General features: G+C 41.9%; 2 protein-coding genes across 2 annotated transcripts; one reads left to right on the top strand and one right to left on the bottom strand.

Moving 5' to 3' along the window:
* Positions 1-1,647: 1,647 nt before the first annotated feature.
* FAM124A (family with sequence similarity 124 member A) lies at positions 1,648-44,834 on the bottom strand. The gene is made up of 4 exons (XM_085060527.1): positions 44,640-44,834; positions 33,939-33,970; positions 17,454-18,193; positions 1,648-7,316 (listed from the first exon to the last, which is right to left on the bottom strand). Exons 1-4 carry the CDS (start codon positions 44,696-44,698, stop codon positions 6,519-6,521), a joined length of 1,629 nt encoding a protein of 542 aa, XP_084916653.1. The 5' UTR covers positions 44,699-44,834; the 3' UTR covers positions 1,648-6,518.
* Positions 44,835-72,733: 27,899 nt separating this feature from the next.
* Positions 72,734-77,613, top strand: C1H13orf42 (chromosome 1 C13orf42 homolog). Its single transcript, XM_085049574.1, has 3 exons — positions 72,734-73,147; positions 76,408-76,555; positions 77,372-77,613. The coding sequence occupies exons 1-3, from the start codon at positions 72,734-72,736 to the stop codon at positions 77,611-77,613; spliced, it is 804 nt and encodes a 267-aa protein (XP_084905700.1).
* The last annotated feature ends 39,366 nt before the right edge of the window (positions 77,614-116,979 follow it).

The following is a 116,979-nucleotide window of genomic DNA, read 5'->3' as shown; positions in this document are numbered from 1 at the left end:
GGTGGTGCTCTAAGGTTTGTGCTCTAAGCAACTGAGTGGCATGAATTCATGCATGTTTGTGAGGGAGCAGAGGGTGAAAAAGTCAAGAGCTCATGGGTCAGGAGAAGCTAACAGAAGGGATATTGTTGTGGGCATCTTCTACAACCCAACCAATCAAGAAGGAAAGACAGAATCTTCTGTAAACAAGTCAGAAGTTATCCAGGACAGACTAGAAAAATTCCTGCCTTCTGTAACCGGAAAAATCTGCCAACTGGAAAAACCTCTGTCTTCAGTCACAAGATCTTCACTCACAAGATGTTCTGTTAGGCCTGCCACGTGTCTGTATCTAGTAGCAAAGTTTCAAGGAGAAAATTACTAATCACACCAGAAGACTGAGTCAGGGATGCAGAGAGCTGGACATATGGAGGTCCAGTGGGCTGGATGGGCTACTACTGACAGTGCAAGAAAGACTGGCCAATATGATGGCCATGACTGATACACTGAAGGGCAGGGCTTCCACTCACAGAGACCTTCACTGGCTGCAGAAATGTGCCAGTGAGAACCTCACCAAGTTAAATAAAAGTCAAAGCACCTGGCATGGACTAACCTGGACTGACAGCACAAGGGGAAGCACCTCCTGCCTAGGGAGCAGCTCTGAAAAATCAAACTGGGGTCTCAGTAAACAGCAAACTGAACATGACTAAGGGGGGGGGGCATCCTTGCAGTGATAAGGCCAGCAGCATATTGGGTGGTATAAGCAAGGGAGCTGCCACCATTAGGTTGACAGAAATTATTCTTCCTGCCTACTGTGCACTCGTCATCCACATCCATACATCTGTGTAGAGTTTTGTGACCATCAGTAAAAGAACGATATTGACAAACCTGAGGGAGTTCAGGTGGTCAGGGAGTGAGAAGGTCATGACTGCAAGAGCATCTGCAGTCTTCCAGCACCTAAAGTGGGATTACAGAGAAGGCAGAGACAGGATTTCTCAGAGGTTCTCCATAAAACAAGAGGGAAAGATTACAGTTTTGAACATGGGAAATTCTGACTGCAGACCAGGAAGCAATTCTTCACCATTACAGTGGGTAAGCACTGGCACACATTGCCCAGGGAGACCGTGAAATGACCACCTTTAGATATTTTCAAATCTGGCCAGACAAGGTCCTGAACAACTTAACTCCAAAGCTTTGAGGCTTGAACAGCTTTGTGCCTTCTTTCAGCAGATGCTTTTGACTAAACAACCTTCAGAGGCTTCTTCCAACTCCTAATGTTTCTACAGCTCTAAAAGTGCCATAAAAAGATATATAAACCCCACAACATTAAACCATAAAACCATAAAAACCAAGCAAAGCCAAACGTACTCAACTTTGCATATACAATGTAATGCTGACATGCAGACAACATCCTGTAGGGGGGATAAAGGAATGCGTAATAGGTAGCACCACACACTGATGAAAATAAGGAAAGGATGGTTATGAAGACCAATGTACATCAAACAAACCAAGATGGGATTTAAGCATGCAAGATTACCAATACGTGTCACAGCTCCTATTTTATCATTCAGCTTTACTAGAGAAAATGATTTACAACACCACAGCGAGAATCAAAAGACCCAGTCTGCAGAGGCAAAACTGAGTCCAACATAAAAATATTTTTGCTGTGTTTATTTTGTAATTATCCCACCAACACACACTGCCAAAAGCCGTAGAGCTTGTGCCACTGCAGTAATTTTGGAGGCCTAGTTAAAATACTCTGTAAGTCTGCAATACTTCATAAATGAACACGCAGAAAGTTAAGTACAACTGACTTTTCATCTCTATTTTATTTCACAAAAGCAGTGCATTCTGGGGTGAGACGGGGAGAAAGTTCAGGAAAAACCTGCAGTTTTCAAAACACATTGTTCATAATTTAACAAATACAGTAAATAAATGCCATGAAACTTGTGCATATTCAAGTCTCTGAAGAGATGAGTGCCTTCTTAAATAATGGGAAGAGAATTAATGAAGCCTACCTTCAGTGAAACATGCTTAATAATCTGGCTTTCTTTTTTATAGACAAGAAGTTTTCTGTACTTTTCTGTACTATCACCTCTGTTTTTCCTGACAGTAGGACACTCATTTTTTACAAGATTTGGTTACAAGCACCATCAGTGTAAACAATTAAAACTTCAATCTCTAGTTAGGTATCAGTAAACAGAACAGAAATACTTGGAGACAGAACCAATGGGGACAGCACAAATTCAGAGTCTGTGGACACTCATTTGGCTCTCTTCCCATCAGGATTAACATGGCAAAATCTGGAGCTGAGATGCTTGTGGAGCTGCTGGTTAATACACATGAACCTCATGACTGACACTTGTGCCATGATGTGCTTCCCTGTGGATCTCCATCACTCCATTACCAGTGCTTCCTGCTGCAGCAGGCAACAGCAGCTTCTTCTAGAGGAATGCCTTAAGTGGAAAGATGGTTCAAAACCTCTTCTCCATTAGAAAACTCCAAACTTATCTGGAGTTCCAGTGCCAGGATCAGACAGCTACATTGGCTCAAACAAGTTTTTTATTTCATGTTGAGATCAAATGTTATCTGTATTATTAAAATACTGTGAAAATACCATGATTATGACAGAAAACAATGAAGCATAAATTTAAATCTGTGACTGTCCTAGGCATCCCTGTTTGTATGGTGAAATGCTAGCTGATGGAAAAAGTAGCTAGTCTGACTTCACAGTGTTTCATATATATTTTGGCAGGGTACAAACAATAACATGGGAATACAACTTTAGATAAATAAGGTTCACTGTGTTCTGGGGGGAATTTGATCTAAAGGTCATGACAGTCAGAGAAAAGGCTGTATTGGGTCTGAAGGAGCATAGAGCAGGTAAACACATGCACACCATGACAAATACGTCAGTAGTGCTATTTTTGGTCCAAGAAAGAGAACAGTTGACTCAAAACTGCAGTAAGCCTAAACAGTTTTAGAGGGCAGGAAAAGATTTTGCTCTTTACCTTGAATAGATTTACCTATTTATTCATTGTGTTTAGCACAAAAGACAAAGTCTATCCCTGGTAAATGCTATGACAGCATCTCACAGAGAGGAGACTTGAACTTCAGTTTGACACCTTTTTTCCTGTGTGGAGAAAACAACAGCAAAAGAAAAAAGCCTTGACTATCCCTCTGGCCTCTTCTGGACTTCGGGTGCGGGTTCCTGCCCTATAAATCTGAACTCATTTTCCCCCGGACTTTCTTCCAGAATAATTTGTAAAAACCGTGCACTTACTTAAATGGGCCAGGGAAGCTGTTCCACTTTTTGTAACTATTATTTACAGTATGTGTGTACTTTTTCACCTTTATTTTTTTTCCTTCCAAAGTTCTTTTGATCAAAATTACCTGGTAATATAGTAAATATTTTTCTCCATGACTGAGTTTTTATTCCACACACCACAATGGTAGGTCATCAGTATCTAGACCTGTATGTAGGTTACATCCTGCATTATATACACACCTTTTAACATGATCATTTCCCCAGTTGTTTCCCTGCTCGACCAGATCTGTAATCAGTGACACTTGTCAGCCAAAAATGTAACTTTCCAGAATATGCATTATCAAATCTGTTTATACGACTTAAATCCTGGTGAAGGTACTTAGCTGTCATACTAGCAGCTTTTTTACTTACTTTTTTTTTGACACCAAATTAATTACAGCAAGACAGGTTATCAAGAATGCATATTTTAAAAACATCTTCTGAAAGCCAGCAAAATTTGACTTGTTTTTCGTTTGGAGAGAGGTATTCAAGAAGAAATATGGTTTACCCAGAAAGAATTATGCTCGCACTGGAAACATGAAGAATAAGTTTCTGCATTAATTATTTTTAACAGAAAAATAACAACCCCTTAAAAAACAGGGAGTTGTCTTTTATTTGGATCTAATAGTGTAGCAATGTATAAAAATGCTGGGTTATCTTTCTTGGTTTGTATTCCAAAAAGGTAAGATGTATTGCCTGAGTTAGAAGTAGCAAACATGGTTTACTTGGGTTACCACTGTACAAGGACAACAGTCCAGAGGGCTCCCTTCTAACTGGAAAGGATGGGCTTTCTGGGTGAGAGGGCTGAAAATGTTCTCTAAGGCTTCCCTTTTGGCACTTCCTGCATCCTGGTCTGTCAAAGTAAGATACAGTGGAACTTCCTCTTCCCTGGGGAAGGAGTAAAACTTCTTCCAAAGAAGCTTCTATTAATACATTGGCAGCAAAAGGAGGGCTAAGGAGTCTCCATTCTTTGCTGGATGCAGAGGGTAGCACAGTGTCAAGGGATGAGGAAAAGGCTGAGGTACTTAATGCCTTCTTTGCCTCAGTCTTTAACACCAAAACAAGTTGCCCTCAGGATACCCAGCAACCAGAGATGGAAGTTAGGGATGGGGAGCTGAGCAAAGTCCCATAATCCAGGAGGAAAGGGTTAATGACCTTCTGTTCCCATTGGACACAAGTCTATGTACCCTGCTGTGATGCACCTGAGAGTATTAAGGGAGATGGCAAAAGAGCTTGCCAAACCACTTTCAACCTTTTTCCAGCAGTCCTGGTTTACTGGCGAAGTCCTGGTTGACTGCAAATTAGCAAAAGTAATGCCCATCTACAGGTAGGGTTGGAAAGATGATCCGGGGAAGTACAGGCCTGTCAGCCTGACCTGGGCGCTGGGGAAGGTCATGGAGCAGATCATCCTGAGTGCCATCACATGGGCCATGCAGGACAACCAAGGGCTCAGGCCCACCCAGATGCGTTAATGAAAAGCAGGTCCTGCTTGACCAGCCTGATCTCCTTCTACAGCATGGACAAGATCCACTTTGGAGATGAGGGAAAGTCTGTGGATGTTGTCTATCCAGACTTTAGGAAAGCATTTGAAATTGTCTCCTGCAGCACTGTCCAGGAGAAACTGGCTGCTCATGGCTTGGTTGGGTGGACTCTTCACTGAGTAAAACTGGCAGGATGGCCAGGCCCAGAGAGCAGTGGTGGTGAGAGGAACTAAATCCAGCTGGTGGCTGATGACTAGTGGTGCTCCCCAGGGTTCAATACTGGTGCCAGTTCTGTTTCACATCTTCATCGATGATTTGGAAGAGCAGATTGAGTGCATCCTCAGTAAGTCCACAGATGACACCAATGTGGGCAGGAGTGTTGATCTGCTGGAGGGTAGGAAAGCCCTGCAGAGGCATTGTGAGAAACTGGATTGATAGGCCGAGGACACTCTCGTGGGGTTCAGTAAGGTGAACCAAGTGCTGGGTCCTGCATTTGGTTCAAAACAATCCCATGCATTGCTACAGGCTGGGGGAAAAGTGGCTGGAAAAGGACCTGGAGGTGCTGGTCGACAGCTGGCTGAACATGAGCCACAGTGTGTCCAGGTGGCCAAGAAGGCCAATGGTGCCCTGGCCTGGATCAGCAATAGTGTGGCCAGCAGGACCAGGGCAGTGATTGACCCCTGTACTTGGCATTGGTGAAAGCTGCACCTTTCAAGTGAATCCCGTGTCCAGTTCTGGGCCTCACAATTCAGGAAGCACACTGAGGTGCTGGAGAGTGTCCAGAGAAGGGCAATGGAGCTGGGGAAGGTTTTGGAGCAGAAGTCTGATAAGGAACAGCTGAGGGAGCTGGGAGTTAGTTTGGAGAAAAGAAGGCTCCGGGGTTCCCTCACTGGTCTCTACAACTACCAGAAAGGAGGTTGCAGTGAAGTGGGGATTGTCTCTTCTGCCATGCCTTGAGTGAAAGGACAAGAGGAAACAGCCTTAATGTGCACCAGGGGAGGTTCAGATTAGATATTAGAAAAAAAATTATTCACTGAAAGGGTGGTGAGGCCTTAGAATAAATTGTCCAGGGAGGTGGTGGGGTCAGTCTCTGGAAGTGTTCAAGAGGTGTCTGGATGTGGCACTTGGGGATGTGGTTCAGAGGTGATTATGGTAGTGCTAGGTTGACACTTGGACTAGACAATCTTGAAGACCTCTTCCAGCCTTGATGATTGTGTGATTCTGTCCCACCTCACCGCTGCCAGCTCTCAGAGGTTGGAAGAAACAGTGTCTCCTCACTAGAAACTTCTTTCCTGACCCTACTGGAGCTGTGCTGCTGGGACCTGCCTTTGGAGCTGCCTTTGGAACCTGTGAAAGGAAATAAGACCCCTTTCTATTCCCATCTTTTTTGAGTTAAGGGAATTTCTCAGAAAAGTTAAAGCAGTTTGGTGTCAGAAATCAGTCTTCATTTTCTGCCAAATTAAAATGGAATATTATGTGCTTCTTCTGGCATTTCCTTCATCACCAGTCCAAGGGTCAGTGAGAAAAAATCCATATTGCACTGCAGTGGAAAAGCCTCTGTGCTGATCATATCCTCCAGTACAAAGGTACAGGGTGCAATCTCAGATTTCTTTACTGTACCTAGTTTGGCAATGCCAGTCTCAGAGGGTTCTGAGTATTTTCTTCAGCAAGGAACCTTCTGTAAGCTCAAGGTGGACCCACTGCCGTCAGTCACAAGCAGAACACATTTGCTCTGGAAAGTATAAGACACAGAAACCTCAGATGTAAAATTCTTCTTCATTAACTGGTGAAGTTGGGCAAACACGATCATCCAGAGAACATGGAGCTGCTCTCAAGGGGTGTCTGTGCTGCTTGGAGAAAGAAGTCGACATGAAAGAGCTGGAAGACCATTCTGACAGAGAAGGCAGTGAGCCATCAACTGACTCAAAGGTATTGCACATGGCTGATACAGGCCTTCCACTGGTGGCTGCCCGTTTAGCCCTACTGACAGTTTGTTTCTGGGATGGAAGGGAGTCTTCCAGCTCACTACAAAATCCATTAAGGGCAGAGTGTGCAGAAACCACAGACAGGTCTGAGAAGGATAGCTTCATCCCTGTGTCCACATCAGTCTCTTGGGCACCCTCCAAGTCATCAATGTTAAGCTTGGGGCTGCATTTCCATGTTTTCAACCTGGTTGCAGGTGACCCAGTACTTAAAAATTGAAATGGTTCACTAAAATGAAATGTCTCTGCTGCTGAAGAGGAGTTCACTGTGGGCAAGCAGAACAGAGACTTGCTTCGTTGAAATGACCAGGAAATGCTGGAGGCACTCCTGGATCTAGGTGTGAAGTCTCCTTGATCACTGTGTCTCAAGTCCTGCTGGGAGAAACCAAGATAATGACCAAGGCTGTTCGTGTGGTGTATCTTTTTTTGACCCATTTCTTGTGGCTGTTCAGAGACAGATCGGTGGCTCTGAGGAAGAAAGGCTGGCAGAGTGGTGAAGTGGGAATCTGTTGACACAGATGGATACGGTTGCTGGTTCTGCTTTGCAGACTTCCTACACCAACTGTGTGCTTGCTGCAGCCGGGAGAGGGAGAAAAGAAGATCACATTAATACAGAATTGGCAGTTTTACAACCCTAAGTCTCCATTGCTGAGTTGTTACTGCAAATAATTATGAAGCAGACTTCAGCCAGTATGCTTGCAGCAAATGTTTCACTGCAATAACAAAGTCAAACCATTCTGCCAAAATGCCAAATATTTACATAAGGAGCCTCGAAGACAATAAGAATAAATGGTAGAGAAGCCTTGCCTTGTGGGCTGAATTACACTAGCTTGAATTCCTCACTTCCTATTGATTTGTTCAGATTAATTCATATTCTGTCTTCCAACATTACTACTTTAGTGGACAGCTTAAGAACAAAAATAAATAGAAGAACGATATGATATAATTTCTCATTTCTTCCTTACTTTTTTTTTTTTTTTGTTTTGCCCTCTTTTGAAACATCAAAATGCCTTCAGCAAGAAAGCTCATTCTGTCTTCTTGATGGGAATTTACTACTTCTTTCAACTCTTTCACATTTCACCTAGTTAGCTGAGCAGAGCACCCTAGAACCCACTTGCTCTATTAACTAGCTCACCATGACATTACAGACACACATTCAATTTGCTTGTAGACACCTAGACTGAAGACCTAAACTGATGGTTATGATCTAAATCTGGAGCTGAATCTCAGTCCTAGGGTAGGATTCAGTTGCCTACCCATCAGATAGTCAAGCATTTGAACAGGGAAAGCAGCTGTTACAAATGGTGAATCAACATCCTTCTCAAGAAGGAGCTGGATGGGTTTCCTATGGAATTGGACACTGATGTCTGGGTAATTGAACTGTGTTTGAGCACTCAGAAGGTTTTGCACCTTCCCACTTATTTCAGTGAGGCTTTTAGAAATTTGCCTTGCAAAAAGTTTAATTGAAAGTTTTCTTACTGGAATTTCTCATGTAATACAAAACACTTGATCTCTGCCTGAAAAGGGACAGGAGCTAATGGGACAAAGTGTAAGATCATACTCTTGAGAATAAACAATAATCTCAGCTACGGGACTTGTCAGTTGGAAATCAGAGGGGAAAAAGAACTGGGTATCCTGATCTCTTTCTGCTATTGAAGTGACAAGACTGTGACAACATGGTATATTGGACAGTCTCAAGTGAGTTAAAAAAGCACTGTGGACAACACTGCTATGGCCTCAAGCAGAATGCTGCACATGACTCCAATCACACCTATGTGAAAAAGAATAAATTTGAACTGAAAAAAGATGGAGCCTCAGGAAGAAAAAAAATAAGATGAACTATCCACAAAAAAAATGGAACCACAAACTAATAAAAGGTTTCTAATAACAAGAGAAGAAGAGTCTTCTGGGGCGAGTAATGGATAAAGACAGAGCTTGTTTATTTTACCAAAGAGATTATATGACATGACAGAAAGAGCTGAGACCTGGCAACCAAGGAGGTTCTTTGTATCCCATCTCTAAAATGGCTCCGTACATTGCTGCTTCTAACATCTTGCTAGTGCACATCACATTGTCTTAGTGACCCAGATCTGTCATAGCCATCTTCTGGTTTTTATTGAAGTGATTTTATAGGCAAAAAAGGGTTTTCACATCTGCAGAAAATGCTTTGCTCATTCAGAATCGCCTGCAAGAGATTATAGGACAGCCAAACCACAAAAGTTCATTTAGATGTTGTAGTTGAATATATATACATACGTATACTATACATATATATATATATATGTATATATATATATATACTATATATACTATATATATGTATATACTATATATACTATGTATATACTATACATACATATATATATATATATATCCGTAATTAGGTGTGTTAATTCATAACCTATTTCTGTGTAATATAGTAAGCTGTTCCCTTAATGTCATAAAGAATTATATGAATTAATGAAGAAATCGAGCGCAAATAGTCAAATGTAATGAGTCAATTGTCAACAAAACATTAGCCAGAAATCATGTTAGACCTCTACACATAGTATTAGTAGTGCAATATGTGAGCTGATTTGTTTAAAAATTGCTCAGCAGGATAAAAGACTTGTCCATGAAGAACATAACAGCTGTTTCTTAACTGAAGACATTTTTGGATAACCCAGAAATAAAAATTTGACATGCTGATAGTCCACGAACAGAACATGGCACTCTTTTGATGTGTTCAACCAAGAAAATACTCCTCATTATATTTTGTTAGCATTAACCAAAGGTTCCACTTTTTTTTCTCTGCAGTAGCTCTGTTATCAGATACACTACATGAATTCAACCACCATGCTCAGTGAATCAATAGAAGCACCTCCAGAACACTACTTCTCAGAAAGAAAATAATGGATTGCCTCACCTTATCTTATTTTTATGCTGTACTTGTGTTTTTGGAGATTTAGTTGATAATTTGGCAATAAAACATTCACAGAAATGAGGGATCCAAGCAAAGTGCTGTTTGTGAAAAGGTAAGGATGGGACCACTGCTAGCAACTTGGACAAAACTGGAGCTGAAAACCCAAGGCTTTTGGGAACAGATCTGTCCTTGCACTGCAGAGAGTTCCGGGGGCAGTGCAAAAGCCTTGCCTTTACCTTGTGCAGGCCATACCACCTGCCTACCACATGTATGTCAGACAGACCATCATGAATAGGATTTAGCTGTCTAGTTAATACAGCCAGTGGGGTCTGGAGAGCAATTCAGCTTCCCCTGAAAAAATTCTTGTGTCTGGTTAGTTAGCTGAATTGCTTTCTATGTCCTTGGGCTGTGCTGAGTACACACCCATCAACAACAGTGAGAACACAGACTGTAGCTGACAATCTACTTTAACTAAGACATTAGTTTTTGGGTTTTGCTATTTTAAACTTTTTTTTTCCTAGTTATTTTAATGCCCCTGTGGACAGATAGAGGCATTTCATTTCATGCAAGGTATTTGCTGTTAATTTTGCTCCTGGGTCAGAGCTCCTGGTCAAGCCCAGTTGGCCTGGCAGGAGGCAATGGTGGATGATGAGGAGAAGAGGGCAAGCACAGTATGAACCCAGAATGTCTGCCTGCAGGGTAGGTTAAGTGACATCACTAATACAGCTTATTTCTGAACAGCTCTGTTATAGGAGGAACTGTTCAGCCCAATCATTTTTTTTCAGATGAGTTAAGATTTAGAAGACCTATTTTCCAGTGCTGCTCTTCATTAAATGGCCAGAAATGGGAAATAATAGGGAGATACTATTTTAACACTTTAATCTTAAAGCAATGTAACCGAAGACTTTCCTGGCTGTAAGAACACCAGAGAGTACAAGCAGCAGTAGTGTACTACAGGTAGAACACTGTACTACAGGTAGTGTGTCAGAAGTTCCATCCCATGAAATACTAGTGAATAAAGATTACAGGCTAATCCTATATTGCAGAGAACTGGATTACGTGGACTAATAAGACTTTTCTATATCTACATTCTCTAACTTGTCAGAGATCACAGAGGGGATTCAATGATTTAGCCAGGATTAAAAGTCAGGCAAAACTAGGTCCTAGTGCTGTGCCAAGGCCATCGACTGTGCTCCCCTGTGCCACCCTGGCATGGCACAGCCTGTGTGCTCATGTCACCTCTCCTCTTCATTTTTTGAGGAGGCTTCTCTGCCTCCTTAATCCTGCCATTGGCTTTGAAAACAGTTGCATCTTTTCTGAATTCTTTTCTTTTCCACGTCCTCATCATCAGCCTTCTCACGGGTTGCTAATGCTCTCAGCATTGCCTGTTGCCTCCCTGCTGCCTGGCAGAGCCCTGCCTGGTACAGCCATGCTGCCTGCAACAGGCACCAGCACCAGAGAGATGCCAGAGAGGGCATCAGTCATCTGAGAGGACAAAGACATGATCCAAAGTGACACGTTGATTTTGACCAAAATTCCAAATGCAGGGAGATAGATTTGTCAGCCCTTGCAGCAAAGACGTGCAGCAAACCCAGCCACTGACTGAACAGATTAGCTCTCTCACAGAACAAGATTTTTTCATCTGTCGCTAATCTGCTGTTCATTTATAATCTCTGCACAAATCTTTGTGAAGCCTGGAGGGATTTAGAGTCTTTGTGTTTTACAATGGGCTGCAGAAGAATTTCATGATGAATATCCGGGAATGCCATAAAGAACTTGGGGCAAACCTTGCAGAAATGCACTTTCAACTTGGGCTGCCTGGACCTAATGGAAAAAAATCCGTGAGTGCTGCTGCAGTCTATTTTGAGTTATCTGCTTTTTAAGAAAGCAGATAGAGATCTCCTTAAGCATTATCTGCATTAACAACTGCCAGCAAGGCTTTGCTGAGGTCAGGACCCAGCCAGCACAGCAATGACATCACCAACTTGAGCCCAGATTTTCCCTGTCTTGCTCAACAGGAGTGCGATAGTGTTTGTTTAATTGTATTAAAACCAGTGGAATTGATCCAGGAAAAAAAAAATCAACACAAGAAAAAGCAGCAGAGATTAGTCCTCAGTATCATCATAAGTCTTACTTGAAAGGCAAAATGTAGTCAGAACTACAGCATATCAAAAAGGCAAAGTACACAGATTTTAAAACTGAACCTCTTTGAAAAGTGGCTTGTAGTATGTTTACAAAACTAGGAAAGTTGGGTGCTTTGTGACACAAAATATATTCAGCCAAAAATTTCTGCTGAGTGTATAGAGTCTTAAGAGATCCTAGTATGCCATGGAACTTAACTGGACTAACAAAAGATACAGTACCTTACACTGCAGAAAAACAAGTAAAAATCTCTTATTTGAGTTAGTGACTGATTCTCTATGCTGCCCCCAAACCCAGCCATTAGCCTTAAGGACAACCAAACACCTATGTCACAAAAAGGAAAGGAAAAATAGATTAAAATGTTTTGCAAAACAGGAGACTAGCATTAGATTTACAGATTAATTAAATCATCTTAAGGTACCTCCCTTGTCTGAGTCAATTTTTGGTCCAAAAGTGTGTCCTTTTCACCAGTTTCAAAAGAAACTAAATAAATTTTTTGTAGAGGTGCCCTGTACACATCCTTGCTTGTTGTAAGTCATAGAATGGTTTGGGTTGGAAGAGATTTTACAGATTGTATAGCTCCAACTCTCCTGCCATCGGCAGGGACACCTTCTGCTAGACCAGGTTGCCCAAAGCCCCATCCAGCCTTTGAAAACTACCAGGGATGGGGCATTCACAACTTCTCTGGGCAACCTGTTGCAGCAGATGCTTTTTTTCTGCCTAGTGTTTTTCTTCCTCTTTGGGCTCAGTTTTGCTCTATCTGCACTATTAATTCAAGCTTGAAGGTCTTTTCTCATCTCCGTTTTCCTTCCTGCAGACTAAACTGTTCCCTGTTCCCTTTCTTTGCTTGTTTTTGTCTTTTTACCTTCTCTGACTCTGGTTTAGTTGCCCTTCTTTCTCTTTCCCACTTGTACTTAACTGTAGGGACTCCAGACTGTAAGAAGTGGGACTGAGTTTTCTTTCCTTTATCTCCCAGAGTGTGTTCTTGGTAATGCTTGGAGTAACAGGGATGAGATGATTTCACTGCATTTAAGACTACAAGCATACACTGTATCATCCACTCTGACCTTTCGTGAATCATTTTACAAATCATTAAGCAATTTCATTACAAAACCTGTTGACACTTCAGGCTGAATAAACCATTTCAGTTTTCCGGTTACTAAATAACTCTGTTTCCATCAGGGCCATGACAGAGGTGCCATAAAGTCCAAGGTCCATACCTAAGGTGGTAGCAGGTTAACTAAAGCTTCCAGAATATTTAGATGTTTGATCAAGGTCATATGAAAGCTAGATGACCATCAAGGTACCCAAACTGGAAAACAGGGGAAGGAGAAGGAACACTGCTTTGTGGTGGAGAAGAAAGGTGGAGCCAGGTGAGGTCCAGAATGGTTTGGTGGGTCAGCTGAAATAAGTGCAACCATGACCACACTGATCCATGTCCTAAACCTCTCCATGGAAAAACAACTGGACCTTGAGACTCCGAGGTTTGCCTCTCGTTGGCCAAAATAAACTTGAGGGGCAAACCATTCTTCTTGCTGCACAGAAAAAGAAAATGTTTCTTTTAGTCTCAGCTGGGGCTGGGAGAGGAAAAGCTTTGTCCAAACCTCCTATCTGGTAATTATTTTGACCTCCTCAGCTCAGAATGCCTACCCATACCCATCTAAAACAAGGTATTTTCTGCAGTCTTGAGTCCTCTTGTCCCTGCTCCTTGCTTCAGCTATGGCCACTACCTCTGCTCCTAAAACACATGATAATACCACTTCTCAACCCAAGATTACAATTGCCTGGTAGAGATAAGAACATTGGCCGATTAATTCAGCAAATCAGCTAAATAAAAATCCCTCTACCTCCTCATAAGCTGTGATCTGTTAACATTTGCAGTCTTATTTCAAGGATGATTTATAAAGCAGCACTAGGCAGAAAATAGCCACCTCATAAACTGTATAGGTACTCTCTGGCATGTAAAACAGTAGCAGGTCCTATGCTTTAAGTGCTGAGTCTCTTCCTAGGTGAGATACTGATTTTGCTGCTGTCCACTTTCCTCCTGGGTATGTCTGCATGTTCCACCTCATGCAGAGTGGCTAGGAAATCCTGCCAAAATATTATTTTACTTTTCCTACCCTATGAAGAGATGTTCTCATCATTTAAAAAAGCCATCTGTGCACTTTCTCCTCTCTGCTCACTATCCTTGCTTCCTAAACATGCATGGCCAAGCCAGTCCAATCAGTTATTAACCTTTCCTGCTTCCCACATTGCACTGCCAGGAGTGCAAGTTGATTAGCACTTCATCTGTCTTCTGTGTGGATTATGCCCAGAGGCAGCCAAGAATCTGGACAAGACCTATAAATCCGTATATATATATACATACTCACTATATATAAATCCGTATATATATATATATATATACTCACTATATGATATATTCTTAGCTACATTATTTACATATTCTTCCCACTGCTCTGACAAAAGCTCTGCAGAGCTCCTGCTTGTGGGCTTAGCTCTGGTGAAGCAGTGTGGGTGTCTTCCCACAAGATGCAATTGTGTTCCTAAGCCTTGCTCCTGCTCCTGCTCCAGCCAACTGAACTCTTTGCCCCAGCTGCCATGTAGCTGCACCCTTGGAGCCATTTGCCAGTGTGGAAAAGCTACTGTGACAAAATAATTCTGAAAGGCTTCCTTGAAAAAAGAAGGAATAGTTTCTTGGCATTAAACAGATTTATCTTACCCATGAATAACTTTGTTTTCTCTTGAACTGACTTTATCTAAGCCCCTTGATAATTGCATTTGCAAAATGGATTAAGAACATGGATCAATCTGGCTGGCAAGTATACTAGTCCCTGTAAGGACAAGTAAGAGGTCACATTTTGTTAGCCTAATCATGGAAGTATACTCAAACCTCAAACTTTAAACACTGCCTGAAATTTAACAGGGTTTTTAATCTACCTTTTTTGGTACAATTGTAGTTTTTAAAAGGTCCAGTATCTGTATAAAGCAAACAGAAACATTCTGATGGTTACTAAGTACCAACTGATACACAGGCTGAAAAATACTGAGAAGTCATTGTGTAAGTTTATATAACTGGAAAGAAGTGAAAGTATTCACCAATGCTGTGGCATGGATAATATTGCTTACAGCAGCTCTCTGTGAGAAGTCAAAATGTGGTACTGTTACTTTCAAAGGTAGATACTATAATTGCTTTGAACTTAGAATGACTTAAAAGAATATAAGGACTCCATGGATCACCAAATCCAGTTTTCTACAATCCATGCTTCACAATTTCCTCTCCCTAACTGACCATCCTGCCTTAAATTAAGGTATTAACCTGCTTGCACCTGTTAGGTATCTGTTATGTAGTTATCTATGAAAATTTACTAAAATCTATTTATTGGCAGGTTCTTGTTCATGCGTCAGAACAATCATTTAGTGAAACAGCCTTTTCCTGTTCCTGCTGTTTATCTCGTGGTCTGTCTTCCAGTCAGAGCTCCCTTCAGACTTACTTTGGTTAGGCTCAGATGACCCTACTCTTCCAGCTTCCCTTTGTAAGACAGTTTCTACATTCCTCTGCACGGGATGAAATCCCTTCCCTGTCCCTGCACCCTTCTGAAGTCACTTTTCTGGAGTCCAGAGCTGAAGACAGGTTTGGCCCTTGGGACTTTGTGCAATGGCACCCACACTTCCCATGCTTTGTAGGGAATAGTAACTCTGGTACACACCAGAGACAGCAATTTTCTTTTCATGGTCATGTTGCACTGGTGGCTGTAGGCATCTGAGTATCAAAGGGAAGTGCTCCCTTTGATTTAGCTGTAGAGCTCCACCTCTGATTGTACAGACTTGCTTAAAATCCATATACCAGGACCTAGTTTTCATTACTTTACAATGGCATAAGTTAGATCCAAAGTCTCTGTTTTCCCTACACTTTGCATACACTAAACTTCTTTTGCTTCACCATACTTCCAAAGTGATAAATTCCATTTCTGTAACTTCATTCTCATTTGCCCTTTTGTTCTCCTGTTCAGAATCATCATCCTCACTGAAAACAGAAATGAAAACGAATTGTACTTGCAGGCCACACTTAGGCAGGCCTCTGCTTTTCTCTTTTGGTACATATAGCTAAAATCTTATTCTGATTTTCTTTTCTTAGAAAGTCTCACTATACCTCCGTACTGCCTGGCACCTGCTACTTCTGAAAATTTGCTGGGTATAAACCAAAAGCCCTATTTAGAAGCCCTAATTTTTTTTTAAATCCTTCCCTTCAATTTACTTGAAACCAGTGTAAGATCCCATAAACCAAAGTTATATCACATAGCAGAAACCTCCTGAAAAAGAACATGGAAAGGAGGACATAGGTGAGTGTGGTTGCTGTGTGTAACTTTCATCATGACTCTTTTCAGCTTCAGTTTGCAGTTTATCTCAGGCTAACACAGATATGCCAGAAGTGCCATCAGTAACCCTGACAAATTGGAGACTGTCTTGCCAGATGGGCAAGGAAGCTGCCCTCTTCAGCCCTATACACATGCTATTCAGCTCTGGCATGGGATTTCTCTGAGGGTGGCATCTGCAAAGCAGCCTCAAAAGGTTTCACCACCACCTGGATGTGACTGACCAGAGTAGAGATGTTCTGTGTACCTGGAATTTCAGCCCCAGGAACTACAAACCCAGAGGCACTGTGCTACAGAGGGTTGTACACACCTCTCTGCATGCTGGGAGCTCTGTATGGTGGAAGGATGGCACCCACAATGCTTTTTCCACAGCAACACGGTCAGACAACTGGAAAAGCCACATGAATGAAATTCACTCCAAAGAAACACTCTCTGAAATCTCAACAACAGTCTTGTAAAGGTGAGGGACTGTGGTCCTTGGTTTGAATGTAAGCAGCAATAAATACCTCTGCATTGCAAGAATGCACATTAACCTGGCTCTGGATTGCCACAGATACCCCTCTGCAGGGCAGGCAGCTATTAAGAGCTTGCTGCTTATCCTTTTATCTCCCTTGAATGTGGTGTAGTGGAGCAGAGCATGCTGATATATTGCCCAGATATGGTTCTTACAGATGGCCTAACAAACAAACTCTCAGGATTCAGTTACGAGCACTTGAGATTGGTTCAAAAAGAGAGTCAGTGGGAATTTCTCTCTTAGGCTGCTCTTCAGGGTGCATTTCTTTTCCTTCATCACCCCTCTCTTCATCATGATAATCACTGTGCAAAAGAGAGATGCAGTTTGTCACCCAGTGATGCTAGAAAATAATGAGTACCATCAGGACTTCTGCTTGTCTTCCATAAAAGTCTCATAACTGAGGGCTATTTTAAAACTCCCTGTCAGTTCTGTGCCCATACTTCTTGTAAAACTACACTCACCAGCCATCATTTCTCCACTCAGGCTCATAATTCCTTCTTTCCTCATGTCTTTAAACAGTTATCTCATCTCACAACACTCAGCATAAACTGAAGTTGACTGATATCTGGATAGCATCATTCACTGCTTTTGTGATCATTTACACAACACAGCAAGGCGTTTCAAATTGTTTCTTCAGCAGTAGTGTCCTGGCTCTTTCTCCAAAGATAGAACAAAAAAACCCGACCAACCAACAAAAAGACAAATGCCATTGCAGGTTAAGTTTTCCTGCACCAGCCCAAGAAATGTGCTTCTATTTCCCTGAGTACTGAGCTTACCTGCAAAAGGATCCTATTTCCATCATGGTCTTCTGTCTGCCACCTGCCTTCGCTGATGGGGCTGCAAGGGTTTGGCAAGAGAGGCACAAGCTGCCCCACATCTTTTACTCTGAACTCCAGCACAGCTGACTCTGTCCTCACTGGCACTTGGCCCTTTGGGAGTTTTTTTAAAGAAAACTGGATGTCTATTTCCATGTTAGAATAGACAGGAAAAACACAAAAGTCTGCTTTTTTCTGACACACTGGTCTTTTCAATATTAACTCATACATTTTCAAAATGTCCACAAAATTTTCATTCCTGCAGTATATGGTGAAGCGGATCATTTCTTTCCCGTAGTGCACTGGGCGAATAGCCCACAGGGGAGTCTCTGGAGCCAAAGTGTAGAAGTCTTGGCTGCACGGCATGTAGGGGAGGAACTTCCCATGCATTAGCTCTGTGTGGTGGTAATGCCAAGGTGGCCGCTGGAAAGTTTCATGGAGCTGCAAGATCGGTTCTTCTCCATACTCCTCCTGCAGGAACAGGATGACAGCAAGGGCTGGCTGAGAAACACCAGCCTTGCCTACCTTCCTGCGCTTCCTGGGCACTCGTCGTTCTGAGACCCGAAACAGCTGCAGGTCTGGATGGATCCAGGCTAGAAGCTTATCAATGGCCTGCTGAAGAGTCTTGGATTCACCTGGGTCTGCGATAATATGGACACTGACAAGGAATGGGTCTTGTATGCCTTCCACGGAAAGTTCACCTGAAATAGTAAAAACCAGTCTTTTAAGATTTGCAAGCGAGCTGTCAACATTTAGGTGATCCTTAAAGGAGAAACACTCTACTCAGTCACAGTGGGATTTTAATTTTTTCATCTATCTGAAGCTCACTTGTAGCAAACAAGTAATAAAAAATGTTCAGTGATATAGCAACCAAGAAAATAATTAGAAAGAAAAAAAGTTTCATCAAGCATACCATAAGAACTGCTGTTTCCACATTTTAGCATCCAAAATATGCTACTCAGTGTGCATTTCTGTGTTAGAAAAGAGCTGCTCCATCCAGTTGAGAGGTAGGGAAGACAAAAATACTGATATAGCGTGGGGGTTTAAGGAACATTAATGATGCTCAGAATGATAAGGGTGGACAATGTTCATCCCACCTTGTTTTATTTTTGCCAGTTGGCTCAGGGCATGGAAATCACACCACTGAACTCCAGTCTATCACCCTGACACTGGAGTTTCACACACAGTTAAGTGTCTTGTATCCTGGAGGCAACTGTTTTAATAAGTAAGGCAACATTTGTAGGGCAAGGTAATATCTTTTATTAGACCAACTGATAAAGCTGGGGAAAAAAAAAAGCAGACAAGCCTTCAGGCACACAGGCCTTCTTTAGGAAAATATATTACTTGTCCCTCCAAATCCTGCACTGTTTATATCTTCAGACCATCAACATTGCAATACTATTGCTTCAAGGTTTTCTCAAGATTAGGGAAGATTTGTAAAGGGAGGAGAGCACAAAATATTACACTTACTCAGGGGAAAAAAGAAACCTCTAGTTAGCCTTGGCAGTGTTCACAGGGGCCCTATTTATTGTTTGTCCCTGAAACTTCTTCGATAGCCCAGCAGAGCAATGGCTGGTTGGAGGTCTGGGGAGAAATTGTTACTTCTGTTCTGCTGGAGTTGCATGCTGATAAAGAGCATGGTGATCCAAGACAGTTTAATAAATTAATCATGCAACCTTGATATTTTTGCTGAAATGGTTCCCCTTGTGTGGTATTCTGAAACCACCTCCAAGTCTGAGACCCTGAGCTTGGGCACAAAGCCTAAATGTGAGAAGCCTTAGAAAGGCTTCCCAAGCTTTTCATTGTGCAGACCACATTTAACAAGGGGATTGTCTCAAAGGCTATTTCCCCTCCTATTAGCAATCAGTACAAACCTCTCCCTACTCCCTCCTGGCATCAGAACAACATTCTTGTGATACTTCACCAATTGCTGTAATGAAAAAGCAGCTTTATACGAGTAGTGTATATTAGTTGTCTTTCACTATAAAATAGCTGCAAGACCCAGAGAAAATTTAGATGCAACTGCATAGCTTTGCAGACAGAGATGACTGATAAATACAACGTCGGCCTCAATTTAGAAGCTGCAGAAAGATATGGTATGCAGGGCAAATAGCAAGAGAGCATCTTGCCTAGGGGAGATAAAGAAAAATAAAGTAAGTAATCAAAAATACAATTACAGCAGAGTTCTTGTATCTCTGCAAGAAACGGGTGATGTGGAGTGACTTTCTCAGATGGCTAATGGAAGAAAAAAAAAGGAAGCAAAAAGAAAAACTGTGTCACTATGTGGCAAGAGGCTTTGCTGCGGCAATCATTACTGGTAGGTAATTCTTTGAGACACCCCCTGTGGGTAGTCAGTCTGGGAGAAAGACAAAAAGGGTGTGGGGGGAGGTCCTCCCATGGGACAGCAGAACAGGAAGGAAAACAAATTGCAGAGGACAGAGATCTAATAAAACCTGAAAGAAAGTAATCACCATAACTACGCAGTCATTCATATTCTAAGACTGGAATAGAAGATGTTCAGGTTTTTTCTCTGACTCCTTTGTTACAAAAATGTTATCAAAGCCTGCAACAAGTGACAGGCTTGATATTTATGCATATAAATGACTGGAGCTCTGAAAGAAGCCTGGACACAATAATGTGAAGCAGAGAGCCATCGTTGCTGTCGGCTTCTCACTCTGCATTGAAAAAAAAAAATCCCTGAACGAGGCTTTTCTGCCCTCCTGTTGCTCAGCATGGTGCATGGACACTGAATGGCTAAAGCATTTTTCAGAAGTGGAGCCTTGTGGGAGCCAGTGGCAGCATTAGTATTCTGCACCCATCGCTGCCTGTGCCCATCAGCACCAGATGCTCACAGAAACAGCCTCAGAGGCACAGCACAAAGCCATCCTCAGGAGCCAGAGTTACACAGAGCAGAGCAAATCAGCTCTTCTTTTTGAGCTAGCAACGACTATGCGAGTGGAACAGATCAGTACAGAAAGAGCTTCAGTTCTATTTTAGGGTAGCAAAGATGCTTTTACTTCTACATGTTTCATTATGTGGCTTCTGTGCTTCTAAAATGGCAGCCCTTTCTGTTTGGGTAAGAAAAAGAGAAACTTAAGCAGAAATATGAGGCAAAGAGAAACTTTCCCTGAAATGATGATAAATTGCAAATTGTTTCTATGTAACTAACAAGTCTTTTTCCTTCATCTGACAAAGAAGGAGGGGAAACAACACCATTTCTCATGACACAGCTCAATTTGCCTCAGGCAAATTGTTACAGAAGCAAATGAAAGCTCTGCATATGTATTAGCCTTCCTGTGTCACTAGTTAATCCCACAGAAAATATCAAAATGCTGAGGCATCTATTTGAAAATAAGCTTCACAGTTCTCACAGCTATTACATTTTTTCTCTTCCTATGACAGAAGGGGATTAGGTCTCTTTGAGTTGGCAAAGCACTAACTCTGCTAAGAGGTAATTACTACCAGGATTGAAAGAGTATTTTACAATTCTAAACTTTTTACTCCTCTGCTAGGTAGTATTAACCACCCATGAGAGGTTAAAGCAGTCAGCCCAAATGCTGTGGAGCTGTTACACTCAACCTCTTAAAGCTGGGAATGGAAGGTGGCCCTGATATTTTATTATCAAGCTTTGTATGGGTCCTTCTCTACATTTTATTTTTATTTTGCTGCTGATGCAATATTGCTGAGCAGAGATAAAAGAAAGTCCTGCAAAGCAGAGTGGCAATCCTGCCCTGTGCTTCTTCCTCCCCTCCTTTCTCTGCCCAAAACCCAGAACATTTTCATCAGAAAGATGATCTGAAAGAAAGCAGTGAGTCTTGTCAAGTCTGCCTGTGCCAGCTACCTCATTTTGGCACGACTTCTCAGAAACTAAAGCTGCCTTGGCTTGGGGTCAGACAGGACAGATACCCTCCTGTCTATCCCAGTTGTCTATATCCTTTGCTATGTGCATGGAGAGAGACAGCCACCTCAGGAAAACCTGTGGGGGATGATCTTGTTTTCCTCATTCTTTTCCTCCACTCTCACTCTGTAGGTAACAAACAGCAGCACCTGCAGAGGATGACCCTCTTGGCACCCAGAGCTGCCTGCCTGGATGGCTGTGAGAACAGAGGCTGGTGAGAGGTGTAGAGAGGGGATCTGATGAGGAGCAGCTGAGGGAGCTTATGTTGTTCAGTCAGGAGAAAAGGAGGCTGAGGGGAGACCTTATCACTCTCTACAACTGCCTGAAAGGAGGCTGTAGCCAAGTGGAAGTTGGTCTCTCCTCCCAAGTAAAAAGTGATAGGACAAGAGATAATGGCCTCAAGTCGCACCAGTGGAGGCTTAGACTGGATATTAGGAACAATCTCTTCATGAAAAGGGTTGTCAAGCTTTGGAAAATGCTGCCCATGGGAGTGGTGGAGCTCCCATCCCAGGAGGTATCTAAAGGACACGTAGATGTGACACGTGGGGACAAGTGGTGTACTTGACAGGGCTGGGCTAATGGTTGGATTTGATAATCTTAGATGTCTTTTCCAGCATAAATAACTCTATGATTCTATGATCTAGAGACACAAATACCCATGGGTGAAGTGGGAAGCAATGGGTTAAGTGGTTGCAGGGGCAGCCACCACCCCAGAGAGGTGCCATAAGGACTCAGGTATCTGGTAACACCATTCCTGCTGGCTCCTGGCCCAAGGCAGGCACAAGTGGGTGTCATGCCAGGACAGCAACCCCAGCAGCTGGGAAGCAGCCAGACTTACCTGCTAATGTGGAGAACTGGATCTAACATTCCTTCCCCCTGCAGTATATATGCATTTAACATTAACCCACACAAGAGGCAAAATGTCCCTATGGTTTTCTTTCATGCCACCTGCATAATCCTAGGTTAGAGAAGTCTCCCTCTTTCATTTGCTTTTTGCACACCTTGCTCCAGCAAAACTCTGGCCATGACCTGGCAGTCTGATCCTTTTTTTACACCATGACATACCCAGGCTGCATTCCCTCTGGAGGTGCCCTAAGCAAAGACCCATTCCTTCTCACGGCAGTGTTTCAACCACATTTTTATTTCAGAAGTCACCACCTTCAGCAGACTGGAGGAGATCTGACTTTCCAGTCTTCTTTAGTGGACTAAACTCCTCCCATAGCAGAGTTGAGGAAGGATATAAGTACTGAATATACTTACATTCAGTATCCCTGAAATGTCTCTCCCTGAAATGTCTCTCCCTGAAATGTCTCTCCTAACCCTGTGCTGGTGAAACAAGGTATGAATCTAAAGACCTGTCAGACTTACCAGGAGATACTTAATGAAGAGTTACTTAGAGGGTTAAGCAAATCTGGTAAGTATTGAAAACTAGGATTGAATTTGTAACAAGGTGAGATATTAGGCAGATTAGTTCCTGGCCACAGTTCATGCATGTGAAAGAACATTTCCAAACTGTGGCAGATATTTTCAATTTTCTAGCCATATACATTTTCAGTCCTGTATCCAGGAAACTCAGAGGAAATATCCAACCTAAAAATACATGACAATATTTTTTTTTCTGACCAGCAATACTGCATTGAGAATCTGAACACTGAAATGCAAACCTCCATTTTTTTCCACTGCAGCATGTTGCTTCATGGGAACCAACACCTGAACTCTTCTTATGCCATACAAACCAGATTCCTTTTTTGCTACTTCAGGCAATAAGACTTCAAATTTATTTTGACCAAAACTACATGATGCAGTACCAGAAATGTAAATCAGGCAATGGGGGAGGTTCAGAATGAATTTGCCAAGCATCTGAACTGCAACTCCCATCAAGCAGTACTTCATTATCAAGAAAAAACTGCTATTAGGAAGTAATGAAATAATTCAAAACCAAACATTACAAAACAGCATATATTTCTTCCACTGTAAATCAATCTAAATATTTCAACTGTGGGAATGTAAAATAATCCCAAACACTGTATAAATAATGTCAGAAAAAAGCACTCTAATATTTCCAATAAAAATTTCCCAGGATTTCTGTTGCACAGAAAGTATCAGTATTTCTCTACTTCAATCACATGGCAAAATACAAAGAAATGCCAAAATAGTACCATTTCTCAGTGCACAGGACCTTCACAATTCATCTCAGTCCAAGGCAATAGTGATCATTTTAGGTGTACTAATTGAAAGGCTCATGGGCAGACACCAGGTCAGAGGCTATTTTCATAAACAAGGAGCATCTCTTTATGGGCAGCTGCCACTGAAGCAGTAACTAGACACCTCTGGCAGCAGAACCTACCACTAGGTCAGTCATGCTTTGATGAATTATGCAGCATCAATAATCTTTTGAACAAGCAGGATGTGACAGATTCACCAGCTCCTACATTCTCTTCCCCTGCTGTTTAATAGCATCTGACAAATGCAGGGCTGCTGGATAATGTACTTCTCAGCATGCCCTGCTTTGCACACCACCTCGGACTCAGGAAGGATGTTCAGAAGCAAGGAGAAAGGGGGTATTCTGCACAGCACAGTGTCAAGAGGAGAAACCTCTTTCACACTCCCCTCAGAGCAGCATTTTCCTGAGGAGCTGCAGTTCAAGCTTCTACAATGCTCATTTCTCCATCTGTGCTAAGGATCACGACAAGCACAGGAAAATGGTCAATCTGCTTCTCCAGTTGCTGTAGAACAACAACAAAACCCGAGCAAAAATGAAGCACAAAATTAAGCCCATTATCTCTCTGATGGAGATAAAAAGCCTTCTCTGGTGCTTTAATATGGACAGTCATACAAGGAGTCATTGCCCTCAGTGTACAGCACTGCAGCCAACCCTGAGGGAATGAATCTCATCAACATCTGGCACTTAGTGCTCACAGAGGCCCTGCATGATCAAGTAAAGGCAATGGCAGATCTAAACATGTGGTACCTTTTCTGTTAGATGGTACAGCTCTTGCTGAAACTCCCCACTGTGCTGCAGATCCAGTGAATTCTCATCTTTCCTCCACCAGTTACCTTCCCCTCACCTGCCTAAAGGTAACTTCTCATGATCAGCTTGAGCTGCTGTTGCAAGGGGCCATCTCAAATCCTTCAAAGTAGAGGCTGTGCTTATTGTATATTAAACACCCAGCAAAAAAAAAGGCTCCCAGCTCAGAGGAGACAGTGTATGGGATCTTCATGCAGGCAAACTTAGGATCCTACAGTGGTGCTGTCACATCATGGTTACAAACAACCAAATTGCTTGGCAATTCCTTACAAACACCCTTTAAGATAAAGATTTTTCTGCCAATGCTCTGGTCTTCTCCATGAGCTCTTTATTCTGGCTGCCTGGTGTTTTGCTCCCGCAAAATATGCTGCTTGAACATTATGTTATATAGTTAGAAATAATCCAATTTCAATTAAAAAATCCAGTAACCTTATCATCTACTTATCCTCTAGAGAGCACTGAAGTCTTCAATACTCTCCTCAACCACAGATAAAGCTACTAATTTGCTGAAAAGCAAGAAACCCAGAATTCTGGTGTGCTCATGCACCTTTATGGATATTCTTCTGGATGTCAACTACTATAATTTCCCCTATTTTCTCCCAAACAAATCACCACAATTTGAGAGCTGTCTTGGTATTTAGGTCTGCACTTATCTCCACACCACAAAACAGATTGACAACTTCAAACTGTCTTCACTCTTACAGCTGCCTCCTTTCAAAAGCCACAGTCTACTTTCATTTGCCCATCTGGGGCTTAAATGGCCTCATCATATAGAGATTAATTCCCACATGAGACTCAACACCAACAGGAGAAACAGCAAGGTCATTTTATTTTGATATCCTGTGGGATACAGCTGGGAATTGCCATTCTGTGTCTTTCACAAGAAGAACCAGCAACCAGAAAGCCCTGAGTACAGCAATGAGCTGTAACTGGAGCACAGCAATGAGCTGTGAGTTTGGTGATGTTGGCATCCATGAGCCACCAGGGTAGGATGTGGGACCTCATGTAACAGCCCATGTTGCTGGTAAATTCAGCCCAGTGGAAAAATACAGGGAAGGCGCACTAATTATAAATGCTCAACTATTAAAATGATTTGTTTTGTTGCTATTTTATATTGCCTGTAGAACTTAAAAAAAAAAAAGTTGCCTCACTTTTTAGGAGGGGGAGGGGAAGGAAGAGGGCCTGAAATGCAGAGAAAGCAGTGTTCTGAATGGCTGCAGATTTCCACTTCGGAAGAGTTAAGTTTTGTGAAGATATACATCCTTCCCAATCATAAAATCTTCCCAAAGAAAAATAAGGATCATAATTCTTGGCAAGAACCCAGACACCAATATTTGGTACAAATATCATATTCTGTAGAGTTGCAATGCGTAGTAATTCAATTACTACATAAATAAATTACTACATAATAAAACTCCCATCAGCAACCACCAGTAAATCAAGAGCTGTAAAAACTGCATCCAACATAAAGTCCTTTGATTACAGGCATTGTGTTTTCTCAAAATTCAATTCCTATGAAAAGCTGAGATTCTCAATAATATGTTTTTTATAAAAGGGCAGAAGGAACATTAAAAAAACCCCAAGAAATACTGTACACTTGAGCAGCTAACAAATTCAGTCCAACAATGAGCTCCATACCGCACACAATGTACTCTAGTTAACTGAGAGTGTGATTTTATGATGGGCTTAAGACAATTTAAGACTTTACTGCTGGCACTCTTCCTCCTTCTATTCTCAGCTAAGTGTTTCCAGTGCTTCCCATGTGTCAGGTCTACATGCAAGTTGAAAGAGCTTGCTGAACATACTGAAAAGAAGCTGTCAGACTTCGAGAATAACAAGGATTGTGTCTTCTGGTGGCACTCAGAAAACTAGTTTGGCTAAAAATGTTAAGTTTCAGGCAGACCTCTTTCAATCAGTCTGAGCTTTTGCACAAATCTTCCTGGTATCACAAAGATGTGACAGGGAAAGCCAGCCAGAGAGGAGGCAGAAATCACAACAAAACATCTACACTGAAGGCCCACCCAAAGATAATATGGGATAAACCCTGAGGCATGGCCAGGCATTGCCATGTTTGCATCTCTGCAGACAATGAACAACATCAGCATTACAGCAAAGAAGCCATTTGGACTTGGCAGTGGTAGAAAATTAGTTTGACTCTCACAATCCCTTCAGCTGACAGCAGCATGTGGCTCAAAAGATCTACCCCCTACCAGCTGATGGAAAAGGGAAGCAGGAATAGAAAGCATGCTTTGTTGCCCATGCTCTATCCTGGTCCCCTAAGATGGCAGCCAGGAGTCACCTGGTAAACATTTCATGAACATTTTGTAAACTACAAATACAATTCTTTTTCCTAAACTACTAATCAACAAACGATGTACCAACAAAAACAAGGCAGGCAGGCAGGCAGGCAGAGGACATCTACTGCTCTAGAATGCGGCACACACCTATAACCAAATGTCCCAGTTTCCACTGAGTGTGCATAAATAAATGGTATTTATTTATTTTTAAAAGCTCAGATGAAAGAAAATACCCCACGATAATGTACGATGGTCATAAAATGAGGGAACTAACTGTTGGCATTGGCAACATTTAATAGAAAGTGCCTTAATAGCTTCAGCCTTCACAAGTGTTTTGTTATTTGACTCGGTGACTCAGATGGCTTTTCCTGTTCTACCCCAACTAGTGCCTCTGAGTCAGGAGTTGCTGTGGGACAGATTTATTTTTTTAGCTTCCCTCTTTGGGCTTTAACAATTCAGACCAACATAGCAACAATTTCCCGATCATTCTCATCACTGTACCAGCTGAACTTAAGAGTGCCAAGATCTTTCCTGCAGCCCATTTCTCAGGGTTAAAACACCCACTAAATGGCTGCCCAGCTCCTTGTGGTTTTCTGAGACAGCAGCAGTAACACTTCCACAGGGGGAAATTTAACCCACATCACCAAATAATCCAATTTAACTTTCTCTGACATACTTCCCATAAGTTTCTACTAGAACTGTACAGCACTCAATAGCTCAGTGTCTAGCAAAGATTTCCTATGCTTCTGAAATATGCTTGGATTATTAAAAATGAGGATGTATTTGGTTACATGGTTTTGATTATGACAATGTGGGCTTAAAAAAAGGAGCGAGAAAAACATTTACATTGTCACCCATACATACTATTCTTCTTTAATAACTAGTCCAGTTTTCACCTGCTGTATCTGTACGACAAGAAAAAAAGACCTGACTGGATGTGGTCAGAAAAGAATATAAAAAACAACTGAAAGCAATGTTTTGATAACTCTGATCCAGTGAGTGTTTAGGGTACATTTGCACATCCTTGAAACAGAAATCCCAAGATAGCCCTAAGCCAGTAGAAAGTAATTCAGCCACGGGACTCAAAGCTTGGTGCACACTAAAGGATCCCAAAGAGTGAAACTGAATTTTACAAAAAATAGAGATAAACAGGTTACTCCAAGCCAGACAAATTTGAACAGGAACTTCGGTCTTTACAAGGGCAATGCCATGTTTGTGGTCAATGCCACTTGGAATGCAAAAATCAAATCTAGGTTTGATTTCAAGTTACACATTCTTTTGTGCATGTCCTTACACATGACTGTACCTCATCTCTAGAGGTGCCTTCCACCCTCCACTCTCTGTGGATCAGTACTGTACTTTTCTATCCTGTATGCCAGCTTTTGGTCCTTCATCATGGTGGAATCTGATGACAAGCAGCTACATAAAAGTTTTGCACAGCCAAAGACTGCTAGGTGGCACATCACAGTGACATTTTCCTTCTTCACCCTGCCACAGGGGGAAGCAGCATCACATTTTACCCCTGGTATCATAACACGGGCCACGAAAGATAAGCAGAAGATGTATTATATTTTCCACAGCTTTATTTTCCACAGGAGCTGACACTTGAGATTTCATTACTATATAAAACACCTGAATTTGCTACACTGAGAGATGCTGCAGGCTAACACTCTACATGATTCGAGTCCAATTTCCTCTTGCATTTTTCCTCCTACTTTAATTAGTCTTCCTTTTATAATAACACCTCCTGGAAATGCAGCATGATGCTGGCAAGCCTGCTGTAAATTGTTTTTATAATTATATTTAATACAGCTCATTGCCAGCCATTGTAAAAGCATCTCAGTTCTCTATGGTAATAAGAAACAATATACTACAGTGTATCTTTGTGTAGCAATAAAAGAATATAATTATATCCTTACACTCATTAAATTACATTGTTTGGAGAAAGAGAAGGTACCCAGTCCAGGAGTGTCTGGGTCATAATCAGTCAGAACTAACCTAACTTGAAGTAGGCAACTATATTGCAAAACTCGAGTTTTGTGACAGATTTTTCACAGCCAAAATCAGACCCACTCTCCTTCCTGCTGCTGGTTAGTTTTCATCACCTTTAACAGTTCATTGAAGACAGATTTTGAAATTATATACAAGTAGCAGGAAGCCATTTCTCCCTATGTTTTTGTCACAAGGCACCTTGTGGTGGTTTGACCTTGGCTGGACATCAGGTGCCCACTAAAGCCACTCTGTTGCTCCCCGCCTCAGCTGGGCAGAGGAGAGAAAATGTAATGAAAGGTTCATGAGTTAAGGACAGGGAGAGATCAGTCACCAATTACTGTCATGAGCAAAACAGACTTGATTTTGGGGAATTAGTTGAATTTATTACCAACCAGAATCAAAGTAGGATAATAAGAAGTGAAACAAATCTTAAAAACACCTTCCCCCACCTCTCCCTCCTTCCTGGGCTTAAGTTTACTCCCAATTCTCTACCTCCTTCCCTGCAGTGGCACACAGGGATGGGAAATGGGGGTTACAGTCAGTTCATCCCATTGTTTCTGTTGCTGCTTCCCCCTCAGGGAGAGGAGTCCTTGCCCTGCTCCCATGTGGGATCTCTCCCATGGCAGAGTCCTCCATTAACTTCTCCACCATGAGTCCTTCCCATGGGCTGCAGTTCTTCACAAACTGCTCCAGCGTGGGTCCCTTTTGTGGGGTGCAGACTTTCAGGAACAGCTGCTCCAGTGTGGGGCCCCATGGGGTCACAAGTCCTGCCAGCAAACCTGCTCCAGCGTGGGCTCCTCTCTTCAAGAGTCTGCAGGTTTCGGCAGAAGCCTGCTCTGCCAAAAGAAGTCTAGTGTGGACTTCTCACACAGTCACAAGCCCAAGGAGCTGATGCAGATGACACCGACAAAATGTTGACCAAACATTGACCAAATCACCAAACAAAGATCTGAATTTATACCAGCATAGGAACAGAATATCAAACAGAAAATTTATTAAAAAGAAACATGTGCAGTAACCCACATATTTTATATCTGCCAAAACAAACTTTCTTGTGATCAATTTCTAGAACCAGAAGGTGGGTGAAATTCCATGGGCTAGGAACATGGGTATTTGAACATGGAAATGAAATTTTATTATCCCAGCTCTCAGGTTTACCACAAAATAATATGAACACCCTAGAAGGATTCAATTGTTTCCTAGCTGCTAAAGGAAAGGCAGGGAAGCAGGGGAGGGTGGATTAAGCTTTCCAGCTGCAAAACAGGTGAGTGACAAGCCCTTTACCTCATTGAGAAGTACAACATGAACTACTGCATGCACAGTTCTACAATTTCAAATGCTCTAAACTCTTCCACAAATTTCCATGTTATCCCATAGGACCATTTTTATATTTCCTTTACCAGCTTAGCTGGACCAGTACTGACATGTATGCAGGCATTTATCTGACTACCGAGCTAAAAAATGGTTAAGGAAAAAAAAAAAAAATCATTCACTTCCACAATTATTTCCAAGACAACCTAGTTATACTGGCTCCAGGGCTGACTAGGTATGGAATATTTCAAATCATAGACTCATTAAGGTTGGAAAATACATCTAATATCACTGAAACCAATTGTTTACCCAGCACTGCCCTGTTCACCACTAAACCATATCCCCAAGTGCCACATCCACACAGTTCCAGGGATGGTGACCCCACCACTTCCCTGGGCAGCCTGTTCCAATGCCTGACCACACTTCCAGTGAAGAAATTTTTCCTAATATCTAATATAAACTTCCCCTGGTGCAATTTGAGGCCATTTCTTCTTATCCTTTGCGATTGTTACAAATGACAAAAGTCTTGTTTCAAAACGCCCATTTCTGGTTTGGGTCTTTCTGAAGAGCCATTATCATAAATGCAAAGATTAAGCAGAAGAGGCAATAAGCAGCCCCCATCAAAACTCCTCCTCCCTGGTTGAAAATCATCCCTGAAACACATAGCTCAAAGCAATCTGAAGATAATTAAAATTATGATGTACAGAGACTGTTGCTTATTGTGCCAACCAACACTAATTAATTATTTCTTCGTGATTCTGACTATCTCTATCCACATGCCACTTAAGATCTTTATATTTTGGCATTATGTACTTCGGGTAAAGGTCTCTTCTGTAGGTGTAAAGTGCCTAGCACAATTCTCTCTTATTTAGAATTAGGGATCCCTAATGGTAATTGAAAAGAAGCAAAAGAAGGTTAATACATTTCCTGGATTAATGAAGAGCACACCAACAGGTAAAACATCCCAACAAGACAAAGCACTCTTCCTCCTAAAGAGCAAAGGAAAACGTAACTAAACACACCAGCATTCAGGCAAAAAAAAAAAAAAAAAGCATTTCTGTTCACTGAAATCACATTGCTGAACCTTTGAAAGATGTAATACCTCCAAATGCATCATCCAGGAGACAGGTTTGTGTGAGTTTTTCACTCTATTCAACAAGGCAAAGTGGCACAGTCACCCTGACAACAGCCAGAGCCCGCACAGCAGACACCTGCTGCATTTTCTTGCAGAAATACGCATACTCTGCAAACTTTGGTACTCTTTTCCAAATTACTTGCTGCAAAAAACCACAAACATTAGATGAATGCTGCCAGTAAAAAGCATTTTTGGTTATCTGAAGCTGGGATACAAGGACAAAGAAGAAAAGAAGAGAGAGGCTGCCTAAAACCCAAGGTCCAACCAATCCACCAGGCAGGGCTTTGAACTGAGGAAGTTCACTGACCACAATAGCTGCTGCCATGTGCTCAGGGGAAAAAAGTACTAGAAATAAACACATGCACAGAATGATCCTGCCACTGCCATTCAGCAGCCAGTGAGGTTTTGCTTCCGACTTGGGGGGTCTGGAATTGCTGTACAACTTCACATTGGTGCAAAGTTCTGCAGTTTGCCCAGCTGCTGTGGCAGAAGCTGTAGCTGATTCACCTGCTAAGTCTTTCTTAACCTTTTCTTGGCATGTCTGTGGAAAACTGTTGTCCAGTGGAGTTCAACCAGAAATTTTAAAGATTATGCATTTTTTAAGCACTGAAATAAGAGCCTCACTGCTACCACCAAATAAGACCCCTGTAAAACCAGAGTAGCCTGTAATCCTTCTGATTTTGATAAACTCCAATGCGTTAGAACATGAGCTTCAGGTGAAGCAGCTGCAGGTAATATAGATTCTTTCATTCTTAATACACAACAGCTCACTTTGTGCTACATTAACAGCATTGACTAGACTGCTTTCTGTACTGTGAATGATACCACTTCTTGAATCTTTTCCCCAAAGAAATGAAAATGTCCAAATCACCTTTTTTTTTAATCTCTTTTCTCCAACAATCCTTTTTTCAGATGCATTATGTACCTGCTGACTACCAGCCTCTGACACGAAAGTATTTCTATTTTACTGAAATTTTTTAATGTAGCTGTTTCTGTTACTATTGCACTGTTTGACCAAACCAACCACACGAACTCCTCAAAAGGCAAAGTTAAATACTGCTACTTGTGAAGCTGTGTCACTATAATTTGCCCTGGAAGCAGAAAAGAGAAAGAAGGAGACTGCTCTGTTTCCTGAACTTGTGTGTCTTTGCTGGAATGATAATATCTTCTTGTACTGACAAATTACTGGTGTTGAAACACAACTGCAATCGCCACATACACTGGGCAGCAGTGGTCAGCAAGACACTGAGGAGACCGTAGTTAACATGACACACTGTGGTTGCCACGTAACAAAAGATTTTCCTTAAAAACAGGTCATTTAATAAAAAAAATAAGACTTACAAATGTAATTTGTTACCTTTATTTGTAAAATGTGTAGCAGTCATGTGAAGTTTTTAAGGGATTGAACCCAAATTTTTATATTAAACTTTACTTGCACCTTGCCTTTTGAACTAATCTGCCTCCATTCAGCGCTAAGTATGAGTCACCATCCAAAAAGTGAAGAAATTGACAGCACATTCCCCAAGCCATCATCTGAAATTTTGAGCTGAGAGGGTGGTGTGTCACACATCTGGTATAACCAGGCAAATCCAATATGCTTTCACTATCACAGAGAAGCTGACTGCCTGGATTTTGCCTCCCAATCATTTCAAAAATTATGCCAGACAGTGAGAATCCAGAAATCTATTTAAACAACAGAATTTAGGAAAAAGCTGCACTAAATTCTCTCTTTCTCAGATACACAAACACACCCTGAGCAGACGGAGGAAAGACAGTAAGCTCCTTGCTAGTCACATCAGCTCAGGAGTCAGACATTATGAATGCTGTCTCATCCAGCTCTTGTTGAAATCAATAAAAGCCCTTCAGTGAAGACCATGGGAGATGGAAAATAACCCTCTCCACACTTCAGCCAGAATGTGTGAATGAGAAAAACCTGACAGCTTTCTTCCCCTCTGATTTTCATGGTGCTTAAAGATCCAGATTATAAAACAGAACTTGTCATCCAGGAATTTTTGATGTGCTTGCTTGGCACAAATAAAGCTCATGTCTATGTGTGAATCAGGGAGGCAGACATCACTTTGCACTTGGACAAGGAGAGACACTAGCAGTCATGCAGGAACAAGCGTTACTGCATTTCAAAGTGCTGCAGATGCAGTGTGTTCTACAACTAAGGAAGTGGTTGGAGTCAAAAAGTGCTCTGTATTGCTTAAAAAAAAATCATAATTTTGCATTGGTGAAAAATAAAGAAAAAGTAATCCAGACACAGGAATTTGTCTTTTATCAGTTGGATAACCTGAAAATCAACCGGCATTGCAAATACCTAGAAAGACTGTGGTCCTTACTAGAGCATCTATCATCTCTGAAATAAAAAAAATCTTCACTAAAGTTGCTCTGAAGTTGCTTTGTTGGCATCAGCTTACAATAAACATTTAATTATTCCTGCACTGCCCAGCTCTAGTGACATTCATCACTGTAAACTCCTTTGGCCTGAGGGTCCATTCACACTGGCCCACACAGCATCTATAGATTTTATTCTTGTTTTTCCTTGCATCCTGGTGAGCTCCAATATTTAGGACTTTACACATGGTCTGCATTTCCACCAAAAATATTCCAACAGTTTAATTTTCTACACTGTTTCTAGACATAGATCCAAGAACAGAAGGAATGGGGACTTTATTGTGTCAAAGTGAATTCCATCAATAACACCAGGTTGACGTTAATAAATATTAGCAAGTAGAAGAAAATATAAGAATCCATTAAAAAAAAATCTCCAAGTTATACTCACTGCTGGTAGAGGACATACGGCTGTACTCAGACCTGCAAGACAAAGATTTTAATTAGAATGCATTTAATCTAAAAGAGGAAATGAAAAAATTACCAAAACTAACACACAATGCTTATTGAAATACTTTAATGCCCATTTAGCACTATTTTTGTGCTAATAACTGGAACAGGTTTTGAACACTGCTTCAGAAAAACTGGCACGTCACAAGAATTTTGAAAATATGTAGCTAGAATGAGTAAATCAATTATGGTTTTGTCTAGGGATTATTCATGCTACCAAACTCTAGGTGTGAAAATTAAAGGTCAGAAGGCTCTTCATGAGGAAGAAATAGTCTGCTTCAGACACAGGTTAGGAGCAGAAGTCTACTAGACTTTGATTCAGCTCCTCTCCTTCCTCACTTTATGTCCTCTAAATGCTGCTTTGCAGATTATTTATTTGAGTTCTTTTTAAGAGAAGTCTATTTGAAGAGCAGAATTTTTATAGTTGTATGGTCACAACTAGCAGGGAAGGAAAAATAAAGGAATGCCAAAATAGAAACATTTAGATAACAAAGCTTTTTGCTTTAGTAGACCATTTTCCTCTTGAAGACATCTCAATAAAACTATAGAGCCATTGGTTCTAGTTCAGTGCATACTAGATTATCTGTGAGAAAGTCAGAGCAGTTAAGTATTTTGAGCAACAGTGCAATTAATTTTTCAGCTGCATATAACCCCAAACTCCTGAAAACCCCATTCAGAGCTGATTAAAACATAGCCCAAGTATGTCCTGAAGATTCAGAAATAATAAGGTAAAACAAATATACCATCACTTAATATTTAAAGGGAAAAAAAAATAATTTCCACTGCTGAGGCCCTACCTATGACCTTTGAGTGTTTGGGTTTGGAGTTCACTGTCACACAGCCTCTACCCTTCCACTTGCTGCATCCCCAAAAGAGACAAAAACAGGCAAAGTGCTCAGGGAGCCCTGACACAGATCTTGGGTTCAAACCTAAATGCTTATTTTATATAATAATTGCAGCAAGTTTGCAACTCTTTAAATTAAAGAACCACATGAGCCTTGACTCCCAAGAGATATGTGTGGAAGTAGATAGCATCTCAGCATGTTCTCAGGATACCCTCACACTCTAGGCTCTCAAGCATCCAAGGGAATAAGGGACATCAATCCCACATTTCTACAGTATCTGCTTTTTATTTTGATTTTAATATGGACATATCTCTGCAGAAGAAACAAAGCAAGTACAGTCACCCCCATATTTCACAGCCCTGTGTTTTGCACTCAGTACTCTGCAGATCAGATGCTAAGACTATTGATTTAGGTGAGAAGACCATGAGGAACTACACCCAACTCTTGCAAATCCAGCTGGACCAGTCAATCTGATTTTTTCACAAAACTCATGAAAAAGGATCCATCAATACCATCGAGTTCCATGAGGTTATCCTAGTTTTTGGAAAGGATCTGGGCAATGCTGGAGAAACAGCTGCTGATGGGGGCTTGCAGCTCTTCCTCACTGGCTGTCCTGTGCTAATGCTGTATCCCCAGCCACTTTGATAAGGTCAAGGAGCACGGAAACATCTTTGTCCCACTGGCAGAGCCCACAGGTCTAGGGCATTAGCAGTCACTCTCAGTCTCCTGCTACACAGCACCTTCTCCATGAACCAAGTGCTTTCCCTCATCCAATCACCCCCAGGACCCTTATGTAGCTGGGAAGGGCAGAGGCAGTAATGACATTGTTGTCCCAAATGTGGGCTCACTGCCCAGGCTGCAGCACCAATTTACACACCAAGATGAAGTATTCCCATTTCTTCTGTCGAGTTTGTGCAAAGCAGGGAGCTGGTGTGGCCCACAACAGGCTGGCTCCCCGATCATCAAAGCTCTGTAGAACACATATATTTTAGGAAACAAAGAGATCAGGGTTCGTTGGCTACCAGTCATACAGTTCTGTCATTGATCAGTATCCTGCCTTTGATTAGCTAAAAGATTCTCTCACCTCTCATGTTAATGATCAGTCTGTCTCTTGAGTTGGTGAGTTTCTTGAGTCATTGGACAGTGAGTCAGTGGTCACAATCTCTCCCTGACGAAATTACCTTCTACCTAATTAGAACCAACTTCAGCACAGTTGCTGAAATTAGTTGGCCTTGTTAGTTTTTACCTTATCTTGCTGAGTTCTGCCAAATGTGGCCTCTAAATTCTGCATTCCTTGTGCCCACTATCAGCAGCACATCCCTGTCCTCAAGCTTTGCTAACCTCCCCCTAGGTCTGAGACCACTGAAGCATGTCAAGCCCTAAAATCTAACATGGCAATTCTCACTGACAAGTAGTTCATCTTTCTAACACCTGGACATCAACACGAGCAGAAAAGGAGACCTTCTTGTTCCTACTGCTGGGTAACGTACACATCGCTGGTCTGGCTCTGGGCAGGGACCCAGGGGAAGTGATGCCAGGGGCTGGCTAAGGTGCTGTGCAGGCCATAAAACTGCAAAGTATTCTCAGCAGCGAGTCACATCAGTGTCACCAGGCACCATGCATATTTGAAAGGGTGTGAAAACAGTGTAACATGTCACTCTTCATAAGCCTGGAGGCAATCAATATACATCCAGCTGCCTCCGAGCATCCCAAGCAAGGATTCATTTAGTCTGCACTTCTGTTTGAAAACAGCCTGGGGCTGTCCTTCAATGTATCTATGTTCAGCAGTTGGCAGCTAATTCAAAATGAATCTGCACTGCTTGTATTTCGGATGGAAGCAAGACAACATTTTGCCTTTTGCTTACTGCAAGTTGGAACAGCATTCTATTACTTCACACTGTTATTTTATTATCCCAATGTGCTGCAGGCACATTATAGGACATGGAGAATTAATGAGTCCTGAACTGAGAGAGTAGCAGTCTATGTACATGCAGGACTTGAAAAATGAGACAAGAGGAAAAATAAAAAGATGGGGAGTGAAAAAGGAGGAGACAGCAGTGTACTTGGAGACTAATTGCACAGACACATGTTAATAGGCTTTAGAATTGTATTGCATGGGGGTTTTTGTAGTTCTAATATGGTTTGAGCTAATATTTAATTCATGTTTGTTGCATAACTGACATACACAAAATTAAAAAAAATTAATTAAGCTCAAAGGCTTATGTCAACCTCAGATACCAAAATGAGGGCTGTACCCTCCCTAAGCTCCCTCTGTTGCCAATAGAAAGAGAAGTCTGAATTATCCCTCCATAGCTGTCTAGACAAGAAGCCGACAGAAACCACATTTCTAACCTAGAACCCTAGACCATGTGTCTAAAACCAAATGAGATGAATATGAGTCTCTCTGTGTGCTCTCAGGGACAACCTGAATCACCTTTTGTCCTCCTTCCAGCTCCTTTCTTTGTCTTGATTCTACTCCTTGCGATCCAAAATAACAGTGCAAGTAAAATCCTTATTATTCTCAAAATATTAGAAGGAACCATTCAGATTCATGGCATGAATTGGTAAGTGGCTTATAAATTAATTTTTTTCCTTACAGTCAGTTATTTAGGACACTAAATTCTGAAGTTAGTATAAGTCTTTTAAGCATTTCAGACTAACACACACAACATTCCCTTTGACGAAATCATGCATTAGAAAAATCAAGTACTGAAATAAACATCTCCTGGGGCATATAGGCTCTCTGGACATCAAGTATCTGTGTTCCTTTCTGTTCTTTTCATTCCTGTTTTAAACATCCTGAGTATTGACTTCTACATTTCCCTTGGAAGAGGATTTTCCCATTAGGGTAACTCAAGAGTAAAGTAGTCATGGACTCTAATGGTGACACCTGGGACCATACTGGGGCTCCGAGGTTCCAGGCCTATTACATGGTCTTGCAGCAAACTATTTGCTCTGTTAGATGTTAGATTATAGATAAAAGCAAAAAAAAAAAAAAAATTGAGGACAGAGACTGAACAAATAGAAGACTGTTCCCTTTATAGGCACATAATGAGAAAAATTGTCAAAAAGGGTATTGAAACAGTGTGAGGTACTGAAAAGGAAGGCTTACAGCTCAGTCAAAAGACACATCAGTCTGCAAAGAATGTGTGCTCAATGGTCAGCCCACCAGCAAAGAGGAGCTGTGAAGCTGGCAAGAGACATTAAAATAGAAATGAAGAGGCTTGAGATAAAAGTGGTACCTCAATTCCCATTCCCACCATTGAAGGATCAGACCTGTGCACTATCAGAGGCGGTAAGAGCATCAGGAGCACAAAAGACACAGCAATTCCCTGAGATCTGTGTGCACCACTCGTTGCTGATTAATGATACAGAGCCTCAAAATATCCAAGAGAGGGAAGCATTCTACTGAATACCAGTAAGTAGCTGCTAGTGTGACTTGCAGTGTTGTACACAGAAACACTCTAAGCCTGTTTCTCTGGGTGAGAACACGGCTATTTTACAGCTCTGGCTCACACAAGCAATGTAGCTACTCCAGCATCACAGCATGCTTGGGTTCCCTTGGCTCAGTGATCAGCTGTGGTCCAGCAGCATGTGAACACAGCTACAGCACTGGCAGCTAGAGCCATAAACAAACACTCCCAAGGGAAGTGCCCGGGACAGAGGCCAAGTGCTGTGAAACAGTCTGCACCTGTACAAGTAAAACCTCTTGCCTTCCAAGATATACTGGCAAGTGATCTGCTGGGAATAATCCCTGAACCACGGTAACGTGGCAAAACAAGTCCCTGGCCCATGGTAAAACATACCCAGGAAAGACGTGGCAGAGCTAGGTGGCCCCATTCAAACTGATGCCATCAAACCATTTTAAGTATTCAACACTACAGACAGCTCTGTCCCGTGTTCAGGGACACCCCTATGTGCTGTTTAATGCACTGGCATGGCTGGAACCAAGGTTTCTGAGCTGTGCAGCATTTCCAAGGCAGCATGCTGTGTAAAACAAACATATTTCAATTCATTCTAACATAATACTACACCCCAATAAGCCCATGGTCTTCAGTGCCAGGGCTCCTTAATCCCACACCCCCAAAATGAAATAGGGGAAAGTTTACAATCTCTCCTGTTCTCTGCATCCTTCACTTGCCTAGGACTGATGGAATGGCATGTGCTGGATTCACGTTTCCCATGCCTTCTCTACCTAGAGTTGTAGCAGATTTCACTGTTTCATATTAAGAGCTGTATTTAACAGCTTCTTTGCCTTCCCCTCCTCAGAAAGTGCTCCCCAGGGCACATGGGAGTATTTTACAGCAGTTAAAACCCCATGCATAAATTAGAAGATTTGGCTTTATAGCTCTGTCTTGGGTTTCTTCTCACCAAAGTCCTGCAGGTCAGATTACAATCTGCTTCATTAATACCAGTCCAGCACAAATCTGTTACCCTCATTGTAGTTCTACTTGTGCAATCAAGATGACTGAAATGGAATTACTCAGAGAAACTTGTCTCAAAATTCCTTGCTCTGGATTCCTAGTAGAGTGACAAAGATGATGAGGTCCCATTATGCAGCTCTAATCACTACACTCTGGAGCTAATTACCAACAGCAACGTTTGAGATCCCATGTGAGAGACATCATCAAGGTATAAGGATGAAAGTTGTTTGTTATCTTCCAGAAAGCACCTGGTGAAGCAGGACTGCCCCGTGCTTTAGTGAGCACACCTGGCTGCACACCCTGCTCACCACTCCTCCCCAGAGCACTCCCAGAGGGACACATCAGGTGCCAAGTATCTACCCATCCAAGGCCAGGGGCTGACTTATCCTCCTGAGCTCCTGGTTCTCTTAATTAACAACATGAGAAGCCTAATTTATACCAAACATCAAACCTTCACACAGCCACACTCAGCTGAGGTGAACCTCACTGCTTCCTGGCACCTAAAAATTCCGTGTATCAGCACAGAGTTCATGGCCTCAGGAATGTGATTTAAAGTCTGTTTCAACCTTGCTTTCCATGCCTCACGCTAGTGCCTGGAACTTGCAGGTCTATCTGCCCTGAGATTCAACTAAACAGCTTCGCTTCACTGAGTAAATCTGGTTACAAATGGTGCCTCAACCCCAATTTGTGACAAACAGCTCAACTTTACATTATTCGAATGTCAAATCAGAGACAACTTGAGTACCATGACATATCTGGACTGATGGGTCTTTATATGAAGTGAAAGTGTCACCAAAAAATCCCACAACAAACCAAAACAAATGAAGCCCCAGGGTAAAAATAGGCCTTGAAAATAGCTTTCAACACCAGTGGTTTGTGTTCCTGAGAGTTTCTCATAGATGGATGAAATATGTGACAAGATATGACTGACATATCATTTCGAAGGACTGCCATACAAATCGTGTTGAATCCCTTAAAGCCAGAAACATGAGACTTGAATGCAACCTCTCACCCCAATAAACAATTCAACTATTCATTTGATAATGAAGTGACCCATGCTGATTGAGGACACACATGGATTACAGTATTCTTAATATTTTAACTTTAAGTGGCATACAACTTTAAATATATATATATATGGGCTGCCTTTCTCCTATTAACAAGCGTATTTTGTGCTTTAGAATCTCACACATTTTACAGAACTGCAACAAATAAAGAAAGGCTTTTTTGATCTGCTTAAGAGATAAGTTAACAGAGGCTCAAATAATTTGTGATTTGGCCAGGATCACACATGCAGCTATGGAGAGCCATAAGGAAAACCAACAAACAAGTATAGCACAGTCAAAAAATGGACCTAATCTCTGCAAAACTAATTTGAGGAATGAGAGACAGGAGAAAATGTAAAGGAGGGAACAAGTACCTTGAAAATTAACTGTAACCAACCAGCAGTGGATTTTGCTAAATATATGTTACAAATAGCTGCTGCATAGAACAGTGTCATAAACTTCGAACATCTCATTTCTCTGTTTTGCAATGTATTTCTCTATATCTTGTTGATCTGTTTCTTCCCAGTTGCCTACGACCAAAAAATAGTATAACCTTCCTTTCTAAAATTCATCAAATACTCAACAACTAACTACTGCTTAATTCAGTTTGCATCATCAATATTTACATTTTAAACTTATTATACAGAAACCTTCCCCACGTGGTACTTCAGTAATGTCTCCCCACTTTCTCTAAAAAGATTAATAATTGAAATACAAGTGGATAAGTTGCAAATTCAAATAAATTAAAAGTTATAACTTCTCAAAACTTTAAATTACTTTAAAGGGAGGAAAAAGCCTACATGTTTAGGCAAACTTTGAGACAATCAGTAAGCTACAGATTAAAGTGTGAACTTTTTAAGACATGGGCTCTTACAGCTGCCTAGGTGAACAAGTGAACTTCTGCTGGGAACTGTCATGTATGTTGAAATCTTCATTAATGCCAGGTATCTCACTGAAGTGTTATGCTCAGTTAATGCATGTGTGCTTGAAAAACAGGAGAGAGCACTCCTTCAGAATGACTCTAATAACATGACCCAATAAAAGTTCAGGAATAAAAAATTTAGAACTGAGAAACTACCTGCTTTTCCACATTCATTTGGGCTATTGGTCCTGAATGTACTGAATTCAGCTGATGCTTTGTCCTTGATACCACTGGTGGCCAATCTGTCTCATTGCTTCAAAATTAGGCAGGCCTAACAATGTCTAAAATTGTCTTAGTTCATCATCTTTGCTCTGCTGTTCAAAGACAGTGAAATAACAGCATTTGCATGGCTTGGAAAACAAAACTTTAAAATTCATATTTCTACAATTCATTTTTAGTAACTTAATATTGTTCTTCTTGCTTTTTTGTTTTTCTTTACCTTTTAACTACCATTCTGTAAACTTACGCATTTCTCCTCCCTTCAATCTTTCTTCTATTTGTTTTTCCTCTCTGTTTGCTTTCTAATAAAAGACCAAAGAAAGACTATTTTACTCTTCCTAAAAAGTCAGGTTTTATAGTACAAATCCACTACTAAAACTATTACGAGAGAAAGCTCTGTGTCCCATACTTCTGGGCTTAAAGTTGTCAGTAGCAGATGAAATAAGGTTTTTATACTAAAAACTCACAAAATATGTTTCCTGAGAAGATAAAACTTGTGTAGGCAAAGTCTCTCAGATCAAGGATGGTCAAACTATTTCAAATCTCATTAATAAACAGCCAATATAAACTAATTGGCTTATATGTTCTACACCCTTTATTTAGGTACTAGACAACGCCAGCTCAATCCATTCTTATTGGATTCAGGAACTCGAAATATGCTATTTTTGTTCAGCAGACTCTTTGCCAACCCTATTTACCAAGGCAAATGCAGTGAGAGGCACATATTTTCCAAAGGATTAGGAAAATGAAGGCTTTGAATTGTAATTGATCTTGCCTTTAGCACAGAGTTTTGCCTGCTTTTGTAGCTGGCAGCCACAACAAAACCTTAAGCAACATATGCCCTGTGGAGTACTTGATGTGTTCAATTTGTTAGCTGCTCTAAGCAGCTTCTGCAGTCCAGGCTCTGTGCAAGAGCTCACACATCATTACATACAACCATCGAGGTGACAAGGGCGTGCAGCGCCTGGATTTACTACAGTCACTATCCACTATTGTTCCCTGAGCGACAGAAAGGGACCACTCCGTGCAAAACTGTTACTGAATTACTCTGACAGTTGTACCTCCTCATTCTTTCAGAGGAGGATGGCTGAAGCTCAAAATTGTTAATTAATTTTTTAAGGTTTTTTTTTTTAACCATTGAGTAAATGGAGAAAAAAGAATACAGTTCAATTTAGCAATAGCTGTGATGTGACTGAGACAAAGCAAATAGCGGATCTTCTGGTAAGAGGGAAAAGCAAGTGCTGAGAACAGTTGGTTTGGTGAGAAAGCTGAAACATAAACATTGTGAAAAAGACATACACAACATGTTTATCAGAATTAAAGAGCTGCTAAACAAAACTAAAAATAAAAATTGAAATGCAGAGACCCATTTCTTTTCAAAATAAACGTCACTGCAAAGCACTGCTGTTATTAATTGCCATATGTCATTGTTCAAATTCCTCAGACAGACTCTTCCACCAACCTATACTTTCCGGTGTCACGCATGGGACAGAGATGCTTCATAAAATCATCAGCTTTAGCACCTCATCAACACCAGACACAGGCAGCTGTCATGCTGGTCATTCAGGTCTAAAGGCTAATGTCACCAGCTGGGTCAAATCCTTCCAAGTGCCTGTCCCAAGGAAACCCAGGTTTTTCCATTCCAGATAAACACAGCAAATTAAGAGTGACTTGACCAATCAAGGGGTTTTTGAGCTTTGAACCAGCCATGAGTTCACTGATTACTTTTTCTTGCTTTTACCCACATTATGTAATGGGGACTAACCCATATCTGGAAAAGAGGCCTGGATTTTTTCCTTTGAATTCATGTCACATAAAATATTTTAAAGTTTTCACTGTTAGGTGTGCCCACAATACAAGGTGATGGGAAAAGTCCTTAACTTCTCAGACTACAGAAGACATTAAAAAATTATTTGAACTAACAGCTGGATGTATGAAAAAGATTACCATATGCCATTTTCACCTTTTAGATTTTTATTGTAAAATTGCTGCTTCAGTTTTTGTGTTGTGCACCTGACACCACTGTGCAAAGAATTAGCTTTAAAGTTTTGCAAGAGTCAGACTAGAGGCCAAAGGAGATACACCAGGCAAGGAGTTTGGAGAAAACAGCTGGAGGAGCAAGGAGGGAGGAGAAGGAACACTCAAGAAAGAGCAGCCTTAACAGGAGCTTGCTATGTCCTTTTGCCTTTCTGAAGCCAGAGAATGAGCAAAGGCTCACTGCCATTCCTGATGAGATGCCATGGCAGCAGCATGTAGGACAGGCTGGAAAGCACTTCCCTTTCTCTGTCACAGAGATGAGCTGAAGGTACAAGCTGAACGGGTGATCCCAAGGTGATCCCATGGATCATCCTTGCAGCCCCATTGACTTAGGAGAGGGCATCCAGCTAACAAACACAGCACACCTCTGGCGGCAGGGTCATGAAGTTAGGAAAAAGCCTTTCTCCTTGACTCTGATATGCCACTACCAGCAAAGTTTATAGCAGTTCATAGGCTAGCACCATGAGTATCACGACAACAGCAACCCATTTCTTGGTGTCCACAAATCTACCTTGCTTCTGTAGATGGCTCTTAATGGTCCTTCTAAGGAGCCAGCTCTCTCCGCCTGATGCTGTCTGGGTATCACTGCCGGAAGGAGAGGCTAGGTGCTAGCTGGACATGCTTCCAGACTACTCTCAGCTTTGCTATCCCCTGGGATACAGGGCTGGAGCGGCACCGAGCCCGAGTAGCGCACCCACAGCCCACGCAGCTGAGCGCGGGCCGCACCGCCGAGGCACCACAACGCGCTTCGGAGCTCAAACTTAAAGCCCACAGCCACGATCTCTCCGTGTCTTCCTCCCCGCGTGTAGCAGAAGGTCGGTGGGGACCTTTTCCCTGCTTCACGGAAGGGGAACGCGAACTGCCCGGGGCAGCCGGAGCGGGGTGATGCCTCCCGCCTCGCCGGGACGGCAGGAGCAAAGGAAAAGAAAGGCAAGGCGACCTGGCGCTGAGCGGGATGCTGCCGGGCCCCGCTGCAGGAGGGAAGCTCTGCCCGGGACACGAACCCTCCGTCCGGCCCAGCCCAGCCCAGCCCAGCCCAGCCCCGCCGCTGCCGGGACGCGCTCGGCCGCAGCCGCCGGCAACAAGTGCAGCCGCGGGCCGGGCGGGAGCTGCGCCGCGCTCCGGCCGGGAGAGCCGCCCGGCACTCACCCGCCCGTCTCCGCTCCCGAGTCCACGCACTCGTCCTCGCCGCCGGGCTGCTTCTCCATGGCGGCACGGGGGACTTCCCTCCCTCCCTGCCGCCCGCCCTGCCGCCCGCTGGGAGCGGCGCTGCCGCTGCGCCTCCGCCGAGTGCGACAGCAGAGCAGCGCCCGCTCCGCCGGCCGGCCCGGCTCGGCATCCCCGCCCAGCTCCGGGAGGCACCGCCCGCCTGCCCGCTCCCCTCCGACACGCCCGGCCCCGGGGACAGCCCGCCATCCGCCCGGGACACCGAGTGCGGCTGCTGCCAGCCCACGGACTGCTTCAGCACCCTCGCTGTGCCACTTCTGCCCTTCCAGGGATAGAGGTGAAGTGGAAGTTAAGAGAGACTGTTGGATGTACGGGCGTCCTCGCTATCCATTCAGTCTTGGAACATCTGCTGTTACAGCCTTTTATTTGAATTCTTTCACTTGCTGAGGTTTCTCCAGGCTCCCTCAGTGCTGCCTGGCACTTGTTCATTACATTGAATACAATAGTTTTGAAATTACACACAGGAATGGGCAAGGGGTGTTCTTCCCAACAGATGAGAATTTCTGTAATGATGCAACATTAGTAGCATTTTGAATGCTGGCATAGGAAAGCGGAGTGGTAGTGTCAATAACGTGAGAATGAAGGCAAAAGTTGTGGATGTGCTCCTGTATCCTGTGCTTGTCATGCACGTCTACTTATTTTTTGTTTGGAACTGAACACCTCACTCTTTCTCCATCTCCTACAGAAATACAAATATCCACCCATGTAGGTGTGAACCAAGTTCTTGCTCAGTCAAAAAAAAAAAAACCAAAAAAAAAGCAGTCTTCCCTTGACCCACTCAGTCATTCAGTCTGTGGCAGATTTTGCAAGAGGAGAGAGCAGAATTGATTGGTTAGCTTGGCTCTCCAACCTGGGAGAGCAGCTCTTTGTCTCTTCTGAATCAGGTTCAAACAAAAACTGGGATGGTGTGCTATGTGTTCCCCACAACGCAGACACTGAGGGACAATTAAATCTACCCCATAACTGGAGACCTCTTCCTTTAATATGTTGTGGAAAATGCTTTGATGAGTTGGAATTTTCTCTTCAAAAATTTCTAACAACCATCAAACTTCTATCAGTTGCAAGAAATTGTCACTTGCAGAAAGTTATCAGAAGTTTAAAAAAGTGTTTTTTAAATAAAAATTATTTTCTTATACGTTTTATTATTTGTGTCTTACAAGAAAGAAGAAAAATATTAAAAATCTTGACATTTAAGTCATAAAATTGACCAGAATATAAAAGTATACCACACAAAACAACCTTTTGTTGGTATAAGCAATGCTAAACTGGTTTAGTTTGCCACCAATAGTTTTATATCCCTCTCTGCATTGCATGGCACTGCTGTCCTTCATTTCAAGCCTGCCAGTGGGTCTCTCAAGTTCTATATGGTAACACAAATTAATAGCGAGACCCAGAGTTGTTTAACAGGCTGGGTGTAGTTCATGCTGCTGTTGTCTCCAATAGTGCATGGTCCCAGTTCTCTAAAATAATCTGGATGTGGGTAGGACTGTTGTGAAATCAAAGGAAAGGAGAACACCTTGGGAAGAGCTGCCAAGGTGTTGTTGCCATGTTGTAGGAACAAGAAGTTGGTACCAAACCCTAAAACACTTATTATGAAGCTGGTGAATTCCCATTGCTCTGCCTTGGAGAGACACTGAACTCATGTGCTGTCCTGTGGCCTTTGAGCATCACAGAAGGTCAACCCATGCTGTGTGTCTTCAGAGATATTTAGAGGAAACTTTCAGCTTCTACTATGGATCAAGAATTAGAAAAAAAATTCGTCGTATAGGAAAGTTGGTACTTGATCTGTTTTGACTATCTGGTAAGGTGCATGCATGTCATTTTGAAAGCAGATGAATGATTTCTCATTTTATATGGAAGATTTCACATTTATATTCCTGTAAGGATTTAGGTAAGGAATAAGCCCCCTTAATTACAATCCCTCTTCCATCCTCCCCCCACCAAGTTGTTAAAAGCTAGTTTGGACAAAATGCTGTAAATGGGGCTCTTACAGAACAGTCCTGTACAGGCACCTACACAGTAATTCAGAACATATGGAAACAACCTCTTCTATGCTCTGTGACTGGTAAACTGCCATCCAAAACAATTTACTCACAAAATTAAATTCACACAATTTCTTTTGGAACTGGGACCAAAATGCTGTGCTTGTCTGGTTCCCAGCTTGCTAAAATTTGAACCACCATATTCAGGTAGGAGGCATTAATATTTTCAGATATAGTGTGTCTTTAAGAGATTCCCCCAGTGCTAGAGAGAGGCAAAACTGAGTCAGCAATTCAGTAAATCTTGATTCCCAACTCGGACTTCTGTTTTGGGTAAGAGTTTTATTCTCCATCACTGCAATGGCCAAGGACAACCCTGAGCCCTGCAAAAGTGGTATTGGTAGTCTCTGTCACCAGGGTTGGACATACCTGCTTGTCCCTCTGATTCTTAAACTGCACACATGCATTTATTTTGCTAGTGCAACTGTGCTTAAAAGCAGGTCACTTCTATTTGCTTCTAAGAGTGGTTTCAAAGTGAAATAAACTGACTCTAGCCACCGTTGAACTGATTTAAGATGTAACCAAACCTCCTTAAATATTTAGAAATCGGTTTAGTTAAATTGATAGATTTCTGTATATAAAATTTTAGGTGGTCAGCTAATAGATCTTTTCCATTTCTGACTTTTATTATTCTAGTTAGTTTTGTTTAAACACTGGCATATGAGGGGATCTGGAATAGATTTTATGCTGCATTTAAGATTAATTTATTCCATCTGTCCCAGGGAGGGAAAAAAGAAACATTCAAAGGAAATATATAATTAAGATAGTAAGTAAAGCTACCGCAAACTCTAGGTTCTCTTATTTATATATTTGCTCCATTTAACTCTGTTTTATTCTGGTCTTTCACATAATTATGGTGAAAAGGAGACTTCTCTGCATTAAATTCCAAGCATTTAAAAGATTTTAATGAATGAGTTGTTAACCCCTGGCCCTTACTTAGGTTTTCTCTATTACCTGTACTTCGCATTAGGTCCTCTCTACCATTTCTTGAAGAAAAGAAGTTAAGTTTTAATTACTTTACTATACTTACGAGGCTGTGATATCAGTTTAAAGACAAAGATAATAGTGAAAATATTTCTAGATTAAATTTCCTCAAATTTCAAGCCTTTCATTTAATAGCAGTGGTTGCAAGAACTCAGACAGAAAAGTATAAAGAGATTTTGGATCTTCAAAAATGCCAAAAAAGTAAAGCATTCTGTTGTCAAAACCAAACACTGAGGACGTGAAACGAGCATTAGCTCTTCAGGAAGTTCTTTTGCTCCCACTTGCCTAGATCCAGATCTAAAATAGGACCTAAGGTACTCACAAGAGGATGCAAAGCCGATTTTTATGACTGTGTTCAAATCGATCATCATGGTGAGTTCTACCCAGTGGCTAATTAGGAGTTGTCTACCTTTCAAAGGAAAACTCCAATATGCCTGGTGCTGTATGTGCAAATTGCCCAAGGTAAACCATTTTAGCTAGTGTCAGCAAAGTTAAGAACCACCTAACTGCAACCTCCCTCTGCTATAATCTCTGTCCTCAGAAACAAATGCAGGCAGCAGAACCTCTTCTTCCTTCATCACACAGTGGTCTCAGCACAGTGCAGGAGAGCCATAGCTGCAGTCTCCAGCTGAGGAAAGGCAGACTGGAAAGCTGAAAGATGAACTGCATTGGATCATACATGGACTAACACAGAAGGGGAAGCCAAAGCATCCATTTCCCTGATGAATCCACACCTGGATTCAAATTTCAGTATCTTTTCTTCTCCCTGAGCTCTGTCTGCTGGGGTATTGTCTTTCCTGCACCAGCCATGAGGATGGAATCTGAGCAAAAAAATGTAGTAGGCTAGGGAGAGAGGAGAAAAATGTGTCCCTTCTAATTTAACTGAGCTTCTGGTGATAGTGGGGTTCTGTTGGGGGAAAAAGCATTTAATTCTTTTCTTTTCATGCAGTGTTTGGGATCTCTTCCTTTTTCTGTGCAGTTCCAAAACAAAAGGGGACAGATGCCACTGCAGTTCCTTCTGGCATTATGCTATAAATTAAAGTCCTCTTAGCTTTTAAGAGACAGACCAAGAACCTAGCTTAGCAGAAGATCCAGTGCCATAGAAAAAGATATAACAAAGATGCTAAAGGATGGGATTTTTCATTCCCAAATAAAACCTTCCAAATTGCCCTGTCTCCACCCTCTGCTACCTGACTCTGGAGGCAGAATCTCACCCTCTTATAAGGGGTTCTGGATTCCATTCCTGGCGCTTCCAACACTACTCTAGGTATTGCAGTGATGAACTTCTCAGTTTACAGAATCTGGCATTTATAGAAAAGTTTTTCTGCTTTAATGGTCCCTGTGGAAATTAGCCCTCTGTAGGTCAAGGCTTTGTTAGCATTCACTACTGGACTTAAGACACAGGGTTGTGGTTTAAAAAAAATGAGACAATTGCAGTTTTGGAAGGAGGAGGAGAATTATAGCTTGGCATGTGGTTCACTCTTCATGCTAGGTCAGCCCTAAAAGGCTGACTTTTAGACTGGGAAATGTTGCCAAAATAGTTGTGGCAGTTTCTCACATAGACTGTTGGGTTGTTTGGATTTTTAAAGGTTATGATAAGGTCAGTTTCATTTGTGGTAGGTCTCAAGCCAGACACCCAACCTCCTAAAATTCTACAATTTTGAGGTAAAATACAACTATGCAATAAAAAGCTGTTTCTTCAAAGCACCGAGGCAAGGGTTTTCAGTGAAGTTTAGAGCAGCTTGGTTCCCAGGTCCCACTCATTTAAGTTTCATTTGAAAACTGCAGAAAACACACTCCTACCCAAGTTCATGGTACTATACAACAAATATTCATTTTATAAGCAAATTGCTCTTTTTTACTTGAATTCTAGTATATTAATGTTTTTGTTGAAAACTTCTAGCACTCAGTAACAACTGCTGTAAAAACATAACTATTTGGAGTCCTTTTCAGTATCATCCTGAAGCCCAGAACTCTATGGGAGTACAAAGGGAAGTAGAGCTGCATTCCCCCAGTGTGCAGGCTTCTGGTTGGAGGCTTGACCAAGCTGGGTGATGGAAAGCCCTTTCCAGGGGAAGTAAAGTTAAGGCAACTCTGTATCATTGATATTAGGAATTAGTCTTGCCCTCACATTGCTATGATCCCATTCAGACAGATCTTTCCAGTGGATGTAATCAGGGGTTTGCTATGTGTAGGTGCCAGGATCGACACCCAGGACTGGATTTCAGGGCAGTGGCTCTGTGCCAGACAAAGCTGAATCAACCCCCAACTTTGTGAGTGCTGATCAGTGCTGACATCCTACATAAAGCATAAGAGGTGAGTGAGCATTTGCTCCAAACTTTGACACAGCCCTTGCTGGTGTGAGGGAACCTAGAAGGGCTTAGCACCACTTTGGGCAGCCCTGAAGGTGGAAAGCCTGGTGTACAAGGGCTGCATGCCTCAGTTGTGTGAAGGGATGTAGAGGTCATACAGTTGAATTCCCTATTTTCTGGTCACCAGCTGGCAGTGTTACACTGCACCTCTTCTTTGGTGCCCTGCAAGAGAGTGTACCAGCACAATCCAAACAAGGCCATCTCTACCTTCTCTAGGACTAGAGAGGTGCCTTCAAAATGTCCCTGGGTGGATAAAGGCCAACAAATTTGCACATTTCCAGGTACTCTTTGCCCACTTGGCCAGAGATCGGTGGTGGCTAACAGAGTATGGAGTTGCCTTCTGTGGACTTGTTGAGGAAGGGAGGCAACACCTGAGCTAGAGTATGAGTCTGGTGATGCTCAAGTGTGTTTGTCTTGTTTCTCTGTTGATGGAAGTGTTAAGAGTGTACTGGCACACATCCACTAAAGCACAGTGGAAATGTTTCGGCTGACACATTGAAGGAAGTGATAGCCAGCATCATGGGGTGCCACATGTGTGAAAAGTATACCAGAAAAGCAGACAATGGACTTGCTGTCACTTTTATGAGGTCAGTGAGACAGTTCTGGCTTCTGGTGAGCATCCTGAACCCTTCACATATACTCACTGAATGATTATTATATTCAGAAAAGCACTTCTATATCAGTAACCATGACAACTCCTATTAAATGAAGTTTTCCATGAAATAGTGTGCTTTACAAGGCAGAGAAAACATTTATTTTCAAGGACCAACCCCATACCCACTGGTGTTCAAAGAGGAAAGATTAGGCCCCTATGGCAGCAGCAGTAAATATTACAGCAGCTTTTACATATAGACTCTTCTGAAAGTGAAAATGATCTTCTGGTTTTTTTCTTTTGCAGCTGGTCATGACAGTAAAAAATTTAACTCTGGAAAGTAGCTACATTTAAAACGGTGTTGGATCTCCACGGGAGATTTTATTTCTTAATTGTTCTACCACATTTTAAAAAAATAAGTTTTCAATTACCTGTGATACAATTTTTTAATCATAAGATTGGCAGTCAGATGGTTCTATTACGTTTAAGTGTTTTTACTACAACTTTTCATGTAGTAGCTGTGAATTTTAGCAACTGGCTTATCAAACCAACAGCAGGAATGCCTGCTTTATGCATAATCTAAACAATGGTAAACATAATGAAGTAGATCACAGAAACAGAACGTAAGCAATTTTTGCTAGAAGATATTTGATTCTGTTTCCACTTCTGAGATCTGTAAACAGGAGTAGATTTACTGGTGTAGAGGGAGATGTTAAAGTCCCACTTGCTCTGGCTGGTGTAGGAGTTCCTGTGTCCAGTGGCTTTGTGCAGCCTTCATTTCCCTGCCTTGTTAGACTGAGGCTGTGACTGCTATATTCCTACTTTCATGTCCAGAGCAGCCTTGCCTGAATGATCTCTCTACCTGTGCTGAGAATATTAGAAGGCAGTGATTGTGAATGACCTGAGTCATGAGGGTTTTGTTTCAGAGGCATCATTGCTGATGATCAGCATGGGGAGAGGCAAGTGTGAGACACAAATTGTGCTTGATATAAACGTGTGCTTGTTGTGTTATCTTGTTCCTCAATATGCTCAGTAACAGGTTGGATGGGGCTTTGAGGAACCTGGTGCAGTGGAAGGTGTCACTGCCCATGGCAGGGGGGTTGGAAATAAATGGTCTTTAAGGTCCTTTCCAACCCAGAGCATTCAAAGATTCTATGATGCTGATTCTAGGATTCTACTAAAAACTGGCAAGGAATGAAAGCAGAGTCTTGTACAGGAATCATAGGAAGAAAATCATTGGGACTCAAATGGGAACACTCTGCCCCAAAGTATGGGATAGGCAGTTTTTTAATGTCTTATCAGAGATGGTAAATTGTTGAAAGAATGTAAAACTTCCCAGTTTTCTGGTTCATCCATTCGTACTTGGGTGGTCTTTTCTGAGAGTTTATGGATCATTTTAAAGGTCCCAACTAAACCTGCAAGCTGCATCATCCAGTGACCCACAGAGCCGTGAGGTCTCATTCTTGTTCTAGCAGCAGAGCTACTCAGCAGCTAACTCTCAGCTAAAGGAAGGATGCACATTCTGCCCTTCTCTCCTGTCCCTGACTGTGCATGTGCACCTCTGTCGCTGTTGAGCAGCTAGCAGAGTAATGAATGCATCGGTTCTCAGTGGCAAGAAGGAATGACCTTTATTGTTTTGATTTCATCACATATATAGAGTTCTCAAAAGTCACCCAGATTGGTCAGTCAGAAGCCTTCCCCCAGGCCTGACTGGCCAGGCCTGCACTGCCCAAGTTCTGGGACACTGTTCCAAAAACATCCAAACTTTATCTTTATTTACAAAACACAAGAAAACTTCTCATGGGAAAACCTGTGCTAGCCACACACCTCCTCATATCCACACTACCTGAACAATTTGAAGGAGCTGATCTGACTGAAAACCAGCCTAGCAGAAGAAAGACGTGGTTCATCCTCAGACAAATTACTTTCATGGACAAACTCAGCTTCTGCATGCACCAAGTCCTGCAGCAAGACAGCAGAGAGGTACAGAACAGCAAGGCTGGCAGTGGATGGCTCCTCCAAGGCAGAGGACAGGACCCCAGCAGCCCAGATTCAATTTCACTTCAGCTGCTGTTCTCAAACTGCACTGAAAGATTTGCAGAATTGTAATTGGGCCAAATAAAAGTATAAAGGGCAGAAACTTGGCCCAAAAATCCATTAGCCAGAAAGGGTTATTAGGAAAGAAATTTGGATGCTATTTCTGTGGTCTGCAAATTTTAACTGAAAATTACATAAGTTATTTTGGCTTGTATAAATCAACTTTATAAAATATCTTTGATGTTTAAGAACCTCAGACATGTAATAGCTGGCTCAGTCACTTTGCAAGAAGATCATAAAAAAGCTTAAGATCATTAGTAATTGTTGTAAACTCATTCTGTAGCCTGAGAGCCATCTGCTTATCTCCAGAGTTTATTGCCTTCCATCTACCTTAATGTTTTGGATGGCTGCCCATCACTGAAGCACGAGTGCCTTTCCTTCAAACTGCAGTGCCTCCTGGATTCCCTGGCTGATCTGCAATCTTCTTTTGTTAGAGACTATTAGAGACTATTAGAATAGTTGTACTAGGTCTTATCCAAGATCCATCTAGCCCAGTATCTATCCCATTCAGTAGCCAAAAGCAGACGTTTAAGAAAAGCATAAGGACAGGACAAACCTCTAATGATACTTCCCTGATTTTTCTCTAGATGCAGCTTTGATATGTAAGAAGGCCAGGGATCATAGGAGCGTACAAAGTGGGTCAGAAATTATCCCACTTCTTCTTGTGGCAACAGTTTGGCTATGAGCAAATGTGGCCAATGTAGTGACTGCAACACATTCTAGCAGCATTTTAAGAGCATCACACAGCTAGTGGTGAGGAAAAAATCTTAATGAAACAAGAAAGCTGTCTTGGTAGCAGTTACACTCTGATTTCACTCCCCATGGATTTCTGCCCTGTGTAGGTGACAGAGCACCGAATGGCTGCTGTCCTCAGCTCTGATATGCTTCAGTCAGGGGTTTTGATGTATCAAAACCTGTTGGTGAATCTGCTGAAACCTCCACACGAGTGACTGTCAGTGCTGCTGCCTGGAGCTGTCCTGCAGTGATTTATAGGTACCATGTTGTACACAGATCACCATAGAAGACACATCAAGGGGCAACATCCAACTATCAAAGCTGCCCATGGCACATCTCAGCTCCAAGCTGTTTGATGCACAAATCAAAGTGAAAGGAAACCCATCTGTATTTAAACATTCTGTCATTCAGGAAGAAGAGGTCCTGTTCAGGGCAGTAAGATTGAGATGTGTCCTCTCTGCACCATTCTACAGGATTTGGCCTGACCCTGCACAGCTCTTCTAGTCCCACTGGCCTTCTGCCTTGTTTCCCTTGGGCCACAGCTGCAAAAACAGTATCAATCTGGCTCCTCTGTTGTGGCAGAGGGGAGGAAGAGGGCTAAACTCTCATTTCCCTGCTCACCAGTTATTTTACTGGTTCCTATAAAATTTCCCATGGCCGGTCTGCTGGGTGTGCAGGGGCTGTGTGACCCAGGCTGGGAGAGGTGTGCTGACACAGAGAGCCCCATAACCCATAGAAAGCCTCCCTGACCCAGGTGAATGCAAGCTGCATTCAAGCTTTTAAACACACCAACTCTCAAAGATGAAAGGAAAAGGTCTGACTGTAACTCTGCCTGTTGCTATACTTACTATAACAGATCTCTTGTGAAAACTCTCATTTCCCTGCTCAGTGTAACAGGTAAAATCTTTACAGGCAAACTTAGAAATTATGATGCAAATAAAAGTGTTTACTTTACTAGTCAGGATCAGGTTTTGCAATGCAGACGGAAGTGAAATAGAAAAGTTTCTTTTTAAATTTACTCCTTTTCTCTGCTGAGTGCTGAATTTCCCCCCAGAGTCAGGCCCATGAAGCTCACTGGCAAATAGATCCTTTCAGAGACCCCAGATGGGCAGTGAAAGGATGACTTGAGAAAAGGTTTCCAAAAGCTATTCTCAAGGCACCTAACGTGTAGCAGCTGAAAGAAGAACAATAACATGTGCAAGACACTCTTAATCCAAATCCCAGTAATGGAGTTACACGATAGGCTGCTGCCTCTTGCCTCTTAATTTATGAAGGATCAAGTGGTATTAGAGCCAGTCTGCTATGCATCATAAAGTGCTCATCACAGCATGTCAGCATGTAAAAAATGCCACTCTGCAGAGAAAAGGGAATAAGTTCATCATCTCTGTTTAAACTCATATTCAAGGAAGCTGATCAGCATATTCTTGTCTGAGGAATGCTGTTTATGCTCAAAGAAATGGTGTGTGACTTACATGAAATGGTTTGGATATGGATTCTGGACACAACAGAGTTTCATAAAACCAATGGAAGTTGTATTCATTGTCTGAAACTGTACTGTTGATCTTAACTCTAAGGCAACAACATTATTCAGTTTTTTTATTTGATCAGAAATCAGTACTGCTATGTACTATGAACAGTGTTCTGTGTTTGCAGGACTGATCTCATAAATAGCTCTTTTCCAGATATTTCCCACGATAATGCTATAGATATGAAGACCACAAAAAGTCTTAGGTTTTTCTTAAGACTAAAAGATCTAAAAACGTTAAAATATTTTATTTCAAGTCTGCCAAATGAAAAAGTCAAATAGATAATTTTAAGCAAGTGCCTTTGCTTAAAGGATATGAAAATAAGTTTTACGAGTTATTTCAGCTTGTCCAGAAGTTACTCCCTTAAATGCTCTTCAGAATTTCTGTTCATGGAGTAATAAGAAAGATGCCAAGTTTATTCATCTGGGATTTATCAAATAAAATCTCATCCTCCATTTAGACAATCACTTTCAGTCTCATCCATTTAAAGTTAGGTGTCTACATCTGTGTTTAGGTTCCCACATAAAACTGACTGGATTTTCAAGGCTTACTGTCCACAGACAATGCAAATGCTCAGTAGTCTTCAAAATCCACAACTCTTTCATGGTTCTATATATGAGTCATTAGTTCTAATGTTGCTTCCAGAGGATAAGGAAGCTCTTGAGCATGTGAGAAAGGGATGGAGTGGTTGATAGAAAAGCAGAGAATGCTCTCACACCATCCAAGGTTACACCATTCCTCTATTTTCTCCCAGTTTTCATATAAATTGCCATCTTCTGTCCTTTATTTTGACTCGTGGCTCTAAGATTTTTTCTACAAGTGTCTTTTTATTTTTGACTGCCATAACTTTACCTCCATTATATTAACCTCAGTGTCTCTACCCTATTTGTTCATCGTCCTCAAAACTCCACTTCTTTTCTTTGTGCTGTCAGGAAGCCTCAGCAGAAATTCCTCTTACTATGAGTTCCAGCATCTGCATAGTGTCCCCATAAAGTCAGCTGAAGTTTGGAGAATCTTTAGTATAAGGCAGTGCTGGAGCAGTGGACAATCTGTACTTCTATAAACAAGGACTGTGTCACCTTCCCCTTCCATTTTCCCTCCACACAAGTTTGTGCTGGACACATGAGAGAGATGGGGGGGTTTGTTAAAAGGACTTAATAGTGTTAACCCCTAAGTAAAAATAGCAGAGGCACGAGTCACCAGCCCAGAGGACAAGCACAAGACAGAAGAATAGTGTCCACTTGGGGAATATTTAAAGGAAATGGCTTGTCTGAAAGAAGATTTGAAAGAGAAGATAAGTTGTCTATCTGTGAAAGCAGGAAGCTGCTCACTCAGTGAAGATGTGTGTGCAGCTCCATTTTGTATTCAAGGTCAACAGTGTCCTTACTGAAAAGGCATTGAACAGAATTGATTTTGCCTAATATTAGACACTCTTCTGAGCAGCTAAGTGAAGGAGCTCAGCTGACCTGGGCACCTGCCTTCCTTAGTTAATGGAGAAAGACAGGCACCTTCAGGATAATTCACATTGCATGGTGTCTCTCTTAATAATTAAAAAAGAGGTCTACACATGGGTGGTAGGCAAACTGTGTCTAGGCTTATGACAGTATGCTCTACAGATACCTCCAAATTCCTCTTTCTTGAAGGACCCTTATAATCCTACCTATAAACTGCAGTTAATGTAACTGCCTCAGCAGACTGCCTATTTCTGCTAGATAAACATTTCTTGTGGGATAAGACCATTTATCTGAGGAAGAAAAGTTTCATTTAGTAACTATTATAGTAACTGCGGTTGCAGTATCATGAGATCACCCACATGAAGAAAATGTTTATTGGATTGTTTGAGTGATTGCTTCCTTTCCTGTGTTTTTGGCAAAGCTTTTGGGCAGTAGAAGAACTAAATGGACCAAAAAAGTCTTATTCACCTCCCCACCCACATTGTCAGCCATGATTATATCAGCCATGATATAATAACACGTGTTTAAACATTCTGTAAGTTAGGAAGAATTTTAATGGGTGATAATAGTGGAAGCTTATAGTGAAGCTTGTGACTAATTTTGCAATGGTTTTGGAAAGTGTAGTAGATGGTTCAGGGAATCAAGTGTGGGCTTTGGGATATTTCACCAGCCAACAAAAAATAGCAGTGGTTTACTGACCAATAACTATATAGTGGTTTATCTGCTGTAGTTACTCTTCTACTGTGAGTGACAAAAGATCACAGCCATATCTATCCACCTTGTAGGGGAGGCAAAAGCCTGGACATGGGGAAGCCAACCTTCCCACAGAGCAGGTGCCTGGTTAAAGTTTGATCTTGCTGGAGCACTGAGAGGGTTGAGGGCTTTCTAAAAGGGGTACTAAGAAGATATGAGGAGCTGTAAGAATGTTGCTTTTGTTGTTTTGCATATGCAAGTGAAATCTGAAAGACTATGAATCCTGCTGCTAATCTGATATCTTTATTTGCAAATAAAGCTCAGCTTTCAACAGCATCCTCAGCAGCAGAATATTTATTTAGTCTATAACAAGAGACATTGCTATTTGCTTTTGTCACTATTTGTACAGATCTGGTTATAAGAGGAAACCTTTCCATGATATTCATCATACTTTTATTTGAACTAATTTTAGAACTGCTCCTCAGTTACAACTTGGCTTTCTTTTCTTTTTCCGTTCAATTAAGAAATGTCTGAAGTCCAGCCCTCACTCTCTGCATCAGAGGTTGGCAGAAATCCCTTGTACAGAAAGGAGCTCCCCTGATTCTGAGCGCCCTGCCCAGGGAACAAGGGATGGGATACCACTGTGACTGCAGGCTGCCTGTCTGCTGCCCCAAACAGCACTGGAGATGTGCTGCTGGAGGTGTGTCGGGAGATCTCCCTCTCTCCCCTGTAGCAGAGGTTCTTGGAGAAGATTCATGGGCAAGTGGTCCATCTGATGAAGTTCAGACACCCAGGATGTGACACATATCCCTCTGGAATTCCTTCAAAGCCAGGGAAGAGAAATAGATCCTCTGAGGCACCTGCAGAGGAATTTGCTCTCTTCCAATTACTAGGCAGCATGCTTTTTGCAAGTAGGTGGTATGTTGAACAACTAATATCATCACTTAGAGTTGGTGAAATCAATAGCCCATGCATGTACCTGCAAGGTGGGTTTTGTGCCCTGAACCAGAAAATTCACATAATTCAAGTCTAGATGACAATGGCCAAACAAGCAGTTTGTTGGAATGCTGCATTGTATGTATACATACACATCACATGTTATTACATGAGCTTTTATTGATCTTCAGGGGTCAATTGACCAGTTCCAGCAGGGTGGCAGCTGCAGAGATGGCAGATATTGTGTGATGAGGTTTATCTGGCGTTTATCTGGCATTTATCTGGCGTTTATCTATTTTCTTTTTGTGACAAAATCTGTTAGCCCCATGCCTCAGATCTCCTGGCAGCATGAATTCCAGCAAATCGAGAGTTATTTTGTAAGAATATCTCTCTTTTAGTGATGGACTTCTTTTTCTGCTGTTTTGAAGTTACACTTGGGCAAAAGAAGAAAGAAGCTACTTGTAGAGAATTAGAAATCCACTCTAGGTTTTATCAGCGGGATCCTAAGCCTGTGGGCTAAAAAGCTATTGAATTCTTTCCCACTTTACAATTCAATGTCCTTTATGTGACCTTCACTACTATGGTGCTGACAAAAGTCCTTTTCTAACATCCTTCCATCCTGGTCTGTGGAAGGAAGATGTTGGAAGGTGTCCTAGGTTGCAATATAGATGTAGTTAAGTATTCTATTACCACCAGCTGTGGGCCATTAGCTGCTATCACCTGCTAATGACCCACTCCGGATGACAGACAATGGGCCATCCGTTAGCTATTATCACTTGCTAATGACCCACCCCGCATGACAGGCAATGGGCCATCAGGGACCCACCATGTGACTCATGGACTTATCCCATTGTGGGATGCTCTGCCCAGGAGGGAGGAACCAAGTGTTCCCACCTGGATATAACCTGGCCCTGGAACTGCCTGAGCTAGCCCTGTCTACTGGGTTCCCAGAGGACGAGAGCTACCACTGGATCGTCAGCTGGAGACTCAACCTTCACAGGATCACCGCTTCCACTGGACTACTTCACCCCTAACAGGGTGTTAGGTTGTATCTGACTTTGTCAGTGCTTTTCCTTGTATTATTTCACTTATTTTTTTAATTTCAGTCTTGACTTGTGATCTCCCACTGGTTTGTTTTCAAACCAATACAGAAGGTATGTCTATAAGAGGGAATGGAGCACAGTACTGAGATTCCAGAGCTGGTGGGGACACTCCCAAGCCATGTGGATTTAGGTCCTGAATCACACTGACTGAAGTCATGCAACAGTGCATCTGAAACAAGGTTTGTGAAACCGGTCGTAGTGCCATGTGAGCACAGACTGCTTTGGGCCCTGAGCCACACAATATCCACTTACCTTCCTTCCACCTTCATAGCACTTCTGTGAAGAAAATCAGCTCTCTTCCAGCTGAAACCAGGACAGGTTTACATTAAGGGGTTCTCTCTAGGATCACTAGCTCCTTTAAGGCTGTGTTTGATATTTTTTTCATGCTTATGCAGCAGGGAACATCCCTAATAGACTGGATAATCTGCCCATGAAAAAGTGTGCCAGTGAAAATGCAGAGTCTGACTTTGCATGAGTGGTCACATGGTGATCATTCATCTCACTAATGAGAACGTTTTCCCTAATCTGCTCTGTTTTCCAGTCCCTCCTAGACACCTCCTTTTCTACATTACACAAGAACAGGATTATGACTGAGAGTAATTTTTTTCCTTGTGGAAAAAAGAAAAATCTAGAACCAGTCTATAAATAGCTGAAATCTGACTGCACTCATGAAAATAGGCTTCATGTATATATATATACATACACACACACACACACACACACACGCCCCCCTCAGGGTCTTTCTCAGTAACACTTAGTAATAATTTCCAAATAATCCATGGGCAAGTCCACATGACAGAGAATACTGTTCAAGGTAGAAACTGCCTGTGTCTACACCTCTGTAGAAGAGAAACTTTTACGATAGGAGTGCACATACATCTCTGGCATTAAACTTGGTGTCTTTGATCTTGGTCCCACACTTGCATGATGAGTGAGATAAGCCATTATACAGCCAGAACAGTGGTCAAGGGTGACAATTAGCCAGTCATTCCATTACTGAGCTTGTTATAGCTGAATTAAAACACAGCTTGGAAGCAGGTGGATAGAAACTAAGAAAAAAACTTCACAAAAATGGAGGTGAGGATCTGGAAGAAAATTGGGAAGAAAACTGCCATACTTAGGAAGCTGCTGCAAGAAGTTTTACAAAAAAGGTACTTTTCCAGGGGTGTGAAAGTCATTTGAAATGAGTTCTCACTCACAGAGAGGCCTCATTGTGATCTCTCTTAATATCCTCATGCTATTGCCTACATAAGGAAAGACCCAGACATGAGGAGCACAGCATTTCATGTCTTTCATTAGACCAAATAATTTGTTTGGGGCTTTTTTTCTGAAAAGTTCTCTGTCCGTGGCCAGAAAAACCTGCTGAAATTTCTAGGAAGTGTGAGCACTTTGTAGGACAGCTGCCTACAGGCATGAGAATACAAGGAGAGCCTGACAGTTTTTATTTCTAGAAAGATCCTTCTAGCGACTGTTGTCATTGCTGTTCTCTTCTCTTTGACAGCAAGGGCAAATGTGACCATGGCTCTGACTCCTGGGCACAGTGCAGTCTGCCTGCATCCCCACACTCCAGTGGCTTCATGCCATTAACCTAATTGTATCAGACATTGGAACCAGTGAAGCCTTTAACTTATACCTCTGGCTGGTGAAACGACATTAAACTTTGTAAAATTGAACAATCCAAAAAAGTTTTCTGCACACACCTTTACTAGTAATTAGATTAAGGAACAGATTGTGAATCTACTGAATTTGGTGCATGTCTAGGCAGCAGCTGGCTTATACATAGATGAAAAAAATTAAGCAATTCAGCCCATTAAATGAATGTTCATATGACTGTGTTATAACTATAGATTAAAATAAAACTGAAATCAATTATGAATCAAAGTTATAGTCATCAGACTGGCATTCTCACCTCTTCACATATAGCAGCTTCCCCTCCATCTGTGTGGATTTTCCACTTGCAAAATTTCAGGCATCTGCAAATCACAGAATACTGAAAATGATTAGTATGACAAAAAGGTGCTATTTATAGAAGCTCACTACATATTTATGATTTGCAGTTTTCCATTCAATAAACACAATTCCTGCCACATAAGGCAGTGATGAAATACAGTGACATCATCCATCAATCAATATTGATACTGTTGCGAATGAGACGTTTGCTTTTTGCTCCAAATGGCTTTCACAGTAAATGGCACTTCTTATAGAGACACTGGCATTTTGAAGTGCATTTAGTTTCAGAAATTAATTCAGAGTGTTTTCTGGTAGTGCACCTACTTGTGATTATCTGTTGGTGCTTTGTGTTCTTTTCTTCTTTTTTTTTTTCCCCATTCAGCTATAGCTACTTCCTTTCCTTGTTACCATATAAAATATGTGTACAAGCTGGATATTATTAGCTCAGAGTATTGTCCTCTAGTGCTCAAGTGGAGCCAAGTTTAGCCAGAATGTCCAGGTAGTATGGGACCATGCTGTAACCCATGTTATGTGCTTCCTGAGGAATTAATGGGAATATGTGTATGCCCAAGTTGAAGATTTTTCATCCATTTCAGTTACAATAATCTCCAGTGCTATCTGTGGTTACATGAAACAAACTATTTTCCAGGAACAGTAATTTTTTTAGTGTCTTAGATGTAACTGTAAACTTTATGTAGTTTGTCCCATTGAGAGAACAACTGTATGGTGTGGACTAGCTCTTACACATAAGGCCTTCTTCTTCTTGTAGTAAGAAACAATATTGCTTATTAAAATGAAATTGCTTCACAGAGGTGGTACTTCTCCCCTCTTCTGCCCCAATCCACAAAACAGAAAACCAATAAAACCAAGCAGGACTATGAAAAAGATTGACTTAAACAAACAGAAGGCATTAATGACATTCAGAGTAATGACAGCACAATTCTCATCCCAAGTGGAGGTTAAGAGAAAAGAGCTGCTTGTAAGGCTCATGAGAGTGTTGGTTCTGCTGTCTGTGCTACACACAATTCATTTACAAATGGCAATTTGAAATTCCCTGGTGTTTTATAATGAAAACAAACCCACAGGGTTTTTTCTCCTAACCTGTACTGCTCTCTACTAGTGAGTACCAAATGCTTGACTCCAGTGAATGTGTATAAACCCCTGGAATTAGCTTGTCTATCCCAGCTCAGAGCCAAGCCTTTAAGAGCTGTGCCTGGACTGCTGGATGGAACAGACCCATGTCCCCATGCAATCCTGACCAGTTTGTGTTTGTCCACTCTGGCTATTGTGCTTTTTTGGCAGTCTTGGCTTGTATTATCTAGAGCTCCAATAAACAGCGCACATCACAGTTTGGGCAAGGGCACAGTCCTTCCAGCTGGCATTCAAGGCAAATCCAGATATTCTGTGGGGAAAAAAAATGTTATTTTGATAGATGTAATCCATGCTGTGTCTGTTGCCCTCAGACTATCTGATGTCCCTGCACAGTTGTAGCCTCACAGGCCACTGGTGGCCATGCACAGCATCTAATAACCTAACCTGTTCTGAGTTAAGCACCACTACAGAAATTAGAGCTCTGGTAGCATGTGTGGGAACAATCAAAGATATACAACAAGATTACAACAGATATCTGCATTTTTATTAAAAAAATAATTGAAGATAAAGAAACAAGGAGCTTCTGTAGGCTTATAAAAGTAAGGACTGATGATGGATGAGCATCAGAAATTCTTTTCACAGTCTTCTGACTCTCTAAGCAAATTTCTATAAACTGTGTTTTCTGTTTGCTTTGTCTAAGTATTGAAATGAATTTGCTGTCTCTGAAAGCAGTGGAATTCTCAGCTTCTGACTTGGCATTACAGAGCAGGAATATCTCCCATTGATCTCATTGATGTTAGCTAAGAGCCAACACGAGTTTTCCGCAAAAGCAAATTCTGAGTTCATAATTTTGAGTATTCAGCAGTTCATATCCCATCACTGAGAACTACTGCCTCAGTCAGAGAATGTTCCCAAGAGAGCCATGCATCCTAAGCACCTTGAATCTGTAACATAAAAATTCACACTGAGCTGCTCGGAAATAGGATATAAAAAATATTCATTCATAAGAAACATTTGGCAAGTAATTTCTTAGAGCAACAACTGAAAGCTTGCTCTTCATTTATGTGGCGCTTGCAGCCAGAAATGTTGTGGGAAAATTGGAGTATGTAGTTCCTGTTCATGTTCTGTCCTGGGAACTCAGGGCTGCTCTGGAGACCTCAGTGCAAGCCCAGCTATAAACCACCAGGGATTACCCTCTGTGTTGAGACTAAAGGGAAGCAGCAATTTCGTTCTCTTCCCTTTGTTTATCCATGGCCAATCCTATCTGGCTTCACGTCATCTGTAAAGATACAACTGTAGTAATCTCTCCAGTTTTGTCCAAGAATACCACAACATCTGGGAGGTTTATACAGTTTTTTACCTTCTGTATAAGAGCAAGTGAGCTACCGAAATGTCTGAGCCCAGCGAATATTGTTATTTCAATATCTGACTTAGAGCAGGTAAAAATCTATCTCACTAAGAAGCTCGTGTGTGCAATTGTATGGTCAGGAGTCCAACGCAGTAGCTCTGGAGGTCAAGGCTTCCATCTAGTGGCAAAACTAAAAGGTGCAAAAGGAGCAGATCACAGGAATGAGCATTGCTGAGGTCCCTGTGAGCATCCTCCTTGTTCCATACCACAGCTGACTGAGGAGAAGAGACAGGCAATGAAGAAAGCCAGGCAACCCCCAGCATCTCCGAGCTTTGGGACAAGCAGTTTAATTCACACAAAAAGGGAACACAGTTTTCTGGAGTGGGTGTTCTCTTTTACTGGAAGTCAGACAGGACATTCTGCAGATGTTCTGGCAGTGGTTGAGGTACTGCATGAGTTGTGAGCCACAGGCTCAGGCATAGCACAAAGCAAAACCTGGTCTCTGCACAGTGACTTCTATTTTCCCATTTCCCTTTTCAGAAAAAAAAAAGCCCTTTACTCTTATGTAGAGTGAGAAGAACAACATAATCACTTCTGCAAGGATATGCCAATGAAATGGAACAAATAGAGCACTTATTGGAAAATGTAATGACATTATCGGCTCCACAACAGCAGTGAACTTTGTCAAGAAAGAGATTTGTGACCTTGTGAAGGTTATTTTTGCAAGATTAGCCTACCTCTTTCCCCCTGAAACCACCTCAATATCCCTCCCAAAACCACACCCAGCCACCACAGAACAATTTTTGATATCTACAGGCACACATCCAGGCAAACTGTGAAGAAATCTAAGTGCATATTTCATAAGCATGTCAATAACCATAACCATATTCACTATACAAAAAATGAAGAACAGTGACACTTGAGTGATAAAAGATAGTGTTCTGCATACTGTTGAAGTCAATAAGGTGAAGTGAAGTGAATTAAATTGAAATATCAACTCAGTTTTTGCTGCCTCATGTTTTCAGAGAATTGGATTTCTTTTTATGCAGGGAGAATTATAAATGATAGATTGCAGTTAATTTCCACTGCAGCAAATTCTTCTGGATGTTCCTGTTGTATCTGCTTATCCCCTCCATGAAGTCCTTGCTGAGTGTATTTTGACTCAGAAATGCAGTGACCTTTGCTTGCTGCCAGCTCTGGCCACTATTTGATCTGCAACTTTGGCCTGTGCATTTCTGTAACTACCACAGTTTCCTGGAGATACCTTTTCTGAATAATGGTTTTAGAAAAAAGTCACAAGAAGAATGCTGGCTGCCTCAGTCCTTGCCAGTCTGACTGTCCCTTTCATTTTGCACTGATGCTCAGATTACAGGCCTGTAAGACTCAGCTGCTCCAGTTCACCAGAGTTCACATAAATATTTCCTTCTGTTTCAGTTAACCTAGTTTCACTCCCTCCTGCCTGACCTGAAGGTCTCAGAGAAAAACACAGTTAGCAGCTCCATATTCTCCCCACCTTGGGTCAAAGGCACACCTCCTGCCACATTTCAGGGCACAGGCATAAAAAAATCTCCATGTTTCTTTAAGCACAGATGAAGCTGACTTGCAAGGTTTGTGAATTTAATGAGTAGCTGAGCCTGGAATGTGTCATTGGCTTTGCAGATTGCTGCAAACACCTTGCCAAGCTGCACACCCATTTCACCATTCATGCCCATCTGTGCCAATATCTCAGTGCTTTTCTGACCTGGCTGAAATCTCACCCAGGTAATTTTGCTAAGATTTCCCAGGTTGTTTTTAAGAACATTAGTAGGTAACAGTTTAGTTATTTTTGTCTTACTTTCTTCAGTATTATTGGTGAGCCATCTCAAATGTGAACCCAGAGCAAACAATGTCTACACCAGGGACAACCCAAGTATCTACTTTTGCAAGTTGCCAAGGGGTTTTATACAGACTTTTTGAATCTAGATACCCAAGAATCAGCTACCCTGTGTCCAACAGGTTGGCAGTGGGCATCTTCACAGGTTCTGTGCAGCTTTTGCTTTAGTATGACATTTTTCACCTCATATTTAGATCCCACATCATAGCTCAGCTGCTATGGAAGATGGTGTTAATTGATTGAAAATTCATCAGAGCCTCTAAATGACCTCTGTTTGCCCCTGCAAATAGACACACCTGTGTGTATGATTTGACTGTTCACAGTGAGTATGAGAGAAATGATCTTTGAAGTTTAGCGTGAAAGTGGTAGCCACCTGGCTGTGTAGCCACCTCTTCTTCTCTTCCCTCAATCCTTTAAACGTGTCTTACTGAATACAGACTGGCAGGGCTGTGTTACAAGGGCAGTGGAAGGGTGGGTAGGTGGGAAATGAAGAGAGGCAGAAGATCAAATTATGCAAGGAGAAAGATTTCATGTTTACCAGCAACCACATTTTATGTTAAAACTGACATTCAAGCAAGAACAGCACAGAATCGGATTTCTCCTGGTTCTTTGCTGACCACTCAGAGAGAGGCGAAAAAAACTGCTCCTACCAATCCTGCTTAATAATCATCCTGCCTATTTTGGGCTGCTTCTCTTCAGGGAGCTACTTATTATCAGTAAAACCTTTGCCATTCTGACAGTGCATGGAGTGGTGTCAGCAGTTGTTGGAGCAGACAGCTGGTGATGTACACCCATGGTAGTGATGGTGCTGTAGGATTCAGTTCTTGCATGGTGTCATTGCAGATGTGGCTGCTACCTGCTGAAAGGGCCTTGACTGGCTTCTTGTATTCCTTAGGATGGCCAAAGTTGCTTCACGTGGAAAATGCTTTTGCAGGTGCTGAAGGTGATGTACTAGATGTGTTCCAGAAACTTATAGTAAAGATAATGTCCACTTTTATTAATTATGCTGTGGCAGCAGGGGCAGGGATAGGGCAGGACCACTGTGCTTTAGGCTATATACAGATATATTTTTCCCCAGAGACATTGTGATGTGAGCAGAAAAAAAGTTAACATGCAAAAACCCCTCTATTGGTAAGTGCTCAAGATACATTTCTTTCTCTGTCTTTCCATCCTCCCTGATGCTCAAATGATACTTCACTTGTACTGAGCCTCTTTGCCAGATATCCCAGCCAAACTGCTCCTTCTTTCTTCTCCACTTAAATTAGCTCTGCCCTGTTTCACTGGGTTAGCAGAGCAGGAAAGAGATAAGAATGGAAAGCAGAGATCCAAGAGTGCCTGTGAAAAAGTCTGTAGGTATCCTGAGTGAGCCTAGCCTGGGGAATGACTGATATGGTCTGGCAGGCCTGTGACTTACCAAAAGATACACTGTCCCCTTTCATAAATCCTCCTATGGACATCCTTTGTGGGAAGAATAATAGTGTATTAGAATTTAACTGGAATGAGAAACAGATGATCCAGTTAAAGATCAAGACAGACAAGTCATTTAAATGTTTGCTTTCTATAAGCCGATTTGAAGAACCACTGCTTACAACATCCATTCCTCATTGAGCTCTCATGAAGGAATCTTGGCTATTTATCACATTTGCCTGCCAAAGACTTTATCAATGGGTGATGGATGTGACAGGCAACAAGCTAGAAATCACAGTAATTCTTCAGCCATCTTGGGAACAAAGGACTCAAGAGGCGAGATAATATCTAATTCAACAAAGACTAACAAAGCTTTGAAAGGTCCTTACAGACTTTCCACTAAAAGGACATGAATTCTTACAACAAAACAAGCAAGGCCAACTGGTTGTCCCTTGACCCCGTGAGACAGAAGACAAGACAAACTTCCCTTGTCAAGCTTGTCACAGAGATGGAGTTTTTAATGATAGCAGGGTTGTTTGAGGAAACAAAAAGAAGGAGGAGGCTAAATACAGCAGGGGATAAGTGTGGTAACCTCTCACCCTCTGAAAAGGCTGCCAAACAACAGCTGTAGACACAGGTCTAAAGCAGAGTGTGTTTCACTACTGTTCATCTTACTGCTTTGTCACAGAGTCTACACAAAACTTTTCCCAACAGTGATAATAATAATAATAATAATAATGATAATAATAATAATAATAATAATAATTTTTTAAAGGGCTGATATCTCATTTGTGTAGTAATTTCCCATGCATTTCTCTGTACATAAATTATTTTCTCATGCCTGGTAGGAATGCAGTCACTGCTTTTGTAGGTCACAGGCTGTGCTTATGCTACAAAAAAACCTGTCCAATGAATGAAATTTTTCATGTGGTGAAAATTTATGGAGAATATACATGTGCTAAGTCAAATGGTAATACTTAGAATAAAATTTAGGTTAGATGGAAAGATGATGTTCCACATTTTAAAAAAAATCTATTCATCCTCTGGTAGGACACTCAGTGTTCTGACTTTGACTGGTCAGTGTTGTCTGATGCTGCTCAAACATGTACTCTTAAAAAACAAGATTGACAAGTGGGCAACACAGAGAGATTTCATTGCATTTTCATCTGAATCAACTCAAATAAAAATCCGTATCTTCATTCTTTAGAAACTGATTTCTTCAGTTTAATGTCTCAAAGAAGCAATCGTAGGTGTTTGAAATGCATGGTATGAGAATTGATCTCCTTTCCTATACTTTGAGAAATTCCCGAACGAGGAAGAATATCAAAGCAGTTCCTGATTGCAGTTTTGGGAATGCAGAACTCCTCCAGACTGGTACCTCTGTGAAAGAGAAGAAACACCCATTCTTGAGTATTCTTCTTTGCTTTATAACAAGGTGAGTTCTTCTTCCATCTTCCCTTTTGGCCACTGAAAGCTGGGAACCTGGGGTGTTGCACCTCAAATAGTGGATGCTTCTTGCCACCCTTCAAAAGCACTGACAATCAACATCTGATTTAGGATTTGGGACTGCACCACCAGCTCACATTTTCATGTGTGGTCTTCAAAACGCTAGGTGTCATAACAACTACCATATGCAGGTGGGGATGCTAAATTTTTTTAGTGTTGAGCTGTTGTCTCAGCATTCCTGCATTTGTTGTCTGTCCCTTAAATATTTGAGATTGTGTATCTCTGTCTATGTGTGTGTATCTTTGTAGAACTTCAAGGCAATATATAAAATTGCCAGGGTCCAGGGAGCAAAGTGTTGATTCTTGCTGTAATGAATTGTTTTCTCTGTTTTCCTCTGTTTTGGATGCTTCCAATTAGCTCTGCCCAAACAATTTACTTTCTACGCAATCTGTATAGAAATGGCAGAATTCAGAAGAGACTGCACTCTAATTTCTGAACAATCTAAAATAACACGTCTCAATAACTTTACTATCCATTAACGTATCTTATGTGTAGATGTTTTTGCTTTAAAAGCAAAGGAAGTGTTTTCATTTAAATTTTCAAAATATAAAAAAATGTATTATCCTAACTGATATGATACAACAGGTTGATAAAACTTCATGATAGAAAATGAATATATTGTCATCTACAGTTTGTCAAAGGTTTTCGTCTTTGAAATCAGAACTTTGTTTCAAGGATGATTTGACATTCCTTTGTATCAGTCATGATGAATTGTAACTATCAAGTAGATAGATTTGTATGCATGTTGTCATGTTATTCTAGAGATAAAAATCCATTTTGACTAATAATTTCTTGTTAAAAATATTAAAGGATCTTTATATATAAATTTGATTTCATGGGGCTTTGTTCAACTGTGTAGTTAATTTAGTTAAACAAAGCACATATGTCGGATTTTCTAACTTGATTTTCCTATCCAGTCATGATGGAACAGAAGCTGACAATGCCAGGGCTAGATAAAAAAATCAGTTTTGGGAGTGATTGGATGTTGTTAAATGGAACTTAGATCACTCTTGTAACTATAAAGAAAACAGAAACATTGAAAGCAGTAATAGAAAAACAGTGACTTTAAACAAAAAACATTGAGTAAATGAAGTCAGATTCAAGTAGTGAAATGAACAAGCAAGGTGTGAGCACGGCCTTGTCAAAGTCAGTAATCTTAGATGCTGTTAAATATTTAGTGTGGTCTATTTGATTAGAGTGGTCTATTTGATCTGCTTCTCACAAGCTCCTTCTTTGGGAGGTCTTTATTTATGATTTAATAGCTGTCCATGAATTTGGAACTTTGAATTAGCAGATCACATTTTCTGCTTCAGCTGTATTTGCCATTTTATGAGTGTCTGTGCAGAAGGAAATCATTCTTGAGTAAGACTCTCACTTTTAATTACCAGCTGTCTTAGGTAACAGTAGCACATTCAGTCCACAGCAGCAACTCTGGGGAAGAGACCTGTGATCTGTGCTGGTGGCTGAATTATAATTGCCCCATTATTTACTTAAATAGGGACACTTACAGTTACACAGAGGGAAACAGAGTTTGACTATAAATAAGTGAAGCACTACTCTGGAAACAAGTTTCAATGCAAATGACTTATAGGAAAACAGTTTTAAAAGACATTTCTAAGGGCGTTTCTCTTCTTAGAAAACAAAAATCAAAACAAAGTAGAGTATATCCATTATTTCACCCTTAAAATATTAAAATCCATGGAGCTATTTAAGTTATAGTAGACTCTCTGAAGAAAACAAATTAGTATTAATTTTTACAACAGGAGACAAAGATTGGCTCACTTCCATAACCAAAGCATAGAATAAAATAATTCTAAATGACCCTTTATGACTTCAAATTAAAATCTATTATATAATGCAGTTACTGTATTTTTTCATGCATTTATTAATACTTCCTTATTTTAACAACACCATGAACAATAGGAATGACAAATATGTTAGCACAGAATGAATGTGACCCAGCAAGCTTTAAAAAAAAATTGGAATGAACATGTTTGAAATTAAGAACCCTCTTTAGAGCTTAAAGGCTTTTTTTTTGAATTAGCGAGATGTCAGTTTCTGTTTTCAATATTTAGTTGATGCAGGCTAGGAAAATCTATGGCCCATATAAAATGTTTTTCAAATCCCAGTGTATATCATCAGATTTAGTCTTCACAGATGTACCTTTTTCTGTGGTTTCATTAACAGAACCTGGGGAGGGGGTTGGTTTTTTTTTTTTTTTTTGGTTGATTGTTTGGTTCTGGTTTTTTTTTTACCCTGTAGCCCTTTATAAAGCCAGGTGAGCTTATAAATCAATCTGTTATTGAAAGACAATGTCTGATACTGTAAGCAGTTTCTCAGTGGAGTTCCCAATGACCTTACTGATTCAAGCCTTTATCAATAGTTTCTTGAGTTCCCACTGATTTTCTTGATTTACAGGTTTTCTGACTAAGAGGTCACTTAGAATGCCTCTCTGAGACTCACTGGTATTGTATCATGTCTATAAGCAAAGACCAGTATCACATGTAGGAAATCTAAGTTAATTATCCTGGAATTCTGGAAAAAATCTCATTTCCTTAACTTGATAAACAAGTTGTCTGGAATGGCTATGACAGATATTTAGATCACCCACTCAGGACAGTACATTAAAACCCCCTTACAACCTTGTACTCTGAAAATGAAATCAATATGTAGATGGAATTATTGTTATTCTATGTTAGTATTGATGATCTGAAACTTTATCCATCTCAGACAGGTAATTCTGGGGAGAAAGCTCATATTTTTTTTCATAGTTCTAATGATCTGTGCTAGCATAAAATCAACTGATCCCATTACCTAGCAGGGGGATTGAGCAGACCTTTGGAGAGAATCGATAATGGAATAACTCCATACAAGTACTAGATATCAAGCAGTTGAATGTATTTCAGAGCAATCTCTAGGCTGCTTTTAGCTGCAATGGGAATTGTTAACATTAGAATGCAGGAAAAGTGGCAAAAATTAGTTTGCTTCAGCTCTCAGTTATGTTATAAGGACATTTGAACTTCAGCCATAAATAAAGGGGGAATAGTGCACATTTTAAGATGGTTGTGATGTATGTTTCTCATCCAGTTTATCAGAGTTCCTAAAGAAAGAGGAGCAAATTTATATTACAACCTATTTTTTCTGTTGACATCCTCCAGATCTTAGGATGTTTAATCCTTCAATTAGGACTTCCAAAGGCATTAGAAGAAATTTTTTCAGTGATGTTTACAGAGTGATATCAATTTGATTTCAAAATAAATACTTTTCTCATGCAGTCAATGCTTGGGCATCGTCACTTATGAAAACTCCTTTGAACATGGCAAATCTGCACATTTCTGCTTGCTTTTAAATAGTTGCTGATTGTCTCAGTTAATAGAACAGAATAAATTCACTATCTACTTATTTCGAAAGCACATATCATGTTGTCACATAGTCACAAATACTAGCAATGCTCACATATGCCAATAATAGTTGAAGGTTCTCAGTACTTTGATCCAAAAGCCAGTCATCAAACCTGCTGTATTAAATGTTCTTGCATCAATCTAGGTGGAGAACTAATATGGAAAGATACAAATTCTTAGGTTTCTGCCTGCAATATTTTGCCAGAGGAGTACTTTGGGAGAGTGTTTTATTTTACAGCATCCCTTACACAGGGCATCTTTGTATGGAGTGTAATAGAGCCTGACATCTGAATCCACTTTGTTCCTGGCAGCGCTGTGGTATCAGGTAGCTGTAGCCATCTCCCGGTTACTGCCGGGTGAAACCCAGAGCGACTTCTTTCAGCAGCTGAGCTCCACTCGACAGAAACTCTACTTCCCCGCGCAGACTTTGGCCTCTGTGGAGGCTGATCCCGGCAAGCTCGGATGCTCGGCGGCGGGCGGGAGAGGATCAGCACCACGGCCAGCGCCCGGCCGCTCGGCGCTCAGGGGAGCCCAGGAGCGCGCAGGAAAAGTGGGAGAGGGAATTCCTGCCTCCATGCTGATGTTTTCTAAGGGGACCAGATGCCAAAAAAAAGGTCAAAGCATGATATTTGACCTCCTCAACTATATTTTAAACCGAGGAAAGGACAAAGCTCTTTCACTGACACAAATGAAATAGAAAAGACGTTTCTGCATTACCATGATGCTTCTCACAATGTGTTAGACTGAAAACAAGCGGTGCAGCCATAGGCTTCTTTTTTCTCCTCATTACAGTAAGTGGCAATTTTTTTTGTCCGCTGAAGGCAAAGGTAACAGCTGCTGATTACCAGATCTAGTGTTAATTAAGGAGCTGGAAGAGAAGAAGTATAGAGGGGAGGAAGTGCCACACTATGTTAAAAAAAATCCATTCTATATTTCACCCCAACTTCCAGCGAAGAAATGTGACGGATGACATTCCGTACTGTGATGGTACAGGTTCTGCAGTGAGACTGATCCGCAGCACTTCTATGTATGTCCTTGGAGCTGAGCAGGAAAAAGTTAGTGAACCACTAAAAAAGTGCAGAAGTACAAGCAGCATCGACTCTTGCTTTCAGCCAAAAGAGGAAGACAGAGACTGGATGTACTCTAAGACTCAGGACTGCTTGAAGTACCTACAGGATCTGTTAGCCTTGAGGAAAAAATATCTTGACAACATCAATAAGTTGAAATCCATGCATATGGCTGCAAATTCTCCAGCATCCACAACATCATCCAAAACTGGAAAAAAGTCATTTCTTCCACTTCCTTCCAAAGAGTCTTCAAAGGTAATATCCAAGAACTTTTGCCATGTGCTTAGTCTTAAGCAACAAAATAATGGAAGCTGTATGAGCTATGTTGATTTTCTGCTTTATTGGTTTCAGCCAGTTGTCATTTTACTGTTGCATCATTTGAAATGTTGCTAAATACTTTAAGATTCTTTCTAAGTAGTGTAAAATTAGGAATGAAAGACTGGTCATGGAAAGAAATGCCTATGACTATGTTTGAGGGAGGTGAAGGTTGGGAGAGATTAAGTAGGATAAAGAAAAAGTTGTGAGAGTATGGAAAGCACGTTATGAAAGTGCAAGATCTGACAGACTACTTAAGTACCTTGGCGCACTTCACTATGATTATTTATAGCTGTTAATGATTGACAAGTGTAGTAATCCATGGATTTTCTGGCAGTGTTTTTATTGACACAAAATTATTTACACAAAATAATTATAAATTCACTGAAACAAATAGAATTTTTTTCTGAGTGGTCTGTTAGCTTATCAGTGCTACATTTAGCATCAGTACAAGCTCTTCTGGTAGGCTGTGGGGCATGAGGAATTCTTAAGTGTTCCTTTCTCTGTTCATTAATAAGTTGAGGGGTCATTTGTAGACTGTAATTGTTCACCCTTTGCTGTCATGACACTACAAAAATAAAACTGGAATATCGTCTTTGGTGCAGATTGTTTACATGTATCCTATAAAGAAAGGCTTTATAGGTTTGCATGTCACCAGATGCTTCAGTGGTTACTCTGACTCCAGATTTGATTCAGTGAGAGCAAAGCAAAGGGCTGCATCAAGTGGGATGATCTTTTCAGGTAACATGACCACAAACAAGACTTCGACAGCAGACTCACAGGTTACCCAGTGCAGCCTTTAAACTGGATAGTAATGGGGATGGTGGGAAAGGGATGTATGGTTGAACTTATTGATTAGGCCAGGTTACTTTAAAAAATGTTACTGCCATATTTAGAGGTTCTGTCACAGCAGAATGTCAGAATGGCTGAAGTTAAACTCAGCTGAAGGCATTGCTTAACAAAAGGAAAAGGCTCATGAGTTTAGGACTAGATAGCATTTTTTTTCTTTTACATTGTGTTCTACTACCCATTAGGTCAGTGGAATTTTTCATTTGGTTTTATTAGGCTTTAATTCATCTTTTTAATACTTTGAATGGTGACTCTCAGAAGCTGGGAATAATTGAAGGAAATGATACTCAGGTCAGTGGGCTTGAGAAGATAGATTTTATAAAGGTGTTATTATTTTGTGCTAGAGAAATATCCAAAGAGAATGACTGAAACACAGAAGAGTGGCCTGGTAGTGCCAGGTGCCAGGAGACAAATCTCAGCAATATAGATACAGTCGGTGAACTGACTTTGTGCACTCTCTGACTTTGTGGCTTAAGGCAGGGGAGATTTACAGTATGCCAGTTCCCTGTTGAGCTGAGCAGTGATGTAGCAGAGCAGTACATGATTAACCATGAACTGAAACCGTGCACCAGGAGGCTGGTTAGATTCTGCACAACCAGACTTCCAGCAGGTTTGTGAACTTCTGTGATTTGCTGCTGAAAAGATCACTCAAGAAAAATACCAAAAGCTTAACTTGTTTTTTGGCAAACAATTGAATCTCCCACATTCTGAGGCTAATAATGCTATCATCTGACTGTGGCCAGCTAGCTCCTAAGTAGGAACAGTCCTGGTACTGACTGGCATGCTCTCTCTGTGAGCCATCCTCTTGGAAACAGACAGGAACATCAGCACGATATGTCATCCATATGAATCATTCTTACCAACACAAATAGCAGGGTGACAGCTGCACACCTCTGGCTTTGTAAAAATTAGGGAGAGGTCAAAAAATTTTTCACAAGATTCAGACTATTCTTCTTCCGAACTACACATAATGTTCACAGATTGCAAGGTATGTGTTATCACCAGGTTTGAATGGTTTTGTCCCAAGCTACCTGTTCTTGTTAAATTACCTGTCAGTGGAAATTCACTTCTTTCTCTAACCTGCTGCATGATTTATGGGAAGGTAATTTGCCCAGAAAAAACTATCCTCATGGGAGGTTTAATCCAAAGGTCCCTGGGTCCTGGACTGACCATGGATTCAAAATATGCCTCTTGTGGGATAAAAGAACAGTAGGAGAAAAGAACAGAGAGGTGGGTCAGATGCTGGGAGTGCATAGGCATTTCTTTAAGCTGCCTTTTAACCAAGAAGGGCTTAGTCATAATAGCAGTCACTATTTCCAGTAGATGTGTGGTAGCAGCTATCTTTTAGCTCTTCTGAGGGTGTCAATCAACCCATAATGTCAGGAGGGGAATCAGCTAGTTCATCTCTCTGCTTCCACAGAACAGGGAATGGGCTGGTCCTTCAGAGGTGTGACATGGCACGTATCCTTTGCTCTCATGTTTGAAAAGCAAGATAGCAATTTTCTGACTTGGTATTGAAGCCTGACAATACACCTGACTTGGATTGGCAAGGAAAATATATGCCCCCTCATTAGGTAGACCCTGTCAGGATTTATTAATCCCATATGTACCTTCAGAATCGTTAAGCAAGGTTTTATGACTGCTTCAGCATTTATAGATAGGTATTCACTTTTTTATCGAGACAGGCTCAGAATTTTAAACTGTGTGGCTTTCCTGTGGGAATTATCACAGTGTTGAATGACTCATATTTTAGCGCACACCATCCTTTTTCATTTCAAAAAGACTTCAGCAATTTAGATCTGGATTAAAATAACCTAACCTAGGCAATTTAATAGGATGCTTAAATTAGTAACCAAGTCACCCCACAATTCCTTTTCAGCTGAGAGAAAGAGCTGCCTGCAGAGGAGGCTTCAGCCTACTTAAGGCCTGACTCATCTGCTGAAGGTACTGGAGCCCAGCATTAATTACAGAAGGAACCCTGCTACATTTCTAATGTGTATCTCACTAGGAGCCTAGTGCTAGGCAGAATATATTTGGCCATAAAGTCCAGCTGTCACTTAGTCACCCAATCAAATTTTCTGGTACATGGATTCTGGGGGCTTTTATAACGCCTGGCTAGCAGTGCCCAAGTGCAAGATATTTGATGTTGGACATGTAACAGGATGGATATTTGTTAGACTGCTGTCCTGCTTTCTTTGATTTCTGCAAACTGTGGAGAAGTATGGACCTATGTTCCTTTTCTGAAAGCCTGAAGTATGGCATCAAATACATCTTCCTTACAGAGTTTGCTCATTAAGAAATCATTATGCCCAACCCTTGGCTAACTTTTTTCTCCTTTGTCTGATCAACAGGCATCCATGGAAAGAAAAGGCCCACAGTCCAGTTCAGATGTAAGAGAAGCAATAGCTTTCTTCGACTCAGTCATTGCAGACCTGGATTCAGAGAGATGGCGGAGAGTTCCTGACGTGGATCTGCCAAATGTGGATGTTGATTTTGATGGTATGGTATAAACCAGCTGAATATGATGGGTTTTGGTGTGCAGAGGGTAGAAGGAGGAATGACATTGTTTGATCATATTTGTTTAATTAATGGACACCATTGTCCTCTAGTTTTGCTTCCCAGATCTAGGGCCACTACATACAGTATGTGAAATTACAGTAATACCATGCTTGTTCCCCACTGAATGGATGGAACTGGTTTACGTGTGGTCATTACATGGCAAAGGTAGCATGTGTAGTGTTTGAATAGTGCTTGCCTTCTGCTCAGGGCTGAATTTCACCATTGCATCCCTACCTCAAGCTGTCCTTGGGGTAGAACTCTAAGAAATATAAATATATCTTTTCTTCTTTTTTTTTTTTTTTTGAGAAATGACTGGATGATTCCTTTCCAACTATCAAAAATGAAGCCTTTTAGTGATTAGGCTAAATAACTGCATATTTCCATCGGAAAGGATGGGATTGCCCAAAGAAATGAAGATGTGCCCATCTGAAGTCATCATCTATCCTGTAAGATCAGCAGAGTGATATAGATATTTCTCACCTTTGCTTCAGGCTAAGGTGAATATCTGAAACAAGTCATTTTAGCTGAGCTCTAGGAGCGTGTCTGAAGGGACTAGCTCTCACATACATATTTATGCTGCAGCTGTTGAAATTCTAGATAAGATGAATCCCATCCCAATTAATATCCTGCAGTGAAACAAGGTTTGTTTCTTGACCTTACCTCCAGGGCAGACCCAGCAAGCACCCTCTTCTCTCACTGTGCATATAAAAATGCCACTGACAAACTGTTAATCCCAGATTATCTTCTGTCTTTCAGTTGCTACCAGCACGAGTGAACACAGCTTGCATTCTAACTGGATCCTTCGCGCTCCCCGGAGATACTCACAAGATACTGCCCAAGCAGCTAAGGCTGCAAACCAAGCTCAGAGAAACAGCCAGAGGAGAACCACTGGTTCTAGGAAGAGGTTGGAGAGGCATCCCATGTACTTGCCCAAAGCTGTGGAAGGGGCATATAGCACTTTAAAATTTAAGCCTAAAACACGCAAGAAAGAATGTTGAAAGAAGAATGCTCCCTCTTCACTTGAAGAGAAAACATACGAAATAGGGCATGTAAGACCTGCCATGATTTTTTTTCTTTTTTAACTACTGATCCATCACTTACACTCTAAAAGTGAACTGTACAGTCACTGAAAGTTCTTCACGGGGCACTTATTTTAAGCCATGTCTATTCCAATGTCGGACTCAGAAGAGGGTTTAACTCATCAAATTTTCTGTGCCTAACAATACTGCTTTGTCATTCATCTTGGGGGGAACTCCAGCTTGACAAGCCTTTTTTCTAGTGCTGTTACAGAAAGCAATGATTCAGAGATTGCCTGGTGCAGTAATTTTTCTTCTTACTCCAGTACTGCAAAGCAGTTCAAGGAATTCAGCAAATATATTGGAGCTTTTGCAGCAGTGTTTCCAATGTCAGAGCAGTGAAGCAGAATTTTCTCCTTCTGTTGCTTGTGAAAATTAGAATGTGCCATCATTGACTCTATGTTCTGAGAGTATACAGCAGCACTGAGACTCTCAGTCTGTGGTACAAGCAGAAAAGAACTGCAGTGAAGGAATCAGCATCAGAAATTTGTGTTTGGAAGAATAGTGTGCTCCAGTGCGTTTTTTACTCTGCTTGCTATTGGAAATGGTTCTGTTGTTGGATACATCAAAGGATTCACTGCATGCAAAAATATATGCAACCTTTTTCATATGGTTATACCACCTGCTAGTTTTCATCTATTTTAACACCCAGCAGATTAATCTGGACACCCCAGTGTACATTAGAAAAGCTTAATGTCATGGAGAGCATTTTGTGAATAAATTGGAGAGAAGGTTGCTCTCAGGGACAGAAGACAACTTTCAGACAATGCCACCACATCACCTTTGATTATACCCAATATTTGGAATTCTGCTACTTCATCATTAAAGACAATGATGAATGCAGTCTGGAAGTGCTCCTCTTTATCTTAGAGGTGATACATATTCCATGTGATACTTGGAATTATTAAGACCCATGTTCTGCCTGTTTTACCCAGCCCATACTTTGTCTTAGGAATTTGCTAAGGTGTTTGGGATCAAGCTTTTGTTTAGTCTGATTTTTTTTCATCTGGCATCGTTCAGTTGGCGCTGAACTATGACAGATGGATCATGGCAGCACTGGTATGACCAGCTGGTGATTTGCTAGTGTTTTCTTGTTTCTATGATCAGTAGGTTTTGTGTCCACAGGCTTGGATGAATTTCCTAAGGCACTGGCCATCAATACAGCCCATCTGATATATCAAAATTTCCATAAACCTCGTGCCCCCACCCAGGACATTTGGCAGTTGGCAATTCTTGCTGATTTGTGTTCCCAGTCTTTGGGACTGAGTTATGCACACGGCATTTCTGCCATGGGCTGCAAGTATCTCTCCAAACTTAATGACCTAGGCCACTTTCTGTCATAAGACAGAAAAGTGCCGAAAAAACATGTGTTCCTCCATTCAGAGCTGGCATCTCCTGTTTGATTAAAGCTTTTTGATTCTTTCTCAAGTGATGTTTGTGAAAGGGAGAGAAGAATTGTTCCTGTAGCACTTTAATTCTGGAGGTACTTTTGCTGCACTTGGCCTAGTTTGCGCCCTCTTGAAAATGACCAGTTAAAACAACATAATTGATACATATTCTATAAGAGTTTAAATTAAGGTCTAGTATTTGTCTCCCTGCTGTTGGTGCTTTTCACAATAGTCTGTATTCTTTATACTGTGTTGCTGCCTTTGTACCTGCCCAGTCCTGTACTGACTGCCCTAGCCCTGAGCTGAATGCCTTTAAAACTGTTCTGCCTGTGAATGTGATCATTGAATGCCACTCAGCCAGGTGGGATAGCCAGAGCATAGCATGCTCCCAACACACCCCTGGGTTCTGGCATGCCTCAAGGCTGCAGTTCTGTGTATGTGTGAGAGAAGGGGAACAGTGCTCAAAACTGTACATTTTTGGCAACTGTGTCACCCTGAAACTCCTCTCCAAACACAATCTCATACTGAAGTTGCTGAGGAACATTTTTACTGAGTGTGTGGGCATCTTTTTGCTACTAGAACCTGCAACATGGATGGGTGCTGACAGAAAATATCACCATCTTGTTCGAGTTACTATAACAGAATTAGGCATGTGCATAATTAAATACTGACGAAAAAGAAAGAAGAAAATAATTCCAATGTTTTTCTGCCCTGGGCTGTGTTTCACGTTCATAGTGCCAAGGTTTTATGCATTGGAGTGGCTGATCTCTTTGCTACTGTTTTAAGAATGCATTTTGATGTGCAGACCTAGACTGCTTCAGTATGTGTGACCTTCCCTGTGACCTCTTTTCTGTCCCTGTAGAACAGGGGTCTGGTCATCTGGCTGTGGCAGAGGGTGAGGGTCCCCCTGCTGTCCAGCACACAAGTGTCAGTGTGAAATTTGGCTTGCTTTTACGAATAAGAGGCAAAGGGGGGAAAGCAGATTTGTAATTTCAAATTGTATTCTGTGATTAATTTTTCCCCCTTTTTCTAAAGGTCATTTCAAGGCAGTCATCACCTTAGGAAATGCTAATTAAGCAAGCAAAATAAACCAGTTTTTCTCTGAGAACATGTTCTATCATCTATCCCATAAATGCAGGCACCTTCCTTGTTCTTCTAAGATATTAGCCCTTTTATGCTCCTCACTGAACATGGCTCAGCTCCAACAGAGCTATGGAGAGTTGTCCCTGCATCTTAGGGCACTCTCTGGGGACGTGGGAGCTGTGGGCTCAAGGGTCTTGTGCTAGCTGTGCTAGAGCAGGCAGTTGAGCAGAAAGGGAGTGGGTGAGAGGGGAGCATTTCCATTCTGAATGTCAGCTGCCTCCTCAGAGAAAGATTTGGTGTCTACTGCAGCCCCCTCTGTATTAGCCCAAGACAGAGCCCTGCCCCCACCTAACCCTTGCTCACCCTAGGCAGCTTTCCACAGAGTTTCTAGGAGAAGCTGGTTGCCCTACAAAGGTGCTACCCATCTGCCCTGAATCATTCCCTCATGGCTTTGTAGGCAGAGCTCTCTGCATTGACACTAAAGGGATTCTCTCTGCCATGGGTATGTCCTCTAAATGACCTTGCTGCAACGTGCAGTTACTTTCAGGTACTGCAACCTAGAAATCAAGCACCTACTAGAGGTGTTCTGACAATGCCAATCACACAGAAGAATTGTTCCTGACCAGCAGAGCTCGGTCTGACCTAGATCTTTTGCAGAGATTGTTAGTGAGCTCTTTTGGTTGTGCCCCCAGGCCGTGCTAATGAAGCACATCAACCAGGAGCTCTATCGATCAAGGCTGTTGTGTGTGAGTGTTCCCTGCAGCACTGATCCCAAAGGTCTTTCCCAGCGTGCATTGGAATAATAGGCAATATCTTTAGGAAAGCATCTCTTATTTTGTTGTTTCAAATCCAGCTCAGTTGAAGTACTGGAGTTTGTCAGGTCCCTCTAGCTTGTGTCGTTGCTGAGTACTAGCTCTGAAGGAGCCCTGGCTGCAAATTTCTGTAACACCACATTCTCAGCTGTCTTTGAGAAACTAAAGACATGGTGTACAAGAATCCAGCAACTGAAGAGAGGTGAAGTCTGCTGAAGAAAACATGTCCTGGAGGATTAAAAATAATTTTGTCCTTTTGTGTTGAGCAACTCAGTGTAATTACAATGCATGTATGTGAGGTGAAATTGTAAGGGTCTTTGGCAGAAACAGAAGAAATATAGGCAGCTAATGGAAAGTTGGCAGCTGGACAAGATGTATGCTCTGGTTTGAATCTTGCAGTGCTGTAAAGTTACAATGAAGGCAGAAGGTGTCAGCATCGCCTTGAGTAATGCAGGAAGTCCTCCAAGGTAATGCATAGCAAAAATACATGGTTATCTGCTGCTCTGGCTTTGAGGGGGTGTATTAAAAATATTAGATTAGCACCTAGTGGGTGTCTTGAAATTTTTCACAGCTGTCGGGTCAGTTTGTTGTTCTGCTTGGGTAAATTTGGGAGAGTGCCTGCTGTGATTTCATGGTGGAGCAGGTCCACAAGGAGATGAAAGCAGCATGAAGCTGACCTGTCACAGCAGGCTGTGTTTAGGAGGCTTTTGCCACCTTTTGGGCCTGTAGCTCTGGATTAAGCCCATGGTAAAGAGAAACCAAGCTGCATAAAATCAGAGGAATGACTCTATCTCTTGTGAGTTTAACAGGTAGAAAAACATGTTCTGAAGGAATTTTGAGGGCAAATAATGACAAACGAGCCCAGTTGCTTCAGACCAGACTGAGAAGCAGAAGCTAAAGCCTGTTATTTGATTAGCAGAAATTAAGTGCATGGTGACAAGTTTGCTACTAATAGGCTTGTCATATTAAAATATTGTCCACCTTTTACAAGGCAAGACCAGGCATCACCACCTGAATGGCTCAGTGATTATGATACCTTGACTCCTCACAGAAGATGAGGTAACCTATTAGAGAAAATATAAAAAGAATTTATGGAATTAAAAGTGATGTGTTCCACCCTTTTATTAAAGTGAGATTGAGAAGGGAGCAAGGCTTTACCAAGAAGTTTATGGGCACTGATAGGGAAGCACTGCATGTGACACCCAAATAAAATGTGTGAATGAACATGAAACTTTCACTAGTAGGTGCTGGGGACTGTCACTTAGAGCATCAGCTCTTGAAGATTTCTAGAAATATAGCTAAAACTGTGCCTTGGCCACACGGTGGCAGTTCATTACTAGCTATTCCACAGCCTTCCTATTTCTGTGAACAAGAGAACTGAGGATGAAAGTAAAAGGGAAGTTTTGTCCTGCTTCATCAAGAGACAGTGAGTGTGTGTATTTGTTATTCACTTATAATTCACTTATTTCCCAGGCAGTTGTTTGGCAGTTTCCAATCAACATTATTTCTTTAAATGAGTTTACTTTTCCAGAGAGATGATTTCCTTAGGATATAAATAGCCATGACATCATAGGGGACATGGAGACCTCAGTAAATCATGTCTGAAATGGTGACCACTTGCCTTTGACTGTGTCTGGAAACAAATGGACAAAGTAATGTCATCACCAGTAATAATGCACTCTAAGGTACAGAAGATACAAAGATGGATTTAAAATAATAAGTAGAGGAATTTAAGATTCAGAAGTTCAATCTTGAGATAGGCCTGAGCTAAGGATTCTTACCTCATTCTGGAGTTTCTTCGAAGGCTCAGGAGAATCAATAGACGAGGTGTCCAGCTTCTTGGGATCTATAATGCTGTTATTCCAGAATCTGCTAATCCAAGCAGTTTGGTTAGTCAAAAATCTAACCTGCTCCCTCATCAGCTGCTGCTGTGTCTTCAAGGGGTGTGTTTATATTTAGGGCATGCATGCTAAACTTCTAGAATTTTTTTTTTAATGCCAAAATACTAATTTACAGGAAAATAAAACAGGAATAGGTCTTTGCATGGCTTATGATTATAAGACAGCAATGGCAGATTTAGATGGCTCTGTGGTCTCAAAACATTCAGACTAATAAGATTCCCTGAATTAATAAGTCCCATAAGCACTGGCACTGCTCACATGCAGGCTCTCAGTCTGTGCTTGGTGGTGTTTGATGCCACACTGTGTCCTTTTTTAGCTGCTCAACACAGTGCCATCACCTTCAGGTATTTATATGTGGAACAGCAAGGGGAGAAGGGGTTTGAGCAGGAATAAACACACTGTTCCTAAATTAGAGCTAGCTTTAGTATCACTTCACTGAGAGAACTGAATCATAGCATCCTTACCCTTCACTTCTCAGTTTCCAATATACACAATTAATTTTACTGCCCTCAAATCAGCAATATAGGTCATTGCTGTGCCAGGAAAGCAAGGAGTTGGTGGAAGGGCTCCAGTGCAAGCAGAGCTGACCTGTAATTACAGTTGAATAAACCCAAGTGAGTACACCTGGGGCAAGATTTGCAGTCACCCTTAGTGGGATTTTCGAAAGGCTCGTAACTAGCATCAGTGGGAGTAAAGTGACTCTGACAAATGCACTGGTGCCTGACTGCTTCTGGAAAAGCTGGTCTGGAGCCAAGCTTGAGCAAACACAGCTCCACTTCTAGGAATTAAATTAGACTCACGAGAAGTCCAGAATTAGGCCAGTCTGTCTGCCTCTAAGCCTACAAACTTTAAGGCTTGAGTGGTGTAATTCTGAGAGAAAGAACTGTCCCACACCTCTGTCAGATTTCTGCAGCCCTCGCTGCTCACTTCCTGAAGGGCTATGGTTGTTACTGATCTTCCCATTTTATCTGAGACCCAAGAATTTGTTGACAATGCTCCTCAAAGTTCTCACAAAAACAGAATTTTTATGAAGGCTGTCTGAATTTGAGAAATGCTGCTGCTCTTCACACATGTTTGTCTGAGGGCTCTTGCAAGAGGCATTCAAAACTGATGTACTATTGGAAAAAAAAAAAAAAAGACATGAAGAAGAAACTCACATCTGCTGTGCCAGAACAGTAACAAGCAGGAGCAACTCAGTTGCTGCAAAGAGCAGAGAGCAGAAGCTGCAAGCAGAAAGTCTAACCCTGATGAGCTTCTTCCAGAATCACTGCTTAACATGAAAATATGCAGTGAGAGAACAAAAATTCAACAGCAAGCTTTGGAAGTCAGATAAAAATGCCAATTGTTGAGTGGTTTTCCAAAAAAAAACCAGTTGCCTTCTGCTCAAATCTTGTATGAGATCATTAATTTCCTCTTTTGATGCTGTCAATAGTTTGGCTATATTGTTTCTAAAAGGATTCAAATTGACCAGAGTTTATTTTCTTGCAACTTTAGTCACACTCCTGTTTCAAAATTTACTGGTTTTTTTGTGGAAACTTGAATTATCGATGTGAAGGGTTTAGGAGTGGGGGTCAAAATGAGCGGAACTATTAAAAAATAAGGACACTGTTGGTTTTTTTAGGGGCTTGCCATCATGCTTTACCCAGTATTTTATGAGCTCTGTTTTTCCCATTTTATTCCATGAGGTACAATATGTTACTGCCTTCCCTTCCTTTAGTATGGATTTACCAATTCCTGTCTGAAATCTCTTATTATAGAGACTTTTGACAAAGAGAGATGTGAAAAAAACTGAAGTATTTTATCCTCCAGAAGAGAAACACTGGTCCAAATGAGGATTTTTAAAATGGAGTCAAAGGGGGTTAATATCTGATTACATGGTGAGAAGAATTATCAATAGAATTGAGGCCCCAACAGCCCTGCACTTCACAATTATAATTAATTCTGAGCAGCCTGTGCCAAAATTCAGTGCTGAGTCATATCCCCATAGAAGTTGCATGGCTTGTGCTCAATGTAAATCAGGAAAGAACCCCGAAGAGGCAGACATCTCACATCAGTGGTGACAGATTCATTTGCACATGAGATTAATAATGCCTTTACCTATTGCCAGGTTTACCTCTCCTCTCTGGGATTTCATGTGTTGACTGTCATAAAACAGACTTGTTCATTTGGACAACCTGTGTCAGAAGGCAGCAAACAGCTGACAGAGACCCACTTGGCTCAGTGGTGACCCTCCACCCTCTCCTGGGTGGAGGAAAGCTGTGAACCAGTGCCACACCAAATGCCAACAATCCTTTGAGGGAGATGGCCTTGACTGGAAGAACTTCCCGAGCCAGGGAAGAGGACTCTGTGCAACTCACCCTGTGCTGTGGCATGGGCTGGGAAATACTCCACTGGGAAACTCATGAGACTTGCCTCTCCACAGCCCTGATTCATTGACAGGAAGTATGATTTCATTAACAGACCACAGAAAGTACATTTATAGCTCAAAAAAATCCTCAGTGAGTTCATAGCATGTTATTAACTGAGCCCAGTACTTTTGGGGCACGTTCTTGTTCAGCAGAAATCTTAAATAACAGGCCCATGGCAATGGACAGCCTAATGATGATGATACTTAGGTAAAAATGAGTAGTGAGGCTTCTCACTAGTAATTTTTGAAATAAGAGTTTCAGTCCCTGCTAGGTGGTTTCCACAGCATACAGGTTCATTCCTCAGGAAGGAATTTCCATCCCAATCTGCATTGCTTGACTTAATTATTAATAGGAAGACTAAACACAGACAGATGGTAAAATAAACTCTGTTAGGTTGGTGTGAATCTGAAGTTCCTTCCACCAACATAACTGGGTGTAGATATTGAGCCAAAACATATAGAAAGCTCTTGATGTGAGTCTGAGATGTCACAGTTTGCACAAAAAAAGACCTGAGAGTCGAGTTCTTGGCCTCTGAGGCCCGTATATCAAACCAGAGTGGATGGTGACATTTGTAGAGATTTTCTGGCTCTTTTCAGCATGCATACACATGCTTTAGTTGGGCCTCACACTCATTTTTTTCTGGATCTGGCAGCTTGCATTCTATGCTGAGCTGATAGTAGTTTTGTCTTTCAGATGTTTACTTGTGTTGTGCCTGCAAACTCGCCAGAAACACTCAGGCTGTTCTGTCTGTGCTCTGATTCTCTGCTCTCAGCCTCTGAAATGGTTTTGCACACAGTGTGTTTTATTTTTCCTTCTCTGCCTCTTCCCCCCTTATAATTGTATTTTTCTGGTAGTGCCTTTTTGCATTGATATCAGGAGAACATGAAGAAAAATTTAAAGATAGGTGCAGCCAAAATACAAGAGCATGCAGAGAAAGTGACTGATAAAAGCATTTTCTATTAGATATTTAAAAAATGCAGGCATGTGAACTCTTCTTGCCAGGGCACATGGGCTCCTCCTCAATCTGTGTGACTCTGCCTGGAATGACTCTTACCAGCTAAGGACTTACACATCCAGCACAAGCCATGGCTCAGCTCCCTGCGCAGTCACCAGAGGCTGAGAGCCATTCATGCAGGATATTCATCTGGGGGTAGCATGGGCAGGATGAATCACCTTCTCAAAATGCCTTTCTCCCACAATCCATAAAGGGCTCCAGACAATTAGCTCTGGCTACATGCATGAATCCAAAGCTAGGTGAAATGAATTGCAGATCTTCTCTTTGCAACATGTGTGATATCTTGGAGCAGTTCAGCCTGACTGCTGCCCACAGCTGCTCAAATCCAGAGCTCTTGATTGTAGGTGGAAAGGAGTCATATATTTAAGCACACTGTAGGTAGCCTAAATAGACCTCTGTCTCTCCCTCTGTAGTTTTCATGCTGCTTTGTTGATGCTTACAGGGTCATCAGGGAAGAATTAAAAATTAAATCAATGCCAGCAGCTGCACTGAGAAGGTGTTTGGATCTACTCCTGGCTGCTTTCTGCCATTGATATTAATGAGGTAGAAAATAATCATGACAAGACCTATCTCTATCAGGACTTTCACTAGGAAGGTAAGAGTGACATTTGTTTATTTATTTCAAACTGGGAATCCAAACCCTATTTTTGACATCTTAGTGTTAACCACTCCTCTAAACTCATGCTATCTCTTTCATTCTCAGCCTTTCCCTGCTCCCACTGGGCCAAAGAGTCTTTCTTACTCAGGTTTTTGTAGCATCTGACACACCAGCACCAAGGTCCTGTCTGGGCCCTCTGGAAGTTGCTCAGATGCAGAAAATGCAGAGGGACACAGGCTACACACGTGCTCTGAGGAATGATTGATGATTCTGTGTAGCTTTTAATCTATGGCATCGGCTGATCTTTATCTACAGGGGAGGAGAAGAAAGATCTGCCCTGAGTTGAAAATACATAGGATAAAAGACATAAGACAATCTAAAGAGATAAGGCTAAAGGACTACATTTTCTTTCCTCACATGGCTATTTTTTCCACTTGTGTTTCTGTTTGAGGAATCCTACCTCCTGGACAAAGGATGGAGGAACCCTTGCATGCCCACTGCATTCCCCTCAGCCTACCATTCCAAAGACCTCTTAACAGGGATTGATCCAATTTCTTTATTTTTCCTTGGAAATTGCTTTTATAAAATCAAGACATTTAGAGAATGCTGGGCCCTGCTTTCTGGCTCCCAGGTCAGCCAGGCAATTCAGCCCTATCACCGGCAGGATCATTTTCAGAGGGAACTAGATTGGATGATTTTGCCTGAATCTTACCTGAATCACTGTGCTCTGTATTCCTCAGAACCCAGCCAGGAATCAAAAATACCTTCACGACTTGTGCTCCGTATGATGATGTCACTGATCCAAGTAACACATTCCAGTAAGAAAACACATTTTGCTCCTTCTCTGTGGCTTAGAGAGCACATCTATCCCAGTGCCTCCTGGCAGACCCTGCTGTCATATTGAGATGATAGGTTGTTAGGAAGTTCAGACATCTGTATGTCAATATCCACATGTAAGTTAGAAGTCTAAGCTCCAGGATGGTGTAGCTCTATCTAGTCAATGGATCAAGGGGAGTCTGCAGTTATTCATCTGACCAGATGTATACAGCTCCTCCAGGAATGGAATAACTGGTTATTATTATAACCAGTTATTATTATTATATTATATTATATTATATTATAATTTATATTATTATATTATATTATTATATTATATTATTATATTATATTATTATATTATTATATTATTATATTATTATATTATAATATTATTATATTATTAACAGTTGCTTCTCTTAGTCCTAAAACTTTAACTTGATCATATCGAAATAGTAGTGCTTATGCAGCTGGTGTATGCAATGACAATTACTCTACAAATACCATAGGCAGAAAATAATTGCAGAAACATTTAATGAGTCAGATGAACACTGTATTGTTTTGTTTATAGATTCTAGGTGTGTGAGACACAACTTGCTTTCCTGGATTTTATAAATGGAGTAATAAAACTGCCTGGTATTTCCATTTCAGAAAGACACACATAATCTTGCACACACACCCCCCACCCCTCCCCAGCACATGCACACAGAAGCTTCACTATTTGAAGTTTTTACTCCAGATTAAATTATGATCCAGATGTTGAATTTGGTTCTTCTGGTGTAAATCTGGAATCATTATGTCTTGACTAATATTCTTTGGGTTTTACAAAGCTGTAGGAATATAAATCATTATTAAATCTTGCTATAGTTTTTACCTTATATGGCACACTTTATACTTAACTTTCCTGTTGATGTGCTAGGTAAGAGCTAAAATGTAGGTTAAACCAGAGGGAAAAGAGATGTTTCATCAATAAACTTTTGTAAATGATGGGATTTGACATAGAATAATTTGCTTTAATCATTAGGACATAATATGAAGCTATGACTGCTTTTAAATGAGGACATCTAGAGTCTGTTGCCAGAGTTCTTCAACAGTGAATGCCAGTGGAAATTTTTAATCAAGAAGAAGAGTGCAAAGAGGAAGAGAAGCATGTAGTATTTCTTGTGCTGCAGAAGTTTAACAGCCCAAAGAGAAAAACAAGAAAAGACACAAATTCAGAAAATGGAGCCTTTCATAAAGGTAATGAGGTACATTCGATTTACAGAAATGAGGAAAATTGCTTACAATTTTCTCTGCCAGTTTGGCTTTCTTTTCGAGTACCAGAAATATTTCAGCAATAAAATGCACTATAGCCTTGAAGTTTAAAGAGGGATGGGATGAATGAGTTGGATTGTCTTTTATCTTGCCATTCACACAGTTGTCTGTGAGCTAAATCAAGGCAAGTGACTGTATTTTATACAGGTGTAAATGTCTGAAGGGTACGTCTCAAGTGTGATTCAGCTGACATATTTTGGATATCTATTTTCAAATGAGATGAACTGCACTGCAGAAATGTCTGTTTCTTCTTATAGACTATAAAGGGAGCCTGGGGTGACCAGCTCAGATAATGGGAAAACATAACAAAAATGTGCAAGAGAGTATTTGAGAAAAAGTGTATGAGCATGTAATGAAAGAATGCATCATCATCCTGTCACAGACTGAAGCAAAATGAATCTTGCATGCACCACTGCCATCTCATGTTTAGTAAGTGCTTATCATTCAGCCTTCATGTTATCTAAGTGCATCATGTTAAAACAGTCTACTATGATTCATGTTGTACACAGGAACATGTGCACACTCACATATGTTCTTCTCTATGCTGTTCCCTAGACAGCACAAGCTGATGCTTCACAGGAGACAAAGATCTGTTCAACATTGTCATGAAATTGAGAAAAGAAAGCCTGCTGGGATATCGTGCAGAGTGTGTGAAATTAAGGCAAGGTGAGAGAACATCCTCTTTATCTCCCGTACAAGGATCAGAATGAGTTATGGGTCTCAGCAGTACAGACACTTTCCCACGAGGGAGACAGCCTGCTGGATATAAATATTGTAAGCAGTGAGTCACCAAAGGTGATGTCATTGATTTATGCAAGGATTGCAGAGCTTGGATTTGGTGGGAGAAGTTTTCTTGTCTAAATGCAGCCAGACCATGATATGCAGTGAGTTTATTTTCTTCTGGTTGTCACAGATTTTTTGCTTAACTCATGTTTGTGGTGCATTGGGTTATCTTTTCAGGAAAAATATGTATTCTGCATCTCCCTTTGTTTCTTTCTATTATTTTGTGTACATTTGTCCTGACAGGCGATTGGTTTTTCAGCAGTTATATAATTGCTGTGATTGCTTATACAACTAGAGGAGGAGATCAGAATGGTCCCGTTAGCTTTCCAGAGAAGTGTCTCAAGTGAAAAAATGCAAAACATCTTTGATAGCTGTTGTCAGATGGGACATTGATGTCTTGAATGATGATGAAGAGGAAGAAACTGTTTATTCTTTGTCAGAATGGTGACTCTCAGATTTCAGATATGCACCGCTGATGGCTGTCTACTATCACCACTAGTGTTTATATACACACAGACACACATGGACACTGGCTAAAGGAAAGGTCCCAGTTTCAAGGACCATTGATCTAGAACATGCCAGGATTCATGTACAATATGTATTTGAATACATTCCCAGATGTGCTACAGTTCAGTGTTTTTGGGAGAATGTCTTTGGCTTCTTTTCCTTCTTTTCAAACTATTCTGCTGTTCGGCCACAGAATTTCAACAGGCTGTGGTAGTGAAAACACTGCCATTTCTACCAAGCCCCGTGAACTGCAACTCTTACTTTTCTGTGTTCATGGGAATATTTGTAATGAAGAAAGAGTCACCTCATGAGTCACTGGAGGGAGGCAGTCTCCCGTGTTACACAAAGAAGTTTTGTATAGCAATAAAAACATGTTCACATTATTATGTGCTGGATCTCTTTCTGTCACCATTTTCACAAAACTTGATTTCTGGACTTACTACAACCACCATAAGCCACTATTTTCTATTTTCCCATTAAAATCATCCCATAAAAGAAATTTGACAAGTTTTTAAAAAACAGTTTTGTTAAGATATTTTGCTTTGTGGAAAATAAAAACATTTTTCTATTAATCAGCTGATGCTCTGGGACCAGTTTATTACAGATAAAGAAGGTTTCTGAAGTTACAAAAACCAGAAAGATATCTAAGACCTTCAGAAAGGTTTGTTGGGTTTATTTGGGGGTTGTTTTGGCACCATTCATGCCTCTCAAAATCCTCTCCATGGTCTTAGTGTCTCTATTTTGTCTTATTATGTTCTTTTACAGAGAACTTGTAACTCATTTTTAATCCTGTTTATCCAGAGAAGCTTTGGGCTGAAGACAGAAGACTGCTATGCATTTGCTTCCTGTATGTGTTTGATGAAGCAGTAGGCCAGTATATTTGGGTTAACAGGAAACTGAACCTTTATTTCAGAGAAAAAGGTCTGGGCTGGCTCCTTACATGGCAAAAATTACTCTAGCCTGTGATGAAATTGATGCAGACTCTTTCTAACCTGGTCTTGGAAACTGAAGAACACCCCATTGTCAGCTTGCTGCTTGCAATAATGTACCTGGGGAATGAAAATCAGCTTAGACAGCATTCCTAAAATGAGATGTATTTCAGGGCTGGGAGACTGGGGCTCTGTCATCTTCATCATTAGTGTTTCCCAAGGGAAGGGGCTGACTCTGACAGAACTCTGGTGTCTGTGGAGTCACAAATCTGTTAGAGATTGAAGCACAGAATTTAAGGGTTTGGTTGGCTGAGGACACCTCTACAGTCAGTGGGGAAAGGAAGATCTTCCAGAATATCCTCTTCAGAGGGTCAGAGTTCAGAGCTTTTCAATTGCCTGTCTTTATCCCTTAACTACAGAGGGAACTTAGAGTGACCATTGTCCTTATATTGTGGGATGATGTCCCTACCTTAACTGGCTCAATGTGGCATGAACTGTGCTGATATAAACATTCGTCTTCTGAGATCTTTCCTCAAGACAATAGTAGCAGCAGGCCCTTCTTCCAAAGCGGGAACAAGAAATAGGGTTGCACATCATTCAGTCTCCTCTCCTCTCCTCTCCTCTCCTCTCCTCTCCTCTCCTCTCCTCTCCTCTCCTCTCCTCTCCTCTCCTCTCCTCTCCTCTCCTCTCCTCTCCTCCCCTCTCCTCTCGTCTTTCCTAGTTCCCCATTCACACATATCTGCAAACACACTGTGTCATTATATTCCTTATGAAAGAGAGCTTTTTAATCCTTATTCATAAATTTCATTCCCTCAGCTGTGTATCAAGCAAGCATATATGAATATTAAAGAGTTCACATCAGGCATATGAAATTCAGGGGCCTGTTTAGATAAATATTTTGCTGTCATCCATCTACCAGTTGCTTTCCCCATTTTTAGCAGGAAAAGAAATGTATTGTCAACTTTGTTGTCAAAGCAAAAGGAAAAATTTAATTTAAGACAGGGAGAAACACAGTCCATGCTGAAGCTCAGAAGTATCTTTTTGCTTGTGTCTTTGTGGAAGAAATCAGAAAGAGGAGAAGATAAAAAAAAAATCCCACAACAAAAGCAAACAACACAAACCTAACAAACAAAAAAATTGGGCAACTGAAGATTTTGTGAATATATGTTTTATAAAAACTCAAATGGTATACAGAATATCAGCTTTTCTGGAGATTTTTTTTTTCCTGTTAGCATCCCTCCATTTCCAAGCACCTGAGATCCTACATGTAATTTTCCGATATGATATGAGGTTTTCTCATTGTTTCTTTACATTGTCATGGCAGCTCCCAGTAAAAACTTTAGTTCTGACTTCAGTGGGAACAAAGAGAAGTTGCCAATGAACACATTAAAAAATCTTTTCATTAATACATCATTACAAGTTATGTTAGCTCCACCTTTGTTCTTCTTTTGAAACATCTTGTCTGTGTCTGCATGAAAATGACAGCTGTTTATTAAAACATCTGGAAAACCTTCCAAGTGTTTTTGATTCTCCTCCACGAAACAAGTCTTGCATTTATTGTGTCACAGGGCAGGGACTAGAGATAAAGGGTTGTGGCAAGGATAGGATTTGTTTCCTAGAAAGCCTTTTGGGTGTACAGAGCTCTTTCTAGATGGCTAGATATGGTCTTCTCCTATTCTGTGGCCAGGTGCATCAGCCAGATCCATAAGGGATTTGATCGTCTACTTCTAAGACATGAAAAAAACAGAGAGTATAGCATCTCCAATGAATGAGGTACAGCTCTCTCTGTGGGAGAGCGTGATGAGCAGAAGACACAGCTGTACCTCAGCCTGTTCAGGAGGCTTTCCTCATTTGTTTATACTGGCTGGTATTGCAGATTTCCTTCGAAAGAGTCGTGGGATGAGTACTTATAGATGAGTCTAAATAATATTAAGCATTGCTAGATTGTTTTGTTTCTATCCCACACTAATCCATGGATTGGGAAGGTGTAGAGGAGAAAAACGTGTGTGCTAATAGTGTCATTGACCCATGCTTTTATCTCAAGGATAATCCGGAATGATTTGGGTGGAGTCCATCCAAGTATGATGCACTTGTTCTCCCTCAAGCTCTGCAGTTTGGTGTAACTAGAGGAGCTGAAGGTGAAACTCCCTGACACTGCACCTCATGATGCAACAAGAAATCTTCTGATGAACCAGTGGCACCTGGCAGAGACAGAGCTTTCAAACCATCTGGAGAGGAAAAATGGAAGAGGTCCAAGAATTTGGAGGCCAAAAAGACAGAGAAGTTGTTGTATGCCATGCTGCCAAAACACATTAGGTTAAGGAAGCTTAAGGAATCAGCTTAAGGAAGGGAAAAAGGTGGATGGAGGTATTGGAGGTTCCTTCCTTGTCCTCTCCTTATGGTTCTCCTGATGTCTTAAACTTCGCAGCTCCCTTTGTAACAGTGCATTTACCAGAGCAGTTCCAAGGTATTCTTTTTCTCCACATGATGAATTACAACACCCAGAGCATACAAGCATCATCAGGGACACTTGCAGCTATGATGATGGGGAACAGATGGCTGCACATGAAGAACAGGCCTTGCCTGGGAACTCCAGTGAGAAGAGTTGCATCGTAAATTCATGCCTGAGTACCACTGATACAAAGCTTTTTAGAAGAGAATCCTGTTGTGAAGAAGTAGATGTAGAAGTAGACAGCTCATAGAGGGAAAGGAGGGCATTTCTGGCACATGTATTGCTTGATCTTCAACCTGGAATATACCAATTCAGCAAAGACCCTTACAACAGCTGCTAAGCAAGCCCTTTTTAGCCACTCCAGGTAGAGGTGTCTGACTGCTTCTTGCTTAGCACACAATAATTTACTGCCCACTGTGCACGTGTTTATTTGTGTTAGAATTCTGAGCTTCAGTGTGTCTGCATAAAATGGTGACAGTGAACTTGGAGCTAATGCTGCAAATTTATGCCTTTGGCATGAAGTCCCCTCTGGGGCTCTGGGCACTTACACTTCTTCAGGCAAACCTGGTCTATAAACAGATGCAAAATATAAGTGACCCAAACTGTGTCCAATATGGCTGAGGATATTAGAATACTCAGGCTGGGATGTTGAAAGAAACTTTGAAGGGAGATATCCACACTTCAACGAGTGTAATTCAGCTACCAAACAGGGAAAGATGGGAATCTTTCCTATCCTTACAGAAAACTTTCCTTCAGCTATCAAACCAATTAATAGAATTTTGGCAAGTAACAGGAATCTGTTGTCAAAGTCTATTACTGACTTAGTCAAATAAGAATAGAAGCCTTTATGGAGAAATGTACATTTAAGAGCTGACTTCTTCCTCATGAGAATTTGACTCCTGCACAGTACTCTTCAGTGATGTTATGACAATCACAAATATCTGTTCTGTCTGGGAGCACTTCCAAATGGTGGATATGATGAATTTAATGTATTCCAAGTTTGATTGATTTGGCAATGTCCATCGAATTTATAAAGTAAATGTTTCCATTATGGTTTTCTTTGGTGGGTGATGTTTTTGTGTGTGTATTTTGTTTGTTTGGGTTGGGTTTATGATGAGCTTTCTTCTGTCTGACCCAACAGAACCTGATATCATCACAGCAAGTGAAACTGGCTGAAAGTATGAGGTGTACAGAGTTCCTTCAGAACTTCAAACATCAGTTCTTGTAAATACTCTTTCACTCTTTCCAATGCTTTGGGATAAGAGTTTAGAGATGTCTTGAACTTCCTGTTCACTCATCGATAAAAAAAAAAAAACCCACAAAACCACCAAATTAAAACCTTGTCTTTGGGAAATTTTTGAAATTAGATTAAAAAAATTGCTTATCCATGCTAAGTATAATTACCTATCCTTTCAGTGGCTGACACCCATGCCTTCAATGGAAACACAAGTATTTAGCACATCCTAAGACTGGGATATTGTCTGAGTCCATCTCACCCCAATGGGAGCTTTACCATTCACTTCAATGAGTCATAGGGATTGGGCATTACTTGGCTGTAGAATCTCCTGCTGTCCAGATGAAGCAATAGGAGATGATGGCTGGAGGCATCACAGTCCCCATCACTAGCTATACACAAAGAACAGCCAATCTTGCATTTGGCATGGGAGTTGCCTTCAAGAGATCATGAACCTCATGGCTGAAGAGCCCAATCAGGGAGGTAGGACTCGATCCTTGCTCTCAAACAGGTGCTATATACCAGTAGATATTTGATAAGGACTTCAGCTTCCAGTGAATGTCAACATGCCTGCACTTCAGGTTGATATTCATGTGGAATGCTATACTGAATTCAGGATGTGGGACTAATTTTGCAGCAGGAACAACTTTGCAGTCCAGAATCAAATAATGCACTAAAACATGCATTTAACCATAGCCAAGTAGTCTGTTCACTGACAATTTAGAGAAACGAGTACTCAGAAACAAACGCTGTCTTAATTGGTATTTGTGCTTAGGGAGAACCAGAAAGTCATTTAGCAACTTGTGCACAGACACAAAATGATTTATTTTGCACTTGCTCCTTGCTTGCAAGAGCTTCTTACACAAGGACATGTTAAACTGCTCATTGAAAATACGCAATTTTACAGATCTCCATTAGCCAGCTACAAAAGCATAACACTAATTGCATAAACACAGAAGGCTGACTTTAGCATGCTGGGTTGTGAGGAAGAGAAAATAGCCCAGTGGAGGCATGTTCAGAGTGATGATTTTCATGGGTGCAGTGGGGCTGTAATCCCTTCGTCTCTTCTGCCAATTGCTGTCACCTTTGTGACAGTCACAAGATGACAGGAAAACAACTAAGCTGCCACAGTCTCAATTGTCTTCTCCTTACAAATACTACTCTCCTTATCATTAGCCCAAGGCTATAGCTTTGTTTCTCCAAGGAAGTGCACAGGTTCCTACAAAGGAGAACAATGTTATTTAGGCCCTAGAACGCTAAGTGGGGACCAGCCTTTTCGAGTTTCTGTGGGACATGGTTGCTCAAGAAGAACTACAAAGTATTCTAGATAGTGACAATTAGAAGCTGATATGATGAATCACACTTCCTTTTTGATTCATAACAGCTGATCAGAGTTGGGATCTGCTCTGGACCAGTGCTGGCTGGGGCTAATGATGAGAAAATGTCAAGGGGCTACTGGTGTGGAGACACTGTCAACGCAGCTTACTGGAGAGAGTCACAGTCTTCCAGGAGCACCCACCTCAGCCCAGCAGCTTTTAGGTAGGGAAAAAGAAGTGCAGATGGAGCCAACCTGAGTATTTTCTTCCCTAGTACTTATGGTTAGAACAATCATACAAAACGGGTAATTTTGGACTTAGCTACAGCAGTCTACTTTGGAGATTTCATTTTGAGGATGTCCCTAAGATCAGTCAAATCAACATGAGTCAGTGGAAAAAGGTAGGTGATTCAGGGGGATAATCCAGCACGTCTAAGAGAGACATCAAGGGAAGCTGGAAGTGAAGGTGTGAACACTGCCACCCACCCACACATACCATATGAACACAATTATTTTCACATTACTTAATATTTCCACCCACCACCTAAAATCCAGGTGCTTAAATGGAGGAGTAAGATTCTCCTAACCCTCACCTTGTAAAAATCCTAGCAATTGCTTTACTCACACAAGAGCCAATTGTTGGCAGACAGATCCAGACCTCTCAGCAGTAGCGTGCTCCCCTGACTGGAGAGGTTTCCGTGGGCTCAAGGCCTCTCAGAGCAACAGGGTGTACTGAGGTAATAACTTGGAAACGGTGTAACATCCATTGGCTTCTGTGTTTGGACTTTTTTGCTGGCAGGCTCTCCTCTTTCTGCTCAGGCTTCTACCTGGAGAAATTTGAGCTACACAGGATCTAGATATTCCTTAAGCATCTTAGACTTGTCCTGTCTAGTGCTGCTTAGGAGTTCTGCAAGATTGGTGCATTACAGAAGTGCTAAATGTGGGATAAATATGTTGACAAATATGGGCTTTCTGTGGATGTCCAGCAAAGGGAAAGCACAGAACAGAGTCACACAGAAGAAGGCAAAATATATATAGAGGATGCAGAGAAGTTGCTTGGGCACATAAACATGAGATCTTTGCAGGCATCTGAAGATTTTGTGGAATAATTGAGGCAACGCCCTTGAAAACAAGGACTTTGAATTTACATTTACCCATATCTGCAGAAGAAAAAGGAATATATTTCCTAGTAGTCCTGATTCTGGCTTCCTATTTTTATATTCTCAGGGTCTCCAGCAGGAACGTGTTGTCTCTGATTTATGATTCGCACATTTTTATTGGTCATGGTCTTTCAGAATAATTCACAGCTGAAGCAATTTTTTGGGGCATCCAAAAGAGCAATGCTTAAAAATAAAATTTCCATGACCTGCATTGATTTAGTACCTGGCACAAATCCTAACCAACCCTAAACTTAGCAATAAATAACTTACAAGAACAGCTTTCTTACTGTGGCATTACTTCCTCCCTTAGTGAACAAATAAAGAGTCCAACTCTGCATTCCACACCCAGGCAAAATTTCTGTTGATGTTAGAGGGACTTTTCCCTCAGGAGCCTAAAGTCTGGTCTGCAGTTGTCATAGCAGTGACACACTGCATTGAAGATGCTCCACTCCGCTCCCTGTGTAAAGCTGAGCTCTCATCTGGTTCTCACACCCTAATCACACTGGGCATCACTTCACATCACTTCACATCACACAACCCAAAACAATTCTGGGTTTATCTGCAGAAGAAACAGTGCCCAGTTTGTGAGATAAAGTAATTTACTTGTTGTTATGGAAAGGAGGAAAAAATGCTTTTGTACTGTACTTTAAGAACTGAGCATCATGGAGTCTTTTTCACTTGCTTTGTGCATTACTGGCACATGCTCCCACAAGAACAGACAGAAATACTCATTAAATAAAGTCACGAAATGCTGCTTGCGGTGCTTGACTGCCTTGGTTTGAAAGGCGCGTCTGTTAAGGAAGGTGGAAACCTCCCTTAGAAAGGAGAATATGACCCCCTGCCTCCAAATTATTATAACTTTGAAATCAAGGAGCTTTCAGGCAAAGAGATAGGGAAAGGAATAACAGTTTTTTACTAGTGTCTATAACGAGGCAAACAAGCAACAATAACAGTAGCAACAACAAACAAACCAGAAAACTCGGTGGCAGCTGCCCTGGGCTGCCGGGCACTTTCCCTTTGGTGCAGTTCCGGTCACAGCCAGCAGGGGCGCTGTTGGCTCCCAGCAGGCAGGGCAGTGCGATGACTCCCGCGCCGGCAGGGGGCGCTGTGGCGCGAGGCCGGGCGAGCCTCCCTCAGGCGGTGATGGCGGATGGGCTGGATGGCAGGGCGGGGGTGCAGCAGGAACCTCAGAGCAGCGAGCCGAGGCAGAGGCAGAAAAATGACAGAGCTAGGGAGCACCAGCAGGGCTTCTCCATAACAGCTGCAGCACCCAGACGAGGAGGCGCCCTCACTGGGAGGGGGAAGAGGGCCAGGGTCCCGGGCCTCTCCCTTGAAGCACCCGAGTGGATGGCAAAAGAGTCCCTCCCAGTCAAATTTGGTGTTAACAAGGTCTCACTTCAATGACAGCTCCCACAAACAAAAGCTCACCCAACAAGGAAGACGTAGTACAGAGCTGGGCTCCCCTGGTCACAGCAAACTCCCTCACAGGAAAAAACAGCAGCCCACCCAAGCCCAGAGCTCAAGAAAGCTAAGGGCTGCCCCCAACTCCCTTTTTTTCTTAGCCCAGTTCCTTGTCATATTTCTCCTGTCCCCAGAGAAACCCTCAAAGTTTAGGAAGAGTGTAGCCAGGTGCCCTGCTCCCCTGAGCCTTGCAATTTCTTTTGTCTCTCTGAAGTACCTGGTCATTATGGTTCCCTAGCAACAAAATGGGGGAAAATTCCCCAACCTCCAACACTGGCATGTAACACCTTCACATATTTGACACTATCAATAACTAATGTAAATGCTATAACAAACAGCAAAATAAGTGTGCATACGAAGCCTTAAATGCCTAGAGCAGATACCTTTCTGAGAAGCTCTGCGAAGTTCTCTTTTGCTTAAAAAATTGCTAGCAACAAATAATTTTTACTAGCCCTGCAGAGCTAATGGAACTGTAGGAGAGAACTCTGGATTCCTTTCTGATTCATGCTTCACAGTGGAATTGTTAAGTTCCAGTTGCAGGATTTTTTATTTCTGATGATGATGTATGAGCCAGAAAAAAGCAGAGGCTGAATGGTTGCTGAGCTGGCATTAGTGAAAGAGATTTCCTGGTAGAAACACAGCAAATCAGACCAGAATCCACAAATATGGACCCTCACACTCTCTTTTTTACTGGCTCATTTTTTCTGGTTCATGTGTGAAATTTGGACACTTAAATGAAATATGCGTTACAGAAGGCTTTGCTGAGCCCCAGTCCTGCAACACGACATACCTCGGCAGAGTGCTACATGTACAGGGAGGGCGGCAGAAGAACTCCATGTGGTTTAGCTGTCAACCCATGTGCTGTACATTAGGAACTACTTATTGAGGGGTTATTGAATTCTACTTATTGAATTCTGCTTGAATTCTTTTGTACAGCTCTTTAATATCTAGAAATCCTATCTTCCATTCAGCTTTTTGGTATCCTTTCTCAAAGTAAATGGGTTTTTTGATATCTCTTCCAGTGCAGGTAGATCCTTATCATAAGTAACAAGCAGCGGTATATTGGCTCCTTGGAGTGTTGGGGCTGACACTATCAGGTGCTTTTATGCTATGCTATATAAAAGAGCATAGTGCACAGGAAGCTGTTTGCACCCACAACCAATTACAGCACAAACGGACCTAGAACAATGAACTATTGCTTTGGGTACCACTGCCCTGGCCATCAAAATGTACCCAGCAGTAATGATGGTGCACTGTCATTTCAGTTTTTTAATTTCCTTTCAATAATTCTTGGTCCCCATGTTGGTGTAGGCTTCCTTATCCTAACTTCCACATTTTCTCTTTGGCAAATGAAAAATTTTAAAACAGATTAAAGAAGAGAAACTAAAGAGGAAATGAAAGGAAAAGGGCTTTTCAGGGAAGTAGCTGCATGCAACTGAGAATGAAATCAAAGCCTGTCTGCAGCCAGGCTGAACAGAAAGGTTCTTACAGGAGGCCTGCTGGCCCAATCTAAAGCAGCTAAAACAATATTGGTCTGAATTCTGGGAAAAGGTAGCAAGCTCAATTTATTTTGAAGAGTCAAGTAATTCAGCCATTCTCCATTTAAGGCCCAAAGAAAATCCTTCAAGAAATTCAATTTATATCCCAGTGCCCAGTTATGCCTTCTTTTCCCCTTTGCTGTTGGCGCTCAGTGAACACACTGGATGATATGAAAATGAGATAGCAGGATGTCTTTTGAAAGTAAGCGTAGAGGAAAATTGATGTAGCAGACAGAATTAGATCTGTGCCTCACTATGCTGCGGAAACCATACCTGTAAAAAGGGGCAAATATTGCTCTGGCCCAAAACAGATAGTGACCAAGAACCTGAAACTGGAGGACACAACACAAAACCTGTGTGAATAGGATATCAACTTACATAAGTGCTAAAGTTTCTGTGTTGCAGTTACTTTGATATTTTTGAGAGTGTCAGTGGAAGGGCAGAAGAGAGCCAGCAAGCACTCAGAGGCAGGAATAGGGGAACATGTCTTGAAACACTCCAGCTAAACCAGTGGAAAGACATGCAGAAGGACAAAGGAGCAGGCAAAGAGCTTGGCAGTGGGTCAGGAGCACAAATAGAAATTTTCTGCGGGGTGTAGGAGAGGGAAGTTTAACGGATAATTTAGATTTAGAAACATGACTCAAATGGCTGGTTTTGAGCCCTTTTCCAGCCCCAGAATGTGGAATATGGACTGCCACTCACCTTCACATGCAGCAGCCTATACTTGCAGACAGGTGTACCATATTGGGCCATGTACAGCCTACCTTCTGCCAGTGGGAGCCAGACAAAATCTGTGACTAACACATCTCTGTCCCTGAGAGGAGGGGATTTCACTGCATCACATGTTTAGTGACCTGTCTTTGAAATGTCCATGGGTGGGGCATTGACTCCTACCCTGCAGTAAATCAAACAAATGTCAACAATGTACCATGAAGTGTCCCATGAACCATGGTCCAGATGCAAACACTTTGCCTGTTTGTTGGCTCATATATCACTGCATGCAGGGATAGGACCTCACCTTAGAGTGAAATTCTGACAGAGCAGGAGCACTCATGGCAGAAAGCAAGTCAGCAGGATCCCACTTCACATCTAGAGAGATTAAAAGGCTATTGTTTCTGGCAAAGACAGTGTTTTGAACCTCAGGACTGTGAAAACAGTAACAGATTTATGAATTCCTCCTCAATGCGTGCAGCCATCAGCCTTTAGCCAGCACATGTGAGGAACACATATCCCATACATGCACTGAGCATGCTGGGGATGTTGCTGGGATTGAGGAGGACAGCTAAACTCATTCCCCACTTTTCGTGCCCATGTTACATTTGGGAATAACGACGTGAAGTTGGCAGAACAGGGTCAGATCAAAGTTTGTCTAGGTCAGCATTCTAGCAGGCAGTAGAAAATCCTTAGGGAAGATCTTTAAGAATGGGAAATGCAGAGACTCAGGCTCTGGTTGGCATCCTGTCCTCACTTTCAGCAATCAGCAACTTAAAGGCTTTCTAGGCCTGGGGTTGTGTCCAGACCACCAAGTTTAACAGCCACCATGGACTTACCCTCTCTGAATCTGTCTAATCCCTTTTTGGATCCATTACTCCATAGCTCTGTGATAGCTGCATACACAAGCCCAACTTGGCAACTACACACATGCCTTTGTGTGGATGTGAGGATCCAAGCAAGCCTGTACTCATTAAAGGAAAAGAAAATGTAAGAAAACTTGGCCCTTAAAAGCCTTTCTTCCCTCCTGCTTTTGAGTCTGCATTTTCCTGGCTCCTCAGGGCACTATGTATTGTCACCCCTGCTTTCTTCCTCCTCTAAACCCTTCAGGAGGCAGATGTTGCAGGAAGCCTGGGCAACAAAGTGGTCACTATTGTGGAGCACTCTGATGATGAGCAGCTGCTTACCACAAGCAGGACTGCCAGCAGGGAGTTTGTCAGAGGCCTGTTTTGAAATGGTCCTGAGACTTTATTTCACACAAGGGGAGGTGGGCTGAGGATGATCCAGATGAGCCTAGTAAAGCCAGGTCATACCTCATCTGGATGCTATAGCAAATAGCTCCCTGAGGGGCAATTTTTTTTTCTACAGCATTTATGTTCTCCACTCTTTCTGACTAACCAGGGAGAGAGGGAACTAAGCCCTTTTAAAATCTGTCCCTTTGGCTATGCTACTGGAGTCCCCACATCCTTAATGATTTACCTCATCTTTAGAGACTGGAGAAGAGGTGGGAGTTGTGTCTTTGCTGACCTGGGTTTGTACCTGGGCCCTGTCCGTTCCTAGGGCAGAGATTCCTGATTGCCAATGCCAGTGGAAGGCTCTGCTCCTGGCTGGTAAGCCTGCACAGCAGCAATGGGATTTGGCAGTGGGGATTTATGTTAGTGCTAAACCCAACCATAAAGGGCATGACTACTAAGTTCCCACCACAAGCAAGCCATGCTAAACACCAGATTTCCAATTTTGTACCATGTGGGACCCAAAAGCTGAAGCAGTTTTATAATCTGATTTGGCTTTATTTATGCTGAACACCGTGAATAAAATCATACTCCATTAAATACAGTACTAATCTGGTCTGGTCACCACAGAGTTCACACCATTATGGATTGATGATGGGTGACCATGAATGTCATTCACACTGTGCAGAACAAGGCATCACATGCGTGTCTATTAGCCATTTGCCTCACAGCAATCTCACTTCAAAGTCACAAGTCACCTTCATCACTGAGTTTTCAAGAGTGTTTTTGACAGGATTCTCCTAGAGACATCATAAAATTGCTATTGGCTAGATGGGGAATTGAAGGTAGAAGAGTCAGACAGTTCAAAGGAAAAAATGGTTCTAAGAATGTGGACACCTTGTGCTTCTACAATATTGCTCCCTCCCCTCAGCTCTGGTCTTCCAGGTGATGGTCACAAAACAGAAGAGAATAATTCCCAGGGCTTTGCACTCTACTTCTTTGATCCGATATGGCTGTTCAAGCCACCTCACATGCATTTGATATAACTGGTCATGGTCCACTTCACCTGTCCTACCCATCTTCCATAAGGAACTTTCTAGCCCACTTCTGCTCTGAGGTTTTTGGCTTTTCTGCTTTTGGTATGTGACTTGTAGTATTCGTGATACGGCAGATGACGAAATCAAAAGCAAAGTAGCAGCTCTGTTGGACAGAGCTGGGTGCAATGCACCAGCCCTACCACAGAGAATGAGTAAATCCCACAGGACAGCACACACATAGAATCATCATAGAGTCACTGAATGGTAAGGAGTTAGAAGGAACCTTAAAGATCATTTAGTTCCAACTCCCCTGCCATGGGCAGGGACACCTTCCACCAGACCAGGCTGCCCAGGGCCCCATTCAACCTGGCCTCGAACACTTCCAGGGATAGGTGAGAGACACCAATCTGATTTTTATTTATGCCTTAACATATATTATACATGAGGTGAAAAACTTACTTCAGGGGCTATACACGTGCTGGGAGCACTGTCCCCTGGGAGGATCGCCTGGCAGTCGATCAGGGGAGCGAAAGCTTCCACTGCTGGTCTGCAAGCAATCCACCGTTGCCGGTGGAGCAGATCCCCGGAAGCTCGGGAAAAAATGTGCAGGAAATCACGCTATAGGAGGGTCAAGCACAGAAAAGCAGTTAACTGCGACACAACCCTGGCGCCGTTTTCTTTGGGTTTCTTGGAGCGGGGGTTCGCCTGGAGGGTCAGCTCTGCGCCCTGCCCCCCCCTCCCCCCCTTGCATTTTCTTTCCTGCTGTGCTGCTCCTTTCCTGGCTGTCTTGTCAGCACCTGTCCTGCCCTGCTTCGCCGCTTCCCCGAGGTTGTCCGTCGCCGCGACAACCTCGTGCTCGCTGTTTCCCCGACGGAGCCGCCGCCGCCTGCACCCTGCCTGCACCCAGCCCGGAGCCGCCGCGCCCCGACCCTGACCGCCTGCAGCTGCTTCTCGAGTGCGCCCGTAGCCACGGCAGTCTGTTCCTGTTCTTCGCCCAAGGAAGCGACACGCAGCTGCTGCTGTTTGGAAATCGCGTCCAACCCACCACGGGAGCTGCGCAGATTCCTCGCAGCTCCATCTGCTGAGCTCTCGCCAACGGGGCGCCCAGGGTACATCGGGAACGATCTGTCCGGTATTCTCTTTCACTCTCTGTCTCTCATTTCCCCACTTTGTTCCCTTTTTTATCCCACTTTGGTACGCACACTTATCCTTCTTTATCAATAAAGAGTTCTTAGAAATAATATTGCCGCGTTTGCGCTTTTTTTTTTTTTGTCTGAGAAATCTATTAAAAAGAATCCTTCCCAACTCCCCTTTTTTACAGCGGGATGGGACAACAGGGCATCCACAGCTTCTCTGGGCAATCCCTGACAGCACCTCACTATCCTCACAGTAAAGAATTTATTCCTAAAATCTAATCTAAACTAAACCCCTTTCAGTTTAAAGTCATTTCCCCTTTTCATGTCACTATATACACTTGTAAAAAATCATCTTCCAGCTTTCTTGTAAAGCCCTCTTCAGGTACTGGAATGCTGCCTGAAGGTCTTCTGTTCTCCAGGCTGAATAGCCCCTGCTCTCTCAGCCTGTCTTCATAGGAGACGTGCTCCAGCCCTCTGATCATGTTCATGGCCCTTCTCTGGACTTGCTCCAGCAGGTCCACGTCCTTCTCATATTGGGGGTCCCAGAGCTGGACACAGCACTGAAGAAAGGGTCTCATCAGCCTTACCAGAGTTTTCTCCTGGGGTGGCTGACAAGCAGGATCTGTTCACACTGAGGACTGCTTGGAGATTTTTCTGGCACTTTTTTAACACCTCCTTTTGTTCTCACTTGTTATCTGCCAGCAGCTAAAGCCAGTTGGCTGAATAGAGAATTAAAAAAGAGGAACAATGGAGAGTGGCTTTCCAATTAGCAATGGCAACTGACATTCTAGGATTAGTGTTTTGTCATAATACATGGAAAATAAGGAACAATAAATTGCAGAAGGCCTGATATTAGGCACTTCAATGAAAAAAGTTGATGAGTTTTCAATCCAGACTTTAGGAATGCCAATACTGTGTAATAAAGGTAAACAGAAGTGTTCTGTGCTTTTGCTCTTGAGTCCCAAAATTAAAAAAGATGAAGTTTTATTACCTATATTTAAAAAATCAAATACAGTCTAGAGCCTTTCTCCTTGGCTGCCAATATAATGTTAAAGATGAGGTATAATGTCATGACACAGTGGCTGCCCTTCAAAAGAGGCAAGAACCCCCAAATTTCAGTTAGCTAATATGACATTCACCGAGACACTATTTTAGTACAAAACATATAGCATGAGGGCAGGTGTCTACAACCTGGATCTGGAGCTGTAATTCAAGTCCCTTGCATGATACAGAAAGTTCAAAATAACATTGACCATGGACTTTGGCTCGCTATCCTTGACTTCATACAAGTGAGGCAGAGCAAAAAGTTAAGCATGATGAGCCAGAGGTCCAGTAGTGGGTGACCCATGTCATACCTTGGCTAAGAAACTGAGATTGTGTTGTCCTATAAAGTCCAGAACAATAAGCACCGAGGAGTCATTACTTACAGATACAACAGAGATTTTCTACCTGAATTCTTTGAGACCAGGAATGCCTCTTGTTAGCGGACTTAAATTCACTATAAAACAATGTATTTTACCCTTAGAAAAACTTTGAGGGATCTTCAAAAACTGAAGAAAAAAGTTGCAAGTTATGAATCTACAGAATTGAGTAGAGCTGTGATTTCTGGTCCTGGCACATGCATCTCATGGTTATGAGTTCTGTCACTCCTTGATGTCTGCACAGACCCATGCAAATATTTTGCCAATGACTTCTTCCTTTCCTGCTGCAGGTATTTCTAAGGTCAGACTCTATAAACAGCTCATGGTAGTTTGGTTGCTCCTTGAAACAATTTAGCTCCTTCATTGTAGGAGTTCCAGAAAGTTGACAAAGTCCTGATGCCTTCTCATCTCTTCACACTTCTAGGGGATGCAGAGATGAGTTTAGAGAGGAATGGAGTAATCGTGGTGGGGCTTATGGGCTCTAAGGAAGGAGATGTTCACCTCTAGCAGCCCAGAGCTCTTTGTTAGCTTTTATACCTGGTTGTGCCATTCCATTTATGTGTTAAAAGAAGCACAGGCATATGGTGTTAAGACTCCGATACCTCTGAAGGATATTCCAAAGAAGTATTTCAAGCTCTTCCACAATATATGGAAAAAACCAGCTTGGCCTCCTATTCTTGGAGAAATGTTGTCTGCATCTCAATGACACAATGGGAGTAGATGAGGATTTCATAGTCACTAAATCATTCAAAGATTCCTAAAGGGAAGAGCTCTCATCCCAAGAATTGAAGGAGGATATCGGTTTTGAACCTTAGCAGTATTTTACAATCTTGGATACTCCATTTTTATTTCCTGTTCACTGTCCTACCAGGGGGTGCCACTATAAACAGAGTCTAGATGATTAAGCTTGGATGATAGATGATTAAGTTTGGATTATTTGTGCTAATTATAATGAGTTGGTGGCTAAGCTGCATTTCCTTGCCATGTTAAATCACCTGTGATCATAAGCATGAAGCCTCTCCCGCAGGACACCCAAGTACCTTCTCCAGTTATCAAAGACAGCGTGTCAGAGGGCCAGGCAACAGGGCAAAGGCTGCAGCTCTGAATTGCAGGAGGACTCACTTGGGAGTGGGGGACCTGCTGATAGGGCACCCCTCTGCTGTTTTGTGGCCACCAGGTGATAAGCAAGCTCCTCACAGAGGAGGCTGTCCTTTGAAAGAAAGAGGGGTCAGAGAGTACAGCAGAGTGGAACTGCAGATGTATGACTGGAGTGCAACAGGGCCCTGAGGGAGAAGCCAGATGTGGGACTTCCCTGCTCAGTCAATGAGAGATGCTGTGTGTGCACCCAGCAAATGTACTTTTGGCATTTCTGTGATACAAACCAGGATGTGGGTGGAGGCAAGGGATTATAAACCTTCTGAGCAGAAAGGAGTTGCTTGAGTCCTTTGAGATGTTCTTTCCTCAGGAGAGCTGGATGACCTCCTTCCAGCTATCTCCCTCCTGCATCTTATGGACCATATCTGAACTTAAAAACACTGCTAATGAGTATGCCTAAGTTAAGGCCACTGAGAATAATCGATTTTCCACTTGGGGAGGAGACCATCCATTAAACTGAAACAGCAAAAAAAAAATTCCCAATATTCAGCAGAATGAAACAATTCTGTCTGACTGAAGCATTTGAAGTGACCCCTAATAAATGCTTTCTTTCCATTGCCTTGGGGCTTTAAAAAAGTGAAAGAAGCAAAGACAGACAGCCAAAGGGGAGGCTAGGTGTCCTAGCCAAAGCTATCAAGGCAAATGCTGTCTTTCTTCTCATTGGGATGTATACAAATGGGCTTCAAACCTTTGGTCTACACAGTTCAGGCTAATGAACTTGCACTGACATTTTATGAGAAGATGAGAATGGACACTCTGGATGATGATGTTGTTCCACTTTCTGAAAGGTGGTAAAGGAAGTAAATGTGTAATGAGGAGGACTTGAGACTGGAGCTGAAGGAAGTGAGATCCAACTCCAGACAGCAAACACTCATCTTCTTTGGCCTGACATTGAGAATGACCAAAAACCATAAATGAGTTAGGACAGCTTTGATCAGGGTGCTGGGGAGAACTCTGATGGTGGCAAGATACATCTTGGGAGTCCCTGTGCAGAACTGTGCATGAGGCAGAAGGGGTATTTGAACCTATTTCCACTGTATAAGGTAGACAGGGAAAGTCCCAAATATAACCCCACTTTTCAAAAGGGGCCCAAATTCCCCTCAGAAACCAACTTCAGCAGATGGAAATGGTTTGCATCAGCAATGTCAGCACAGGGGATAAATAATGCTGGTGGCCCCCCACTGTTTGCTTTCAGCAAATCAAAGGTGTGCCCAACTCCTCATCTCCAAACTCATTCCTTTTATCAGCATTGCCACAGGTATAAAATACAAGATGAGTGCAACATGGGAATTTAGTGAGCCTTTCAATATACAGTGTGATGGCACATTTGTTACCTAGACCCACTGGCTGCTAACTGTGTCATTTACTTGGGCTGCTTGTTCTGCCAAGTCCACATAAGTCATCAGAAGAAATGCAAACACATTTCAAATTTTTTACAGGCTTTCTTATATTTTGCTTCTATGGAAAATACATTTTTCTGTCATTTTGTACCCGGAAGTTTTCCTCCTACACATCATGCAGACAAATAAACAGCCCCACAATCCAGCCAGGGAGGTTTGCAGTCTTGATACTATGCTATGTCTAACTGAGCCAGTCTTTTACATATGTTATATATTCACCTTTCCTCTGGCATCTGCATTGCACTTGGGAAAATACTCGCACGCAAAGGGATGGGCTCTTGGGAATGGAGAAACATTATCTAGCACGGGAATACTCAATTAATTTTCAGCAAGCAGCTTTTATAATACATAACATACACTTAACATAATACACTTTGGTCTTGTGCCAGAGATTCTAAATGATTAGGCCGTATCAATTTACTCTTGAAACACTGATTAAAATCTCAAAACTTTCATAGCAAATGATGCATGAACCAGAATGTGAAATGTGATGATTGAAATATTGCAATGTCACAGATTCATCACACAGCCTTTCCAAATCCACTCTCAGTTTCAGCTGGCCCCTTAAATGTTCTACTCACACGTCCTAGTGATCAGCTTTTTTCTCCTGCTCTGTCTCCCCCTCCCCAACCCTCTGCCTCTTGGAAAGATAATAGCCAGGCCTTAATTGAAGCAAACAGGTCATTAAAACAGTAATTTTGTAGACATTTACAATGACAGACATTCATTCACTGCCAAAGACAAGTATAGAATCGAGGACTGGATATTCCATGCACATTAATTCTGCCATAGACCAAATCAAAGTCAAACATCCTCCTCACTTCTTACAGTGAGAAATTTCCATTGGGAACAGAATTTAAACAAAGAGAAATGAAAAGGAACTGTTCAACTCTTGCCCTGTGTGTGGTGCCCTGGCTTTGAAAGAGGTCTTAACAAATGATGTCACAACTTCTCCAAAGAGAAGGAAGATTCTCATCTCCTGTTTCTTGGTGCAGTCACAACTCATCATTTGTTGTAGATAAGAGAGGTCAAATCACCCCAATTATTTTTACAACCTCTCTGTAGGATAACCCTCATCACAGTGTCACTAAAATGCGCTTAGTTCTCACTGGAACCCAGAAACTCCAAGCAAAATTGCCTGCTGCATGAAGTACATTGTCCAAAGATGATGTCTGTCCTAGGAACCATTGTATCAGAGCTTTTGTGTAATGATACTTCAGCAGCAAGCCAACACTGTAAATCTCGTATTGGGTCTCAAATGCCTGTAAAGATAAGTGCACTTGGACTTCTTCAGACTGTCAGCTACAGGTCCCTTCCTTAGCTGTCAAACTGCAGTGTCTCTGGGGAGAAGCCATGTGTGATTCAGATAGTCTGGTGGTGAGGATGTCTTGACCTGCTCTGGCAAAGGACAGCGCTCATCACCCTGAAGGGAGCCATCTGAGCCTGGACTCATCCCATTTCACTTCAGGCCAAGTTGAGAGTCTTATTACACTAGCACTTTTTCCCACAGTCTGTAGAAAGAGGCACCACCAGACCCCTTGTCAACACTCAAATGAAGACACGTTTCTGTCCCCAGTGACCCTGGAGGAAACTTCTAAGTAAGTGCTCAGTTAAATGCCTAAAATGAGATGAGGTGGCCTGGACCAGGCAGCAGCCTGGTGTAGCTGCCTCCACATGAACTGCCAATGTGCTCCAGTGCCAATTCCAGTCTTGGCAGGGTAGGACCAACATGCCAGGCCATGACTGGCATCACACTGACATCTAAGGATTCTTAGAACTGGGGCCTTGGGGAAATGACCTCTGCTCCAAACATTTTAGGGACCATCTGAGGCAGGGAGAAGTCAGAGGAAGAAGCACATCATCATTTCAAGGTGCAGAGTATATGCCTGGCTAGATCCAGTGGCAGTTCCCCCAGGGCTTCCCTCCTCCCAACTGGCAGTGCTCTCCACTGTGCTTTTGGCAAGCTTGAACCCATGTCCGGGAGCTTTACTGCTCTATCACACGCCACTATTAGGGGACAACTTCTGTGTTCTTTTCAGAGCTTTTACTCTGCTCTAACTCAAGCTGTATATATGCAAGGATGAAAAAAACAACTGAATGAGATCATTTTTCTCTTCTCATCTCAGACATTCAGCTTGCTAGCCAGGGTTACTGGAATAAAGCAGGGAAGCTCTTTTTCCATAGCAAGCCATCTGGTTGACATAGACTTACACTGATGCTAATCTGTTGGTTTCTTTCTTTATATTATTTTTTTTTCCTGAGGAACACTTCATCTGCAGCTGTAAATTCAGACCTGCTCCCTCTGTGTGCGGAGCATTCATTTTGCACACATATTTATTACCACATTATGCCCCATTGTAGGTGTCAGGAAATCATTGTTATCCTTGGTGTGTCTACGTTGTTCTAATGTCAGGGATGTACTTTCAAATGGAAATTAAGCAATTATGTTTCACATGGGGAAACCTGACAGACGCATAGATTTTTACACCACTGGCAATGTTGCTGTCACAAAAGCAGACATTGTTCTCAGTGGACTGTCAAAGAAATATAATGTATTTCAAGAGCAAAGTGGGAGAGGGAGGGGAGAAAGAAGGGGGAATGTGGGGTAATTAACTGTGTGATTTGAGTTCATAGATCACGGAGCTGTTTAACTTCAAAATGCAGAAGCGACATGACAATAAGGCTACTTAACTCATCCTTGAAAAGGAGGTTTCCAGTAGCCTTTTAAAACACAAATAAATGCTTTCAACACTATCTTCAACTCCTGCTTAAACCACGATGCTACTGCATGTTTATTATTTGTACTGCTTACTTAGGAATTGGTCTGATTACCTACCAAGACAAGTGCTGGAGGAGCAAAGAGCCATGCTGGTTCCCAGTTTATTGAACATCAGTCCTCTAGCTGAGTTTGCTAGGTGGTCTCCTTGGGACCAGGAGCTGGGGGATCCTTCACCTGGCAAGGAACTTGTGCTGCAGTTGGTGCCATAGATCCTCTAGGGATGGGAAGCTTCCGCTCATCCCCCATGCCTCTGTCGTTGTAATGCAGCACACAGGGCCCATCTGGAGCCTCGTGCAGCACAACCTGCATTCTCTCCTCCTCCTCCCACCTCCCCCCAGCTATTTTTGGTTTGTTGCAGGCTTTATTCAGCAGCCTTTTGTGCAACTCTCCTCTGCCCTTGGTCATTAGCTTCATACTACTCTCTCGGGTGTAATAGACCAACAGCAGTCCAAAGGCAGCAGCCAGTGAGCTCAGGCAAAGGGCTGTACTCGTGCCCAGTTGAAAGCAATAGAAATCTGGGGCCCAAGGAAGAGAGCATCTTAAAAACTGAAGTATTTTTAAAATGTTTCAATCAAATACTCACCAGTAAACACACATTTTAGAAAAAGGTCTGTTAAGTAGCACAGCAGTGTACATCAAAAACCAAGATTTCAGTTAAATGGATTTCTAAACAAGATCAAAAGCATTTAGGACTCTTCAAGGAGAATTTATTTGTTTCATGGATGTTTTAGATGGGCAAATCCTATAGCCCTGAACAAAACAAAATTCTTCCAATTGAGATTTAGAGAGGAATAACTGACGATCAAGACTTCTGTAAGCCAAGAGCTGCATGAAGGTGGCTGAGAAAATGGCTGTTGCCTTGAGCTCATATTAAAATACAAGGCACCACAAAACAACTGAGATGGGGGTAAAGTAGAAATTTCTATTCTTCCTCCCCTCCATAAGGCAAAAAAGGTATGTATATCATCTCAGGTCTCAGTGGAGTTTTGGAGCAAGCCAAGAACTAGACCCATACTTTTCAGATGCCAGTCTGGGCTTTTAAGCTCTTACTCTGGCCATTCAGGTCACCTTTACCTATGTGACTGGCGATTAAAGCCCACAGCTATTTGGGTCCAGCTGGCTGCAGATATTCTGGATCTGCTTCTAGAGCTGCAGAGCAGAAACACTTGTTGGCACCTGGACACTTCTGCTGAACATGAGACCCCATCCCATCTCCACAGTCCAAGGAGGCTCAGTGGGCAGCTGTGCCTACTGCCACTCTTGTGCTGGGAAGCAGTGCTGATGTCATTTGCTTCAGGACATGAACCCTTCTTCTTCTGTCTTCTGCCTCTTCCTGCCTACTCACCAACCCTGGTCACAGGCTCTAGTTTTAATTCTTTTCCTGGGTCCCAAGGGAAGACATCTCATGTTCATTAAGACACACCGCTCCTCGTTCTCCTTCCTGTCTCATTTATTTCTTTCTCTGTTTTCATGCAGAAGATAAACCATATGAGACCTGGAAGCACTCCTTGAAGAGATTGAAGGTCACTGGACAAACAAGTGCTGCTCTAATGCCTGTAGATTAATACCACATGGCTTTGCCAACAAGAGGGAAAAATTAGTGTCCCACAGATTAGGTGGGAAAAATGAACCAACAGACACAAATGATAGAGCTCCCTGTATGTGCAGAAGGAGAATTAGTATCAGCATCAGCTGGGCTTCTGTCAAGCAAGGCTGGGGTGGAGGGACATATGGCCTTTTGGCCCTCTGCAAATATGTATTTTACAACAACTTGGCAAAATGTCCAAAATGTTTTCTATGAATGCTTGCCACTGATAGGGTGTTGAAGGAGAAAAATAAGTTAATGACAGTGTCAGGACAGTGGGCCACAAGCAATCCCTGCAGCGCTGCCAAACCCAGGTGTAAAGAACACAGGCCATCCCAGGAAGCAATGAATGTGAGAAAAAGGCATGGTGTGGGCCCAGTGTAGTACTGATGAACCACCCTCACCATCCACAATACTGTGGCCAGCAGGGAGAAAGTGGTTCTTGGATACTGAATTGCAAAATCTTGAGTAGGATCCAGATTTTGAATGAAAGACTATTCACTTTCCCTCAAAAAGCTGAAAAGTGACAACTTCGGGTACAGGGGGTGGTTATGTTCTCCACCTCAAAAAGGAGGAAGAAAGCAAGCCCATCTTTTCCATAGAGAAGCTCCATACATCTAAACAGCTACTTCACATAGACAGTAACCTCTGTCTTCATCTTTCCTGCTTTGTTCCTGGGCTTGTATCAATCCATCACAACTATCCACCTGGGAAAACTCTCTGCTTTGTGAGATGGATCCCAGCTGTTCCTAGCAGGTCTCAGTCCTCAGAGTGGGTTCCATAGTTGTCAACGGCTGATTCCTGATTCCAGGTGTTTACCCATTGAAGCTCTGTTACTTCCCTTCCTTCACTCATGGAGACCAGGCATTGTGAGCATAATGGCTTAGGTTCCGCCAACCTAAAGACACACTGTTTATACCCGTTGTTAGTTCAAACTCAGTGCTTCCAAACCTCAGGACAGAATTCAGATACACAACTCCCTTTCTGCCCAATAGGATTTGTATGGTTACACTTTGGCAGAGATGAAAATACTCACACACACAGAGAACATGACACATAGGCACAAGTATGAGGACATCTGAGAATGTCACTGTTTGTGGTTATTCTGAAAGTCCACTGATGATAACGAGATACCTCATCTCTCAGTGGCTTCAAAGTTTTTGTACACTGTAAAAATAAACAGTCTTCTATGAAGAACTGCTGAAAAAGGCCTTGGAAAACTGCTCCAAGAATCTTTCTGATCCTTGTAAGTGCTAATGGCAAACTCATTTCTATGGTGGTTTTCTCTTAAAAAGGTCCAGTAACATTTTCTTCTTATCATGGAGTAGCATGTCCATTCTAATAAGTTACTGCTTTTTAGTAGTTGCCTGCTACCTAGAGGTTGACACATACCACTGGCACAAGCAAAGAACATTTAAAGCACAACTTCAAGACAAAATGAGAGCATGGAAAAGTGCTGGATCATGGCTCTCTTTGCTTCCCTGTGCTATCTAAGCTCTCTCTTCTCCATGTCCTTCGTACCTCTACTCCTTTATTTCCCATCTTAACAAAGTGACATAACTGTTGGGGTTGGAAGTGCCCTCTGGAGATCATCTATCTAGTCCAACCCGCCTGCCCAGGCAGGGTCACTTGGAGCAAGTTACACAGGCATGCATCCATGTGGGTTCTGAATTTCTCCAGAGAGGGAGACTCCACGACCTTCCTGGGCAGCCTTTGAGCCTTTTTTTTCACTCATGTCTTCCTGTAATAAAACCCAAAACCAAACCAACAAAATGCTCTGATCTCTGTACATCATTTGGCCCATGCTGCTTGTCCCTAAGCCGTAGTCCTGGAAGGGAAATGTCAGTCTCCTCAAGTCAGATATACGCATGCAGGGACAACTTGCTCTGGAAATAAAAACCACAGCAAATAATCCTACCTAAAGGTCACCTCTCTGCCAAGCTGCACTCTCTAACCAACAGGCTGGGGAAAAAGTACACAGCACTCTCTCTGCAATTCTTTGGTGGCATATCCATTACAGATTTCACAGAATTACAGAACAGCCTGCATTGGAAGGGACTTCAAAATACTGTCTGGTCCAACTATTCAAGGAAAAAGAACCTAGATGAGATTATCTAGCACCCTGTCCAACTGCATCTTGAAAACTTCCAGTGATGGGGACTCTACTACAACTCACGAAAGGATGTTCCAGTGAATGATTGTTCCTAATGTAAACAATTTCTATCTATGTCAAGACGAAAGCTCTCCCAATGCAGCTTACACTTGTTGCTCCTTGTCTTTTCCATGCGACTCCTCAGGAAGACAGTCACAGTTCTCTTTGGGGAATGTGTCTCTGCAGGACTGATAGCTGATGAAGGTGTACTGCTACTGGTGATCCCTGGATGTCTTGGAATGGGAGAAAGGGCGTGGTCCAGTCATTGCACCACCAAGAGATGCTGTGATGGGACACAATGCTGGGGGAGGGAAGTGAAGCCAGGAGAAGGGTGAAACACATGTAAGGAGTTGTGGACACCACACAAGGCACAGGATGCCATCTGCTGCTGTCTGGAGATGATGTGAGCTCCGCAAAGGGCATGATACTTGGGTGTCTACCTCATACAGAAGAAAAAGCAGGAATGAGCTCAATGCTGCTGCATCTACATCTGGAGGAAAGGCACAGCAGCAAATCCCACAGTTGATACAGCAACCCAATCTCTGTGTCCAGTGTGCCTACTCAGGTGGCACCAGATCCCTGGCAAGGCCATAGAGGGACTGATGCAATAAACGTAGACAATTTCAGCAGAAATTAAACCTCCCTGAGTTCCAGCTCATCATGTGAGATAAAGATGGGTTGGGTACAAGCAGGCTGAATTTCGGATAAGAACCAATTCAGCACTGTAGGTCTGGTAGAGTACAATAAAAACCTGCCTTCTTTTTCCTCATTTCCAACACTGTCTTCTTCATTTGTGGTGGCTTTGCTGCCACCTTCTTCATTTCCATCCTCCCTGTGGTCTCTCTAACCATTCTCATCAGCTTCTCCAACATAGGACTGACTACAAGATCAGAAAGTACATCAGGTTGGGGTTTTTTTCACTTTCACCCCCACTGCATCAAATTTGAACTGTTCTTGAAGAAACTGTAGCAATGCCAGCTGCACAAGGAATTCAAGAGGAAGTGGAAATTATTCCATTCACAGCCAGGGTTGCAGAGATCTTTGATTTTGGCTATCTTCATGAATGTGGATTCCTGCTCTGAAACAGTGTGATTGATTGGCCTGAAGTCAAGGGCAGGTGGGGCTATACTAAATCAGCATCTTCTGAAAAAGAATGAGACCCGCAGGTTGAAAAGGGTGAACAAAACAATGACCATAAGCCAAAATAAATTTTAAAGCAGAACTTTTCACCTTCCTATTGGCTTCCCATTTTAAAAACTGATGAGCCTCCCTGGGGCATTGTTTTACCTGACACAGCACTGCTTGCTTTGCAGCTATCTCAGGGTACACAACGCATTTTAAAAGGGAGCCTTGGAAAAATTAGGGCAATTTGCAATGTGACAGACCCTAAAAGACAACAGTTGTGCACAGAGAGGGTACTGGAGAGCTCAGCTTGGACACTTGAACTATAGAAGTTCTTTGAGCATGTAAAGCAATGTGCTGTTTTCCTTAGTCTTTGCAACGCCTGGCGAGATGACTTCATTGAACTAAGAAGTGTAAATGCTATTTCATATTTAAGTAGATGCTGCCCTATTGCTTTTTCCTTAGCACTGGTACTTCTTTTTACTAGATAAGTGCTGGTGAGTGATGGGCATAAAAATGGTACAAACCTTCTTTTCTTGTTTGGTTTTCATTAATACCAATAAACCAATTTGACAGCCAAAAAAAATACCATCACTTTTGCTTTGCCCCTTGTTGTCTGGATTTTATAAATGAAATGGCTGTAACTCTGCTAACAGCCTTGAAGCCTCATGTCAGCACTTATAGTATCCTGGTGATATCAGGATAATGTTTTGGCAGAGGAACAGCTTTTCCACTGTGCTTGATTAACTGCTATAAAAAACATGGAAAATAATTATCAGTTCTGTGTAAGTCTGTGATGGAGCACCTATATATTATGTATGTGATGGCAAAGAATATGAAATAT

Source organism: Lichenostomus cassidix, chromosome 1 (genome assembly GCF_008360975.1).
Source record: "Lichenostomus cassidix isolate B80296 chromosome 1, HeHo_3.0, whole genome shotgun sequence".
NCBI classification, from domain to species: Eukaryota; Metazoa; Chordata; class Aves; order Passeriformes; family Meliphagidae; genus Lichenostomus; species Lichenostomus cassidix.
This window is presented reverse-complemented; position numbering and strand designations above follow the sequence as displayed.

What these genes read in the sequence shown, in the direction of transcription:
- FAM124A (XM_085060527.1), bottom strand. Translation starts at nt 44,698, where the DNA reads ATGGAGAAGCAGCCCGGCGGCGAGGACGAGTGCGTGGACTCGGGAGCG. An exon ending in TCGGGAGCGGAGACGGGCGG is followed by an intron (nt 33,971 to 44,639) that starts GTGAGTGCCGGG and finishes TTTGTCTTGCAG; the next exon opens with GTCTGAGTACAGCCGTATGT. An exon ending in GAAATAGGATCCTTTTGCAG is followed by an intron (nt 7,317 to 17,453) that starts GTAAGCTCAGTA and finishes TCCCGGCTGCAG; the next exon opens with CAAGCACACAGTTGGTGTAG.
- C1H13orf42 (XM_085049574.1), top strand. Translation starts at nt 72,734, where the DNA reads ATGTTAAAAAAAATCCATTCTATATTTCACCCCAACTTCCAGCGAAGA. An exon ending in CTTCCAAAGAGTCTTCAAAG is followed by an intron (nt 73,148 to 76,407) that starts GTAATATCCAAG and finishes TCTGATCAACAG; the next exon opens with GCATCCATGGAAAGAAAAGG. An exon ending in TGTGGATGTTGATTTTGATG is followed by an intron (nt 76,556 to 77,371) that starts GTATGGTATAAA and finishes TCTGTCTTTCAG; the next exon opens with TTGCTACCAGCACGAGTGAA.